The following is a 143,660-nucleotide window of genomic DNA, read 5'->3' as shown; positions in this document are numbered from 1 at the left end:
CTTTTCAAAATTTGTGCATGCCATTTTTTGGACTGGTACTATTTATTTAGCTGGAAGAAGATTTGCATTCTCAAAGTTCATGTGCTTGTTTTTAAGTCAAGGTTTTTTCCCTGTGTATAATCTCTCTAGGCCTTCACTTTTCATCATTACATTCATAATTTCACATTGTCCAAGGTGCAGCTGGGTGGTTGGCGCTGAGGGGGTCAAGAGTACTGGTCACATGGGCCATGAGATACGGGTGACTGCTGGTGGCTGGTCCCTGGGCTGCCCATCTGAGGGCCCCCAGACCTCCTTATCCTCCACTGGTGTAGACAGGCCCAGCTTTGTCTGCCATCCTCTTACCATACACCCCCAACTTGGGGATGGATGATGACTCAGCTATACCAGTCAGGACAGACCAGGATATGCTGTGCAACCAAGCAACCCAAATCTCAGTACTTAAAAAGAACAGTAGTCTATTGTTTGTTCATTCAAGCTGCATGTCTGGCAGGGGGCTTCCAAGGGTTCTGCTCCATCCCTACCCTCAGGCAAGTGGAGCAGTCACCATCTGGAACACTGACAGTTACCAAGAAAGAGGGGAAGAGAACTCTATGGGACCCTACCCCAGCAATTAGATACTTGACCCAGAAATAACATATGTCACTTCCATTCATGTCTGGCCAAAGTCATTCATGTGATCCCAACCAAGGACAAGGAGGCCCAGAAATACGGTTCCACCAAGGGCCTAGAGAGGAGAGTCAGAAATAATTGACAAATAGCACTAATAACTACACATCTGCCAAGGCCACTCCCCATCTTAAAACCCTTCCCAGTTTTCTCTCACCACCATGATCAAGTACAATCCCTGGAGCAGAGCACATAAGGCCTTCCAAATGTGGTCTCCACCTGCCTCATATACCTCATCCCCACTGCTCCCCAACGGGCCCTCTAGTCTCCAGTGACCCATATGATCGAGTGCCATGCTTTGCCTTTCCACATGCTCTTCCTGCTGCCTTATCTGCCTGTGAACTCACTCATGAAGATGCAACTCAAATGACTCCTCTTCCACGTGGCCTCCTCTGACAGCTCCAGTAGTTAGAGTTGAGACCCCACCTCCACACTCCTTCTGTTCCTTCAGAAGGAGTCCTCTTCCTTCACCAGCCAGACTCCATAGGAAGTGATCACATGCTACTTGTCTCCGAACACCCAGACTTGGGATGCTTGGGTGGCTCAGCCTTTGGCTCAGGGCATGATCCCAGGGTCTGGAATCGAGTCCTGCATTGGCTCTTTGCGGGGAGACTGCTTCTCCCTTGCCTATGTCTCTGCCTCTCTGTGTGTGTGTGTCTCTCATGAATAAATAAATAAAATCTTTAAAAAATAGAACACCCAGACTTAACACTGTCCTCAGTCTCAATGAGATATTCAGCATATATTCTGGAATATTTGGTGATGACTCCTGTGACAGCACCTACTACTAGATGTGTCTTCTCAATTAAAAAAATATTATGAATATAGGTTCTATGATTTATTATTTATTCCACAGTTTTCCAAAGGATGGGCCATCTTGCTCCTTGCTGCCACAAGTTGTGCCCATCTCTATGGCTACTTGGATACACAGTGAGATTTGACCTTGAGAAGCAGAAAGGTATGTCACAGAGAAGAAAGTAGAGTCTGAATCATAAGATAGACCTCTCTTATACCAGAACCCAAAAGACATTATGGTCACCAAGGCACAGAGGGAATTGATTCCTATAGCTACATTCTTTTTGGAAGGATGAGAGTGGGTGGTGACATTGGGAGCCTGTGCCTGGAGAGAGAGGAACTAAGTAAATGTGTAAATTAGCTATGCTTCCTTTGATGTATGGGACAAGACTCTGCTCAAACCAGCTTACACATGAAGGGAAAATAATATAAGTGCACTTCCAAGGGCAGGAAGCAATTGGGTCTTAGGACAAAAAGAAGCAAGGGCTTAAATCACACTGGGCTTTCCTCTTCTCTCTGGCATCTGTGCTTCTCTCTATATGTTGCCTTCAGCCTTTTCTCTCTAAAGACTGGCTTCCTCCCTTTTCTACTCTGCAGAGTGGGAGACATAGTGGTACAGAGCTTATTACTTCATAAATAACAATCCAGATTATGAGAGGGAGGTTATGCAACTCTCCAGGCTCCAAATCAAAAAGTCCCAGAGAAAGGACACACTGGCCCCGCACAGGTCAAGTGTCCACTCTTAAACCTGGCGGCTGTGTCCAGAAACTGGAGTCCCTTTGTGATCTAGTTATTCCCACCATGTGGAGGGAAGAGAGGATAAAGGTTACCAAGCATCCTGGTGACAAAGGACCTCGTAAGTCTCATGAGAGAATCAGTGTAGACAATGGCTCTCAACATCAAAGGATAGAAAGGTGAGTGTGTATGTGTAACAGTCATGTGGGGAATTTGTCAGAAATACAGATTCCAGCCCCCTACCCTGCCAAGAGTCTGATTCAGTAGGTCTGAGTTCATGCTGGAATATTCATTGTTCAAACAAGCCTCCCAGGTAATTCTGATGCATTGCCAAGTTAGGGAGGTACTGTCTTAACTTGTGCTTCAAATTCAATTTTATGTCTTTGTTTTATTCATTTCTGTTTGGGAGTTTATTACTCTTCCCACTTTCCTTTCACTTGATAATTTGTACCCTTTCTGGGTTATTTAGGTAGAGACTTAATTCCTGGTTTTTCTTCTTTCTCACTAATAGAGGCCATCACGAGTAATACTTTCTCCTCTAAGTACCAGTCTGGCAGCATCCCATAAATTTATATGTTATGCTGTGTTTATATCTTTGTTCTTTAAATACTCTATTCTGAATTGCTTCTCTTTCCTTGGCTTTATTTAGGAGTACTAATGTCTCTGTGACTGGATAACCCCTTCTTGTTTGTGAAATTTATTTCTAACTTCATTGAACTGCAGTCTTAGGATATGGAAGGCAAAATGTTTCTGTCTTTTCTTATTGAATAAGTGTCTTTGTTTCCTAGTAAGTGATACATTTCATGAAGAATCTATGGAGGAAGGCTAACTGTTCAAGTTCAAGATTTGAGTGCTGCTCCTCTGTACCCCACTTCCATCAAACTATCACTCTTTAGCACATGTGTGTTTAAAAATGTAGCAGGCAGCAGGTTGCGGTGAAAAGAGCAGGTCCTTGGAGTTGACTCCTGGATGTGTTTCTAATTAGCTCTGTGCAACCTCCTCAAAACAATTCACCTCTTCCACATCTATTCCCTCGTCTGGGGAAATCATGAGTGAAGACGGGCATGCACTGGACATTAGTAGCATCAGTTATGCAGCATTTGCCCCACAGGACAAGCCAGGTTTATTTAGATGAGTAAAGACATTGGAGGGGTTTTGAGAAAGGGGTGTAGTGTTCAGTATCCAAGGTGTGCATTACATCTCTCAGTGAAATGGAGCTGATGGGAGGTATAAAAATTATGTGGAAGTAGACATAAGGGTTGTCTCTGCCTAGCTGCTTTTTGACACATAGAAGAATGTAAGCAATAATACATGAGCCTCTTTCCTCTCCTCCATTCCTGTCCAACTCTTCCTTTAAAAAAAAAAAAAAAACAGGTCAGTCAATTCTTCCAGGAAGTATTTACCCACCCCCTCTTCTGCCTCCATCCCATATTGCTGATTCTCATACACACAGATCACTTTGTGTTAGCCGCATTGTCTTTACCTGCTTCCTTATACATCTCCATCATTACACTGAGCTTCTCAGAGGCAAGGACTGGGAATTATTTAGAGGAGAATGAGCAAGAGAGAAGGATCTTGCTATTCAGTACAAGGTTTAAAATAGAGAATGTATTGAAGAGCATAGATACAGCATGCATATTGTCACAGGATGTGGAATGATATATTTATTCAGCAAATATTTATGGAGCACAAATATTATGGAAACCTACCATATGCCAAGCATTGGACATATAGGAGTGAACAAGAGTGTCATGATACTTAGTGGGGAATATGGTGTTCTAAACATAAGGGGGCATGAAGGGGGCAGTCCCAGTGATAGGTAAAATACAGAATGCTGTAGGAGCATGAAAGACTAGGCATCTCATCCTGCACTGGGAGATGAGAGAAGCTACCTAAAGGGTATGGCCTTTAATACAAAGCTCCAAAGATGAGTAGTTAGTAATGCAGGAAAAGGGGACAGGGAAAGGACTTTCAGGCAGAGGGAATAGCAGATAAAAATGCCAGAAGTGATAGTGGGTGCAAGGAAAGGGGTCACATTTAGAGTGGCTAGATGCTAGAGTGTGGGGAAAGCATTAAAAGATAAATGAGCAGCACCAAACCAAATAGGAACTTGTGAACCATGGCAAGGGGTTTGGATTTTCAGAGCAATGGGGACCCACTAAAGAGCTCCTGAAGCAGACCTAAGTGAGAGTTGATGGTGGCTGGAGTGAGGGTGAGGGCAGAGGAGGAGGGTAATGGGATAAGGAGAGATGTTTAGGATATAGATGCATAGATTTGGTTATTACTTGGCCACAGAGACAAAGATAGAAGGATGGTCCAGGATGTTTGGGGATTTCAGTGGTATCATCCACCAAAAAGGAAAGGAACACAGGGGAGATGAATATTTTGGAAGCTAGGTGAACACGGCAAGTTAGATTTGGGCTGGTCACAATCAATATGACTTAGAGTCACCTGAAGGAAATGATATTCCAGCAAATAGTTGGTTATTCATAATAGTAATGACAACAACTCAATGTAGCCCTCACTTGAAGCGTAGGAGGAAAACACTGAGGCACTGATGTCAAGTAACTTGCCCAAGGTCACACGGCAGACATTCCAGTTCCAGAGCTCATAGTAGGGCCTAAAATTCAAGACAGAGGTGTCACAGGCCTGCTAATGTAATTGGAAAGTCATCCACATACAGATAGAGGGCCATTGAAGCCACAAGGATGAAAGTGATGGTCAAGGAACAGAGTGTCAAGTGGGGAGAATCAAGGCTATATGCAGCACCCCAAGAGACACCAATGTTGGAGGACCAGGCAGAGGATGAGAAGCCAAAAGATGAGACCGAGAAGGGAGGGCTACTTAGTGGGTGAGAAGCCAAGAGAATAGGCTATTCCCAAGTCAGAGGGAAAAGGTGTTGGAGAGAAGAAGGAGAGAATAGCATTGTCTTAGGCTGCTTGGAAGTCAAGATGAGAACCTAGAAGTGAGTACTGGATTTAAAGATAAGAAAGCCATTATTATGGGCAGCCCGGGTGGCTCAGCGGTTTAACGCCGCCTTTAGCCCAGGGCATGATCCTGGAGACCCCGGATCGAGTCCCACATCAGGCTCCCTGTATGGAGCCTGTTTCTCCCTCTGCCCCTGTCTCTGCCTCTCTCTCTCTCTCTGTCTGTCTCTCATGAATAAATAAATAAATAAAATCTTTTAAAAAAAAAGAAAGCTATTATTACATTGGTAAAAAAAAATAGTTTCTGTAGAGTAGTAAGGGCAAAAAATCCATAAGGTCATGAGTTAAGAAGCTAGTTGCAATTGAAGGAATGTAACAGCAAATGTAGACAAGCTTGTGGATGTGCTAGAGAAGGAGAGCCGAATAAGACAATGACCAGGGGGAGTCCCATAGCTTTGCTAGAGAGGATCTCCCTTTATTGTTTACCCATTGTCTGTATGTTAGGTTGACTAGAAGAACGTTCAAGTCCTAAAATATCTAAACAGTGAAGACAATATATTTAAGCATTGATGGGGAAGAAGCAATAGAGAAGGTGAGTTTGAGAACACAGGACAATGAGCATACAATAAGGAGAGTGAGGTCTCTGCTTAGGAAGGAAGCAGAGCTCCAGAAGGAAAGTGTGAGCTCCAGAAGAAATAGATCCACACCTGAGCAAGGACATTACTCTTAGTGGAAAAGGAAGGAGGGGGAAGGGGGCGCTGGAGGAGAGAATGCAAACCACAGAAACAGAGTAGGATCACTAGCATCGCTGAGCTTGGACACCATGAATTATGCAGCATCAATGAGGCTGGTTGTGTGGTCTTCCTTCAGGTGTGCTCAGCAAGCCCAGGGGTGATGGAGGAGAAGGTATACAAGTGGGGGCTTTGCCAGGAGATTGTAACTGAAAGACACTTGAGCAGAAGAATTGAAAATACTGGTGCTAAAATAGTGGGAGTTGTGTTCTGTGACTCCAGACTGATTGGAGGGGCTGTGGATCCTCTATTGCCATCCCCACCCCAATCCACCACCAACCCGCTGACACCTTTACCATAGAACTCATAGAGTACAGCCAAGATTCTCTCTGGGTCTTCTTGCTCTGGGTATGTCCAGATCACCATCCTGGATGGGGAGTGAGAGTATTACATTACTTAAAATGTAAAATTTTACATTACAGAAAAATTACATTACTTAAAATGATCAGCTTTGGGACCAACTAACACTTTGAGATGTATCTCAGGTCAGGCCCATTTATTTGAAGGAAACTTTATTCTTCCCTTTGTCTAAAGCTCTGAGGTCTTTGGGGAGCTTTCCAGCTGTGGTCTAATTGTAATCCCTAAGTACATATGCTCTGTCCAGAGTCAATATATAGAGTGAATGCAATACCAATGTAAATCCCCATAAGTCCTCTAATAGAATTCGATGGCTCTGAGTGTGGGATGCTTATTCTTCCAGGTAAAGAACCATCAAAGGATTCGTCTTTTAATGGCAGTGATAGCTGATCCCTTCTGAACGATTAAGATGTGAATTGTCAATCACAGCAACCATCCTGCACTGAGTCAAAAGCAGCAAAGTTCACTAGAAGAGATTCCCAAGATGAATTTGGACCCTGGTAAAACTAACAGTAGGCCAGCAAAAGAACACATTGGGGAAAGAAATTGTTATTTAATAAACATCACTGGGACAGTTGGCTAACGGGCCAGGGGAGAGTTCATTTAAATTCATACAGCATGCCTGTCAAGTTCAGTTGTCTCTTACCGTTAATCTGTGACAAACCTGGAGACAAGGGACTGGCATCGCCATCCCTGCTGCCGCCGATGAGGAGATAAATTCCCAGCTATTGAAGAAACAGATACCATCTGATGGATGGGTTCAAATACATAAGAATGAAAATTTTTGCACCACAATGTAATAAAAATAAATATTAAAAGGAAAGCAGTGGCATCCATTATGTCTGTCACATTCCCCTTCCCAGGTCTGCTTACTGCCCAAAACAGATAATGGATGGGCTGCTGTGTGATTGCCCCTGATAAGTGGTCAAAGGAGATGAACAGAATCACACCGGGAAATGGAGGTAGTAAATCACCATGTGGAAACATGTGCGATCTCACCAGCTATGAAATAAAATTTAGATCCAAGCAACTTTCAGGTCCCATTACATGCCTATTAAAGCCGCAAAAATAAATATGAGAAAAACCCAAGATTGGCAGCTGGTGGAAGTACATCCTTTAGCATTGCTTTCTAGAAAAACTGGACCAATTTACATAAGCAATCAGGCAACATGAATGAAACCTGAGCCACTGTTTATACTCTCTGACCCAGTAATTCTCTCTTTGGTAACAAACCCCATGATATTAGCCCAAAAGAAAGGAAAACACATCCATGGCAGCATTACCCATAATAACTAGAAATTGTCAACAACCCAAAGGCCGAAGAAGAGGGGGCTGACCAAATGAAATGGAATGTGTTAACACAGTGCCATTATAACACAAATAACATGATGCTATTATAAATGACAAATATGGGGATTTGGTAGATTCTGGAACATTTCTATGAAATATGCATGGTCATCATTAGTGTGCATATCAAATGTCTTCCTAGATATTGATAAAGAAGAGACTCCGGATGGGATAAAATTCACTGAGAGTTTAATGTTCATTAAGATTTTATGATGAGTTGGATACTAATTTTAACCATTCATTCAACATTCATCAAGTATTGACCACATGCCAGACACTAAGGGTATTAAGATGCAGAAGCAATGCTTTCTGCACCCAAGAGCCCATGGTCAAAAGGGAAAATAGACCGACAGACATAAAGACACACATACACATACTACAATCGAGTGTGGCAAATGGTACAAGAGGTGTAGATAGTGTGTCGTGTGCAGAAGGGAAGGCATGTATGTGGTGTGGGTGGTATCACATATCTTCGTACTCAGGATTAGGATAGTTCACAGTTTGGGCAGAAATGGAAGACTTGTTCCATGGAGAGGGAATAACACTGAATAGGCTATAGCCATATAGATCTAGGGTAGGTGTGTGTGTGTGTGTGTGTGTGTGTGTGTGTGTGTCTACTTCACTAGATCTGCAGGGCCTGAAGAGTCTGGGATAATTCTTTCTTGGGACCTAGAACTGGTGTCCCAGGGCCAACTCAGCCATGCCTTTTTCTATGACTACCTTCCAACCTCAGTGCATCCCCTTGCCCCATTCAGCACACCACACACCTCCTCACTGAATCATTTAGGGCCATTTGCCCTGGGCAAAAATGTCCTTGTATTGTATACTGTGTGAATAGGATTATTCTGAAAGACCTCTCAAATAGGGAAAGATTCTTACTTTATGTGGTCCATATCTTACTCATTGTGGAGTGTTCTTTCTTAAAAGGATGCTTGGATAAGATCCAACCATAATAAAAGGAATCATGGAATCCTAAGTGAAATTATACTGTTGCTGGTTTCCTGAATGTGCTGGATGTGTAAACCATTGTTAATAAATTTAGTAAAGTGGAAAAAGTAATCAGCAACACAATCCCCTGGCTCAGATGAATATTAATAGACATGCAGTGTATAGAATGTTGTCAAGAAATCATGGGAGCAAGTAGCCACAAGTTGGCATTTGAATGCTGATGTTTTGAAAGCTGTGGGCATTATTATAATTCAACGTATAGTTTGGCTTGACAATGCACAGCTTGGCATTTAGAAACTAGTGTGTGAGAGAGAGAAAGAGCTGGGGGCTCTGAGAAGGAAACAAGAACATAAATCAAGAGATTCTTATGTGATAATAAGAGAAGAAGGGCTTGGTGAAATGGTGTGACTATCAACACATCAGCATGAACTTGTGACTTTGAAAAAAATCTCCTGGGTCTGCTGAGATGACCTACACTGCCTGTGGTGCAACTTGCATGCAATCAGTTAGCATGCAAAGTGACAAACAGCCACAAGCCTAGAACCCCATCCTCCTTTACTGTCATCTGAGCAGAGCAGGGCTTCTTTCCAGGGAAGAAATCTGAGTCAGGAGCATCAAAGCAGTTGGAGAATTGGAGGGGGCTGGGGGCGGTGCATGCTGGACCGCCATGCAGGTGAGCTCAGGCTGCGTGGGAAGAGGGTCCCTCTTGGGCAAGTTGTCATGCAGCAGCAAGTGGATCTTCAACTTGATCATCAAGGCAATAATTATAGCTAACTGAGCAGGCTAAGAGTCTATAAAAGACACTTGAGTTTGAGATGATCCTTTGAAAACGAATGTGAATGTGAAGTGAGCTGACAAGATGGAGTCATGGCAGCTGAAGTGTTGTTAAGAGAAGTCAGGAAACGCTACACATCGATCACACCGTGTTATCAGAAATCCATCCCTGAGTTGCCGCTTGCCTCCAAGTTACAAATCAGTTTCTCTTGTCCGACAAGCTTTCAGGCATCCCAAGCAGTTCAGCCGAAGTTTCAAAATTTGTCCAGATGATGTTATCATGATGCCTTTATTTTTTTTTTTATTTATTTATGATAGTCACAGAGAGAGAGAGAGAGAGAGGCAGAGGGAGAAGCAGGCTCCATGCAGGGAGCCCGATGTGGGATTCGATTCCGGGTCTCCAGGATCGCGCCCTGGGCCAAAGGCAGGCGCCAAACCGCTGCGCCACCCAGGGATCCCATGATGCCTTTAAATCACGCATAGTGAGAGAAGCAATGAGTAGAATGTAGTGACTCAAGAAGTCTCTGGGTCTCGTGCACAAACTGGGTCCCCTGCCTTTGCCCTGGGAATGGGTCATGATCAGTCAAGGTTGCTAGATGGAACCAGCGCTTCGGAGATGGCTAGAAGGGAGTCTCAGTGGGAGAGTACCAGTAGGGAGGATTGTGTGCCTGCCTGCCAGCCCGGCCACCCTTCCTCTGAGGACATGCACTCATTTCTTTGGCTTCTTCTTTAAACGGTCTAGGCTCTGAATCTGGATTGGGATTGTGTGCTACAAACTGCTCTCTGCTCACCAAAATCTAGGTCTTCCTGTTTAGCCACAGCTAGACTGTATTTCCCATTTTCTCCTGCAGTCATCCATGGCCTTGTGGTTAAATTCTGCCCTGGCCAATGGGAGATGAGCAGAAATTTGTGCCATTTCCAGGACTGTCTCCTACACAGCTTTCATGGGCACTCCCCTTTGCTGGTGCTACTCTCTGGCTGGCTGACGTGGAGACACCCCTTGAATCCTCTTGGAAGCCTATAGCTGAAGGTGATAGAACATCCAGGAACCTGGGCCCCAGAGACAACATGAAGAATGGCATCCTACTGACCTGATCATACACTAGACCTGTAAAAGAGGGGAAAAATGGCTTCTGTCACACCCAAGCCACTATACAGTTTGAGGTTTGCTTGTTATAGCAGCAAGGACTACCCTAACCCACTCAGATGGCAGAGAGAGTTTAAACCGTCGCCACCTAGGTCTGACTCTGATTGAATCTAGCTAATGGATAATTTCACTGACCTCCCTTGCTTTTGGTAACCAGAGGAATGGCAGCATCATATGCTTGAGGCTGGCTGGCACAAAATGCTGCAGGGTCACCAAGACAAGGTGATCCATCCATGTGCTATCTAAACTATGACCTACTGGATCCATAATGTGTTGGCTGCTGTCCCAGGAGCAGAGGCCAGCTCTGAGCACCAGAAAAAATGGTGGCAGAAAAGAGAGCTTGCAAGGGAGGCCCATGCAGTCAAACAGTGGGCATCATTTGCCAGCCACAGGAGCATACAGTGTACCTCCTAGAAAAGAATCCCTTCAGATCAGTGTAATAAATCTTCTTTTAAATAACACATGGTTGGGCTTGTTACGTCTGCTTTCAGAGCCCTGAAACAAGCTAAAAGAGCAATTCACATGAGCCACAAAGGGAAGTGACAACTTGGACAGGAACCAACCCCCTCCATAGCTGACCAGGTGTTTAAAGAAGAGACTTGGATATCTTACTTAAGACTTCTCAAGGGATGCCTGGGTGGCCTAGTGGTTGAGTGTTTGCCTTTAGCTCGGGTTGTGATCTAGAGGTCCTGGGATTGAGTCCCACATCAGGCTCCCTGCTTCTTGCAGGGAGCCTATTTCTCCCTCTGCCTATGTTTCTGCCTCTCTCTGTGTGTCTTTCATGAATAAATAAAATCTTTAAAAAAATAAGTTAAAAAAAGACTTTTCAAGAAGCCATGAATTCATATACTTGCATCAGATTTCAGCCTCACAGTCAGTTTTTGACTCTGATGAACTACTCTGAAGAAGCAAGCCAATGGCAAAGAGATAGTAAACCAAGTCGCATACAACAAAGTCCAAGGACTGTTTTGTGGCATGAAAAAAAGACCCCAGGAGGCTGTGATGTCAGTCTTTACATATATGAGGGATTTCCAGCTGGGTCCAATAGGGCCAGCGTCAGTGTACAGTTAGATAGATAGACAGATTTAAACACTCAGTGGAAAGAAGAATCAATTCTCTTACAGTCACAGCTATCCCAGGGTGGAATGAGTTGGTCTGAAGAGTGGTGAGCTCCCTATCATTAGAGGGATGCAGACAGAATTGGAATGGCTATCTCTCAGAGAGGTTGTCTGGGATAGTAGGGAGATGTGTTTGCAGGACCCTTCAGGTCCAAAATGTTATGCTTCTGAGACAAAATTCTTTCCCCAAACAGACTGGCATCTAGTGTTTTGTGTTCTCCATTCCAGTATCCACTCTCTTTTCTTGTGATAATAAATGCCCCAAGCATGCTTTGCAGGGACCATCTCTCCTAATCTGTGGACTCTGGGACAAGTGGAGCCAACCCCAGTCCAAGGCACAAAGCATGTTATTCATGTCCACTAAGCTTAAGGCCAGGACGTATCTCTGACGATGGTGATTAGTTCAGGAGTGAGTGAACAACCTAAGTTAGCCCAATCAAAGTGAATTCTGGGGCTTTTGTAGGAGCTACAAGGGAGAAAATCTTGTTCTTGTTCTTTTTTGCAGGCCTAGAAACAGGCAAGCTGAAACCAATGCCAGTATGCAAGGCCTAAAGATGGAACCACCAGCAGTACTGGAGTGAGAAGCAGTGAAAAACCAGGTCCTGATCATACTGCCTAAGCACCTGGATCCAGCTATACCTGAAGCCAATGGCTTTTCAGTTTATTAAATTAGTATAATACATTTTTTAAAAGATTGTATTTACTTATTTGAGAGAGAACACGAGTAGAGTTAGGGGCAGAGGGAGAAGCAGACTCCTCACTGAATGAGGAGCCTGATGCAGGGCTCGATATCAGGACCTTGAGATCATGACCTGAGCCAAAAGCAGGCACTTAAACTGACTGAGCCACCCAGGCAGCCCAGTATAATTCCTTTTTGATCAATACACTTAAGGATGTGATTTTTTTCCTTCACTTTCAACAGAGTATTCTTACTAATGTGACAGGTTTTAATGGAGGAGTCTTAGGAAATAACTTAAAGGTCTTGTGGGAGTAAGGAGAATAAAAAATCAACACAGACCCCAGAAAAGGCTGAAGAAAGAGGAGAGGGGATGTGTTAGCCTTATCATGGCACCTGGAAGGGTGGGCCAACTATGGGAGAGCCAACCACCTGGAGTACACATTTTCAGTATTCTCTCTCAAATTCCAGCCCAATATAATCACCCTGAATATTCAAAACCATCCTACACAAAACTGCTCTTTGAAGCATTAGGTGTAACAGTGAAAAATCTGAAACAGTCTAAATGTCCAACAATCAGGAGTCGGTCTAGTGAGCTTGCTGCCTTCAGAATGACACTTATGAAAAGCGTGTAACAACATGGAAAATACTTATGGTAGTCAGTGAGACCAGGGCGTGAAATTGTACAGCCAATATGAATTCAACTAGGAGAAAGGGGGAGGAAGAATTATATATGGGAAAAACAATGAAGTAAATGTACCCAAAAGTGAATGCTTGAGCAGTGGGACCATTCTTCTTTCCATTTTGCTTTACTTCCTAAATTCTCTTTGTGTTTTTAAAATGGAAGAAAGTTTTTTCTGATGTTGGCTGATGATATACAGAGAGAGAGATGCACATGCACACAACCAATTTCTGAAATAAGAGACATCACTACCCATCTGCCCAGCTAGAGGTGGAAGACTTTGGTAGGGCAGTCAGATGCAGCTCCAGGTAGTCCTTTCAGTGGCCTAGATGACCCGATGCCGATCTGTGTATCCCCCTGCATGACAGCATCCTCCTCTATCAAAGATAAGGTGTCAGAACAGATGTCCCAGAAATAGCACTAAACAGGAGTCTGAAAGCCCAGGTTCTCTGCCCCACCGGCTCAGCCAGACTTTGCTGAATAAATTCCCCCCAGAATCTCAGTGCCATCCATGGGGACGACCCAGCCACCCTGCCCTGCCCATGGGCTGTGAGTCACTGTACACGGATGGGAGGTTGCCTGGATAGAAAGCCCTTGCCTACTCGGTGCTGCCTGGACCCTATCTGCTGTCATCTCTGCTCACTCGAGTTAAGCCATCTGTAAATAGCAAGACAGCCTTCTCTCTGATGGCTCTTGGGGCTGTGCCCTTTCTGATTTTCCTGTGGCAAAGTCTGTTTACCCACTCTTCAGAGCCACACTTGGGCAGATCAGAGCCCAGAACCACTAAGGACACAGATCCCAGAAGGAGAACATCCTGGGAGTTCACAGTCATAGATTCCAAGTGTGTGGCTCTCGGGGCACCCCAGCAGAGTGCCTGATGATACATATCTTAGAGGGCAGCCTTCTCCAAAGGGACAGACCTGTCTTCATTTCATTAAAGACTTCAGGCCTGGAGGGCAGGCAGGGGCAGGGGGTGGTATAGTCACACCAGCTGGTCAGAAAGCAAAGCTCCAGAATAGGGGCTGTCTAGCTGCAGAACCCACTTCTTGGAGGGGCTCAGGAGCAGAATGTGCAAGAACATAAGAGTTGAGAACTGGAAGGGTCACAGGGAGGATTTACCCTCCTGCTCCTAGTCCAGATAGAGAAACCAAAGCCAGAAAGAACTGCAACCAGGTCCCGTGGCTCTGTTTGCAGCAAAGTTCAGGCCGACACCAACTTTCCTAACCCCTGCTTTTGCACCAACCCAATCAGCACCTCTGCCTGGGATGGGTAAAGAGGAAGAGTCTGCCCAAGGCAGAAGGAAGCCAAATGACGAGGGCCCTGCGCCTTGTGCTGGGGGAGTATTTTCATCTGTTCCTGAGTGTGGAGCACTTCAGCCCTAATCTCTCCAACTCTCACCCAAGCTGGGATTCTCCAGGACACTGTAAAGAGAGGGTTGTTGTCACTGTCCATGCTTAGACTCTGTCCTCTCTGTTCTGGATGTTTATGGCAGCCTCCACTCTGGCCTCTTGAGGAAAGACTCCTACCTGCAAGCACCAGTGGGTCCCCATTGCTCTGTGCTAAGACCCTGGCCCTCCACCTGACTGTAGCAGGCCCTCATGACCCAGCTCCCATCTCCCCCCTGCAATCCCATTCCAGCTGCATTGAGCCTGCTGAGTCTAGGATGACCACATACACAACCGTCCCCACCGAACACATTTGAGTGGAAGACATCTCCCTGAACAGTTATGCTGGAAGACTGTGCAGTAGCTGGGCCGTCCCAGACATATCTGGGCCTGTGACCACTCTAGGTTCTTCTGAGACATGTTTTGAGCATGTTTCTATACTCTATTCTTTAATCTCTCCCCTTTCTACTTGGTAAAGCCCTACTCATCCTTCAAGATGAGTTGAAATCACACATCCTCTGTGAAGTAGTCTTCCTTGCCCCCAAAGACAGGTTTGATTACTCTCCTCTGCAACCAAACGTTCTGGTTCATACATCTGCTATGACACTGGACATGTTGTCTTGAACCGGGGCTTCTTGACCTCGGCACCTGTTGACATTAGGGGCAAGATAACGCATTGTTGTAGGAGGATGTCCTGGGCATTATAAAATCTTCTGCAGCATCCTTGACCTCTACCCAGTAGCCCACCGACCCCCACCTAGTCATGACAAAGGTTTCTAGACGTAACCAAAACTATCCCTAGCTGAGAGCCTTACAATTGTGTTTGGGTGCCTTTTCTTCCAAGAGAGCATTTGGTTCTCTTCTGCACTGGTCAGAACCCAGCGAGTAGTAGGTGCTTAGTAGAAATGGACTCCCAAATGAAAGAGTGAAACCCAGAAGGAACCCAGAAAGGTGGTCTGGCTCTCTAGCTCCATTGAGTGAGTGCGTTCTCATTCATGACCATTAGAGGTCAGAAAAGGCCTGCAAAAAGTGACGAGCGGCACTTGGGAAGGCAGGGGAACACAGATAATGGGGTTAGGGAGCTGGGTTCCCTCCGTGGTCCTGAGGCCTGGGCTGCCAGGGCCCCGCTCTTCCTTGCTGCCCCCTCATCTCTCTGCTCTATAAACATTCCTGATCCCAGGTTTCCATCCTCAAACCTCCACTCTTTTCCATCTATTTCCTCCCTGGATGACCTCATCCAGTGTTGTGATTTTAAACACCATCTATACTATATGCTGATAACTCACAAATTTGTATCTGTAGTCGGATACCTCCTCAAATTCAGGTGTGTATCCCAACTGCCTACCTCAACCTCCCTTGGGAGGTCTAATTAATCAGGCATGTGGGCCTTAATAAAGCCGAACCTTAGCTCCTAACCTCCACCCACCCCCACCTCTGGACAAACCCCACTCCTCCCCCACCAGAATCAACAGCTACTCTGTCCCTCCGACTGCCCCAGCCTAAACCCTTGGGCTCCCTTCTCTCTCCATCCTACGTCCAATCCATCCAAGCTGTCAGCTGGACCTGCTGAGTACTCCCCTGCACCCTCCCTCGCCCTACACTCTATTCTTCACAGCAGTCGGGGCAGCCCAGGAGATCCAAAGTCTTGCCCCTTCTCAAGAAGGGAATATGAATTCAACTGCACTTAATAGGAATTCAATTCCACCAGTGGCCTCCACCTCTCAGATGCAACTCAAAGACCTCACAACGGGCTGACGGGACCCTTCATGACCAGCTCCTCACACTATTCTCTCTCTGACCCCATCTCCAACTCCCTTCCCCCAGGCACACTGTTCTCCTCCATCTCCTGCTTCCTGGCTTTGTTCCTGGCATTCTGTGAACTGGTACCCTCTCCCCCCACCCACTCACGTGGTTCACTAGCTTGGGTCACCATTCAGATGCCCCTGCCTGGCCAAGCCGGCCCTGACCACCCCTCTAGCCTCCCTTCTCAGCTTTATTCTTCCTCACAGCTGTTGACACTCACTGAGATACTTTATATTTGGCCTCATTTCTTGTTTATTGTCTAGCTTTGTTCCCCAGTTATGGTCTCACTCCAGTCACCACTACTGTCTGTTCCTATGTCCCTAGGGCAGGACACGTGCTCAGTAATAGTGTGGGATGGGGAGCAAAGGAAGTAGCGAGAAAGGCAAGTCCTCTGCAGAGAAGCCCCCAGTTGACAGAGAAGAAATCTGTTTTTGGTCCAGCGGGCTTTCCTGGGAGGAGGATCATCCATGGAAGAGGCGCCTTCGTCCAAAACAGAACACCAAATGTCCCCAACGTTTGGGAAAGGGGAAAGATGGGAGACACTTTTTGGACACCCTATGATGAGTTAAAAAGATGAATTCTGGAGTCCCACAGGTTGGGCTTAGCTTCCCCACTTCCTACCTGGGGGACCGCAGGCAAATACATTAATATTTCCATGCCAGTTTCACACCTGGAAACAGAGCGCAGTAAGAGCACCAGCCAGGAAGGGCTACTGTGAGGATTAAGGGAGTTAATGTATGTAACGTACATAGAAGAGTGATTGACGTGCAGGAAGTGCTATGGAAGGGTTGGCTACAGCTGGTGTTGTGTGCTTCCCACATTTTGTGGGATGCTTGCAACAACACTGTTGGGGAAATAATATTATGAGCCCATTTTGCAGACAGGAATGGTGAGATTCAGAAGCAATCTGTTGCTTTCCCAAGGCCTCACAGCAAGCAAGAGTTGATTCTAGCACAATTCTTTCGTATTCTGTTTCCATAAAGAGGGGGTGGGTAGCCAAGTGGCGAGCCCCACTTCAGACCCCAGGTTCCTCCTTCCCTTTGCTCCAGCTCGGTTTCTGCTACTGCCACCACAATCAGGACAGCCCAGTACTTACGAGCCTCTGCCATATAGCTCTGGCCCAAGGGGAACGCAAACTGGTCTATTAGCAGTTCTGAAGCAGGCTGGCGTCTTAAAAGACAACATTGTTCAACATGAAAGCAGTCAGGGTCCTGATGCGGTGGGTTCTGCTCCTAAACTGAATCCCTGGCAGCCCCCTCGCCGTCCAGGTCCAGGGGGAAGAGCACACCAGCCCTGCAGGTAAGAACACAGCGGAGACCCTACCTGGCCCAATCCATGTCCCAGGTCCTCCCTTAAGGATTCTGCCCCAGGGGGGCCAAGAGGGGCCCAGGGTCTACCCATTAACAAGCTCACAGGGTGATCTTTGTCTTGGGGAAGCCTGGGCAGCCCTGACATAGAACTGAAGGCAAAGACTCCAGTTAGACCACCTGACTTCAGACGCCAGCTATATATACCCTTGCGATATGACCCAGAACAGTCTCTCAACCTCTCCGACTCTCCTGTTGCCTTATCTGTGAAATGTGGCTCACAGAACCACCTAGCTGGTAGGGTTGAGTGAGGATTAAATGCAGTTCTGCAGAGAAGAGCTTAACCAAACAAGTTGTTGTTGCTATTGTGGCACCATCTCTGGTATCACCCAAAGGGGAGCGCTCCAGAGTCTCAGATCCCTTTGGGCCCAAAGGTCCATGCCTCTTGCAAGTCCTCTGTGTGGGGAGCCTCAGGGGTCCAGCTGCAGGGACCCAGGGTCAGGGTCCCAGCCTCAGAGTCCTAGACCTGGGGACCCAGCCTAAGAGGCCCAGTACAGTAAGGGCATGAATGAGCTCACTGCTGAAGGAGAGCTGACACATGCCTTCACTCGGGTAATAGCTCCCTGGACCGCACGGTCCCCATGCAACCAGAACTGCACACACAGGAAGGAAGCGGCCTCACAGACACCTCCGGCCTGCAGCCTGCATTGAGGTGGGAAGGTACATGTTGGTGCCTGAAGCCAGCACCAGGCCCTGGAGCCTGGAGGGAGGATGGGGGGCTGGGAGAACCCTGGAGACCTCCTCTCGGCCACAGGGAGCTTCATGCTGGCCCACTGGTGTGTGGGGCTTGGAACCTGGCCTCCTTTCCCTCCAGACAAGCTGCTGTTCAAGAAATCAGAGATCCAAGGGCTAAGAAGATGCTGGCCCCACTCTGGGTTACTTCCTGTGGCTTGCCAGCCTCCCTGAGGCCCACTCTCTGACCTTAGCCTTCCTGGCTCTCCCTTCTCCAGGCCCCCTATCCCACAAGCAGGCAAGCTGGAGCAAGTTCGGGGCGGTGGGAGAGGGGGGAAGAGCCTCACATGGGGCTCAGAGCAGAGGCGGAGGAATGAAGGGATAGAGAGGCTGAGAGACCAGGAGAACAGTTCCTTGCCTGGGCTCCTGGGCCATGCAGCCTCATCCCTGTAGACAGCTGACCTCTCTCCTCCCCACCCCGCCCTTCCCTAACCTCTCCCTGCACCACTCTGCCTTGCAGTCCCCAGCCCTGTCACTGGAATCTGGGCCTTCACCCAAGCCCTGCCCTTGGCAGGACATCTTCCATGCAGACCCCCTTGTACTGACTTGTCACCTATCTACACTGGTGGCTTATCTCCCACCAAGCCCCAAACCCAAAGCTGCAGCCCCCCTCAGATTCCACACAAGCAGGCTAATCAGTAGTCCCAGGCCTGGGGGAGAGGTTCTTTGAGACCCAGGGCAGAGGGGTTCCTCTCAGGCCACCCACTGCTGTGGCTGGAAACCTCTGGGTGAGGAAGAGGCAGTCAGGAGCACAGAGTGACCAGCCAAAAGAGCCCACCAGCAGAGCTGGGGCCAGCAGGGCCTAGAGACATCAAACCTGCCAGCTAAAACACCCTATGAATATTTAACAGCCGTCAATATTTAATTAGTGTAGACAGATTAACTCTGAAATCACACACACTTGGGCTCAGCTTCCCTCACTCCTAGAGGGGGAGTGCTAGAAGGAGGGGCAGGCCTTGAGGGGGAGGCCTGCTCCATGCCATATGGACAGGGAGGCTGCCCACCTTCCCCTCCCTACGGTCCCCAGCCGCCTCCCCCTGCAGAAAGCACTGCTCCCAGAAACGTCTTAGGGGAAATGACACTTGAGAAGCCAAAGGGAAGGATCTGCAGCTCAGAAAGGATCTGGATACGATGAGGTGAGGGCAGTGCTAGGGGTGCTGTGGGTCGGGCCTCCCTGAGCCCAGGCTGACTTTCGGGAGCAGGTGTCCGTGTGTAATTACCTCTGTGCCGTTGGCATCCCTGGATTATGCTGTTTGTTTATTCCATCTGCAACAGTACCCGGAGTCTTTTATTCCCTTTGAATTTCTTTGAGTTTTATCACATCTTGTGCCACTTTTTAATTTAATGGAGTATCCCTGGACTTCATCATCTGGTAATAAATTGCCATTGTCGATGCCTTGTTTTATAAAAACATTTGGTCAGGGACTTGTAAAATGTCAGACCTGGACCCAGGCTCTGCCTGCCTCCCCATGCTGGGATTAACATGCCAGCACAAAGAGGGGCTTGGGTTCTACACATGTGCCAGCTTGCTTCACAGCCTCGTGCCTTGGGGCATGCGGTACTTTGTGCCCGGAGTGCTTTCCTTCCTCATTCTCCTCCAGGACTCGACTGAGAGGTCATATTTTGTAACCATCTGTTTACCTCCCTGTTTCCCCTAGGCTAGGCTCCTTGAAAACAGTAACCGAAACTTCTAAACACATTATGCCTGACTTGGAAATGATCACACAGTGGGTACTTAATAATTTGCTTTTACTTCTAATAAATTGAGGTAAAAAGAGATTTTAGATAGGAACTCTAGATCTGTTGAAACACATTGTGTAGACAACTGTGTATCAGTTAGCTATTGCTGCATAACAAACAAGCATAGAAATCTCAGTGGCATACCATACTAAGCATTTATTTTCAAGGATATTCAGGTCAGCTGAAATTTGGCTAGTCTAGGTTCATTCAGGCAATTTGCTGCCTGGGACAGCTTGGATTCTCCCCTAAAAGACTGGGAGTTGGTAGGGGTGGCTCTGCTCCCAACTGTCTCTCATCCACCCTGGACTAGTGAGCTAACTGGGGCAATGTTCATCTCATGGCAGTGGCAGAAGTGCAAGAGGAGACACCCAAGTGCACAAGCACATTTCAAGTCCTTGCTTTACCTACTTCGCTAACATCTCATTTACTGTCATATGGTGAAGCCCAAAGTCAAGAAACAGGGAAGTAAACTCTACAATGGATGAAGCCATGGCCAGTATTTTAATCTCTCACAGGTGGGTTCCTATCACACCATGCACAGGACCCCAGAATGACAGGAGATTGGTGGGACAGGAGAGAGACCAGTTCCACAGGCTCCTCCTACCGTCATCCCAACCACCTGGCCCAAGGTATCAGGACAACAAAACAACAACAGAAACAAGGTGTGAAGGTTAAAGAAGCTATTGATAAGAACCATAGGTTAGGGCACAAAAGCAGAGGTAGAAGACAGAGTCTAAGCTGAGAGTCAAAGTCAAGGCCAGTGTTTGGATATCACAGGACAGAAGTCAGGGACAAGGGCAAATAAGCTTAGGCCAAGACGTACAGAAAATAAAGCCTTGGACCTCAAGCCAACAGTCCTGGTTATGGCCCCTGCTCCTGCTGTCACCTGGGGGAGAGTCACCCTCTCCTCCACCAGGCCTCAGTTTCCCATATGTATGATAAGGACTTTGGACTCCGGGAACCTATACATCCCTGATGACTGACACCTCATACCCCCGGGCTCACATTCTTCAACTTCTGCCCCCTTTCTTTCCTTTCAACATATAAATGTAAGCCTCTCTAAACATCATAAAATTAGAACCAGAGAACTCCCTCTCTGCCATTTTCATCAGAATCCCAAGGCTTTGGGACAAAGGACCATCACTGGCAGTGGGTCACTGAGAGGTGGGTGTCTTTCTCTCAGACAGGGGGAATCAAATATTGAGAGTTAGAATCAGCAGCTGGTGGAGGATAAAAGCATCTGCTTTGGAATCCGAAAAAACTGGGTTCAACAGGGGCCTGGGTGGCTCAGTCAGTTAAGCATCCAACTTTTGATTGTGGCTCAGGTCATGATCTTAGTGTCGTGAGATTGAGCCCCGCGTCAGGCTCCGTGCTCAGTGGGGAGTCTGCTTGAAGATTCTCTCCCTCTGTCCCTCCTCTGCTCATGATGTCTATCTCTCTCTAAAATAAATAAATAAAATATTTTTTTAAAAAAACAAAAATGTGGGTTTAAGTTCTGCCACCATCATTTGCTAGTTGTATAATCTCAGAGAGTCACAGAAACTCTCTGGGTCTCAGTTTCTTTGCCGGGAAAGGGTGCTAATTGCAGAAGCACACAGTGCTGCTGGGGACTTAAATGACACATCAAGTATGATGCACGGAGCCATGCCCAGTAAAGGTGCTCTCCCTCTTTTATCCCAGGCTCTTGAATTTTCATTGAGTCTGCCTCCCTTCTCAAAAAAAAAAAAAAATTATATATATATATATATATATATATATATATATATATAATTAAAATACCTGCCAAGGGTTTAATAATCTCATCAGCAATCCCCTTCAGCCCCCAAGGCTTATATCCGGATGCAGCAATGCAGACTGGGTCGGCATTATCCAATTTTTCTAAGTATTCTCTCTCCTACCTTTCATCTACTGTATTGACAAGGCTTCTGTCGCCTTCTAATTGCCCATCCCTTGGATTTTTTTCCTTTTCCTTGTTAAAGACCAATTTTACAAAGCACTTCAGCAGCTCAGCCATTTTAATCATCATCATTAATTTTATTTCCCTTCTCATTTATTAATGGGCCGGGCGGCTCTCAAGGATCCCTTTCACCCTGATATATTTGTAAAACGCCCTTCTGATTCCCTTTGGCGGCCCCAAGACTTTCCACAGCTTTTATTTCTTCCCTTGGCTGCCCTTCTGTTTCTCCGAAGGCTTTGCTGACTTCAGATCCTCCTTGCTGGGCCCCCCTCCCCACCTGCTTCTGCTCCCCACTCTCCGCCTCCCCCCTCAGACTCCACAGGCAGGCCTGGCTCCCTGGCTGCCACGAACCCGAGGCCCACAGGGCCCCAGTAGCAGCAATGGTTGATGGAGCTCCTACCCGTTCTTCTTCTGCTCCCACTGTGTGAGCAGAGAGGTCGTCAGAGCCACGCTGGCAGTCAGATGGGAGGGACCAGAGAGGCCCCGCCCTGCCCTGGTCCCCAGCCCCCAACCTCCCCAGGATTTCTGAGCAAGGGAGCTCTGCACAGGAGCGTCCATTCATTCATTACATTACCTCACAATACTGAGGGACAGGCACACCTCATTCATCACACTTCACTTTGCACTTTGCAGATAATTGCGTTTTTTACAAATTAAAGGTTTGTGGTAACCGTGCATCGAGCACATCTACATGGTGGCACCATTTTTTCCGACAGCGTTTCCTCACTTCGTGTCTCTGTGCCACATTTTGGTAATTCTCCCAGTATTTCATACTTTATTATTATTATTATTATATTTGTTATGGTGATCTATGGTCATGGATTACAGCTCACTGAAAGCTTGGATGATGGTTAGCATGGTAGCATTTTTTTGGCAGCATTTTTTTGGCAATAAAGTATTTTTTAATTAAGGTATATACATTGTTTCCTTTTTAGGTATAATGCTATCACATGTTTACTAGACTATAGTAGAGTGTAAATAAAACCTTCATATGCACGGGGAAACAAAAAGTCCATTTCACTTGCTTTATTGTGATATTCGCTTTATTCAGGTGGCCTGGAACCGAACCTCATACCTCTGAGATTTGCCTGTATAATTTACATACAATTCAGCCATTTTAAGTGTTTGATCATTAAATTCAATGATTTTTTCATAAATCTACCAAGTTGTGCAACCATCACCAACAACCCAACTCCATTTTTATGACTGCAATAAGATCCTTCATATCCTTTTAACCCACCCTATCCCATCCACAGGCAACCATGAATCTGTGTTCTTTCTCTCTAGATTTGCCTTTTCTGGATATTTCATATGAGTGGGGTCATACAACATACAGTCTTCTGTGTCTAACTTTTTCATTTTGCATTTGTTTGGGGTTCATCCCGGTCGTATCCATAGTTCAATCCTTTTGATTACTGACTAGTATTCCATTGCATTGGATATGCTGCATTTTGTTCAGCCATGTACCTGCTGATGGATATTTGACTAATTTCCATTGGGGGGACGACAAAGACCACTGCTGTGAACATTTGCATACAAGCTTTTGCATGGACACAGTTTTTCATTTCTCTGGTGTAGAAGATACCTTGGAGTAAAAACACAAGGTCACATGATAAATTGACATTTAGCTTTTATTTTTTAAATTTTTTTAAAAGATTCTATTTATTTATTCATGAGAGACACAGAGAGAGAGAGAGGCAGAGACACAGGCAGAGGGAGAAGCAGGCTCCATGCAGGGAGCCTGATGTGGGACTTGATTCCAGGACTCCAGGATCGGGCCCTGGCCTGAAGGCGGTGCTAAACCGCTAAGCCACCCAGGCTGCCCAAAGATTTTATTTATTTATTCATTAGACACACACACACACACACACACACACACACACACACACACACAGAGGCAAAGACACAGGCAGAGGGAGAAACAGGCTCCATGCAGGGAGCCTGACATGGGACTCTATCTCGGGTCTCCAGAATCACACCCTGGGCCAAAGGTGGCGCTAAACTGCTGAGCCATTGACATTTAGCTTTTAAAGAAACTTCCATGCTGTTGTGCAAATGGACTGCTCCATTTTACAATTCTACCAGCAGTGTAAGAGAGTCCTGCTTCTACCCATGCTTGCAGGCACCTGATTGTAGGCCTTTTTAATAATAACCATTCTATCAGTATGAAGTGCTATCTTATTGTGGTTTCGATTTGCATTTCTCAAGGACTAATGAGGTTGAGCACCTCTTCATGTGCTTCATTGACTCATTATTTTCCAACAGATATTTATAGAGCAGCTACTATAACCAGAACTCTAACAAGGTCCAGTGAACAAAATAGCGAAAACTCTTCCTGTCACCTCTATTCTTGCTGGGGAGACAGACAATATACAAGACAGTAAAGTATATAAAATGTTAGATGGAGAGAACTTCCAGAGAGAGAAAAGAATGAGCAGGAGAGGGAGATATAAAATGTTATGGATTGAGATCTCAGAGAAGACCGTCAGAAAGACCCCACTGAGTAAAGACTGGACTGAAATGAGGGAGCCCACTATGTGGGTACGGAGGAGAAGAGCTTTTCAGAAAAAGGCAACAGTGTGTGCAAAGGCCGTGAAGTAGGAGCATGACAGGTCCACTCAAGGAGTAGCCAGGAGGCCAGTGTGTAAGAAAATGAGGGAGGAAGTAATAGAAGATAAAGTCAGAGAGGTAAGGGGGAGCCAGATCTTGTTGGGGCTTGTAACTCATAGGAAGGTGTGTGTGTGTGAGAGAGAGAGAGAGAGAAAGAGACAGAGAGACAGAGTGTCGTTAAGGAGCATTAAAAGTTTGGTGCAGATCAGTGACATAATCTGACCTACAGGTTCACAGAACCACTCTGGCCAAGAATGGCCCATGATGTGGGGAGCAGGGGCTAGAATAGAAGCAAAAAGGGTAGCCAGATGAGCCAGGAGGCTTCCCAGGGACCTAACTTGAGGAAGAGATTTGCCATTCACTGAGATGAGACCAGCTACAGGGCAGTAGGTCTTGAAGACCAGGAGCTCATTTAGGCCACTTGGAAAATGGCTTGCTCAGTAGATGGCCTTGGGAGATGCCGAGTAGACTTCCGGGTACATAGAGCCAGAACCAAGAAAGAGATTTGAGGATCGTCAGCAGAATGCTAGTATTTAAGGCCAAGGAGACATGAACAGAATGGAAAACAAAGGATTATTATATTTATATCTAAGCGTCACTACTCCATAACCCCCTGGTATAACTGAGATGGTGGAGGCCTGGAGATCTGACATGGCTTCTTATTTCCTTCCCCTGAATCTGAAAGTAGGGCTAACTCATCCACTCAATTTGGGGCCTAGAGGACAAAGCCAGACCTGCATCTTTGAGGCTTGCCTTGTCCACTTACAGTCCCACGTGAAACATAGAAAGAGGGACTTGCATGATGTGCTCCCACAAGGATGCACGGAGCATTAGGAGGGATGCGCACCAGGGTGCAGGTCTTGCTCACTTTCTAATGTTCCTACGGGGGTCCAGAACTTGAGGTATCACATTACAACTCCTCTTCCCTGTGGGAGCATTAGTAGGTGTAGGGAAAGAAGTGGAGTGTGAAAAATGGAGCTCCCCAGCAAAATTCTCTTGAAGGGAAGAAGGAAGTAGGTCCTGCATCACAATAGTAGTTGTGACAATGCAAGAATTGCCAATCGTGTGCCATCTCCTGCTTTGTCTACTGTAGCAATGTTAATAGCACATAGGGACACCTTCTACCAGGGACATGTGCAGTCTCTGCACCTGGGTTTCTTACCTTGCACCATCCACCAAGTAATGCACAGAGCTCCAACCCTGACATTGACCATCACGGTTGGAGACTCCTTGCACATCTCATTCTCCACTACGTACTCTAATAGATTCTCTTAGAATCGAGCATTACTGATCTCTCTAACATGTTCTCCCCACCTTGCCCCTTTGAGCTTGGTTTTGGCACGGCCCTTCCTAGATCTAGGAACTTGGTAGTCTCTCACCTATGATTTGAGCTTTTGCTTTATCTGCAAGTCTCAGGATACCACAAGGTTCCTCATCTGTCCCTCCCACCCTTCCAACCCCCCTCCTTAACTCCCACCACCGCATCTAGCCTATGAGGTCTTTTTATAGGAATGAACATTCTTTAAACCAAGTCACAGTAACAGATACAGAAAAGCAAAGAGACACAATCTTGTAAAGGAAATATCTTCTCCAAATTATGGTGCATGTGGAATATAATACCTTTTGCCCTGTAGGCACCCCCCCCCCCCCGCCGCCGCCCAGCCAAAGAAAGGGTTTTAAATTTAAGCACAGGGTTGAAGTATTTGAATTTCAAAGAATGTCTGTGCAAGCAGAAAAAAAAAATCGTCCCAAGTTTGAGAAGAGAGTTGATACAAATGATAACTGACAAAGTACAACCCAGTGGTCCTCAGACTTCAGGATTTTGTAGTTCAGCAAAAATTTTTAAGAGAAAATTAAAGGATTCAACATAGAATCGCCGGCTTTGTATTCCGCCAAGTATAGATACTCAAGAAATCAAGTCTAGGATCACCATTGTTTCCTAGATGAAAGGATGTTTTAATACCAAGGAAGGAAAGATATAATCCCAGAAAAAAGGACAATCCTATTGAAAACGAATAAATTTAGCTGTTTGAAACATTCACTCATGTTTTCTCACTTTTCCAGGAGCTGATGGAAACTTTGGCATGGCGCACCAGCATGCCTAAATTAAACACGTATCAACTCCCACAGAATGTGCACAGCCCCGAAAGTGCTCAGCCCTCTCCCAGACTTTGCTTCCCTAATCTGCTTGCAGCGAGAGAGGCCCTGAGATGATGGCATGGGGGAAGGCAGGTGGGGGGGGATGTCCTTTCTTGCCCCGGGGTCGTCTTTCCTTTGAGAACTGCTTTGTCTTTCTGAAACACATGACTTCTAATGAGTCGTCACCATTCTTGGTCTTCCCAAGCTGCCAGCAAGCCCCTTACTTCCCCACCACCAATTTTCCCTGCAAGATTTGATAAAAAACCCAACACCATATTCTAAACAACTGGGGTAACTGGGCTTCCAAGAACAGCCACATCTTGGTAGACGGCTGTGGCTGAGGTTAAGGCAGCTCCCTGTGGTTCTGCAACATCTCTGGGTCACACACAGAGAGAGCCATACCCATAGCCCTCCACTCTGCATTGGTCTGCTTTATTTTTCACTGTCATCTAGGTTACTATTAATATATGTGCAATAGAACATAGTGGGAGTAAATGGTACGAGGGAGGAAGTTGCTTTAAAGTCCACAAAAGTCTCGATATCATAGAATTCTGTGACTTCTGAGTCACAAGGGATGAGAAAGTCTGTAGCTCATACAGGGCGTGAAAATCTTATGAGCTGAGAGAGGGGAAGCCAGTGTGTCGGGAGGAAGGCAGTGTGGGTTCCAGCCCCAGCTCCACTAGCCACATGCCGGTGGACACGTCACTTTACCTCAGGGTTTTCACCTATAACAAAACACACTACTACCAGCCCCAAAGGGCCGTGGCGATGGTCGGGTGAAGGAAGGGGCACAGAGCATCCAGTACTGCACCTGGCCCCAAGTGGGGCCTTCTTTCTTTCCTTCCCTGGTTCCCTGACTGTAGGGTAGGGAGTCTAGGCAGAGCAGAGTTGGAGAAGAGACATGTGTTAAAAGATCAAGGGTAGACCCTTGGCAAATATGGGGAAGATTCAATAATATCCCAAAAACCCATCCCTGGGCCTGGCTGGCTTATGTAAGCAAGCTCTGTAGTCCCGAGTTGGCTTCACATCCCTGCCTGGGACACTCAGCTGCCGCGTGACGCAGCGCAGCCCTGTACGACTACTGCCAGAACCTGTGTCGGGCTGGAGGGCGCTCAGCACTGCTCACGTGACCCGGCCCCCCTGCGGCGTACCTTGCACACCCGAGCTCCTGGGAGGCAGACATGCTCATCTATTATGACGGTGTGTGTTGCATAACAAGAGGAACAGGAAGGTTTGCAACTGGTCCAGAGTCACCAGCTGGTACCTGAGACTCCACATCCCAGGCAGGTTTGCCTTTGTTCCGTGCACTCCCCCATTGCCCCTGCCAAGGAAAGGGGAAAGGCCGGAGAGAAATAGACAGGACAGCTCTCCCAGCAGGCCTGATGCTCAAGGAGAGGCCCCCTGAAACACTTCATGTGTGCTTCTTGGTGTGAGTCTCAGAGGCACAGGGCGGAGGGGCATATTATTTGGGGAGGGCGCTATTTAGATATAGAATGAATTATAAGAGGACAAGGACAGTTGCCATAGAAAGGAGGGGGACGGAAATGGAAGGCAAAATATTTGTCCCTCCCTCCTTCTCCCCTCACTCTCTTCACCCTCTCCCTTCACCCCTTCCCCTCCCTCCTCTCCTCTCCTCCTCCCACCTTCTCCATCTCCCACTTGCCACCACACAGGAGGATCAGGAACCCAGCCCACCCCACCACAGCTCCTGCCTCCCCCTACCAGGACCCTGGCTTGCCCTCCTCACCACTTGGCCCATTCCCATTGCCACCTCCCATTCCCTCCATCAACCTACTTCTTCTACCAATTGCACATTTCCCCAAGAGAAATTCAAAGGCCAAGGAGAGATAAGATGACTTCTCAGTCAATAACCCCTTGAGCAACTTTCTCAAAAGGATGCTTTCCTGACAAACTCGGAAGCCTTGTTTTCTCTGTGATTTCAAATGAAAGCCCTGTCACTTACCCTCCAGTGATAATTGATCAGTTATCACTGAGTGCCAGCTATGTGTCTGACACGGAGCAGCCCTTTTACATATATTGATATATTGTGGCATTTAATCGTCAGAGTAATCCAGATATGCCCTCCATCCTGCCCCTGATTATACAGAAAAAGAAACTGAGGCTCAGGAAAGTGAAAGGATTTGCCCAAGGTCACACAGCCAGCAGGTAATGGAGACCAACACAGAAAAGGTTCATTAGGGACTCCTGGGTGGCTCAGGGGTTGAGCATCTGCCTTCGGCTCAGGGTGTGATCCGAGGTCCTGGGATTGAGTCCTGCCTGTGGCTCCCCACATGGAGCCTGCTTCTCCCTCTGCCTATGTCTCTGCCTCTCTCTGTGTGTCTCTCATGAATAAATAAATAAAATCTTTTTTAAAAAATTGATGAATGAAACAGCTTGTAGGGATGGGCTGTGTTCTGGGAGAGCTGGGCTGAGCTGGCCTGGTGTGAACTCCTTGTTCCCCCAGCAGCCCCGGAGGTAGGGAGTGTCATCACCCCACTGCATAGCAGAGGAACCGAAGCACGGAAAGCTTAGATATCTCACCCAAGACCCAGTTACAAGTGGCAGAGTGAGAATTCGGTCCAGGCCTGGCTGACTCCAGAATCCAAGCTCTTAACCACTCTGCTAGCAAATAATGCCTCACTATTATAGAGCACTACACATGTCAAAGTGCTCCCAGATCTATTAGCTCTCTTCACGCTCACAGTAACCCTGCAAAGTGGATAGGGCACCCGTGATTATGCTCATTTTCCAGTCAAGCAAATGGGACCCAAAGATGTTCAGTGACCCACCCAAGGTCACACAGCCAATTATTGGAAGGGCCAGGCCTGCTGGCCCCAGGTCAGCTACCTCCTTGCTGCTGCATATGCTCAGAGGGTCCTGATGCCCAGCCAGGGACAGAGGCTAGAGTCCAATCAAGAGAGAACTAGGAATAGCCATTCATTTCCAGACTCTGGCATTTAATTCCCAGGCAGGACACCTGACCCCTTGCCCTATGCAAGCACCTGAGGACCATCCACTGGCCAGTGCCCCGCCGTCCCCGAGTCTGGGCGCAATTATACACACACGAGGAATTATTGCCTAACAAATTAGCAACAGGTAAAAGCAATCAAGCCATCTGTTGCCTCCCACCCACTGCCACCGCCTAATCCCCCTTCTCGGCGGCGTCCCCAGCTCCATGCTCGAACACAAATTAATATACTGGCCTTTGCATATGTATTTATGGCTTCAGGTGGGGAGAGAGCCACAGCAGCAGGTGGCGAGAAGGCAGTCACTGGAGATGCTCTGCTCATGCAAATGTCCTTAGTGAGGGAGGGAAGTCAGCTGAAGGGCAATGGGACGGGCTATTGAGAAAGCAGAAGATGGGCCCTGAATGGCCAGTTACGGGGAGAGGGCCCTGTGGGGATGGTTCTGGGTTCCTCGTGAAAAGAATCCCCCACAACCTACTGGCTCCCTCCATGGTCTTGATCCCTCTAGAAACGCTGAGGTGAGATGAGGCCACGTGAAGGCCCATGGTCAGCAGGAGACAAGGATGGAGCAGGAAGGAGCCCTAGGCACCGACAGCCACCTGCCCAGGTGCTAGTCTTGACCACATCTTGGAGTCTCAGTGTCCTCATTGCAGGTTTCTAAGTTACGTGAATGCGCCAGCCAAGTGGGTGCAACCCAAGAATGAGAACTTATATGAATGCTGCTGGTGTCCACTGAGTGCTTACCTCATGTGAGCCCCTTGCTGTTGTGCCCTCATGGCCACCCTATGAGGTAGATGTCACCACCCCCATCTTGCAAATGAAGAGATAGCGGGTATAGGGAGTTTAAGTCCAATGATTTGTCAATAGGTACTTCCAGTGGCCCTAAGCTGGCCCCAGGCTGCAGGTGAGCACCTGAGAGGCAAAGGTATATAAGACAGAGCTGGTCCCTGTCCTAATGGCAAGCCCAGAATCAGCCATGAGTGCAGCCCAAGGGATGAAGAGGAACCATCCAGAAGGGGAGGAGGGGTACCCCAAGAAGAGGGAGCAGTGTGTACCATGGCCTTGAGTAGGGCCAGTGTGGCTGGGATCTGAGCAGGGCAAGGCACAGCTGGAAGGGAAGGAGGAAGGGAGGCAGACCCAGGCCAGGCAGGGCCATGGAGGCTCCAGAAGAAGTTCTGGATTTTCTTGTGTGATGGGAAGCTGCTGCCAAAGGTCACTCGGGTCAGTTAGATACCAAAGATGGGGTCCTGATACCTTCCCACACTGTCCCCTCATATCCTGTGCTGCTTCTCCCACGGAAGTGACAGGAAATTATTAGTCACCTCCTTGATCACAGAGTGGGGCAGAATGCGGGTGCTGGGGATCCCCAGCGTGGGTTTTCATCTCCTAGTCATGCACCGGTGTCACAGAGCTGGGCCAATGTCCTTCTGATTTTAAAGTCTCCAATTACCCAGGATGGGGCCAGCAAAGAGGAAAGGAGCCACCCGAACAGGTCCTCCTGGACCACCAGAAGGACTACTTCAGGCTTGTGAGGCATATCTCTCACCACTCAGGAATCTCTCTGGGGGTGAAAAGGACAGAGAAAGATCCAAGCCCCTAAGCTTGTGGGCTGACATTGGAATGGGGTCTGGGAGGAGTTCCAGTCCAGGTGGGAGGCACAGCCAGACTCGACCCTCACTGACTGTATGACCTGGAGCAATCTTGTGAACCTCATTATGCCTTGGTTTCCCTACCTGGAAACTGAATAAAGAGTCTCCCTCATGAAGGGGTGGTGAGGACAGAGGCCTGCCAGTCACCCAGCCTGAGGTCTGCACTTAGTAGGTGCTCAGTTGATGCACAGAGACATTATAGTGATCTTGATCTACTTGTAGCCCACCCCTCTCTCCAGCCAGTCAGCATCAGCCCCGTATCCCCCGCCTGTCCCAGAATTTTGTGCATCTGATTTCAAATCCCTTGTTAAAAGTAAACTTTAAAGGGGTGACTGGGTGGCTTAGTTAGTTAAGTGCCTGCCTTTGGCTCAGGTCATGATCCCTGGGTCCTTGGATGCAGCCTTGAGTTGGGCTCCCTGCTCAGAGTGGAGGCGGGGTCTGCTTCTCTGTCTCCCCCCTGCTCGTGCTCTCTCTCTCTGTCTCTGTCTCTCTCTCTCAAATAAATCAATAAAATCTTTTTGAAAAATAAGCTTTAGAAAAAGCCAGAAGAGAAGGTAGGGAAAGGAAAAAAAAAAAAAAAGAGGGAGAGAAGAAAGGAGCTTTTTTCACCTGAAGCCAGACCTCTAATTCTGCTGGCGGCCAGGGACAGCCCTACCCGCAGCCCCTCTTGCAAATCAAAAGCTGCAGAGCAATCAGCTGCAAATAAAGCACGGGGTTCTCTGAGGGTGGGAAGCCAGAGAGGAGCTCTCGCCTTCCTCCTGGGCTTACGGCAATGCCTCGGTGGGTCCCGGCTGTGCCAGACAGACTGGGCAGGCGTGGAACTGGTGGGGAGGGCAAAGGAGGGTGGTCAGTGCCAGCTGCAGGCCAGGGAGAGGGAGGAGCCTTGAGACCAGCGCTGGCTGTGTTGTCAGATCTGAGTCCTCACCCGAGAGTCTGGCCTGTCACACACATCCCCAGGCCTCCATCATTTCATCTGTGAAATGGACTCCTGGCTGGCCCCATGTATAACACACAGCAGGCCTCCTTGAATGGTGCTTCTCACTGACTCTCCTCTCTCTACAGGCAAAACAGAGGAATGGAGTGGGCCCAGGTGTCCAATCACCATGCCTGCTGCCTCCTGCCCTCCCAGCACAAGGCTGTCCCTCCTCTCTTGTTCCCTAGAGGCACCTTCCTAGTGACAAGCCACACAGCTGGGCTCTCACGCCATCATTCTCTCTCTCTCTCTCTCTCTATTCTGGCCCCCAAGCCAGAACCTCCCCTTTGTCTCCCCCCACCCACCCCAGAGCTGACCCAGGCACCACCCCACAGGTCTCACCGCCTCCAACCTCCCCTAGGCCCACCACACACACAGCTGCAGATCCGCTCCCCAGAAGCCCAGGTCCACCTGTCCCCGTCCTCTGCACCAAACTCAGCCACACTGCCCATCTCCAACTGCTCCTCTCGACGCCCTGGCCTATGGAATGACCAGCACAGCTCCCAGTACAAAGATGGCACCCAGCCAACAATAGCTAACACCCTTCCCTCCCTCCTCCTCGCTCGGCCATGCTGCCCTTCCCGATACTCAAGCTACCCTAGCCTGTCTCTTTGTTTCTGCTCATGCTGTCCCCTGGAAGGCCCATCACCTGGAAGGCCCATCACCCTCTGGTGTCCAACTAACACACTTTCTTCTTCCAGAAACCTACCAGCCAGAATATTGTCTCCCTTACACTATGCAGAATTCGGACTCTTTGTCCTAGCTTCCAGCAAAGTCCACCTCTAACAGGGTTATTTGCACTGATGGATAATTTTCTCAGTGGGCATTGAACCCGTACACGGACCAGGATGTTAGGTGTCGCTGAGATGCCGATAAGACCAAAACTCAGGAACAAAGCGAGTCTGAGCTGGGGCTGCCCCAGGGTGCTCACAGGATGCGAGGTGCGCATTGTCAAGAGTGTAGAGCTGAGGGGCAGAAATGATTGAGAGTGTGTGCATCACAGTTCACAAGTATGCATGGGGGATCCGTGGGGCACAGGACTCCCTGTACCAAAGCCAGCACACAGACCTCTCTCTCTTACACACACACACACACACACACACACACAGCACACAGATATCTTGTAAATCTTCACATCCTTACACCGGACGATTGGTAAAAATAAATCAACACGTACTGAAATGATATCCAGCTGTGCTTGACAGGTATCTGGCTGGCTGGGCACATCAAAACTCTTCTAGTAACTGAATAATAAAATAATGAATAATGACAACATGCTCTTCCCTTTACAGCGTGTTCATCATAATGGTGACCTCACAGAGTCCTCCCAGTCTGGTCCCATCCTTCAGGCATGGAAGCCAGAGAGCACAGTCTGCTTGAGGCACGGCTGGGGTTCAAGCCCCATCTTTGGGCTCTGATCCCAAACCCCCGGAGGCAGTAGCTGTGGAGGGCTCTGCATCTGCAGGAGCTGTGGCTGGTTGGGGATTTAGCTGGAAGTGGGGCTCCTCCAAGCCTGAAGATCTATGCTGCCTACTTCTGTGAGACAAGATACTGGAATGTTCCATTCGGGTTAAGTGATGGGGGGTATGAACATCACGCATCCTCCCTCAAGGCTCGGCTCAGAACAACTTCCTCCAAGAAACCTTTCCTGGTTTCTCCCCTTACCCCCAGGCTCCAGAATGTTCCGGCAGCTCCAAACCCCAGCAGGTGGCATAGGTCCTGTTTGCACTTCTGTCACTTGCTCCTGCAGCAGCCCTTCAGCTTTAACAGGGACAGGGTCTCATTCACCTCGGGGCCCCCCAGTGCCTGACACAGTGTCCGGTACATCTTACAGTTTTACCAAAACTTTACTGAGCATGAATGAAGGAGAGAAGGGGGGTGGTGATGAATGGAGAATCAGCCCTGGGCACATAGCAGCTCCATGTACAGCTATGTTCATAGAAGCAAGGCCCACCACATGTGCATGTCTGGGCGGAGGGACTTAGTGGAGGAAGGTGCTAGAAAGAGAGAGAGTACAGGAGCCTGACTCCATCCTTGTCAATTCAACCTGGCAATTTTCCCCAGAAGGAGGGGTTTAGGTTAGTCTTCTGAGGCTGGAACAAGGGAACCCAACAGGAAAGGAAGCCCCTCTGCCTTCATTTTGACCCTTAAAAGGGGGCCCAGTCCTTAGCCTGGGTGCCTCCTGCTCCCCTGGAAAGATCAGCCTGGATGAAAAAGCCAGTGTTCTCTGTCTCTCTGCCTACCAGGGGACGGGGGTCCCTCTTGCACCTTGCCTCAGCTTCCCTGGCTGAAAATCCCATGGGGAGGAGTGTTTCTTCTTCAAGTACTTAGCTCTACAGGAATGTGAGAATCATTCCTTCTGCAAACCTGATGGAGGCTTGGGAAAGTTCATCTCCTGTCCTGGCAGTGGCTAGTGGCCAACTGCGAGTGAGTTCATTAATATTAATGTTAATAATCTCCTACATTTACTTCACGCTTTCCCGCTTACGAAGCACTTTCAGATCTATCATCTCATCCGATCCTCACCACCAGCCTGGGAGGTCAGCTGGGCAGTGATTACCATCCCCATATGTCCCCAGGAGAGAGCTAAGACTCAGGGCAGTAAGGGGTCCGCCCTAGGCTGTCAGGGCAGCCAGCTGTAGGAGAGCTCGGAGCACAGGCCCAGCGCCCTGATCCTGGGCCCCCGGGCCCAGGCCAGGGCTCAGCGTCTTCTCACTGCTGCAGGCCCCTCTCCCGGCCCTCCTCCCGGCCCTCCTTCCAGCCCTCCTCCCGGCCCCCCTCATCAGGGTTCATCATTGTGGGCATCACCCCCGCCTGGTTCAGGTGATCTGTGCTCAGCCACCACAAAGACAGGCTTAAAATAAACAAGAAAGCCAGGCTTTAGCCATCTGCTAAAATGGTAAAATGACCTGCCAGCAATTTGCAGAGTGACCTTGGGCTGGACGCTTCCCTCTCTGGGCCTCCATTTCCTTGCATGTTAAGTGGGAGGGCTGGCCTCTCTGTCTCCTCCAGCCCTGCCCCTCCGTCATGGGGACCGCTGAGGTCTGAAGGGCCTGCCCTGGGTGCCTGGCTCCGGCTGCCAGCAATCATGCCCCTGAGACCCCCTCCTCAGGATTGTGGAGTGGGGACAGAGGACAGCCATCTCTCCTGAGCGAATGGCCACCAGGAGAGAGAGCTCTGAAGTAGCAGAGAATACCCGGGGCTCTCCTAAGGATGGGGCCAGGGTTAACCAAAATGGCTATACTATAGCTACTCTGCAAAGTGCTTTACCTACATGACCAACCTGCCTCAAAATAGCCCTACCAGACAGCAGTTTGCTTATTCTTTCTGCAGGAAACTTGAAAGATGAAAACGTTTTTAGATGAGAAACCCAGCTCAGAGAGGTTCCTTGGGCTGCCCAAAGTCACACAGCAAACAGCAGAGGCAAATTCCAGACCCAGATCTGGTGTAACTTCTCAGTCCCAAATGCTAACAATCCAGAGGGTGGAAGGGGAGGGGTGGCTCCTCTGTTCTCTTTCTTTGGCTGCCTCACCTCTCTTCTTTCTTCTCGAACCTGGTTTCCCCTGGTGCCTCAGCCCTAGGCGGGGCCTCCTCTGCTGCATCAGCTCCCCTGTCATCTCAGCCCAGGCTGAGATTTATGGATCTCACTTCAAAGATTTTTCTTTAATAATAACATTTATAATCATTTTAGAAATTAAGAGCTGAGGATGCAAAGCATTTTAATTAAAATAATCCGCAGTTGATAATTATAGGACTCTCCTAGCTGGAACCATCTCTTCTTTCAATCTGTTATGCTCCCTGAGGAAGGCAGGAGATAGCTGTGAGCCTGTGAGTGACTCTGGGACCTGTGTGTGGCACAGAGTGGCCCAGGGGCCACTGTCAGGGACTGCCTTCTGAGGCGATGGGCTCAAGGGTGACCCCTGTAGCCCAGGCAGGGCTGGTTTCCCCGTTGGCTCAGAGCAGTCAAGGGCCCAGGCACAGAGGCATACGGGAAGGCCCAGTCGAGTGGAGTCTCATGCCCCAGCCCACCCTCCCTCCCACCCCAGGCACTGTCCTGCCCTCTGTGGTCAGGAGAGGGCAGCGAAGGCCACCAAATGCAGATCCAAAGGCTGGACTGGAAGAAGGGGCATAAAGGACAGGAGGAGCCCAGCTTGGCGAGAGTGGGTACCAGTAAGAATCAGGACAGCCCCGTGCCACACCTGCCACTGAGACACGAACTGCCACAGCCTGTGGACGACGTGGGAGAATGAGGGACATCCCTTCGCCTCAGGAGCTCACATTCCCGCAGGTGATAAATGTGTACCCCAGCCACAAGAAGAAGCAACTGATGCCCGAAATGAAGGCACAAAGTCTGTGTGGGAGGCCATGGGAGAGGCCTCCACAGGGAAAGGATGCCCGGGCAGAGCAGTGAAGGATGAATAGGAGTGCACCAGCCCAATGACCATCACAACCACTGGGATTTCTTGACTGCTTACTGGGCGCCAGGCACTTGGCGGACTGGTGGCTGCAGCATCTCATTCAAACTCCACCCTGAGTCTGAATGAGCTGCTTTATGATAAGCAGCCTTGTTTTCCAGACAAAGAAACAGGCTTGGAGAGGTTGTGTCATGTGCTTGAGGTCATCACATAGGAAAGAGGCAGAGCTAGGCCTGAAACCCAAACCATGCAAGCCAGCCCTTGTGCTTAGCCAGTGGGCTGTGGGGCCACTCTGGGTTGACTGACTTCTGGTATGGACACTTCCCCAGAGAAGGGGAAGGTACAAGGGCTCCGGGATTCAAGTGGGTGACAGGAGCTCGTAGGACAGGAGGCCAGAAAGATGGGTGCATGTTATCCTGCCAGAGCAGTTTTAGGAAACCCTAACTGAATGACTTCCCTCTGTGGGCCTTAGTTTCCCCATCAATACTTTGAGGGTGAGGCTTTCTCTAGAAGCCCTTTTCGCTTGGGGGATCTTCGGCTTCCAGGACCACCACTGCATCTCAAGCTCTGACAGGGTTCCCTCCCCTCCCTGCAACCCTCAGCCTTCAGGAGGAGGACGGGGCACAGAGGAGATACTCTCCATCAGGGTTGTCCACCTCAAATCCACTTAGATTAAAAACCTGATGGGAAAAAAATAAAAAATAAATAAAAAAAAAAAAAACCTGATGGGGATGGGGTCCTGATAGTGGCCTCAAAGTGACCTCCCGTGGGCTGGTGAATGAATGCCTCTGTTTCCTCCTGGGGGAAATGAGGGACATGGACTGCTCAGCCAAGGGGAGTACTTAGACATCTCCACCAGGAGGAGATGGCTGTCCTGGCACCTTAGGCCAGACCTGTCCCTCCATGGGCTCCCCCTGAGGCCTGGGAGTGGCTCAGGCCCTCCCAGCCCAGGCAGCCTCCCTCCCCGCCCACAGTGGAGCCTCCCAAGCAGTGGATGGGGACCGGAAGAGGATTATGCAGACTCACTCATGGATAAAATTGGTTCTCAGCCTGAGGAGCCGCGAGGGGGGAATTCACTATGAACATCTTGGAAGGCCCGGGGCTAGCACACTGACATCGAGGTGGCCTAGGATGGGGTTGGCCGCTGCCAGTCCAGGGCATGACACCTGGCTGCCCTCCACCCCAATAATTACATCTCAGGCAGTGTCCTGGGTTTCCGGGTAGACACCTGCTCTGTGCCCTCCAGAGGGCAGACATTGGCTGGAATTGCCGAGAACAAACTTGGCTAGCCAGACGCACCCTGGGCTTCCAGGGATCCACTCTGGGTGGTCACAGAGGGTACACTAGTTTTACAAGGCTCCAGGCTTTGGCCAAGGATGGATTAAGTGAGGGCTTGGAAGGAGGTGGGTATCCAGAAAGCCTGCCCAGCAAAGCTCATCCTTCATACCATTTTCTTAAATAGTGACCTCTCTGGACAGGAAATTTCGCCCACCCTATTCCCCCATCACCACTTTCAGAGAACACTGGAGGCCAAGGTGATTTCAGTAATAGAGTTTAATTGCAGCTAAAAATAATGGAGCAACCCATATCTCATTTCCTGTATTCTATGACTACAGGCACCCCCAAATGGAAGAAGGGGTGGGGATCAGTAAAAATTCAGAACTGAAAAACATTTAGATACAATAACAATAAGGATATAACAAAGAAAGCAAATAAGTGGCAGATAGAGGATTCAGATGGTTACTTTGGATGGAGGGAGGCAGACATAGGATGGGCAAGAGGAAGTCATCCAATTAAGTAGTGATCATTATCTAAGTGTTAGCTTTTATGTTGGTTGATGGATTTACAATAAGTATTATATTTTTAGCATGAATGAATGAGTGAAAAATACGACCAAACATGGACCAATGTGGAGAATATAACGAAGACAGTAATTATTCAAATTCTGGATATCTGGACTTTTAAAAATTAGACAAAAATATTAAATAAAAACGTGAATTCTGAGATTGGACTCTCCTACCTTGACTTCCTGGATACCTGAGCCTTCCCAGATTTCCCAGTAGAGTCTTAAAGCCCAGCTTATATTTCCCTCTTCTTCTTTTTTTGAGGGAGGAGGGGCGGAGGGAGGGGGAGACAGCATCTTAAGTAGGCTCCATGCTCAGCATGGAGTCCAACACAGGGCTCAGTCTCATGACCCTGAGATCATGATTTGAACTGAAACCAAGGGTTGGACACTTAACCAGCTGAGCCACCAGGTACCCCTAGAAATTTCCTTTTCTTGAAGCAGGATCCAACTTGGTTCCTTTAGTGTCCTGGGTATCATAAGAAAAATATTCATTTTAAATTTAAAAAAATTATCCTACAAGTTTCAAGCCAAATGTTGTCTGCTCCCTTGGGACCCAGGGGGCCATGGCTGCAGGAGAGGCTGGGACCAAGGATGCTGAAAGTGATTTGGGGAGCTGAGAGGGGCAGTAGAGCCCAAGGGCCTGCTTTCCTTAATTCTCTCTCTGCACTTTAGTCTTCCTGCCTGGGAGTCTTGTCCCCAACCTAAGTCTCGGTGGGTCAGGTTCCTTACCACTACCATTGCCCTCTAAGACTAGGATGGGGGAACTGGCCCTTTCCTGACCTCTGTCTCCATCCCTCTCTCATCTTCCCTGCACCCCTGCCCCCAACCAGGACATCTCCATAAGGAAGGGTCCTTATGGGTCCTGGGCTGTCAAACTCATTGTGCTCTCCTGCCTTGGGGTGTCACGCTGCCTTCAAGCAGAGGGATGAGTGCTCCTAAAGAGCTTCTCTACCTCCCAGAGCAGCAGGAGAGCAGGCTTCCCACCATTCCAGTCAGACAGGCCCTGCCCCTTTGCCTCAAAGCCCCCAGGGAAGCAGAGATGGGGGAGACACTGATGCCCTGTCCTTGTTCAAACAGCTCCATCTCTGTCTCACACTTCATAAGTTCTTTCGTCTAAACAAATTACCATGGAGCATGTCAGTGAGGTATCCCGTGCCAGTATGTGAGGCTACTGTGGGCAGAACTGAGACAAGCCAGTGCTTTTGTAGATGGGGAAGGAGGAAAGGCCAACTAAGAGGCCAAAGCTCAGGAGGGCATGGGGCAAATATCTGGGCCCAGAGAGCTGTCATGCTGCTTGCTGCACAGCACGCCTCATCATATGTACTCTCCTTGGCAGTGCTTTGAGGGCTAAGATCCCCACTTGCTTTATGGGGCCTATGTCGCTGTGTTCTAAGGTCCCAATTTGCAAAAATGGCTCTAGGAGGACAGGTTCACTGTACCTGTGGGTGACAGCGACTGGCCTAGACCCCAGGTCACCGGATTCCCAGGCCAGAGCTCTCTCTGGCCACTCTGCTAATCTACGTGAGGCTAGAGGAACTGGGGCTGCCTCCATGGTGGGAAGGTTCCCTCTACCTTCCACTGTGGGAAAACTGCCCCAGAGAAGGGGAGCTGACGGGTAAGGACCAAGGACAGTGGCTGCAGAACTAATGACTGCTGAGGAGGCTAAAGACCCCTGGTAACAAGACTCATTGAAAAAATTTCAGAGAGAAAATGGGGTGTGATCCTGGCTCTGTCCATTTTTAACTGTGACACCCAGGCCTAGTAACTTACCTTCTTTGAATTTCAGAGTCGCTGGTGCAAAATGAGACTTTAATTGTTTATCTTCCAGCCTTAAGAACCACATTGAGAATTAAATGTGATATGATGTGTTGCAAAAAAAGCCTCCTAAATGACTCTGGTCAACTCCAAGATCTAACCCTTCCCTCTTGGAGAGGAAGGAATTGCGGGAAGAGAAAGCAATCTCAGTCAGTGGGGGTGCTCCAGGACAGGCAATTCTGTGAGTATGCACTGGGCATGTACTGTGTACCAGTCACTGGGCTGGTTGCCAAGGACAACCAAGGGGGTTAAAGTGATCAGTGTGACCCCTGCTTTCTTGGAGCTTAGGCTCTAACTCAGTGACCCTCAGCCATGGGTGTGCCATAGCATCTCCCAGAGGGGGTGATAAAACATCAATACTCAAGCATCATTCCAGACCAGCTGAAACTGAATCTGTATTTTATTTTTGAAGCTCCTAAGAAATTCTTATCTGCAGTCAGGATGAGACAAGAAAATCAGCAATTACAGTACATTCTCATCTTTGCTCTGCTCAGGAAAGTACAGGGAGAACCTTGGAAAGGTGCCTAAGTTAGACTTTTGTGGTGGTGATAAGGGGAGACTCAGGGAAGGCTTTCCGGAAAAAATGACAGATGACCCCTTGCAATATGATGGCAAGTTGGAAGAACTGAAGGCAGTCCTGCTGGACTGAGCTCAGAGGGTGATGGGAAAGTACATGACATAAGATGGGAAGAGGCAGCCAGGGCCAGATCACAGAGACACGCATGCCCTATGAGGGACTTGCACAGACCCCAAAGGCAGTGGGGTACATCGGAAGGTTTTAAGCAAGGGAATGACATGATTAGATATCTGCTGTCTGCCTAGGGAATGTATGATGTTCATCTGGCTGCAAAGAGTTCCCAGCAGATGGGGTTCAGGACCTCCTCTGCTACTGCCCCATGATGTATGGGGAGGGCAGAAGCTCTCCCCAGGGCCACTGGGTGCTCCCAATTTAATCTGAGTTCCACGGTGCATTAGCAAGGGGCTCCTGGGCCAGCCAAGTCTCTGGTACTAATCGGCCACTGAAGCAGGATCGATGGCAACTGCATTGATCTTGCCTCTCTTTGGCTTCTTAAAGAGCTTATTGACCAGAGAGCCTCAGGGGGCTGGAACGTTATCGTGAGGCAGAAACCCGAGACTCATCCAAATGCGGGAGGAAGGCAAAAAAGAAGAATGTAAGGAGTGGGGCCCATCCCTGGCTCCCTCCCACCTCATCCAGTCTCCCACTATTTCTGGACCTGGAGTGCCACCTCCACCCCTACAGTGGTGGTTGTCGCATTCAGAGCTCAACCCTAATCCCACACCCCTACCCCAGGTTCTAGTCAAACAAAAAGGCCTTCTCTTCTCTTTTCTGTTCTCCTTGTCAAGGAAGTGATCTCTACCACCATTTCTCCAATCTGACCATTTCCTTCTTCCAGGTCCAGCTCAGATATCACCTCCTCTTGCAAGTCCCCCTGGCCGAACCTCATCCGTAAAGCAAGAATCAGGTCTTTTGTACACCCACAGCAGTAGATACTTAGCTATACATGCAGCACTTGTCATGCTTTTTACAACCCTTTACTGTACCTGTCCCAGAATGCAAGCTCCTCAAAGATAGTGACCTTGTCATTCACCTTTGTGTCCCCTGCACAGCACCTAGCATAAAGCAGATGCCCAATAAAGCGTTCTGGAATGAATACTGAAATAATGAATGAAGGAATAAATGACTGCTTTAAAATGTCCTAAGGACTTCCTTCTTCAACCCTAACCTAGCACAGCCCCCTGAGGGTAGCTTAATCAAACACAGATGGCCCTGCATTAGATCTAGATCCTGAAATATTAGGACTGGAAGGACTCTTGTGCCTTGTTGTCATCAAGTTCAATCTCCAATTTTACAGTTGAGGTCCCAGGTCCACAGAGAGGAGCTGGCTTACTCAAATTTCATAAAAGCAGGTGGCAGGCCCAGGACCTTCCAGATGTTGCTTTATTTGGATCTGGCAGTGGAGACATTGGAATGGCTTTGGCATTGTCAGTGGGAATGACCTCCAGATAGTCCCATCCATTACCTTGACTTCCTGTGACACTCGTTGTCTCTTCAGGTAGGTCTGGCTGAGAAAGTATCTATTATCTAGACCACAAGAAGGAGGTTCCCAGAAGACTTCTTATCTTGATTCACTATGTGACAAAAGGACAAGTTACTTCCTGTCTACAGGCCTCTGTTTCCCAATTAAAGTAAAGGCAAAGATTCTCTGTTTTGTTTTTTTCTCTCCTGGAGTTAGGAGAGCTGACACCTGCTATTCTTTGAAAACCGTCTTCAGGAGGTCATGGTATCTGGTATCAATGAGAAAGGGCAAGAGATCCTAGGGTCTGGGAACTCAAATTGGGAAACATAGCCTGTTTTTGTTAACTTTTTGTTGAAATACAACATACATACAGAAAAATGCTCTTATCATAAGTGTGCAGCCTAATAAGACGTTCAAAACTGAACCATCTGTGTAACCAATATCCAGATCAAGGAACAGAACCTTCCTAAACCATGAGGACCTCCCTTTGTGCTCCTTCCACTTACTGCCACCCAAGTCCCCCATGCTGCCTTCAAACACCATAGATTAGCTATATCTCTTTTTGTACTTTGTATAAATGGAAACCTACAATATATCCTCCTTGGTGTATGCCTTCTTTTATACAACATTGTTATTCTAAGACTCATCAATAATGTTGCATGTCATTGTTGAGTGCCCCTTCTCATTGTTAGGTAGTATTCCATTGTGTGAACACAATGAAATTGTGTTCCATATAATTTATTTATCCACTCTATTGTTGAAAGGCATTTGGGTAGTTTCCAGTTTGGAGCTATTACAAATAGTGATAAAATAGTCTGTTTTTAATATTTTAAACAATCATTTTAGAAGACAGATGCTTAAAAACAGCCAAGGATAAAATAATCTTGCACTTATTCTCTCATTAAATAAATATCTATTTAGCACCTACTATGCTCGAGAATGATCTTTTCCCATCCTCTCTTGAGCTTAGCTTTTATAGACCAGGTGATATCCCACCTTTTATAGAAAGTCTTTAGTGATTGCTCCCTTACAGTGACATCTACCCTCCTCAGAAGCTCCAACGTGGGTCTTCCAAGAGCATACAGTAGACATTGAGTTCACATGCTGGCCCTTTTCCTGCTTCTTCTCTGTGCTCATTTTCAGGTGGGTCCTCCAGAAGAGCAAATGTTAGGTCTCATGTTTCTCTGCCTTCCACAATACCATGCACAGGATTATGCATGTTACTAAACTCACCAAATAGGAACTGAATTTAACTGTATCTCAGTTACAAGAAGGTGGCATAAATAAATGAGGATAAGATTTAGGCAAAACAAAAATATATATACAGAACATGGGCAAAATCCATGGACATCATTGGATAGGATCACATTAGTTTTAAAAGCCAAAATGAATAAGTTCTAAATCATGGGCTGCTATAGTTTATCTTTTCTTCCCTTTTCACTCATTGGCGCAAATAATCAGAAATGGTTTAGTAGACCCAGAATTTTGAATAGTGGACAAATTTCAGGACCATGGATAGGTAGTCCCACCCGCTGCTCTCAGGGAACAATGGCAAAATTTTCCACAAAGGTCTCCTGGTTCACTGAAGTTTTAAAATAGTTCACATTCTACTTTCGTTTTCCTATAGACTTCTACTAATCTCTAAATCCTACCTAATGACGGTGGAAAAAATAGTCTTTAAAACCAAATGGACTTGAGATTCAAATTCCAACACTATCACTTGCTAATGTAACGTTGGGAAATTACCTCATCTCTTGGAACCTGAATTTCTTCGATTTATAAGTGGTGATTATAAGCCTTCATTGTTTCAGATATACTTTTCAGGTCTGAAGTTAGTATTTGGTTCTCTTTTTAAGTATTTATTTATTTACTGAGACTGGTTCTATCTTTACACTCTGTGAGCATACTTTCTTTACATCCTTGAGCACAATTATAAGAGCTGTTGTAAAATCTTTGTCTGCCAATTGCAAACTCTGGGTCATTTTAGGACTCATCTCTACTGATTATCTCCTATGGGTCCTGTTTTCTTGTTTCTTTTTACACCAACAATTTTGGACTGTATCCTGGATATTGTGCATGCTAAAGCTGTGGAGACTTTGGATTCTTCATGTTGCTAAGAAGAGTCTTGGGATTGTTTGTTTCTTTATTTAATTTAATAGGTCACTTGATTGAACTGTCCCCCACAAAGCTGTCATTGCATTAAGGGACTGCAGCTGAAATTTCTGTTTACTCCCTTTTAGGCTTTGCTGCACAACTTGGCTTCTATCCCACACACATACATTGATTCAGAAGTTGACAATATTTTTTAGGCAGAGTTTATAACCAGAATCTGGGGCTCCCCTCTCTGGTCCTGAGTTTCCTCCTTCATTTTCCACCTGCTATAGTTGCCTTGAAATATATTCCCTCATTGTTCAAACCAATAGGACTGCAGGTTTCTATCCAAATTTTAGCCATCCAGGGCAGGAGGACAGGAGCTTGCTCTCAGACTAACCTTGTAAAAACTGAGAAATTCACCAATGCTCTTCTCTTAACACAAGTATTAATAACCTCCCCCACCCCAACTCTGAAATTTGTCTGCTTTTGAGTCAATCTTCTTCTGAAAATAATTTTTTAATATTTTGCTCAGAATTTGTAGTTGTTATCTGTGGGATGGTAAGTCTATTAAGAGCTAGTCAGAAAAAAAAAAAAGCTAGTCAGCTAGGATCAGTAGCAGAAGCCTATAATACCTCTCTGAAGAGTTGTGTTGAGGGTGGTATGCAATAATATCTGTGAAATGTCCATAGTTGTCAATAAATGTTGCTTCCCCATACCACAATTTCCAAGCTTCAGTTTTGATGCCTGAGATCGTCATTCCATCAATACAGAGTTCTTCCTGAAGGCCTTTCATTTATATCGTATCATTCTACCCTCACAAAATCTCTAAAGGATCTTCAGGTTAGGCATTATTCCTCCACCTTATAGGCAAGAAAATGAAGATTCAGAGGAATTATGGGCCCACCCAAGGCCACATAGCTAGTCAGTAGTAGAGGCTGGACCAGTTCCCGCCTTTACTGATGTCTTCTTCCATCAGTATCTGCTGACAGTGAGGGCTGGTGAACAGTAGCAATCGAAGATAGGTTGGAGGAGGGATTTATCCCACACTCCTATTCCCTTTTCTACAGATGAATCCTGGGGTTATGGATGGATGTGTCTTTCCGGGCCCAGCCTCACCCTAGGTATGAAGTCTTGCAGACTTCAGGGCAAGAACACCTGGCGAGTTTATGCTTAGTGCCTCTGAGGATCCCTGCATTTATCATGAGCCCAGGCAGGGCACACTTTTGTCATGGCATCGGCACTACCACCTGGGCACCAATAAATTGTGTGCCTTGGGACATTAAACCCACTTTCCTAATCTGTTAAATGGGGAAAACATCCATTCTGGCAGCTCTGTGGGTTTACTGTATCACTGAAATTATGTGAAGGATGTAGAGTACCTTGTAGACCAAACACCATGTTCCTGTAAGACTGTCTATAGGACAGTGGCCACCATGATCCTTAAGACCCCACTGCTCAGAAAGACCCAGGACTCTGCCCTCCCTGCCATGCAGTGACATGGACCCGAATGTCTGAGGTTAATCCACTCAAGAGGACATTTACTTAGCAGGGCAGGGCTTGGGATGGCACAACACTGCTTTTAAATCCTCACCACTTTGTTGTGCACCTTGGGGCAAGTTACTTTGCCTCTCCTAACGTCTGTTTCTCTGTCTAAAAAATGAGAATAGTGATAATAATGGTAGGAATAGTAAATAAATCATAAGGTTATTATGGGGATAAAATGTGATTATGTATGTTAAGTGCTTTGCACGATGTCAGGCAGATGGTAAGTATTCAATAAATAATAGCTAATAATAAAAACAGCAAATGTTACCTGTGGGCACACTTCCTATATAGGCTCTGAGCTGGCTGCCTGCACAATAGGAACCAGAAATAGCCGTCTGGATTCCTGGGCCTGACGCCGTCCATGACCTGCCGTGTAACCTGTGACCCTGAGAAATGTGCTCCAGTCTCTGGACCTCAGCGCCCCATCTGTAACAGCTGGAGGTTAGACGGGGTCCTGTCCCTCAGGTTCCAGGGGTGGATTCCAGCCCCTCTTAGGTAGGCAAAGCAAGAGATGCAAGGAAGAGGGAAGAATTGTCCTAACTCAGGCTCTGCCCCAGGCTGAGCGTGCAGGGATGGGAAGGCGTCCAGACTGTGCTGAGCTCAGGAAATGTGGCCTTGGGGGGTGTGGGCTGCAGGAAAGCCCAGGGGAGGGATACATTTCCCACACGGAAGGGGAGAGGGCACCATGGAGAAAATAGAGCAAGCCCCAGCCGGGCTGAGGGAGACAAAGGCCCCCAGAGTAGAAGCTGGGATTTCAGCCACAAATCAAACCCACTCAGGCCTCTGCCTAAAGTCTCTCCCCATCCTCCTCTTCTGATGGAAGCAGGTTTCAATTCCAGCCTGAAGTGAGCTAATTCCTGGGCCTGGCCCAGCAAGGCCTTACATAGCACATCCCTTCCCTACCCTGCCCTCTCTCTTCTCACTCCTCCAGCTGGAGGTGGTCAGGCTGAAGCTGGAACCCCAGACAATTATCTGTGTCAAGTATCTGCCTTGTGACCTTGGACAAATACCCAGTCAGTCTGGGCTGCTACAACAAAATACCATAGAGTGGATTGTTTATATACCAAATAGTGATTCCTCTTGGTTCTGGAGGCTGGGAAGTCCAAGAGCAGGGTACTGGCAGATCCAGCGTTGGGTGAGGGCCTCCTTCCTGGTGGGCAGATGGCTGTCTTCTCCTTGTATCTGCACATGGCAGAGAGCAGAGCAGGAGAAGACCTCACCCAGCATCCTAAGCTCAAAGGGCTTGTTCTCCTGTCTCTTCTTGTAAAGGCACTTAATCCATTTGTGAGGGTTCCAACCTTGTGACTACTTCCTAATGGCCCCACCTCTTCATATCATCACACTGGGGATTAGGGTTTCAATATATGAATTTGTTGGAGACACAAACATGTGGTCCATAATGAATCTCTCGACTACATATCCACATCTACGAACAAGGGATGATGATTCACCTGTCATAAGGTTCCAACAAAACGATGTATTTTTTTTAAAGATTTCATCTATTTATTTGAGAGAGAGAGAGAGAGAGAGCACAAGCAGTGGGGAGGAGCAGAGGGAGAGGGAGAAACAGACTCCCCACTGAGCAATGCAGAGCCCTGAGATCATGACCTGAGCCGAAGGCAGATGCCCCTCAACAACACAATGTATTTTAAAGTGTGTGAGCTGGGCAGGCAGTATCAGAGTGCTGGTGCTGCACCCTCTCCCTGAATCTCCTCACACCAAGCCATTCCAGGGTCCACGGGGTTGTCGCAGGCCGAAGCTTGCAGTCGTCGTGTCACTCACGGCAGACTTCATGCATGTCTGCATTTATTCAAGAAATAGTGACTGGGCGTCTACTCTGGGCCAAACACCTGGCTAGCTCAGCTTTTCAAATTTTAATGTGCGCACAAATCACCTGTATCTTCTTTAAATGTGGACAGTGTGTAAATGTAGTTCCGGGATGGGGCCTGAGACTGTGCATTTCTACAAGGTCTTGGATGATGCTGGTGCTGCCGGTCCATGGACCACACTTTGAGTAGCAAGAGGCTAGGCACTAGGGCTACTGTTCTGAGTAAGGTGTATCCCTGCTTTCTTTAAGTTCAGCATCTACAGTGTGATACATGAGGCAACACTCAGTGGATGAACGTGTCACCATTAGAGAGGGTGACAGGCACCCACCTGAGCTTCAGAGAGCTTGGAGGGCATCCCAGGGAAGATGGTGTGTGGGGTCCTGAAGAATTACTGAGGACTCCGTCAAGGGGAGAAGACAGGAGGTGGGAGGAGATGGCGGGGCAGAGAGAGGAGATTGGGGGAGTTCTCAGGCTCGTGCCTTTTTCATTCCATTCAATCACCAAGGGCCTTGAAGACCTTCATCTGAGTTCAGTCTGATGGGAGACAGGGAGCCTTTGAAGGATTTGAACAAAGTGACATGATCAGGTTGGGAGTTGGGACAGCTCCCTCTGGCTGCTGTGAAGAGAATGGCTCACAGGCACACCCCAGGCTGAGCCACTGCAGGTAGAGAAGGCATGTCCGGCTTTTACAGACATCACACATCCCCTCTTTCCCTCCTACTTTCCCACCACCACCATCCCCATGGCCCATAACACCCACACCAGCCCAGGGTCTTCAGGCGAACAAGCAAACAGAACACAGGAGCCTCAATTGTCACCCCACCCCAACCAAGCACTCAGGGTGTCAGAACCCCAACCAAGGTCTCAGAAAGGAGAAGAAAGGAAAAAAGAAGGAACAGCCCTTTCAACCCTGTGCTCCTGCCCTGGCATTCCAAGCTCAATGAAGCAGAAAAGACAAAGAGAAGACTTTCAGCCAGCATCCTAAGCTCAAAGGACCTGCCATCTGCTGAGGGAAGGCATCTCAGATTTGCTGCTAGGATGGAAGTAGGGGCAGAATTTAAGGCAAATGGAAATGATTCTACATAAGCTAGTAAGATATCCTAAACCTGGACAACCTAGGGAGATTCTAGATCCTTCTGGAAGGTCCAAGGTGCTGTACTGGCCACTTTCTATGTTGGATACCTGGAGCCTGTTGACTAGAGGAGGAGAAGCAGCTGCCTTTTGGGATCCACCTCTGGAGTACTCCACTTCCTAGGGTTGCTCTTAATATAAGCATTGTCATTATGAGCAGGTTGAGTTTGAGTCATTCTTCTGCTTGTAATTTTGTTGTTGTTGTTGCTTATAATTTTTGATCACCTGTATGGCTAGATGATTGAGTTAACTGATGCTAATACCTCTGGAGTTCTGTGATTGAGCCAAGTAATGCATCTGTCTCTGGGGTTCTGTGAAAACTGTCAGCACCTCTGTGTACCGGGTCCCCATGGTGCCAGACGAGAGGTCATAGACTCCCAGCTGGGGCTTGAGCCTCACAGACCCAGGCCAGAAGTCAAGACCCAGACACCAAGAAGAGTTAATGCAGAAGGACAAGAGATGTGTTTTTACCAGAGGACCAGGTACACAGGGTCTGAGGACTGGTGGTGTGGACCTTAATTGAGAGCACGTGAAATTTCAGAAAACCCTGTAAAATGGTCAGCAAATGTGCCATTTGTCACATATACAGGACTCCCAGGCAGTCCCATATATGGCTATATGGAGATATTTCAGAAAACCCTGTAAGATGGTCAGCAAATGTGCCATTTGTCACATATACAGGACTCCCAGGCAGTCCCATATATGGTTATGATGGTACATTTGTCTCAAGGCCACCTCATCCAAACCCTGAGTTTCCAGGTTGCTTCTCAAACACTCTCAAATGGAGGGGAAAACATGGCTTTTGGAGTCCAAGAGCTCACTGTTCAAATCCCAGCTCCCATACCAACTAGGTGAGCTTACATAAGTCACCTTCCTTTCCCAAACCTTGGCTCCCTCATTTGCAGACTTGAAACACTCACTTATGGGATGGTTGTGAGAATAAAGAAGAGAATGTCTACAAAGCACTTGGTATACTGTAGACACACAGCAACCTTCCGTTCCTTCCCTAGGACAATAGTTAGAAATATGTAAAGCCTTGTCTTCTTCAGAGAGAAATTTCCTAGTGGGACTGAAACTCGACCCAGGATGCAACAAACATGCGCCCTCAAATCCCACCGCTCTCATCCTTCATGTCTTCCCACTTGCCCTGATTGTCTCAGCAAGAACCATGCTGTAAGGACCCCCACGGTCTGAGCAAGGTAGAAGGTGGGGAGGTGGAGCAGGCAAACGTGGGATAGACTATGTGCTCAAGGGACAGAAAGTCTGTGTAGGCAGGGTCTCAAGTGCCCAAAGCTGACATAATGAGATGACAGTTGTCCTGGGGACCTGTGCCTCCAGAGGGCAATAGGCATGTAACAGAGACAGAGGATGCTGTGGAATTAGGAGAGAGAGTTCCTGAAGGGCTATAGAACATCACTCTGTGTGCATCACGGGCATCTCAGAACACCAGTCCTGGGACAAAGAAGGTCCCTCACAAGGTGAATATAGTGAGGCTGGAGGAGGAAGACCCAGGGTGAGGAGTCAGGTCTAGCCACTCATGTTGGCCAAGAGCTCAGGTTAATCTCCTCATCTGCAGCCTTAGGCCTGATGGACAAATCAGTAGCAAGCTCTGAAGAGAAGGCTCGGGAGAAGCAGAGAGATCTGGGTTCAAGCCCCAATTCTGCTACACTACCTCTGAGGCCTTCAGCAAATCAAGTCACCTCTCTGAGCCCCATTTCCCTGCTGGGCCTCATGGGAAAGGAGTGCCTCATCAGCCTGGCCCAAGACCTCTGGGATTATTCCAGAGAAGAACACGAAGAACACGTAACACAGACCATACACCTTGGTATCTGGAGTGGAGATGTGGCTTGTAGTTGTTCTGAATGAGGCCTTGTGAAATTCCTTCTCCCCCAGGAGACCAGAGTACGGTGGGGACCCAGATACCAGGGAATAGGTGGGGCTAGAGGGGACAGAAGGGCCAGTGTCCTGCCCAGGCTGGGACAAGAGCAGTCTCAATTAAAGGCCAAAGCCAGGGTTTCCAGCCAACAAAACCCACAGACCTGACTCCTTGCACTGGTGGCACTGGACCTGCTGGTGGGGAATGATGTGCAGACACCTGAGCACATGAGGTCTGTCTTACCACCCCCCACACACCCCCATTCCTCTCCCTTTCCCACCTTAGTCCCCGCTGTCCTGACCTTCCTCCACTGCCCAGACCCTGAACTCCACTCTGGTCACTGGGGCTTCAGGCTCAGCCTGGCACAGCCCCCCACCCACAGCGCCCCCAGCAGTGGTCCTGGATGGTTCAGGAGAGAGTGGGCCAGGCCTCCTGCCTTCCTCCCCTGTCCTCCTTCCCCCAGACCTATCATGGGCCACTCAATGTTCCCTCACTTCTCTGCTTGATAATTAAGCTTCCTTGTCCTCCATCCCCTTCCTAATCTCTTCTTTGTGAGTCATTAGTGGATAATTGGACAGAACTGAAGAACCTTGACAGCTCCAAGCTGGACTCAGAGGTCCCATCCATGGGCCTCGCAGTCTCCTTCCATGTTTCTCCAAACAGGGGTGTCAGCCCACGGCATGGTCCCCTTGCCATGTTCCCTCCCTCAGTCGCTTGGTGCATTCTCCTCCCCGCCTCCCATCTCCTGTGAGACGGTGAGCGGAGACCTTATGTTACCCAGTTCAGCGTCCCGAATCCATACCCTTTCCCTGGCAGATGCTGGGTGCCCAATAAACCTTTGCGGAATGAATGAGTGAGTGAATGAATGAACGATAGCATTTCACAGATGAATACTTCCTATTCCACCCAAGAATTTCGATCAAAGTGTTTGCCTGCAACTATGAGAGGGGTGATAATCAAAATACTGAACAACCAGCACGGGAGCAGGGGCCTGAGGTCCTGGTGGGCCAAGCATTAACCTTTTAGTTTTTGGATGATGGCAGGAGGGGAAGGGGCGGGATCCAGGAGATCCTGAAGGACCATCCTCAGCTGTCAGTGATGCTCACAGAACTCTGGGAAGTCACTAGTTAGCCCCTGAGATGGGGGGATATCAGCATTTTAACAGGATACTGCTGCGTCCTGGCTGAATATTAGGCCCAGGTAACTAAATGAGTGAATGAATCAATCCCTCTGTCTCTAGGTTGCTCTGGGTCTTGCCTCTGTCTGCCCAATCTCTCTGCTTCTCTTCCCTTCTGTAATGGTGTTTGAAGGGTTAATTCCCTGAGAAACCCCCAAGGAGCTGCTCCGGGTGTCAGTATGAAGAGGGTAGTCCTATCCAAGCCCATGGCAGCCAGGGCCCTGGGCAGCCACTCATGGTGCAGCCTGGGAGAAAAGGGCGGGATGGCCCAGCAGCACCACTGCCAGGCTATCCTAGGCTCACCACCGCACGTTCCACATGACACCTGGCCCTGTGCCTAGGACTCAGGACTCTGAGAATCTGTTCCACCCTGCTCCTGGTCTGCTATGTGGCCTTGGATGGGTTGTTTGCTCTCTAGGCCTCAGTCTTATCAAAGGGAAAATGGATTCTCTACTCTAACTCCAAAAAAATCTGTCAGGATCAGCCAGCCAGGAGCCAAGAAGGCTAATCTTAGACCTGGTGGCCCAAGACACACAGGGAGCTTGCTGCCCTATCAGGAAGGACAATCAAGTGTCACTCCTGTGGTCCAGCACTGCCCATTCTCAGACCAGTAGCTTATAGCAGAGCTCTTGCTCTTTTTCAGCGTTTCCCTTACTTCTTTGACAAGAACAGGCCACATATGGGGAAAAAATGCCTTACAGACATTACCTTATTGACATTATTCTCAACAAACAGATGATGCAACCATCACTCCCTTTACAGATGGAGAAACAGGCTCATGAGGGCTAAGAGAACATGCCAAGATTTCACACTCATCAGTGATGACTCCAGGTCTGCTTAACTCTTCCATGACGCAGAAGCCAATACAAAAGAAAAGAGATTTCGCAGTCTCCCGCCTCCCCTGTTCCCTCTACCGCACCCCTGCCCTGTCCCTACACACAGAGACCTTCCGTGGGCACCTCTGCTGGGCCCTAGGCATCTAAGGGCACATATGGTACTGGCTTCCTGGCAGCAGAAGAGCTGCTGAAGCAGCCATCTCTTGGCCTCGGGGCTCCAGCTCAGGCCAATTTGGCTGAGTTGGGGGATGAACCAATTGGCAGAGCCTTGAGGTCAGTGGGCTGAGCGCTGGGTGGCCAGCAGGGGCACCAGTGGAGGCAGGGTCAGGTCCTCAGAATGGGGATGAATGCACATGCTGATCCCTTTGGAGGGCTCCGTGGATTCTGTGGGCCAGGATTTGGAAGCATGAGATGTCAAATGACAGGTGCTAGGAGACTCCTGCGCGGCCAACGAGCAGCCAAACCTGGCCACCGGCAGAACCTCCATCCCTGGGAAGACCCGCAGGAGCCCCTCAGGGGTGCAGGTGTGGGGGAGCCACACCTCTCCTACCTTGGAAGTCCTGGGCAAGAGGCAGAGCCCAAGAGATCTGAGCTGAGCAGTGCTCAAACTCCCCTGTCCAGCCTCAACTTCCTTCCTTATCTCCTGACTCTCCTGCTCCAGGAAGAAGCTGAGTTGGTCCAGGTGGATCAGTTGGAGAAACCGGCGCTTCACAGCGAGAGTATAAGGGCGGCCAGGTGACACCTCAACAAGAATAAACACACCCTTCCCTGGCTCACGGGAACTGTGACCAGCGGAGCACCATGGAGGGTCTCCAGCTCAGACTGTCACCACGCTGGGCATCACCCCACACATTCTTCGAAAGGGCTTTCCCTCATTAACGATGTCACTCTTCGAGAAGGTCCATGCCTTAAACTCTAATCAGAATCCATTTAGCTCAACTGCAAACTTAGATGAAGTCCCCGGAAACACTCGATGGGGGAAAGCAGTCATGACAGGAAGAAGTCCAGGGGATCATCCAGAAGCGAACAAAAGATAGGAAAGGGACCTCATGTGGCTCCTTTGCTCCTCATAACACTCTTCAAGGCAGGAACTATTATACTTATTTTAAAGCCAAGAAAAATGAAGTTCAGAAAGGTGAATTGGCTTCTCGAGATCACACGTAATGGAGACCACATGAATGTCCCCTAAGAGATTTCTGGTTTTCATTCCTTGCAAGGCAATCAATGTACACAAACCTCCTTGTATGAGGTTTCTTTTTCTTCAGATCTTTTAGAGTCCTGCCCACACCAAATTCAACAGCAACTTTTTAGCAACCTGCCCCAAACCGTCAATTAATTACCACAGAAATGTAACTCTTTTCTGCACTCATATTTAATTGGCTTATTCATGCTTGGTTAAATTATCTGCACAACTGACATAAACAGGTTTGGGAACACACATAACATGGGCAGATGAGAAAGGAATCGTCTACCTGCCAGGTAGTTTCCAGTGTGCAGGCTGCTACTGGCAGGATTTACAGAGGGAATAGAAAGGGCAGTTTATCTAGACATCATTTAAGTTGGGTTAATTAAGAGAGTTTCCTTGTGGCAGGATTTGAACCCTAATCTGGCTAGCTCCTTCGCACTCGACCAACAGACCCACACAGCCAGCTCCATACTTCTGCACAAGGTCAGCCCTATGTGAATCCGAACTCTCAGGGGTTAGTTTTTCCAGTTATATGTAGATGGTTTCCCCAGCCCTTGGCTCCCCTGGTCCTCACCCCATAATGTTCTCCAATGTCTTTCTCAAGGGAAGGGTGGGCAGGGAGTGCCCCGGTCAGGGGAATTAGTAGAGGCAGATAGTCTGAGACTACTGGAAAGGGAGCTTTGACCTCCGTGTCACACCTTGAAGCAGAGCTACCTCACCTTCCTCACCTGCATGAAGTGGGCCAGAGGGAAGTCTCCACAGATCCCTTGAGCTGGTCCATACCTCACTGTCCTCATCAGCCAGTGGGGGAATTCATACCTACACCACAGTGCAGCTTTGCGATCAAAAAGGTGACACGGCATGGGGCACATAGGAAAAGCTTCAAGGAGTGCATGAGTGGCTCAGTGGTCTAGCGCTGCCTTTGGCCCAGGGTGTGATCCTGGAGACCTGGGATCGGGTCCCACATCAGGCTCCCTGCATGGAGCCTGCTTCTCCCTCTGCCTGCGTCTCTGCCTCTCCCCCCCCTCCCCCTCCGTGTGTGTGTGTGTATCTCTCATGAATAAATTTTTTTAAAAAAAGAAAGAAAGAAAAGGAAGAGCTTCAGAATGCCACTTTCTCTCCCTCCTCCCTACATTAGAGAAAAGAAGTTCTGTGTTCTTTAGACACCTAGACTTGCAAAGGTGGAGAGAATCTTGCAGACGAACATGTAGTCTACTATTTTCCAAACTCTGTTGCAGGGGCTCTTCCTTCCTTGGGATGAAAATGGGCGGTTTGAGAAGCCCCGGGCTGCCGAGGATGTACAGGAAACACCTGACCAAACAAAGTTCCAGAGCTCTACCAGCCCCATTCGGAAGCACTCCCTGCCCACTGTCTTCTTGGGAGAAGGCACTGGGGAATTTTATGGGCTGAGGACAAGGGGAGCCAAGGGCTGGGAAACCACCTACATTCAACTGGAAAACAGAACAGTTTTTGGAGGCTTTAATTAAGTTGGAGGATGGAGAGTCCATTTTCCCAAACTTCTTCCCTGGGCACAGCTTACAAGAGTCTTTTGAGAAACCTTCTTTGTAAACCCCCTGACCTGGTCCCTTCCCCTCACCTTCCTGAGGAGTTGATTGAGGTCCTGAAAATGGAAGGATTTGCCTAGAGGTCCCCAGCAGCAGAACTGGAACTGCATCCTCAGTGACCTCATTCCATCGTGGCCCACCGCCTTTCCAGCCTCCCCTCCCCGACTGCCTCTCCCAAATCCCTGAAGATGGACAAGGGAGAAGGCCCAAGAGGGGCCCCAAGGATGGTTGCAGGATGGTTGCAGCCTCTGCAAATGTTCACAACGCAGTGGTAGAGGGGTCCCCAGGAACCCAGAGTTTGGAGGCACTTCTGGCGAGGAGTTTGCTTCTCCTGGGTCAGCACAATCCCATAGGAAACCCACCAGACTCGCAAGCAGACCCCCTTGGCCTGTGAGCATTAGTCGGTCTTATTCAGGGCTGACTATCCTGGGGGCTCTTCTCTGCTGGCCGAAGGCTATGGAAAGATAGCTGGGGGCAGCGCCCACGTCGTCTCGACGGCAGAGGCGCTTTGCCTTAGCAGGCCCTACTCTTGGTAGTGGTGTGGCGGGGAGCTGTGTTTCATCAGAATTCTCCGCAGTCCAGTTGGGGAGAGGAGAGGAGGAAGAGAGGGGTCAAGGTCCTACTCATGGTGGCCTCCTGGCAAACCAGCTCCAGCCCCTGTCTGTGGCTCCCCATGGTCAGTCATCTAACCCCCAGTTGGCGCTGGGCAGGGATGTCAAGCTGGCAGAGCCAGCATCGCCTGCCCCACCACCTGTCATCTTCACACTCCAGGACTGTTCCTGCCTCAGCCCCTCTGTCCAGCTCTGAGCCCAAGACTCCAGAGGGTGCCCCTGTTGCCTCCTGGCCAACCAGTACCTCGTTCCACTGCCTCTGGGTCCTCACCCTCTATAAAGGCACCAAGTCCAAGTGCGTGCTCCCTGATGCGCCACACCACTGCTGCAGCCCACCGACTGACACGCCGGGGGCCTCGGCCACCATGCACCGCCATAGCCCCTCCAGCACTTCAGATCCCACCGCCCTCGTGCATTACCTACCTGGTTCCCTTTTACTCTCTTCTTGCTCCTCTGGGCCACACCCTCCCGTTCCGGAGGAGCTGACCACTGCCAACACCATGTGGGGCCAATAGTTGTTATGGTTTATGTACAGGGGGCTGCGATAATGGTGACATTCCAGCCATCGCTGACCCATGAGGGAAAGAACCCGGTGGCCTGCCATCCAAGGGTCCTTCAGAAGTCCCTCTCTTTCTGCCTCTTCCAGAAAGTTGCCCCACTCCCTTACCTTCCTCGGCTCCACCCTGGCTCCAAGGCCCCTATTCTGTGTCCCAGAGCCCCCTGCTCCCTTCCATCAACACACCTGCCACATTATGGGAACTGTTGCTTCTCATCTGCTTCCCCCCTTGGCTGGGGTCTCAGGAGAGAGGGGCTAAGCCTTCTGTCCCCGGCACATTGCGTGGACACATGACGTCCCATGGGCTACCGCCATTTGAATATCCTGATCAAACAAGGGAGTGCATCTTTTTCCAAAGAACCTTACAGACAGCTGGGGAGGGTAAAAAAAAAAAAGTCTCCCCAAAGGGCACAGAGGATGAGGCATGTACACAGGAAGGGCCTGGAAGGCCTAGGAAGGGACGGCCACACTGGCTGGACGAGCTGGTCCGAGACTCTGAAACTCAATGTTCCAATTCACTTTGGCAGCCCCTGACTGCTTGTCGTGCCAAGGAAGTTATTGACATTGAAATTGAAATTGAAATTGAGTTAGGAGAGGGGAGGGAAGCCTACAGGAGCCATGCAAATCAGTGTGAGGGAGATGGAGACATTCCTATTCTGGGAAGCTCTTTATTATCCAGAGTTCCCAGCTCCTGTTTATTCATAACCTGTTGCCACTAATTGGCCTTTCATCTTTCTCGAGCTCAAAGGCTGCAGGACTGGGCCGAGGTCACTTCACCCGAGCTCCTTCAAGCAGCGGTCCTGGTCGCGATTGCCTCCTGAGCACCAGGCACTGTGGAAAGTGCTTTACAGGGATGGGGGCTACCAGTCAGCATCTTAAGTGTCGGCCTGTCTCCACCCCCCAGTCCTAATCCATTCCTTACTCGGGAATCCCCACCGTAGCAGCCCTGACAGGAGGGTGGCCAGTCCATGATTGAATGACTCCAATAACAGGGAGATCACTACCTCACTAACAGCCCATTTTGTTTGTTGGACAGCTCCATTGTTGCAAGCACTCTTCTTGAGCTGAAATGTGCCTCTCCATTGGTTGCCATGGGTACTGTCCCTCCCCTCCTCCCTCCTCCTGAAGCCTCCGCAGGGGACACCTCTGTCTGCGGTCAGGGAGGCAGACAGACGGTGCTTTGAGGTGAGATGGATGGTGTTCTGGGCACCCCTCTGGGGCTGGGGAGACCTTCAGTGACCCTGTCTCAAAGAGGACAACCCAACTGTCACTCCTCTGTGCATGCACATGTTCCATCCCCCATATGTGTGCTCCCGTCTGTCACTTGCTCACTCTCATTTATCACCTCTCTTGTCACTCAGACCTCATAACGTAGAGCCCAGGTGCAAGAGAGTCAGCTGCAATCAGAGCGATGGGAAGGCAGGCTACAGGCAGATGATGGACGGACAGGAAGTCAGGCGGCCTTCTGCAGACGTTGAGTGCAGCAGGCAGGAACAAGTCTAACGATCTTTCCTGAGGACCAGCGAGCAGACAACCAGGCCAGAAGGACAGAGAACGAGGCACTGAGCAGGAGTCAAGCAGACACCTGGACAGGTAAGACAAGCAGGTAGGTACTTCTGCTTGAGAAATGAGCCTTGTGCTACTGAGGTCCCAGGTTGCTCTCCTGGCCCCTGAGGCTTGCTTGACAGAGAAGTTACTAAGGAGAAGTCTGAACACTGTGGGGAGAAAACATGCTTCCCTCGAACCCCAGCAGAGCCAGACTCCCCACCCAGGTGGATGCCTCAGTCCTCGTCATCCCACTACCCTCTCCACCCTCCCAAAGGCAGCCTCCCACCACCCATGAGTCACTCACCACAGAGCAAGACAAGGGACCAGAAAAGAATCTACATCAATCGCCTTCTGGAAGTTTCTACAGATTGGCCACTGGGAGTATATTCTCTAAAAAAGGGGAAACAAAGGAGATGAGATTTGATGTTCACTGAGTAGCTGCAATGATCCAGACCCTTCACATAGACCGTTTCACAGTAGTGGCACTTCTGTCCCTCACAGGTATTATTATTCATTTGAGGCGCTGGAATGTCAGGGAAGTGAAACGACTTGACGAAAGCCCTTCTGCTAAGAAGGGGCAGAGGTTAGATCCATGTGACCTCAGGATCACAGTATTCCCTCCAAGCTCTGTGCCATCTCCAGGGGACGCCTATGTGCATGGATTCCCTGTTTTCTCAGGAGGATGAGGCAGCCATGAGAAGATGCGGGTGATTTATGTCCTGAAGGAAGTTCCCACTGGAGGAGGCTGTGAATCGGCCCAGAAATAGCAGATGATGTCAGCCAGGGCATCCCCCCTCCCCGGGCCCTTGGCATCACCCTCATGGGACCGTCACCAGAATTGATGCCCTAACAATTACAGAATTGGATTTGCCCTTCTCTGGCTCAGCCTGCTCAGACGTCATCCCTGGTGCTCAGGGAACACCTGTCTATTTGCCCAGCTCCCTCATCATCACGTACACCCTCCTCCCCCTCCCAGGCTGGGAACAGCAGGAGGCGATAATGTATTCCGGCCGTGTTGGGCTGTCCATGCATCACCCAGCATAACGCAGTTCCGTCCTGAACCGCCTGACCTGGCCCCACTTACACGTCACGCTTCCCAACCTGTTTCTCATCCTCCAAGTGCCTAACTTCCTGGCTCTTTTTTCACTTTATAGCCTCATCTGTCGCTCAGCCCCAGTGCTTGGCACTCAAGCTGGACCTTTTGCTTCTTGTCTGACTTTGATTTAGATTCCTCCTCTGGGGATGCCTGGGTGGGTCAGTGGTTGATCATCTGCCTTTGGCTCAGGTCATGATCCCGGGGTCCCAAGATTGAGTCCTGAACTGGGCTCCCCGCAGGGAGCCGGCTTCTCCCTCTGCCTATGTCTCTGCCTTTCTCTTTCTGTCTCTCATGAGTAAATAAATAAAATCCTTAAAAAAAAAAAAATTCCTCTTCTGACTGGGCTGCTGTTGGTTGTTTAGGATAAAAGCAGGGATGTGCTGGAGCCACTCCTACTAGCTCACAAGAACCAATTGTGCGCACCTCTCTCTCCATGTTTGGTAGCTTCATGCTAGTGAACTGAAATCAGTCACAGGAGTCTTTACACCGGAGAAATTGGCAGGCTTTGCAGATCAGGACTTTTTTCTTGCAGGAAGACAGCCAGGCGTTAAACATTAATCAGCATGCCTCTTTTAGGATAAAGGAATTCACCAACCAAGACCAGCCCCAAAAGTCCCACGCACTTCAGCATAGCAGATAACAACCCAGTTACCTTCACCCCAAACCCAAGATGGGGCTCCAGGTTAGACAGCCTGGGCCCATTCTCTCCGGGAAAACTGAGGCTAAAAAGAGGTCCAACCCAAGGTTACCGCATAGGTCAAGAACAGGGGTGATTGGGACTCTGCAGCCTGAGTGAAGCCTCTCACGCCCTCTGCAGGCTACCTGCAGAGCAGATCGGGGCACGCCTCTTGGCTCAGGTCTCAAGGACAGCAGGATCAATGAAGCTTTGCCCCAGGTCAGAGCATTTGAGGGATCTTGTCTGGAATGGTGTAGGGCCAGCCTTGGCATTATAGAGTGGGGTCCTCTTCTGTCCTGCAACTAGTAACAGAGGCCTCATGCACAGCATCCTCCTAGCCCTCTGCTATGGAAACAGGAAGGACTTGCACTAGTCCTGCAGGTCAAAGCAATTACCAGGTGACCTAACAGTGCAAGGGCAGGAGTGGGTGATGGTAATGGCTACAGCTGGGGATGGAGAAGCCCAAAGGTGATGGACGCAGCCCATCCCATGGTACACTATGTGGAGTGTCCATGTCTCTAGAACGGTGGTGGCAAAAGATGGAATTAAGGTGGATGGGGGGGCACCTGTGGTTGGGGTTTGGCGCCTGCCTTCGGCCCTGGGTGTGATCCTGGAGACCAGGGATCTAGTCCCACATTGGGTTCCCTGTATGGAGCCTGCTTCTCCCTCTGCCTGTGTCTCTGCCTCTGTGTGTGTGTGTGTGTGCGTGTGTGTGTGCGTGTGTGTGTGTCTTTCATGAATGGATGAATAAAAACTTAAAAAAAAAAAAAGTGGGTGGGGGCCTGAGCATGGTGTGCATGTGCATGGGTCCATGCACCAACCCACACATGTGCACACACACATATTCATAGGCAGAATCAAAGTGTCATGATCCCTAGGACAGGTATGCATATTCCCCCACAGCAAGATAAAATCACACACCCTGAGCCATGCTGGTAAACAGACACACAGAAGCATGTTGGCTCCCAAATGTGTACACTCAGAGAAGTAAACATTCACCTGGAGATGTGCTTACACAGGCACACATGCTGAGAACATTTGCTCTTCACTAGCTCCTCTTAGCAACCAACCTGAGGCTGCCCATATCTCTGGATTCTGCACTAACTGCCTCCCTGACCTCCTGGCCTCCAGTCTCGGCCTTCACCCAGGAGCCACATGATTCTGATCCTGACCCTCTCCTACATGGAAGTTTCAATGGCACCTCGTTGCCTCCAGCATTCATTAAGAACTCAGACCTGGCATTCAAAGCCCTGGAAAATTGGGTTCTTCCATCTATCTGGCTGTCTCTCCCATTCCTCCATCCTCCCATCCTCTCACCATCCCTGCAGTGTTTCTCCTCCAGACCAATCCAATCCTCCTCCGTGTTACCAAGATCACTACTTCACTATCACCTTCAGAGATGTCCCAGATAGAGGAGGTTACTGGCTCTGAGCAAACCCATCTCCTTTTCTGTCCTCTTTTGGGGCATTTGGCTGTGTCCAGTTTGCATGAGAGAGACTGGGGACGTGCCTCGCCTTGCCCACTGCACAGTAGGCTCCCCACAGCTCATTTCCTGTCTGTCTGAGATTCTGGTACACACTAGGACCTCTGGAAGGGTATGTAGGGCAGGTGAGTTAGACTACTGCACCCTCTCATCTCTTCCTGCCTTGGCTTCCTTCTTCTCTCTTATTTTTGATGGGTCTGGCTCTCTCTGTTAGAGAAGGTTCCCTGGAAGTGAAAGGCCTCCTCCCCCTCATGCTGGAAGGATTTGGGAAGGCCTATCAGTCACCCCACTGCCTGGGAGCAATCCCCAGACTAAAGAGAGCCTGTGGGGTCACTAAGTCCTTCCCTTCTGTGTGCAAGCACAGGGTTGGTCACTAGCAGATCTCAGAGACAAATACAGATTGTCCTACTACACTCCTCAAATCTTTCAGGAATCTCTGGGGAACTTTGATCTTGGAATATCCTTCCTCAGGCAGCCTGGGTGGCTCAGCGGTTTAGCACCGGCTTCGGCCCAGGTTGTGGTCCTGGAGTCCTGGGATCGAGTCCCACATCGGGCTCCCTGCATGGAGCCTGCTTCTCCCTCTGCCTGTGTCTCTGCCTCTCTCTCTCTCTCTGTATCTCTCATGAATAAATAAATGAAATTAAAGAAAAAAAGGAATATCCTTCCTCATGCTTGACTTCAGCAGATAGAGAATTGTAGCGTTTAGAGAGACTTTAGCCGATCTCTTGTCTTACCCGGAGTCATGCCCTCCTCCCATGCTATGCCAGCCCCTGGAATGTCTCCAAGGTTGGGGAGCTCATTCTTTACAAGTTCTCCTTGACTCCTATGATACATCACTGACCCAGCTCAACCCTCAGAGGCCACAGCAATCTCCAACGTCTTCCAAGACTGGCCTGAATATCACAAGCAAATGGCACAGCCCTGTTTGTTCACTCAACCATTCTCCACAACATGGATTCCATGCCCTTGCCCTTCCCTGAATGCCTATCCATTTGCCATACCTTTCTAAATCCAGTGGATGAAATTAGCCCTGCTACCAGGGCCAGTCTTCCCCCCTACCTATGACTCAGCACTACCTGAGGCTCTCAGCCCTCCCTGCTGGCTCTTGTCTGAACCCTCCCACCTGACTTATTTCCATGGTTCTTTGCTCCATTCCCAAGGCACCCAAGAACTCCTGGCAGGGAGGTGTCTCTTACCCCCAGGGACAAAAGCTCTGGGTTTGGACTAAGGTAGACCAGGACTCAACCACATGTTCAGCTGCTGATTCTATATGAGCTGAGGCAGAGAGCCACACCCCTCTGAGCTCCTCTTCCTTCTGAAATGAGGAAAGTCACTCCTTCCTTGCTGAGTGCTATGGGGATTGAATGGAGTAGTAGACCTAAAGCCCCCAAGATAGTGCCTCACCCAGAAGCTCATTAAACATCACCCCCATCCAAGCCCTCCCACTGGGGAGCCCAGCGATGCCAGCCCCCTTCCAATCCTGGGTGGAATGAATTCAGCAAGCATCTGTGCAACCCTCTATCAGGGGCTCTGCTAAAAGCAAGATTCATAATGTCTAATGTGTTTCTTTCAACTACTAATTTAATAATTCTGCTAAAAAATGAGCTCATTTGGCCCTCAATTTGCTTCCCAGAGGCCTAACTCCTATTGCTCACGACTTCATTAACTCCCAGACATACACATTCTCCCCGCTACCCCTTGTTTTTAAGGAAGCAAGACTGCATTTGATCAATTGTAATAGTTCTGGCTCCTCTTCCCTGCCCCTCCTTGCAATGCCTCTCCTTGGGAAGATCACGGAAGGAAGGCTCTCCTCTGCCTTCTGGTTCCTCTTTCCTTTCCTCATCGGCTGAGAAAATGAGCTTTAGCCCATTGGACCATGATCTCAAGACCCAGGAGGACCAGTGGGTTCTGGTTACAAGAGCTCAGCTGAGTGTGAAGATGAGCTTTCATCACAAACTGTGTTCTTGCAATAGCACAATATAATGCACAGTTGTGAGTTTCATGGGACTGAAGATACTATACACTAGATGGCCAACTATATGTCAGGGATGCTCTAGGGCAGTGCAATTGTTTTGTTTTGATTTTTGAGGGATTTGACTTTTACTCCTAAAAGGTACCTTGTACCATGTTTTCCATCACCTTCTTAGCTCCAGCCTCACTAGCAACAGAATTTTAACCTTGTGTCCATGAATCCCGAAGGGATTGATGGCTGGGATTCAAGGGGGCACCAGTCCTCATGAAACCGAATGCAAAATGTTCTGTATATGTGCATGGATTCAAAGCTTTTTATCAGATTCCCAAAGGTATCTCTAGTCCAAAAAAAGATTAAGAGCCAATGCTATAGACTGGGGGTAGGCAAACTTTTCTGTAAAGTTCCAGATCTTTGAGGAAGATACGATCCCAACTACTCAACTCTGCTGCTGTAGTGCAAAAATGGCCATGAGGAATACGTCTACAAATGGACAGAATTGTATTCCAATAAAACTTTATTCACACAAAAAGGCATCTGGTAAGTTTCAGTCCACAGAGCGCAGTTTGTTGAGTCTTATTATTGAAGGATTTCTAGTTTTGAGGAGGAGATTATGCTAGGTGCCCCTTCAGATGCTCTCCAATTCATTCATTCATTCATTCATTCATTCATTCACACATTCATTCACTCAATTTATTATCTAAATGTATACTAAGGCCCTGCTGTAGCTAGGCCTCATGCTCAGTACAGAGAAAGGAATAAGACACCATCACTTCCCTCAAAGATTCTATAGCCTAGTAGGAGAGATCTGCACAGAGACAACTGTCATTTTGTATGATAAGGACCATGAGGCAAATTTGTACAAAAGACAGTAGTGACGAAAAAGAAACCCCACAGGGAATAAGGGAGAGGCCTAGACAGGTGCTGACAGACTAGGAGACACCTGAGGCATGATCACAAGGAGGAGGAATTTTCCAAGTAAGTGACTGGGAGGGCATTCCGGGGAGAGGACCACAACAAATGCAAAGGCACTGAGGTATGAACTGTGTTTGGAAGTGTAAGACACACAGCCTAGAACTAGAGTGTGGGGTGCAGGTGGGTGTCAGAGGGAAGGGGAAGGTAGAGGAAAAGACAAGGTGATGGCCTTTAAAGCCAAGCAAAGGACTTTAGGTTCATACTGCAGATAGCAAGCACAAGTGCAATTTGTCCCCTCATCTCCCTTCTTCTGACATTGTTATATTTGGTACTAATTCAAGTTTTAATACTCCATGACTTTGATTTTCCCAGTTCAAGCCAAAGTACACAAAGTTGGATCTGGTGATGGAGGGATTGATTATCCTCCAAATGATTGAAAGACAAATCCATTTTGTCTAAATCAAGGAGTCCAGTATTCTCAATCTTCTCCTACCCAATCACAACCCACTCCCTGCCCAGTCACTTTCTTTCTTTATTATGGTCTTTGTACTGATTGGATTAGGAGCTCACAACAAGGATAGCACAAAGTCACCAGGAAAATGTCTGTAAAAATATAATCAAAATGAAACATTCCCATTTGTACAGCACATTACTAAGACAATATTCATGTACTTTTAAGACTTAAGAGGGAGCCCTTGGTTCTCCCCCAGGAATGGCTCCATTTACAGAGGTTTCTAATCTTTGAGGGCTATGGGTAAAGGCAGAGGCAGGAACCAGACAACATGCACTTACACTGACCTTTGACTTCATATGGGAAGCCCCAACCTTGAGGCAACAAAAGTGAATGCAGCAACCACCCAGTGCCGCCATAGACCATGCTAACTCTCCTTTCCTTCGCTGGTAACTTTCTACCTTGGATCTGGGATTTTTTTAAAGATTTTTTAAATTTATTTATTCGTGAGAGACACACAGAGAGGGGCAGAGACAGACAGAGGGAGAAGCAGGCTCCATGCAGGGAGCCGGATGAAGGACTCGATCCCAGGACCCTGGGATCATGCCCTGAGTCGAAGGCAGGTGCTCAACCACTGAGCCACCCAGGCATCCCAGGATCTGGGATTTTAAATCCTTATGCTATCTGTAAAGTAAAACAGTAAATCCCTTACTGTTTCTTATATAGTTGTTGGCTCCACTAGGGTAGGGACTGTCATAGAGCATGGGATGTTGGCAACGTCTTTGACTCTTTTATTGGTAAAGAAACCAAAACACAGAGGGGAGGATTGATGTGCCCAGGGTCACCCAGCAGGATGGTCACAGGGTCAGAACTGGAATTAAGATCATTTGCCCTGGAAAGAAAGACTTCCTGCCTTGTGCCTTAGTTTACCCTCAACACAATAAGAGAACAGCCAAGGATGCGGGAAGAAGCCATTTTCTCCCTGTCAATCCAAGGCCTGAGCAGCAGGGGCTATGCGGAGTGGGACAAATCTATGAGTTTGGGGAGAGAGATAGTCATTTTCTTTTTTTTTTTTTTTTTTTTTTTTTTTTGAGATAGTCATTTTCAAGGGAAAAGACACCCTCGATGTCACTAATGAGAAGCAAAACGAGGAAGAGGCCTTGGCCCATGTAAACCATTCCCTTAGCTCCAAGCAGGCTCCCCTCTGGGCTACCACCCCTTCACTCCACACCATCCCCTGGAAAAGACCTCTCCCCCCACCTGAGACAGGCTTGACCCATCCCCTACAGGTGTCTGGGCAACTAGGGGGGAGTGTCTCTTCAAAGACCTTCAGGTCCTGAGAGGAGTCCTCTGTGCATGTAAATCCAGGAGTGGAAGAAGGAAGAGGGGGCAGAGGGCCAGACTGGGGTATGGAACCCCTCACACCCACTGTCCTCTTTGTGGTAGACACAGCACCCCAGCCTGCTACCCCGTTTGGCTCCTCCCACCTCCTGTTCAAACAGGGGTAAAGTTATGTGGCAAGGTGACCCTCTCCCCTGTTCTGAGCTAGATGGGGAGGCTGGAGACTAAGCAATTAACACGCAGTCAGAAGTAGAGGTGCCCAGGGAAATTTCCCGCAGAAGCCAGCCTGGCAGATGAGGAGGCTCAGCAGGGGCGAGGCAGCGAGTGGGGGCAAGGCAAGGAAAGCCACTGGCAGCCGCCTTTGCACATTGCCCACTTCTTCTCTGGAAAGAAGCCACTCTGGTGAGGGTAGTGGGGCCAGGGAGAAGAAAGGTGTGGTGTCCTAGACAAAGGGGTCCCCCCCCCGAGGGCACTGGAGCTCCGGCTTGGCTTGGCGAGAGGGCTTTCCCGTCTGTGGCCTTCCCTGGGGAGGAGCAGCCGCTGGAGCCCCTGAACTCCCAGCTTGGGAGTCCGTCTCCCAATGGCCAGGAGCTGGCTCTGAGCAGCTCTTGGTGCTCTGAAGTCACGGCACACACCCACTACGGCAACGACAAACAAGCATCCCATATGGCAGCACACATGATGCATAGCGCTGCAGCAGGCACACACACCACACACACACACCACACACAGAGGAGTTCTACTACAGCCCAAGCTTCCCCAGGCCCCCTCCCACATGTCTGTCCCCAAGAGGAATCCCGGTCCTGGAGCCACCTTCTCAGAGGGGACTCTCCACTCCTCAGCCTCCCTGCTGCATGACTCATTCTCAGAAGACAAGATGGGGTGGCTCTGACCTCACTCCAAGCATAGGGCCAGGTGTCAGGAGACACAGGTCCCTGGACTGATCTGCAGCTCTCTGACTGGGAGACAGTGGTAAAGTGTGGGAGTGGGGTCAAGTCACCATGTCTCTGGGCCACAGTTTCCTCCTCCGTCCAATGGGATCATAGGAAGATTAAGAAGGAATAGCACCTACTTGTGGGATTGGGATGAGGTCTAATGAAAGCACTTTGTGAGGTGAGTGATCCCCAGACCTGGGAGCAAAGCCTCCCCTTCAGGCATGAGCAGACATCCCAGTGCCCTCTGCTGGAACCCCATCAGCCAGCCAGGTCTGGTCTGATCCCAATTCACCTCAAGGCAAAACCCTCATCCACAAAGTCCCTCTCATTCCAGCTTTGACTTCTATTCCTAACACATCTAACATTCATTCATCCATTCAAGAGTTAGGGAATCCTGGATGCAAGGCGCTGTGTATGATACTACGACTCGACACCCAGGACCAATGTATGGGGGTTGCCCCCAAACCATCATGCAATTTTCCAACACCAGCTAGGTATCTTAAACTCAACTCAATTCTAACACTATTTACCTGGAGATCGCATCAGCGCCTACCCCCCCTCCCGTGAAGGGCTTAACCCTACAAAACTATCTCCTCCACTTCCCCACCCCTGCCCCACAGGTGTCACCTGTGCTTTGAACTGACCAGCTACAGATTGGAGGTTCCAAGGATCCCCCTCCTTGGGTTTGATTAATTCATTGGAGCAGCTCATAGATCTCAGAGAAACATTTTGCTTGCTGGATTACTGGTTTATTTTGACAGAATACAACCCTGGAACAGCCAGATGGAAGAGATGCACAGGACCAGGTCCACAGAAAGGGAGAACTTCCATGCTCTCAGAGCATAACATTCTCCCTGGATCACCACATGTTCACCAACCTGGAAGCTCTCAGAGTCCACGTTTTTGGTTTTTATGGAAATTCCAATACATGAGCATGGTTGGTTAAATCATTGGCCATTGGCAATAGTGTTCAATCTCCAGCACCTCTCCTCCCCTCTCTCCGAAAGTTAGGGAGGGACTCAAAGCTCCAACCTTCTAATCACAAGGTTGGCTCTCCTGGTAACCAGCCCACTCCTTAAAATGAGTTAGAGGCTTTCCCAAAAGTTGCCTCATTAACATAAAAAGGACACCTTTTCACTCTAATCACTTAGGAAATTCTGAGAGTTTTAGGAAATCTCTGTGTCAGAAATGGGACAAAGACCAAATATATATTTCTTAGTATAAATCGCAATGTCACAAATTTTAAAATGGGCAGAGACTGCTCTTTGCTCTCAAGCAGCTCCTGGACCAACTCAGCATTCTCAGTCCTGGTTATCTGATAGTATCCAGGCCTGGGAGGCTTTTAAAATGCTGGCGCCTGGGCTCCATCTCCTGAGATTCAGAGTCAATTGATCTGAAATGGGGTCCAGGGAACCCAATTTTTAAAAAGCGCCCCCCCAGGTGATTCTAAGGCACAGTTATTGCTGAGACCCACCCATCTGGTGGAAAAGTAGACCCACACCAAAAGACAGATGCACACACAATAGATGCACACACAATAATAAGAGCTAAATGGCTAAACTGAGCCCGTGTGTGTGTGTGTGTGTGTGTGTGTGTGTGTGTGCTTGATCAGCACTGTGCTAGTCCTATGTGAGCATATTTGATCTTCCCCCAAACTCAGGAAGGCATGCTCCAAGCACCCATTTTATAGAAGAATAAATAAATCTCAAGATATCAGTCAGTAACTTTCTCAGGGCAAGACTTCTCCAAAAAGGCGGCATTTGTGTTGACATTTGAAAGAAGGTAGAATTTTGCCCAAGACAGAGAAACAGGTGTTCTCAGCTGTGTCTGGCCATTAGAATCCATGACCTGGGAGGCTCTTCAGATGAGCAGAAGCATGGGTTAGGGGTGCAGAGACACTGCTGACGGGAACGGGGACACCCGAAGGGGACAAGTGGGAACTCAGATCACAGAGTCTGATGGAGGCTGCATTATGGGAAGAGAAACTTTTAGGACAAATCAAAGGTAGAACTATTGTCCTTGGCAGGTAGCAGTTCCTGGCCCCTTGTCATTATCCCCAGTGGTGGCAGGGATGAAAACAGAATGTCGAGATAGAGTCAGAGATGCTAGACCCTGCAGGAGTTTGTGGGGAGGAAGTTGAAATTATATCCTTAACTTTTTTGCAGCGGTGAAATGAAAACCAACCACATACTCTCTGTTCAGATGTAACAAAGTATGGAAGGGAGAGCATTGAACTGGGGGTCAGATGCCAAGTTCCAGACATTTTGCTCTCCTTGCCTGGTATGGGTCATCCATCAAAGGAGGGCAGGGATGGTTGTGTCTCAGGGTTTTCAAAGAGGGTGCTGGAGATCCAATGTCTCCAAGGGATGCTGGTGTGGAAAGAGTAAGTGGGGGTCTCCAGACCTCACCCCACTCCCCACAGGGCATTTCTACTTTTCCCTGTTTTACATATGGGCTGCCATGGAAATATTCATCAAACGACAGTTTCTGCAGCTCAAACAGTGTGAAAATGTAGCCTTGACTTCTAGTTAAAGACAGCTGTGTCATATTTCTTTCCTCAGGCCTCTTAAAATAATAGCAAACCCCAGGGGCTCAGGTAGCAGCCACACAGAGGTGAGAGTGACCATTGGAACTGGAAATGGGGGGATTACATGGAAATCTAAACAGAAATCATTGAGAAGGCTCCATAAGTCATAGAACTTCTCACTGCTACCCACTTTATTGGGGGAAAAAAGTGTTATGAATACAAAAGAATAGTTTAAAATGCCAACATGATGTCCAACTTTAAGAGCAGGAGACCAACCTACGCCCCTCCCCCCCACCCCAGGACTCCACACTGAAGTCCACCTTTCCACAAAATTCAACGCTAAACTGCCAATCAGCTTCTCAGTATCACACATGTATTTGAGAAGAGATCCTACCATGGACAACTGGTAACTAAGGTTTCCTGCCGGGTGCTAGGAATGGATGTTTCCAGGTGCTTCAAATGTGGTGACTTTTCTAATGCTCCCAATAATTCTTGAGGTAAGCTACTATTTCTGTTCTCATTTTACAGATAAGGACTCTAAGGAAAAAAGAAGCCAAGCCCAAGAATAGTCATCTAGTTAATAAGCCATGGACTTGAGCTATGGGCCTAAGGGGTCACCCCCAAGTCTATGTTTTAGAACACCATGCTGTGAGCTCTTATCACTAAGATAGAAATCAAGCAGAACAAAGGCAGGTGTATGACCCAGGGGGGAAAAGAAATGATGTAAAGAATTATAAACTGTTTTCTGAATGTAAAAACCTTACATTTAGAATATTAATTAGAATATTCTAATTAAGATAGAATGTATATTGCATTCATAAAATAGGAATAGAATACTACGAAAAAGGAAAAATTTGAGAACAGGAAAGAGCTCTAGAAAATAAAAAATGTGTGTGGGGTGCCATATGGCTCAATCAGTTAAGCATCTGCCTTTGGCTCAAGTCATGATCTCAGGGTCCTAGGATGGAGCCCCGCTTGGCAGAGAGTCTACTGCTCCCTCTCCCTCTGCTACTCCCCTTGCTTGTGCTCTCTTTCTTTCTCTCTCAAATAAATAAAACAAATCTTTAATGAAAGAAAGAAAGAAAGAAAGAAAGAAAGAAAGAAAGAAAGAAAGAAAGAAAGAAAGAAAGAAAGAAAGAGAGGGAGGAAGGGACTCCTGGGTGGTTCAGTGGTTGGACATCTGCCTTCAGCTCAGGATGTGATCACGTGATCTGGGGTCCTGGGATCAAGTTCTTCATCCGGCTCCCTGCAGGGAGCCTGCATCTCCCTCTGCCTATGTCTCTGCCTCTCTGTCTGCATCTCTCGTGAATAAATAAATACAATATTTAAAAAGAAAGAAAGAAAATGTAAAATGTGACATAAAACACACAACATGTGCTATAAGACAGTGTCCACCAAATGTAGAAAGTAGGTCAGTGTGGCATAGATGCATAGATGCACTGAAAAAAATATATATACAATTTAAAGAAGTGTGGCAGATTGCATTGATTGCCCTGATTCTTTGCTCATTCCAATATCCAAACTTTTTGTCACGTGATTTGGCAATTCACTCCACTAAAGGGATCTCTTGATTTGGGGTGCTGTCATCTGATTCGCTTTGGGCCATTAGTGGCCACAGGTGTGACCAAAGGCTTGAAAGCTCTTATGGAATTGGGCTCTTGCTTCTTTACCATCACCAGGCCAAGGACATGTCTGGACTAGCCCACTGCCCCACAGTGAGAGTGAGACACATGTAGAGCAGAGCTAACCTCCACCAACCAACCCCATCTTAGATCAGCCCCCAGTAACCTACTTCCAGGTGTATGGGGAGCCCAGGCAACACTGCCACTCAACCAAGTTCAGTCTAAATCCGTGATGCTCCACTATAGATCCGTGAGAGTAAGTACTTTTGTTTTCTTTTGTTTTAAGCCATCAAGTTTGGGGTTGGTTTGTTATGTAACATTATTGCAGCCAAGGTTAACTCAAACAGGTTGCCACCCAGGAGCTGGCACCCAGCTAACAGAGAAAAAGGAAGGAAAGGAATTATCAAAGAAATAATTCGAGTATATTTCCCAGCACTTAAAAACCTCCAGATCAAAGTCCCTACCAAGTACCCAGAACAATACATAGATCCACCCCAAGGCATCCTGTTGTAAAATGTCAGAACCTATAGACAAAGAGATGATCCTAAGACCTTTGGGGGAGGAGGGGACAGGTTTCATAGAAAGGACCATGAGTCAGGATGGCTGTGAGGCTTCTCAAGAGCAACACTGCATACTAGGTAACAGTAAAGCAGTACCTTTTAAATTCTTGGGAGAAATTGTTTTCCATAAAGAATTCTATACCTAGACACACAATTAATATAGAAGTTGAAAATAGGGATCCCTGGGTGGTGCAGCGGTTTGGCGCATGCCTTTGGCCCAGGGCGCGATCCTGGATACCTGGGATCGAATCCCACATCGGGCTCCCGGTGCATGGAGCCTGCTTCTCCCTCTGCCTGTGTCTCTGCCTCTCTCTCTCTCTGTGTGTGTAACTATCATAAATAAATAAAAATTAAAAAAAAAAAAGAAGTTGAAAATAAATATTTTTTTTTTAGATATGGAAGGATTCAAAAAATTCACTTGGCACACTTTTTTACTTAGTAAGCTACCAGATGATGTACTCTGGCCAATTTGGGAGGTGAATCTGAACTACAGAATCCAGGAAGACAGGAGATTCAGCGGAGGAGACTGGCAGAGGAAATTCGCAGGATAACAACTTTGCGGCAAGTCTACAGAGTAATAGGTCAGACTGGTCCAAGGAATTCAGGGCTCCAGGAGGGAAGAACCCAGGGAAACAGGAGGGATTGAAAGAGGAGTTGATATAAGGCAATGTTTGTGAACAAATGCTGATAATAATGCTATGGCAGATCTGATGCGCCATTTGGAAAAAAAAAATTTAAAAATCAACATAATTGAAAATATGAGGTGCTTGTTACCTCTGGGTATATTTTTCCAGGTGGTTAATACTAGATGTCAATGGTAGACAATAAGAGTTTATTTCTCACTCACATGTGATCCCATACGAGCCAGCCAGTCCTCCCTTTGGAGGACCCCATGGAACCCAGAGCCTGCAGGGTCTCCTCACAAGGGAAGCCAGAGCTGGAAGAGGCAGACAGCCTCTTCACTGCCTTGGCTCAAAGGGAGAACTCTAGCCCATGACCCCTACCTAACTGAAACAGAAACAGAGAAATGGATGGCGCAGACAGGTCATCCTAAGGGCACCAACTTTCTTTGCCACAACAGAACAAAAGTATGAGAAAGAAAATCATAATCCATTGCTTGCATCTCAAGTGAGCCACATTTACATCATCATCATAGTGTTCTAGACTTGACTAAAATGTACAGTATATCTATATAAAGAGAAAGGGACAGAAGTGGGGTGGGTCTCAGAGCGAAATCCTTGCCTACCATAGTGGGAAATCAATAGATGGTATCTACAACTGATAAAGCAAGAAACAGCATTGTACTCACATTACTTAAAAATACGAAGGCACACAGCAAACAGAATGCTGAAAGAGCTAAAAATATGCTGTCCCTGTGAAAAGCAAGAGTAGAAGTAGGAAGGGTGGGGAAAGACTGTGCTTTTTTATTATAAGCCTTTTGATATTTAAAAAAATTTTTTTTGATTTGTAGATGCATTATTTGGACAATTTTTAAGGCAAACCAAAAACAAATGCTAAAAATAAAATCCCCTGCACTTGCTAATCATTAAGGACTGCTCAGTTCTGACCTTCTAAAGTTCTTGAATTCTAAGCATCCAGGGGAGAAGGCTTGTGTCATTGTTGAGATTTGTCTGAATGCAAACTGTCACAGGCCCGGGTCAGAGAAGTCAAAACAGAGAAAAGTCCTCATGTCGTTCTGAGCATGTGAGATCTTTGTGAGATCTCGCACTTGAGCCACAGCCAAGGGGATCTGGAATGGCCGAGACCTGATCCTGGCACCAAGGAAGCTTCCGGAGGCCCCAGGAATCCCATCAGTTCTGGCCTCAGCCTCCCTGGGACTCTGGGGAAGAACAGGGCCAGTTATGCCCCACGGCCCCATGGCAGGTACAGTGGGCACCAGCTATAATGAGAAGTGACAGGTACAGTTGCTGGAAAAACATCCCGGCCTAGAGCTCAAGCTGCCCAGAGTGGCTGGAGGCTTCTCAAGCTGTCAGGAGGGTCCCCACACACTTTGATGCCACAGCCAATCTGGTCTTGAGCATTAGCATCTCATTAGTGCAGGCTGAGGCCAACCTGGGGCCTGGGGCCCAGCCCAGCTTTGGGTGGAGGAGAAACTGAGACCCCAAGTGGACAGAGGGGAAGAGGCCAACAGTTACATCCCACTCCATAGCCCTGTCTGGCATCAGAGGAAACCCAGCTGAGCCCGCCCTGTCTGGGCAGACATGCCTCTGCCATCCAACCAGAGCACTCTCCCTTATATCACAAGAGAATGAACGGAAGCCCCTAGAGGCCAAGCATCTCACCTAAGCAGTCAGGTCATTCCTGGCTTCAGACCCTTCAGAGGCTGCAGATGACATCAGCAGTGGTCCTCCAGAGCTCAGCCCCTGCCTCCTGCTCCAGCCTCACTGCTTCCTAGCCCTGGTCCTAGCTCCACTGTCTCTTCCAGGTGAGGTGAACCTAAGCCACACTCACTTCTGGACAAGTAGGATGCCACCTGCTGAGGAGAACCTGAGGCCAAGAAAGGGTTTTGTTTATGTTCCGGGGCAGGTTGGGGGGGGGGGGTCCCCAACCATGCTTGCAAATCCTTCTTTTGGGGATTTATCCCCATCTGTCCCCTGCCAACAAGAAAAGCAGTCAGGGTGCTCTGGTCCCCAACCCTCATGGGGGGAGGGGGCCTGAGGGCTCACTCCTTGCCTCCATGCAAAATGCACCTGGACCACCCCCAACCAAGTGCCAGTCTCTCTGTTCAGGGGAGGGGCAGGAAGGATGGGTCAGCTCGCGGAAGAGGGAGAGGCTCAAGGGCGCATGACTTCGCTGGGCACGGGAGACGGGGGTTCTAGGCCCTGTGACTGGCTGCTTCATTACCCCAGGCCAGTACCTCCTGTCTCTAGCCTCAGTCCCCCTAACAGAGGAGGGCAGGGTAGTGCCAGCTGTGACACTCTCTCAGAGCCCTTCCCGCTGCGATAGGCTGGTTCTGGGCTCCCTCTTGGTACCCATTTCCACAGAAACCAAGATGAGTGGAGCTGAAAGGTCACTGGCTCCATCCTCCGTTCCTGGGCAAAGCAGCCCTTGAGAGACTGCAGAAAGCTGCCCAACCGCACAGACTCCAGGAGCCGGGCCGAAGAAATGGGTTTGGGAGACCTTCCATGCAGATGCCTCCCACGGCGCCCCTCCCTGTGGGGAACTTCTCCCAGAAGCATGCTCCCGTAAACAGCGGGAGAGACGCTCCATGCTGAGCACCAGACAGCGGATGGATGAGATAATCATAAATCCACAAACTGCAACAAGATAAAATTATCATTATATGAAGTTAAATTATTAATTAGCACCTCCAAAAAAAGACCAGCACCACCTGGTCTTGAATCCTGGAAGCTGTCTTTCTGAAAGCAACAGAAATATCAAAATAGTTTATCAGTACTCCACCTCGTGGGTGTGCTACCCCCATGCCTGTGGCTGCCAGAAGCCCGATGGCTAAGGGTCCAGCCAGGCAGGCCCAGGCGGACCAGGATGAGCCAGTTTAGATCAGCGACTCAGGGGACCCACTTTTATGGCTGGGGAAACCGAGGCAAAGAACTAAGTAACAGTGCCACAGAAGCTGGATCGGGTCAGACTAAGGAGTTTGTATGCTGCATTGGGAAAGGGTAAGTCCTGAGTCGGCCTGATGGTCTAAGGACTGGGGACACTCACCCATGTAGTAAAATTCAACCGAGTACTTAGCGCCTAAAATCCAGAGAAGCCATCATTCCTTGCCTGTGAGGAACACAGTATATGATAGGCTGGACCAGTGGGTCAGCTGTTTCTTCTGTCTACCTCACCCCACCTGACATAGGATTTATCCCTTTTATCACCATCACTGTCCTCATCACCCCCTACCACCACCAACTCCTACAACCCATGTGTGTTCATTAAATCCTGGAACCACTGCAGCTTAATGAGGGAGGAGGAGCTTGTAGAAGCACCTTTCTAACCAGGGCATCAATCCTCTCGATGAAATGCCTGGTGAATCGTGGCCCAATGGAACACTCCTGGCAATAAGGAGCTTACTCACTGCTCCATAAATCAGCCCATTGCCTCTCTGGAGAGCAATTTCTCACTCATTCATTTATTCATTCATTCAGGAAGCATTTACCAAGCATCTACTAGGAGCCACCTCAGGACTCGTTCTTGGAGAAAAGAACTATTTTCTCTTGCTGAGAAAAATACGACCCCGTATCTCTTTCCAGAAAGCTCTCGGATGATGGGAGAGGCAAACAAGTAACCAAGCCGTGAAAACACAGTGTGGTGTGTAAGTAGATCATGTGAGACACTCCATGCCATGTTGGAGGCATGATCTAGTCCACTCTGCACGACGATCTGTGGGTGGCAGGCACTCTTATCCTCACCTGACCGATGGAACAAATGAGCACAGAGAGGTTAAGGAACTTGCCCAAGGTTATTCAGCTGCGAGGCAGAGGGATCAGCATTTACACGCAGGTTGTCAGACTCCTGAGCCATGTCCCTGGCCCCTCGGACAGAATGTGTCATCCCCTCGCTGGAACATAGGCCTGGCAGTCCACCCTCAGGCCGGAAGCCTGATAGTAAGCTAAGTGTGTGTCTCTGTGCTTCGGGCTTGGGAGCCTCTCACGGAGGCACACGGCTCCCTGGGGCTCACAACTGGCAGATGACTCTGGATCCAACAGAACGTGGGTTTCAGCTCAGATAGAGATGGGAACAGAGATCTCTCTGTCTTCCTCGTGCACCTTCCACGTGGCCCCAAATGGGACGAACTGCATGGCCCAGACTCTCCTCCGGCCCCAATATCCGCCCTGGCTCCAGCCAAATGAGGCCTGAATAATTCATGGCCAATGCACACGGTCCAGGCCCAGAACAGCTTTCCGGTGGCCAAATTGGAGAGGGAGGTGGAGGCCAGGGCAGCTGGACCTGGGAGGAGGCTGTGGTGGGGTTTTGAGAGCCACTAACAGCCAGGAAGAGTAAACAAGGTTCGATGAATTATTCAGCCAGGCAGCTGCTGATGCAGCCTGGGGGTGGCCATGGCATGACAATGTGCTAAGTCTGACGTCATCACTCACCAGGGGGCAGCCCCAGGGGCCGGTACAGGGAGCTCGGACCAGAGCCAGAGGGCAAGGGGTAAGCGAGAGAGATAAGTACAGCCCCGCCCCACCCAGGAGAGGGGCAGGAGCCAGACCGAGCAGAACCTGAGTCCCAGGCTGGGCCTGCCCGGAAGCCCAAAAGCCGGTGGGGAAGGTAAGGCCCAGGGAGAAGGGCAGGGCCTCTGGAGGCTGATCAAGCTGGTGTCCCTGCAGAACCAAAGCCATGCAGCCTTGGGGAGACCACTGAACCTTGTTGCACCTCAGTTTTCTCAACTGGAAAATGGGAACCAGGAGCTGGCCAGGATAATCACTGCACCACAGTCTGAATCCCCCATTCCTGGCCCGGCCCCAAGCCCACTGCTGTGCACACGGTGGATGGCAGGGCTTCTTCCATCCCTCAGGTTGGCAAGGCCAGCTCTCTGGGCCTTCTGGAGTCTTTTCCATCCCTCCCTGCTGTCTTTCCACCCCACATCACAGGGCATGCAGGAACTCTGCTGGTGACCCCTGCTGTAAATGTTCACCCAGGGAGGACGTCCAGATGTCTGCAGATCTGGGGCGCCCGGGTGGCTCAGTCTTGCTAAGCGGCTGCCTTCGACTCAGGTCATGACCTCAGGGTCCTGGAATGGAGCCCCTTGTAGGGCTCCCTGCTCAAGGGGGAGTCTGCTTCTTCCTCTGCCCCTCCCCACTGCTGGTGCGTTCGAGCTCTCTCTCTCTCGCGCTCTCTCTCATTCTCTCAAATAAATAAATAAAATCTTAAAAAAAAAAAAAAAAAAGAAGAAGAAGAAGAAGAAGATGTCTACAGATCCTCTGCTGAGCCCCGGGCCAGCAGCACAGGCAAGAGGCTTGGAACTGGGAGGGACCACATTCCTCCACTGATTGCTGTGTGATTTTCCACCTGCCCCTTTCCCTCTCTGGGCCTTAGCGGCGAGACCAGTAGGTCCCTCAGATTCCTGGGGCTCTGACCTCAATGACAGTAGGTCAGTAGATGGGAAGGGCTGACCGACTGTCCCCTCCAGCTGGGGTTAGCGGTGGTAGAGGCTAAGCTTTCCTGGAATTGGCAGGGTGGGAGTCAGGTCTTCCTTCAGAAGGTTCCAGTTCTCTCTTCTCCTGAGAGTACTGTGCTCTACCCATAAGGGTAAAACAGTAACCACCAGTGGGAACAGAACCTCTCCTTCACAGCACAGGGCTCACAGCCTCACCAAGCAGGATGTTTCCCATGATTCTGACTCCCCAGGTAAGGATGGAGCAGCAGCCACTCAAATAAGCTGGGCGCTTGGTCCAGGGCCACACAGCCATCAGAGAGAGTCCGTCCTGGAATCCCAGACCAGGCCTGCGGGCTCCATCGCCCATGAGCATGGCTGGCTTCTAAAGCATAATCACTCATTTAGTCACTGACTTTGCTAGAACCAAATGCCCCCTTTCCTCCCCAGCACAGCTCCAAGCAGGTGGGAGGCTGCCCCAGGACTCAGATCATTCCCCAAACTTGCCTGGGGTCCAGCCCTGGCTCTGGACCACTTACCACCTGCGTGCCCTTGAGGGAGTCTCTTACACTGTCTGAGAGGCAGTCTCCTGAGCTGGAATGTTGGGGTAATGACGCCTCCGTGTGGCTGTGACGGGCTTGCACTTTGTGATCAACCCTCAGGTGGCAGGGGCAGCTCAGGACAAAACTGGCGAGAGCAGAGAGGAGGTGGCCTGGGTAAGGAGACAGGGGCCGGCTGGATGGGAAAAGGGAGGAGGGCCCTCTGGGCAGAAACCCAGAACAGCTGCCTAAGTGCTCAGTAATACATAAGTGATATTGGCTACCACCTAATGTTTGCACAGTGCCGGCCAGCTGGGGTGGGAGGGGACGTTTATTAGAGACCCAGCCATCTCTTGGTGTCACTCTCATATTGAACCTTATGCCTCCCTAATGAGCTCAGGGTGACGGGCTGACCCTCAGGGCCCAGGGCCTTCCCCGGAGCTGAAGGATGAAGGCCTTGGGGGTGGCTGTCCCCTTGGGTCCTCAGCAACGCTGACTCCTAGGGGCAAATGGCGCAGGCTCAGCAGGGACTAGGGTGCCCCATGCCTTTCCAGTCATGGCAAGGACACAGAGGAAAGGTGTGGGGTGCTCCTGTCTGGGCGGCCTGGATGCCTGAATTCCCATCCACTCTTCTTGCAGTGCTCCTGGTCCCCAGGGCCGTCATCTACCCACCTGTAAAGCAGAAGACCTTGGAGCTAGGGGAACCCTGGTCCTGCCTCCACCAGAGGGAGCGGGTAAACACACACCCCAGGAACTGAGGCTGCCTCAGAAGGGGACGAGCAAAGCCACAAGGGTCCCAGGAGTTCTGCTGCCTCTTCTCAACCATACAGGAGGGTAAATTGAGGCCCTGAGGTCTCAGAAAGAGAATGACTCACCTGAGATCACACAGCAAGGCCTAGGCTCTCCGTGTCGTGCTCTTTCCACACCATCCAGTTCCATCCTGCTGGGGTTTTGGAGACCGGAGGAAAGGGCTCTGCCTCCAGACCTGAAAGCTTAGGATGGGGAAGGTTCCCGGAGCCTCGGGGAGCTAGAACACATGCGGCCAGGAGAATGCCCACTCACCTACCCAGCTGGCCATGTGGCTTCAAGAGCCCCTGCGTCTCTGGGCTCTTGTGCCCCTGTCTACAGAATTACTGTGCCTCTGTGAGGCATTCCCAGAGCTGCCTTTGAAGGTACTAGAGGCACTCACCGAGAACCCCGTGTTCTAATCTTGACTAGGCTACCAATTCACATGACACCAGCAGAAAGAAGGGTCCCATTTCCCTGTCCATAAGCAGGCGTGTGTGGTTTCTGAGCTTCCTCTTGTGTCTAAGAGTCTATGGCCAGAAATAGTATGGCGGTTCATTAAAAGATTAAAAATAGAATTACCGTCTGATCCAGTGATTCCACTTCTGGGTAGGGACACGAAAGAATGACGAAGCAGAAACTCGCATAGGTATTTGCATTCTCATGTTACAGCGGCAGCATTGACAACAGCCGAGAGGTCGAAGCAACCCAAATGCCCACTGACAGACGAATGAGTAAACAAAATGTGGTATGTCCATACGATGGTAGAGTATTATTCAACCCTAAAAGGAAGGACATTCTGCTCCATGCTACAACGTGGATGACATGAAGACATGATGCTAAATAAATAAGCCAGACCCACAAGGACAAGTACTGTATGATTCCACTTATAGGAAGGACCTGGGTAGTCAAATTCATAAAGACAAAGTAGAATGGTAGTTTCCAGGGAGTGGGGGCAAGGGAGACACAGAAAGGGTTTTTTTTTTGTTTTGTTTTGTTTTGTTTTGTTTTTTAAAAGATACTTATGTATTCATGAGAGACCCACACAGAGAGAGGCAGAGACACAGGCAGAGAGAGAGGCAGGGGAGCCTGATGTGGAACTCAATCTCAGGACCCCGGGATCATGACCTGAGCCAAAGGCTCAATCACCAATCACCCAGGTGCCCCCAGAAAGTTTTTTTTTTTTTTTTTTTTTAATGGATATAGAGTTTCAGCTTTAGAAGATGACATGGTTCTGGAGATTGGTTTCCCGGCAGTGCAAATGTACTTAGAGCTACTAAACTATACATTTCAAAGTGGCTAAGATGGTAAATTTTATGTTGTGTATTAACTACAATTTTTTTTAAAAATGTAAACCAAAAAAGAAACTATGACCAGGAGCTCAATGCAGGGGTCCGCCACATGTTTCTTACCAAGCATATTTCCTTTAGAAGGAGGAGGAGGGGGAGGGGGAGGAGGAAGAGAAGGAAAAGAAGATACCAAGAAAATTTGTTCTGTAAAGGCCATTTCTGCACAGCCTTTTATGTCATGGAGAATCCTCTCTGAGCATGAGGAAGCCCCCCTCACCCAGCAGCCCCACAGTAGCCATACAGTTTGGCAAACCGGGCTCATAGTCTCCTCACAGTGCAGTACACGTTGAGCCTGCACCCTACCTCCGGGTGTGAAGTGAGCACATGAGATGGTCTTTTCCTGCTCCTGGCGGAGTAACAGCCTGGGTCAAGGCCCCCCATGGGTTAGTCCCAGGAAAACTGCAGATTCACACTCAAGGATGCCCTGGGCCCCATCAGAGCTAGTTTCTCCCTCTCTCTGACCTTCCATGTCCCACTCCCTTGGCTTCTCAGCTAATCCCGTGGTTCCACTTCCCAACCAACAAGACGTAAAGGGTGAGCTCCTTGAGGGAGGGATGGAAGGAGGGATGGACTGTGTCTTGTTCAAGTTTTCTTAACCTGGTGTCAGCACTGGCCCCCAGCCTGGCACACCACAGTAGTGGGGGAAAAATTGTGAAAACAGAGTGAGAATAGTCCTACAACATATCTCCATGTCATATACCCAGATGGAAATGTTAAGTCCCACAGAATGTGAATCGCCCACCTGGGCCACTTTGGACAGGGGCATCTTATCTACAATCTCTCAGAGTTACAGGCATAGGGAGTACTCACTGTGCCCCACACACTGCCTGGTGCTTTCCATGCTAATCTGTTAAAAATCCTTCTAAGAGCCTTATAGAGTAGGCACTGTTACTGTGGCCATTTTCCAGATAAGGAAGTAGAGGCTCAGAGAGATGAAGGCACCTGTCCCGGTCCCCATGCTGCTGAATGACAGCTAGGATTTGAACCTCGAGATGTGAGTGTCCCCAGCAGCAGCAAGTGCTGTGTGAGTATGCCTGCCTCCTGGGAGCAGGTGGGCACAGGGGCTGCTCTCCAGGCTCCGCCCTGCCCTCAGCCTCCACGAGGAGTGGGCTGGTGCTAGCTCTCCAGGTTAGCCCCCCGATGGCGGACTGTTGGGCTGGCTGAGTGCACAGCTGCTGCTGCTGCCTTGGCAATTCTCCGAATTAGCTCCGCAGCTCACTGACCTGTTGGAACAGTAAAGCCAACTGCAGAAGTTGGGGGTGGGGAGCTCTGTCCCGCACCCACCTGTCCTTCCACTGCCTCCGCAAAGCACCTGCCCCTGCCTAGGGGGCCCTGAGGGGAGACCCTGGCTGGAGGGGCCAAGCCAGTGGTCTCTGGGCCCCTCAAAGGGCTGGATTCCTGGCAAGTCAGAGCAGAGGGGGCAGGCTTGAGAGATTTCCTCCTGTCCCTCTCCAGGCGGCCTTGACTCTGCAGTGGACCTTCCCCAGCCCTCCAGGAGGATGGTGCACGGCAGGCATTCTCAGCAGTACTGACAGGGAGCCCCAGATAGTAGGCTGGGGTCCACCCAGAAGGCTAACTGCTCACCTCAGCTCCAGGGAGGCCAAAGCTGGGGCTTTCAGGGAAACTGAGGTAGGGCTGTCTGCCCAAGCAGGCACCTGATTCTGAGCACAGGGCTTAGCACAGGGCTTAGCACAAAGCCTCTGGAGGGACACATACCATGGGGCTTGATCCTTGTCCCTTGGGAGGGATGAGACCAGCACAAATGGCACAAGTCCAAGGCAGAAGGAGAAAAATCGATCCCTTGTGTTGGTCCAGGGCTTGGAAATTTACAAAGTACTTTCACAGTCTCAATTACTCCCCGAGCAATCCTGAGATATTGGAGCACCCAGTGCTTACTGCGCTCGAAATTCCAGGCATTTTTCTTAATGTTCTACATGTATTATCTCATTTCACCCTCAAAACATGTCACAGATGAAGACACTGAGGCACGGAAAGGTTGAGTAACTCTGCTAAGGTCATATGGATCCTCAGCAGCAGAGCTGGGATTTGAGCCCAGGCAGGCTGCCTCCAGAATCCAGGGACTGTTTCTAATGGTGCTGGGCACTTGGCGAGTATTCCTACTCATAATAACAGAGAGGAAACAGAGACGCACTTCAATCAACCACCCGAGGCCTCATAGCCAAAGGTGGGTGCAGGATCTGAACCAGACTCACCTGTGGTCCCACTCTGCATGCAGTTGGGGAACAGAGCTGGGGTTTGAGCCAGGACCCTCGGATTTGGAATCCAAGGAAGAGGGACACCTGGGTGGCTCAGTGGTTGAGCGTCTGCCTTTGGCTCAGGGCGTGATCCTGCGGTCCTGGGATTGAGTCCCGCATTGAGCTTCCCGCAAGGAACCTGCTTCTCCCTCTGCCTGTGTCTCTGCCCCTCTCTCTCTCTCTCTCTGTGTCTCTCATGAATAAATAAAATCTTAAAAATAAAATAAAATCCAAGGAAGACACAAGTTCAGAGCAGAGAGAGAAATTCTGTTGTGTTAACAAATCAGGAAATAGTTTCTGAGTGGGGGAAGCACTAAAGCACAAAGGCACCAGAGCGGGAAATGGGAGCAGTGAGGAGTTCAGTTTGGCTAAAGGCAGGACAAGTGTGGAAGGATGGCCCAGATAGAAGGAGAGATGGGTACACGGGAAGCCTTTACCACCTGACCTTAGGCAAGTAACGTCACCCTCCATGCCTCAGCTTCCTCAACTGGAAAATGGGGATGCCAATAGTATAGACCTCATAGGGACTTGGGGGGCATAACAGAAAACATGGAGAAAGTGCTTAAGCCCCTACTTTGTGCTGGCCCCAGGCTAGCGGCTTAATGGAATATCATTTATATCACATTCACTTTTTTTAAGATTGTATTTATTTATTTGAGAGAGAGAGAGAAAGAGAGAGAGCATGATCAGGGGAAAGGGCAGAGGGAGAAGTGACTGCTGAGCATGGAGCCAGACCCAGAGCTCCACAAGGGGCTCCATCCCAGGACCTTGGGGTCACGACCTGAGCCAAAGGCAGATGCTTAACCAACTGAGCCACCCAGGCATCCCTATATCACATTCATTCTGAAAGGCAAGCATTAGTAACCACATTTGACAAATGAAAAGACTGAAGCTCCATAAGAGCAACTATCTCAGCCAAGGTCTCAGAACAACCAAAGAGTGAAGGGAGGATTTGAACTCCAGCTGAAAATCCAGGAGAGGCTTGCCCAGGGCATCAGGGCATGTGGACCTGCCCGGTAAGGGCAGTCAGTGGGGATTCCTTGAGATTTTAGGGGGTTTGCAGTGTACAGGCCAGTAGCCAAGGCTCTCCTTGGCTCAGAAAGTGAAGCTTTGCAAGCACCAGCCCATCTCTTCACCTGCCACTCCTCATTTGTGCACCGGAGACACTTCTTCCCATCCGGGTGCTAAGTAAATAAAAACAAAAATGCAGCTTAATTAAGACCGTGGAAAGCAGGTGCTGTCTCCTGCCAGCAGAGAGAAGATGAGAGTAATCAGATCAAAATGGAGGCAGATGTTCAGAACTGGGCACAGATGCTCCCCTCAAACCCAGGCTCCTGGCTGCCATCCCTCACCTATCTGCCCAATGAAGTGGGTGAGCGGTGATCAGTGGTCAGGCCCGGGAGGGGCGCCCAGCCTGATGAGGAACCGCTGGGCGCTGGGCAGCTGGCACCCTCTGGGGATGCATCCCACCCCCACCCCCACACCCACCCCCTTGGTAGCTTGGAGTACAGGCTCTGGAGCTAGACTGGAATTGAATCCCAGTCACTTTCAGCTATGTAACCCTCAGCAATAACTGCTCTGTGCCTCAGTTTCCTTATCTGGGAAATAGGGATGCTACTAGCATATATCTCCTAGGGCTTGAGGGAGGATAAAATGGAACAGTACTGCATGCTTAGAACAGCCTCTGAAATAGAATGAGTGCTGTGTGTGCTATAGCCATTATTATCACCACGATTATTCAGACACATGGCTCGTCACCAACAAATAAAGTCCCAAGTCCTCCCTATCAGGGCCAGACCCTCCCTTCTGGCTCATCCGTAGCTTGGCGTCCACACTTCCCCACACGGGACATAGTTTACACCCTAATAGAGCCTCCTTCCCTAGACATGCCTCGGGTCCTGAAGGCCTCCCTGCTTTGCACATGCTCCTCATCACGCCATGTCCTTACACTCTCTCCCTCATTAACGGGGTTTTCCTACTCATCCTTGAAGACTCACTTCTGGGGCCTCTTCTGTGAAGATTCGCAGTGGCCTCCCTCCAGACCTTTCACTTCCTCCGTGGCCTCTAACCTCCGGCATATAGCCCTCCTCCCAAACTGTGCTGTGGTTACATGGTCCGTGTGCATTCTGGTCCTTCACCAGAATGTGTGCCTCTGAGGGGAGGCCTGTGTCCACCTTCATGTCCACATCCACTCCCCTGGGGCAAATACAGCAACTTCCACAGCTAGACATTCATAATATGGGAGGGGGTGGGGCGAGAAGACAAAGGGTAATGGCCCTACTCTGCAAAGAAGGGTCTCAAGGTCCAGGAAGAGGAAGGGGGTCCAGAGGCAGTTGGGAACCTAGAAGTCCCCACCATGGCCCTAGCCTAAGGCATCTGAGAAGTTCAGAGACCTAGATAAATAGAGTTGAAAGTCATTCAGGAATCAACAAGCCTGACTCTCCCATTTCACAGATGGGGAAACTGAGGCCCAGAGAGGGGCAGTGACTCCTCCTGGCTCATTCAGGAAACTCACATCAGAGCTGGGACCAGAACCCAGGACTCTGTTGAAAGTTTTTTGCATTGTGCAACTTGGCCACTCCTGATTTTCAGGCCTGCACCCAGCTGTCCCCCCTAAACATCTGCAGGCTGCCAAGGGGTGCCCTGAGGTGTCTGAGTGGTGAATACCAGTTGGTAACAGAGTTTGCAGGGAATTCTGAATTATAAGCCTGGGTCCCTTGGTGGTGGCAAGGTTGAGGTGAGGTAGGATAAAAGGCCATTGAAGGAGGCAGGCGATTTCTACCAGCAGGCCACAGAACCTGAGAATGCTACTGCTGGAACAGACCTCAGAGATCGCCTGGGTCCACCCATCCACCTCTCAGAACAGGGAAGCAAAGCAATCTTCCCAGGCTTCCAGGTCCTGGGCCTCAGGGCTGTGGCATGGCCGGCTGACTTCTCTCGGCCCCTCTTTCCCTGTACCAGCCCCTGCCCCAGGACCATTTCCTGAGCGGGATATGATTGATATTCCAGGCCCATCTATACTGCTTTCTCCTTGGCCATTCTCCTTCCCCTTCCTAGAACTCAGAGACAGACAGTCGTTCTGCCCCTGCTCCAGGAGATGGGGTTGGCAGAGATCAAACCAAATGACAATGGAATTTAAAGTGGGAGAAACAGGGCAGCCCGTGTGGCTCAGCAGTTTAGCGCCGCCTTCATCCCAGGGGATGATCCTGGAGACCCGGATCGAGTCCCACGTCGGGCTCCTTGCACGGGGCCTGCTTCTCCCTCTGCCTGTGTCTCTGCCTCTCTTTCTCTCTGTGTCTCTCATGAATAAATAAATAAAATCTTTAAAAAAAAAAAAGTGGGAGAGGGCAGCCTGTGTGGCTCAGTGGTTTAGTGCCACCTTCCACCCAGGGCATGATCCTGGAGACCTGGGATGGAGTCCCACGTCGGGCTCCCTGTGTGGAGCCTGCTTCTCCCTCTGCCTGTGTCTCTGCCTCCTCCTCTCTCTATGTCTCTCATGCATAAATAAATAAAATATTTTTTTAAAAAAAAGTGGGAGAAACACTCCAACATTTGGAAAGAGTGAAGCAGAGCGGACGCAGCAGGGCTTTTCCAAGGGAACAGAAGCTCTCGTAGCTCGTCCCCTCTGTGCTGGGGATGGCTCTGTCTCTGTCTGGGAGCTGAGAGAGGTGGCAGCAGGGATCCCTGTCCTGCCTCCACATGATGATGATGGTTGTGGGAACCAGGGGGAGGAGGACAAAGAAACATCAGCTGGGCCTCTTCTGAGCACTTTCCCTGGTTACATACATTATCTCATTTAATCCCCACAACAGCCCATGGGATGGGTATTCATTTATGGATGAGGAAATTGAGGCTCAAAGAGGTTAATAACTTGCCCAATGTCAGAGAGCCAGAGCATGGGAGAGCCAGAGGTCACAAATCCCATGTGATGAACTGCCTGGTAGTGGGGAGAGGAAGCACAGAGCAGAACCTGAGATGCAGAGCCAGACGGGAGAGGCACCGAGCCCTCCCCCGACCCCCTGTTGCCTTTCGACATCAGAAACCCAGCTCCAGCTTGTCTAAGATCACCCGAGCACAAGTCCTGGGCCCCAGAGCCCCCGGTCTCCCTGCAATCCATGGAGCCTACGAAGTGCATGCGCAGGGGCCACAGGGCACGCCCTGGAGGTGCAGGTCTGTGCCTTGCTGCTGTCGCTCGACCCTTTCAGGGAATGGATGTGGCTTCAAGAGCAGCACCACCACGGCACTGTCACAAAAGTGGAAGATTGGAATGAGCGGAGCTAAAGCTGGAGAGGGAGAACGGAGTCCACCTGGCTCCCAAGCAGAACTGGCGAAAGATGGGGACCCGCCCTTCTGCAGGCAGTGGGGCTGTTCTGGAACCCAAGGGGAGGCTTGAACATTCTGTTTTGAAAGCCCAGACGAGCTGAGATCGCCTGTGTCAGCAAGGCTAACCTAGCGCAGATGCTCAAAAGACATTCATTTGTTTCCTTTTTATGCAAGGGGTGTTCCCAAGTTAGAATAGGAAGTATTCCGAAGGGAGCCCATTCATTCTTCACCCAAGAATTTATTGAGCACCTCCTATGTGCAGGGCGTCATGCCTGCCCATGAAGCCCCCTCAGGCAGCCACTCTGAGCCCCTGCCATGCCCCCCGTGGTGTGGAGCTGGCCCGGGACTCCCTGCAGGACAGCGCAGCCTTAGGCTGCTCCCCGTGCCTCACCCTCTTGCTCTGTCATGCTCTGGCTGGCCCTGGAACTTCCACTGTCCACCTCCAAGGACATATCCAGCCTTATCTCACCTCGCCCATTCTGCATGGGCTGATCCCTGGGTCCATCCAGAGGTGGATTTCTTCAGCACAACACAGGTGGGCAACCCAGACAAGGTAAGATACAAACACACGATTTGTATAGAACCACCATAAACAAAAGGCAAAGGTGACCTTAAAGACCATTCAAAAGGTGTGATACACAATCCTGTGTTCCTGAGGGACCCACAAGGTCCCTCAACCAAGATTCCAATTGTGGCTCCAGATTTGATGTCTCAGGTAGTCCCAGGAAGCCTCCCCACCTCCCCAGTGGCAGGGGGTGAGGGGTGGGGGATGGGAATAAGGGCCCTTCTCAGAGCTCTCCTGCAGCCTGAGGAAAGAACTTTGAGGTCAGGGACGTCTGGTCCAGATCTCGGCTCTGGCCCTTTCTAGCTGCATGACTATAATAAGCAAGTTACTTAACCTCTCTGAGCCTTGGTCCCCACAATGGAAGATGATAGCAAGCCCTACTATCTCCCAGGCTCAGTGAGAGGATTAAATGAGATAATGCAACTGAAACAATTTGCATTTTGCCTGACTCACAGGAGGTGCTCAGTAAATGAAGGCTGCGATTATTCTGTTCAAGGCTCCACCTCCAAATCAATTGCTGTTATTGCTGTTTCTCAGCAGTCCCTGCATGATGTTAGCTCTGTGCCCCCCCACCCCCCGAAACAGAACTGAGCAAAGTACTTTCCCCAGGCTGGTCTCCACCCCCTAGTCTCAGAGGGTCAGGGCAGCCACACATGGCTGGGGACAGCTGCTGGTTCCATTAGCAGCCAGAGAAAGGAGCAGAGATGTGCATTCCCCTAAGAGCCAGGTTATTTTCCACTTCACCCGCCAATAATGGAAGCAGAGTGAATATGGGGCAGAGGAGGAGGGAGGCTGGGGAGAGGCAATGCTAATAGGACTGCCTATTACCCCCCAGGCACCTTTGCCCACGGCCCCAAAGCAGGCAGCTCTGAGACTCCAACCCAACCCCAGACTCCCAGGGAGAGACAAGCTATCAGCCAGTGTGTGACCACTCTCCAGGGTAACCATGGACTACGCCTCAGCTCATAGGACAGGAAGGTGTTTCTTGACTTGCTAAGTGCCTGTCCACTTCTTCCTGCCTGTTCACCTGGGACTTAGCATTGCAGACACACATGAAGATGCCTGGGGATGTGGCTTGGCCCCATTGGCTCTGGATCACAGACTTCTGGGCCAGACCATGGACGGCTACAACCAGAGAGCAAGCAGTATCACAGCCTCAGTGGGAGGAGGTCCCGTGGGAGGAGGACCAGCAGGAGCAGGCCAAATGAGGAGGTCTGGGCAGGCAAGGATAGGGCACTGTGGCAGCAGGAAGTAGGCAGACAGCTGTGGAAACAGCACTCCTCTCCTAGAAAAACCCTTATCCCAGAGGAAGCAGCTTTCCAACAGAGATGCCAGGCAGGCCATGGATCACAAAGTTGGTAAGAGCCAGGGCCCAAGGTCAGAGCCTGCCTAGCAGTTCATCTGAGTTCCCTGGGGACAAAGATCATCCTGCTCTGGGCACAGCTGAGGCCACAGAAAGGATAGGGGCTCCAGGTGATCCAGGGGCAGCCAAGCAACCAAGCCAGGGCACACTCCTGGCATCAGTGGGGGGGGGCGGGTGCACACAGCATGCAGCTGGGATATGCTCCACACTGGGCAGAGAGCCTGGGCTCCATCCACGAAGCAGGGACAAGCCAGATAAGAAGTACTGCCTGTATGGGCTCAGGAGCAGGTCTCCTGGTTGCTGAGAGGGGCATCAACATTATCCAGAGGGCAGACAGTATCCTCAGAGAGCAAGGCTAGAGACACAGAGCCAACGTGGGGACAAGGAGGAGCCAACCTGGAGTCAGAATTAAACTCCTGTCCAGAAATGACTCAGTCTAGTTAATTCCCCATTTTTGGCATAGAGACGGTGCTAATTAAATCATCATTGAATGAATGAATGAATGAATGAACAAAGGAACAGACAAACCATTGAAGATTAAAGGCCACAAATGCTAGGATGTATCTTTTTTTCCTGAATCCTTAGGGGACTTCGTATAGATCCCAAGTGCCCACCTATGCTTGACCCAGCTTTGTAGCACAGGTACCTCTCCTGTGTCCAGGTCTTAGCTCTTCTGCAATCTGCTATTATAGAGAAAGAGCACTGCATGGGGAGTCATCCACCCTGAGTTTGCCCCTTAACTCTGATGGATGGGAGGCCCTGGGCAAGTCGTCCTGGGGCTTCTAGTACTTAATTGCTAAACAGTGGGGTAAGGCAAGATGATTCTCCAAGAGCCCCTTAGAGTGTGGGTATTGTCTCATTCTGGAAAACACAGGGCAAGTACTGATCCATGCTGAGCAGCCCTGGCACTCTCACCTGTGATTGCATCCCGTGAGCTCCTGAGACAGAGCCGGTGCTCTGAACACCCCACATTCCCAGCAGTGCCCAGAAACAGTACATGTGCTGTCCTGATGAGATATGTGAATCATAGCCCCGAGGGCCGGAAAGGACCTGGAGGGATCTGGTCCAACCCAATGCCATCAACAGATAATGCAGTTCAGAACTATAAACATTTATTAAGTGCCTACTGTGTGCCAAGCACCACACCAGGCCCAGCGGAACAAAGACAGCTGGGGCCCAGGAAAAGATCTGCCAAGAAAGCATGGAGCCCCCTTAGCTCCCCTTCCTCCTGCGGTGCTGAGCTGAACCCCCGCCCCCCCCAAGGCCCTCCACCCACCCCCAAACCCCGGGGCTTGAGAAGATGCCCACTAAGAGGAGCGTGGCTGAGGCCACCGCGGCAGAGGGTTGCTGAGCGGCTCGGCAGGAGGAGGCTGCTGACACCAGCCGCGCCGCGCTTGGCCGGGCAGACAGGCTCGAAGGGGAAGACGACAGCCTCAAACAACAAGTATTAGGAGATAAGCTATTAGAGGCGTCCTATCGGGCTCTCTCTCCCTGGGCATTGCCGCCGCCCCGCCAGCCATTGGCATCCCTCCTCGTCCGATTATGCATCTTCCCGGTTACGTTCCCCTCTGCCGGCGCTGGCTGGAGACCGAAGGCCGCCCTGTGGGGACCCAGGGACAACGGAGCGTGGGGGAGGGGAGGGGGACCAGCACCCTCCCAGAGGGGAGCAAAGGCCGGGAAGGAAGATGCTGTCCCTCCTCCGACAAAACCTTTCACCAGATGGACCTGCGGAATGACAGGGAGAGAGACCAGGGGACCGGGCAGGACAGGGTGCCGGCGGGCTCCCGTTTGGAAATGCGCTCGTCCTTCCTCCCATCCCAGACTCCATTAAGCATTCTGGAAGAGATGGGAAGTGATTATGGAGACAGAGGGGAAGAGAGAGAGCTCGCTCAGGGAACGGAGCGAGGGAGGGGAAAGTGGGGGCGGAGAAGCGAGGGAGCCCAGGCACCGTGCGCAGGCGCGAGCGTGCAGGCACACACACAAACATACACAGATCCCCTTATCTGATTAAGGATCCAAGGGAAGTCGAAAAGCTTCTGGAAAATTAAAATGACCCAATGGGTTAACCAGGCAAGATCTGCAGGCAGATTATGAAAACCAAGTTGAGTGGGGATTTCCTTTAGTGGGGTGAGTCCTCCAAGCTCTGTTCCTTAGGCCAGAGGACAGCAAGTCAGCCAGAGGGAGCAGCTAAAGACAGTACCTGCCCCCACCAGGCTTCCAGTTCCCATCCCAGCAGGGCTTAGGACTGGCTGGGGCTGGGGCCTACACCTTTTGCTCTGGAAGGCAAGGTGCCGGGAGGAGACTGTGGATAAGGACAGGGGCTTTTATTCTACCCAGAGGCCTGAGAAATGGATGCTGTCTCCCCCTTCATTCCCTGATACCTGGTTCTGGCCTCTGCCAAAAATGTCATGACGCCTGGCACAGATGCAGCCTCTTTCCTAAACTCTGACCACCAAACAGGATGTCCAGGGATGCAGTGGGTGGCCTGGACCTAGCCCTACTTCTGCCATCACCTTTTACCAGTGACTTTAAGCTAATGACTGTCCTATCTGGGCCTCAATTTACTCTGCTGTAAAATGGGCAATAGGACTTAATGCTCTAGAAAGGGCCCTCTAGTCCTGGCACTCCAGGATTTTAAGACAACCCAATGGTGGGGCTGCACCCTCCATTGGGAGCTGAGCTAAGATGACAGATCCATTGACATTCTGTCCCCCAGTGACAAAAAGGGTGTCAGTGAGATGAGGTGCTCTGGGGGTCACCAAACCAGGCCTGGGCTAACCGGGGCAGTAGAGAGTTTAAAAGCCACAGATTAAGTATCCGCTTAAAATGGGAGCAGCCTCTCCAGCGTGCGTGCAGAGCTGTTTGCGGAGCTCTGTAACATATTTGCAAACATCCCAGAATACACATATTAGGAAGCTAACAAGTTGCCTGGCATTGAAAATATATTATACACAGTGTCAGATATACTTAATATGCATCCACAATGATCCTTTTTTTCCCTACTTGCAGCAGCATATTTTGCTTGCTTTTTTTTTTTTTTTTTTCTTAAGAGTTCATTTCCCTTGATGTTACAATCAGGCAGCGGTATTAACTCAGCAACTTGGCCAGGCCTAGAACGGTGCCATGCACACCATCAGCACTCAGCGGATGTTTGTGGGGGCAAGTCACACCCCGGCGGGACTGACCTTGCACTCTCTATTCACCTGGAGCCAATGAGGGCTACGCTGCACTCCATTTCTCTCCCTTGGAGAATGCAGCAAGAAACTTGGCTTTATTAGCTCTGGAAACAACACTTCATCCACTCAGAGAACTTCTTGTGTCTTGGCAAGTCTCTGCTGGAGCTGGCCTAGTCCAACCCTGAAGCTCTAGGTGTGGGATTTCTTCACATCCACAGAAACAAGAAAGCTGCAGCTCTTGCTTTTCCCTTTGCCTCAAGGTTCCAGGGCTGCAAAAGCAAGATGTTAATGGCCGTTTTCAGTATTTTGGTGAGGATTCCATGAGATTGTGGACACGGAAGCCGTCTGTAGTCCCTTATGTATATGTGCACACATCCCTTCAACACATGACCCGTGGCTTCCCATCACATGCCAAGTACTGCGCTAGGCAGAGGGGAGAGAGAAGAGGAAGGGAAAAAAGGCACAGTCCTTGTTCTTGAGGAATATAGTCAGGGGAGGAAACACACAAGCAAAAGATCATGATGTGTCATCAAAGGAAAAGCTACCTGGCCAAGAGGCTCTTAATCCCAAAGTCCTGGGTACCAGCTTTGCCCCTAACCCTTGAGTGCTCTAATATCTGGGGCAAACTACTCAACTAGCCTCAGCCTCAGCTGTCCCACCTACAAATGGATAGAGGATTAGCTACCCCAGAGTCATTTTGAGGGCTGGAATCATAAAATGTAGCACAGCACACTGCCTGGCATAAATTGACGTTCCATAAGTAAATAGAGGTAGAAACACTGGGTTTCAGAATTGTGGATGGAGGGAGTTAATAACTCTCCCTGGAAGCCTGAGCCACACCTGTACAACAAGGTGGTCTTTAGGTGAGACTTATAGGAAGAGAAGATGCTTATCAGGCACCATCCGGCAAGAGGTCCCAGGGTAGAGAAACCAATAGAACAAAGCCACAGAGACATGCAAACACTAAGGGATTTGAGGGACAGCATAGGGTTTGGAACTGCCAGGTGTCAGTGTGCCCAGGAGAAGACATGGTGGGTGGAGCTAGAAATATGAGTTACTGTCTGGATGCACCAGGACGCCACTGGGGAATTCCAACAGGAAACTCAAAACCAGATGCAAACAGTAGACCAGGCCCCTAGAGGCCAAGTGTGGCGAAGGTGTGTACAGAGGCAGAAATTGAGTGAGGATGGGGCTGTGGTGATCCACAAGTGATGGAGTGAGGTCATGGCAGTGGAAGTGGGAAAGGAGGAATCAGCGTGGCAGATATTGGGTCTCGGAAGAGCAACAGCAGAGGATACAGAAGACAAAGACCAGGAGTCTGGCATGCATGCCTGGGAATATGGGGAAAGGAGCAGAATAGTGGGGACAAAGAGAATATTCAGTTAAGGATATGTTATGGTCAAGGGGTGCTTGAGGTGAGCCACTTGCATAGAAGAGTCAAGAAGGCAGTGGATAAACACATCTAGGGCACAGAAGCAATGCCTGGGCTGAATCAGGGATTCAATAGTTATGTGGGTTAAGTTAGTTGAAGCCAGGGAGGGATTGAGTAAGGGATGTAGGGACAGAGGACAGAGGACAGAGCCACAGGGCAGGTCAGCTTCCACAGGTGAGAAAGGGAAGAGGACAGAAAGCTCTCACCTAAGACCAAGAAAAATTGGTCAGGGAGTCACACAATCAGGTGAGAGGGATAGAGCTGTGAGAGCTGCTATTCCAGCTGGTGGTATGTCACTGCAGCCCAACTAGAATGGAAGCTCCACAGTGGCAGGGATTTGGCTTTCTGTTTCATTCACCACTTTGTCCCTAGCATCTAGGATCATGCCTGGCACGCCATAGGGGCCCAACATTTGCTGAATGAATGAAGCTGGAGAAGATGAAACTAGATTTCCCCCGTTGAAATTGGCAACCAGTAGGTCACTGGTGGCCTTCGCTGGATAGGGCTTGATGGGGACAGAAGGCTGGCTGCAGCAGGTGAGGAAGGAGGATAGGGCAAGAAAGAGAGGTGACTGGTAGAGCAAGCAGGGCTGAGTGAGCACACTTTTCAAGGACACAGAAGACTTAAACACATTCTTACATTGAGGAGGAGGAGCCAAGGAAGAGGGTAGGCTTGAAGATGCAGAAGGGAAGGAGAGGATAATTGATAGACCAAAGGCCCTGAATATGCAGAAAAAAACTATAAATTGCTGAGCAAATAAAATAGGTTACTGTTTCCTTCTGTTTATCCTAGGCTTGTAGAAAGAGTGGAGACCATGCAGGTAGACAGACTGGGTTTGAGGTGTGCCTCATGTACCTCACCCCGTACTGGCTGAGGTTTGATCTTTCTATGTCTCAGTTTCCTCACCTGAAGTCTAAGGAGGAGAATTCCTACCTCATATAATGCTGGGAGATTAGAAGGGAGAATTTATTTGTAAGGTGCCTGGCACATGGAGGTCTCTCAACAAATACCAGTTCCCCTTCCCTCCACCATCTGCTTAGTCAAGAAAGAAATTTAACAGTATTTCTTTGACCTTATCAGCCAACACCAGGGCATCCTTTTCTCAGTTGCTGCTATTGAATGGAATTGACAGCTCAAGCTCTCTGGTAGACTTTCCCTACAGCAGTGGGAAGAAGGATGCTAACTGCCTCCCCTTCTTAGGACTTCAAGCCAACACCTGAATGATGAGTATAAGATACCAATGCCAGCCTAATCAATTCACTATTGTGATCCTTCATTGCCCCTGATCCCACAATGCCCAAGGTCACCGCTCAAGAGCCCCAGACCCTAAGAGATAATTAGAAGATTAGGCTATGGTCCAGATATCTCCAGATATCTCAGTCTTCACTTCTCAGCTCTGTCACTTAGCCAGCCATGCAATTTTGGACAAGTCCCTTTTCTTCCATGAGCCTCACAACACTCCTGCAAAGCAGATTTTATACTCCCATTTTACGCATGGAGAAATTGAGACTCAAAGAGATAAAATAGTTTACTCAGGGTCACACAGTGTATCTGTATCAGTCTGGATCCCGGTAGGAAGCTAATGGCCAACTAAAATTAAAATAACCTGAGGAAAGTGTAATAAAAGGGTTATTTGTAAAGCCTTGAACAGGGCAAAGAAAAATGGCAAGAGATATGAAAGTACCAGAGAGCAGATAACAAGACATGCTTTTACCTGAGGGAAAGATTCCCAGAAGCCAAGGATAGAAAGGACTTTGTGGAGAGAACCACGTGTCAGGACCTATGATCTTTAGTTGAGGGAGAAAGATGGAGAATTAAATCCACTAACCTTGCTCACCTCCCTCCTCATCTCCCACTGGAGCTCTCCATGGGATGAACTCACCTAGAAGCAGGGGCAAGGGAGCCTACTGATGCAGTCCACGCAGGTCAACCTCCCTGGGCACAGGCAGGAAGAGTGCATCTGGAGAACAAATGGAGGATGTCCAACACACATAGCTGGGTGGATGGATGGATGGATGGATGGATGGATGGATGGATGGATGAATGGATAGATGGGTAGGTGGATGGATGAATAAGTAGATGGGAGGATGAATGGATGGGTGGATGCATGGATGGATGGCTAAGTAGATGGATGGATGGATGGATGGATGGATGGATGGATGGATGGATGGCTAAGTAGATAGGTGGATGGGGAGATGGATGAGTGGACAAGTGGGTGGGTGGGAGGATGGATGGATGGATGGATGGATGGATGGATGGATGGACAGATGATTGGATAACTCCTACAGGCTTCATTCATGTGATTTAGACTAATCTTGTCACCTGACTAGAAATATAAAGCTTGCTAGAAGGTTTATTTCTAAGCCATAAATGGGTTCTAAGAATAAAAGCCCTCTTCTCGGTTTCTAAATCCCTGTAGGAGTTGCTTGTCTCTCTCTGGCCTCTGGCTCATTTTTTCCTGCTGCTGCTGGAGCTGCTCCTCTCTCCAAGATTTGAGCCTTGAGTCAGGCTGCCTGCAGACAAAGCAAAGAGGAGGCAGAGGTCAGAAGGGGCTGCTGCCCTTGCTCCCCCTGGGCTAGAGTGCAAAGCTGAGCTAGCCATCCTCTCTGTTAGTCCACGGGAGCCACGGGGGTGGAAAGAGGAGGGAGGTAGGAAGGCAGGATGTTCACTATAATTATTTTCATTGATTTGTCTAGTCGGATCCCAAGTGCTGCGAAGCCGTTGTGACATTTAATAAAAATAATTCAAGGTAAAAATACCTCTTCCTCCCTGCTCCCTCCTTCCCCTTCACCAACACCACCTCAGCTTCCATTTCCCCTTCTGGGCATAGGCGGTCTTCTACCAGCTATTGGGTGGCCTGACCCCACTTCAAAATGAGGCAGGTAAAGACAAGAACCTACCAGCACAGAAAGAGCTGGGGACCCGGCATCCATAGCCCTGGGTTTGGGACTCACTGTTACCAGGTGTCTGTTGACTCCATGCAAGTTTCTGCCCCTTTGAGTTTTCTTGTGCCATCTGGAAGATCAGGAGAAGGTCTAAACGTGTAGGGTCCTCATTTGTAGCCAGTGGTCCAGGAGTGGACCCTTTTGGGGCAAAGGGACTTGCTTTCTATACCGTTGCCTGCAGATCTTGTTCCTATCTGCTGAGTTCATTTCTGATCTCCTGCGTTTGACCATGAAAGAACCCCTGCTCCTTCCTTCCCCCTTTCATTTCTGGATGGTTTCCATGCCATGGTAGGTTCATCCTTTACTTCTCAGTCCTCGATTCATTGCGAAACAAATAAAATTCATCCCATTTTACAGAGAGGAGAAACTGGAGTGCCACAGAGTCATTACTTTGTCTTGTCTGCCTATTATATGTCTGATCCTTTAAATATATGAACTTGTATCCTGACAACAATCTGCCCTATAGAGATTTTTTTTAAGATTTTATTTATTTATTCATGAGACTCAGAGAGAGAGGCAGAGACACAGGCAGAGAGAGAAACAGGCTCCCTGTGGGGAGCCCGATATAGGACTTGATCCCAGGACCCCGGGATCACACCCTGCCCCAAAGGCAGATGGTCAACCACTGAGCCACCCAAGTGTCCCTGCCCTATAGAGATTCTTGAGGAAACTGAACCTCCAGGAGGTTAAAGCAGCTGCATAGACACACAACTGGAAATTGGCAGAGCTGGACACTGATGCCAGTGACTGTAACTCTGGAGCCCACAGCTGGTCCCACCTGGTCCGGCTGCTTCTCCACAGTGGGCCCAAGGCCTTCCAGGTAGAAGAGCTCAGAGCTACACCCTGACTCAGCAGAGTGAGAGAACAGGGAGGAACCCGGGTTTGGAAAAGCTCCTCATTCAGGAAGTCTTCTGAGTGCTGCGGAGCCATCCCGGGCTGTCAGGGGAAGATGTAATCAGGGTGACCTCATATGCTTCACGGATTCATTAAAGCCTGTGTTCTGGGGTAAATGATTGCTTTCCCCCAGTCCTGCTGAAAAGAAAATCGATAGCCTCCTTGTAGATTTAGAACGGGACAGTTGGCAATTAGAAAACACTTCCCCAGGCAGGCACTGGGGAAAGGGGTCTCATTCCACTTCCCATTCATTCTGGCCATGACACACTGGCTGTGCCTCCTGGCTGGCAGCAAGCTGGGGAAGTCCTGGGCTAGGGCTCAGGGATGCAGCTGACACCTCACTTGGGTCCGCGTGCTCTTGATCCCATGTCTGCTGCTGAGGCTTCACTGGGGCCTTCATGCTCTCTCCTGGGCCCCCTCCCCATCCCCGCCCGTCAGCTAATGGATTTTCTCCGCACAGAAAGATTTACTAAACAACTGAACTCGGATGCATTAAGTCTGCGGGTTTGGAGGTTTGTTTTAGAGCAATTCTCGCCCAGAGAACTGGCCGCTGAAATTAAGATGCATTCTTCTCAGCAAATATTGATTTCAACTAGAAGCAAATCCGAGAAGCTCACTGCTCACTGGATGGAAGTGCTGGCAGCTGCAGTTTGGGCTGCAGGAGGTCACTGAGGTGCTCCCCACCTGAGGCTGCAGACAGGAGAGCAAGGAAGAACACTCAGACATAAGCAAGAATGCAAAACATACCAAACAGAAACACACTTGGAGCCTTACAGTTGCTCGGGTACATTACCAGATGAGGAAGGGGGCTGTGGTCCCATATACTCCTGAGCGCACCCAGTGTACACGATCCCGGATCAGATGGAGCTTGCACACACAGACAGTGACAAGCGCACAGACTTTCTATTTCCCTTCCAAACTAGACCCCAGGGTTCCTTTCCTCCAGGAAGCCTCGCTCAACAAACTTCATCTTTTCTCTTTATTTCCTCCAATATTATCAGCAGCCAGAAACACCATGTCCACATGTGTCTTCCTAGCATCACCCTGCATTGTTTGCATTATTCCCAGAACCTTCTCCGGGATGGAACCCCATGTGTGTCTTCAGCACCTCCCACATCACTGAAAGGTCGATGGTGCAGAGAGCTCGGCACTTCTACAAATGAAATCAGTCAATCTGATCTTGATCCTGTTCAGGAACCTTCTAGTCGTGGAATCTGGGCAAAAGCTTCTTCTCTCTAGGCCTCTGTTTTCAGTTCTAAAAAGCAGAGAAATCAGATAGTAGAATAGAGCTGCTGTGGTTCTCAGTTCTGGATAACATACCCCACCCCCCCCATACCCATCTTCTCAACTTGCGATAAAGGTTCTGGGTAGAGCAACCCTTAAAAAAAAAAAAAGCCCTCCACGCCCCCAGGCCCCTCAGGCAAGGAATCAAAGTTGTTAGGATGCATAACAATTTAACAGGGATGAAAGAGGGAGGTAACAACTTTGGTCAAGGGGAATTTGGACACCTCACTAAAGAGCTAGGGATGACAACTACGCATGTAAAGAGATGTTCCGCATCGTTGGTCATGTGCCAAAATACACCTACTGGAGTAGGGCTGGAAAAAAAATGTTTCAAACTGACAATATGAATGCTTAGAACATTCTTGCAAAATATACAGCCACTCTGGGGACATCCCAGCAGTTTCTTACCAAGTTACATATACATTATCACATAACCTAGGAATCCTACTTTTATGTACTTACCCAAGAAAAAGAAAACGCGGTTCACCCAGAAACCTGCATAGGAATGTATAGAGCGGCTTTGTTAGTTAATTGCCAAAACCTGGAAACCATGTGACTGTCCTTCCTTGTGTAAATGTGTAAACAAAGTGTGGTGTATCGGGGTCAGGGAGTACTACTCCACAATAAAATACAATGAGCCTACTAATACAGGCAACAATGCCACAGATGACTCTCTGATGCGTTTTGCTAAATGAGAGAAGCCTGGTCCAAAAGGCTGTGTGCTATTTGCTTCCATTTCTATGACTTTTCTGGAAAAGGAACTACGGAGATGGATAACATATCAATGATTGCCAAGCAAAGGCTCACGGGAAGAGGCTGACTACAAGAAGCCAACACGTGGGAATTTGGGGAGTGAGTGGCCTCTTCTGTGTCATGACTGCGGTGGTGAGGACAGAACACTTTGCATTTGTCAGAACCCGTAGAACCGTACGCTACAAAGAGCAAAATTTTGTGTGTAAATTTAAAAATATATTTTAGAAAATGAAAACAAAAAGCCAAAAAGAAATTGTTACCATGGCCATGTTGACATAGTTCTGTTAAAATAATGGCATCCTGTTGGTCCGGTCAAGCCATCCTGCTGCAGACACACACACACACACACACACACACACACACACACACCAACAATTCCCTCCATCCCTGTGCAACTCAGGTCTCTGGGATTGAGATGGGAAATTTTTCAGGATGAGCAAAGAGGTGATCAAGTCTGCCTCCTCTCCCCTTCAGCTACCTTCATCTTCCCTTGACACGGTCTGGTGATCAGGCTAAAGCAGGTAGGTCTCTGCAGGGAAGCAGAAGCCTGCTGGGACAGCCTGAGCAGGCTCAGGGCAGCCAGAGGGGCAGCATGCACAGAGCCGGCTGCTCAGGCGCCGAGGGCAAGGGCCTGGATTTCCTTCTACTTCGTTCAACCTGAAACCCAGGGCAAGAGAAGCAGACACGGGTTTAGGGCAGAAGCGCAGAGGAGTGTAGAGGAGAAAGGAATCCCGTCTAAACTCCCATGGAGGAGGAGGAGGAGAGGAAAGAGGTGAGGGAGAGTCTCAGCATTGGTGTCCATCTGCCAGCCTGACTCTCCAATTCCATCTTTCTACTTACTTGCTATGCGAATTGCCGGTTGCTGGTTTGGATAGGTTATGGCTCCAGCCTGGCTTCTTCATCTGTAAAAATGGAAAAATAATAGTACCTACCAAGCCTCAGAAAGTTATTGAGATTATTAAGTGAGTCGATATTTACTCATTCACTGAACAAATATTTTTTGCCCATCTATTATGTACCTGTCACTGACTTAGGTGCATAAAAATTCATATTTTCGTGAGGTTTGCAAGGTAGGCACAGAGACAGTAATAGAAAGTAAATACATAATCCGGTGGGTGGTGGGAATGCCATGAAGAAAAGGAACTGGAAAGGACAGCACAAAAGGAACTATGTTGGGCACCTGGGTGGCTCAGTGGTTGAGCGTCTGCCTGTGGCTCAGGGCATGATCCCAGGGTCCTGGGATCGAGTCCCACATCCTACTCCCTGCAGGGAGCCTGCTTCTCCCTCTGCCTGTGTCTCTGCCTCTCTCTCTGTGTCTCTCGTGAATAAATAAATAAAATCTTTTTAAAAAAGGATGGGGGGCTATGTTACACAAAATGACCAGGGAAGGTGGGGGGGTGGTGCTCAGGGAGGAGCTAGAGTTTGAGCAGAGACCAGGAGGAATGAGTGTGGCAGGGCGGGGACCATTGCATACAGGGGGAACAGCATGGGTGAAGACTCAGGCCTGCGTGTGCTAGCCAAAGTTGAGGACTAGTGAGGGAGCCAGTGTGTCTCCAGTGGAGGGGAAAGGGTGAAAAATGAGCTCGAGAAGTCGTGAGGGACCAGATGATGATGGGCTGGTAGCGCATCATCTGTGCTTTATCTTTAATTTAGCGTAAGACAAGAAGACATTGAAAGCCTTTGAGGAGTGACATGATCTGACTCATGTTTTCAAGGCTCCTTCCGGACAGTCTGTGAGGAAGAGATGGTAAAGCAGCAGGGTTGAAGGCAGGAAGCCCAGTTAGGAAGCCATTGCCAGAGGAGAGTTGATGGTGGCTCAAACAATAGAAACATATATATAATACTTAGAACAGAACCTGGCACAGGCGAAGTGCTCAGTCAATGTTGTCTAAAATTACTACTGCTAGCATCATCAACTTCTTTAGAGTCATCAAGAATAGGAGGTCTGGGAGGCCCCAAAACAGCCCATGTCCCAGCAGGATCAAAAACACTAGATCCTCCTGGACCCTACATAGGGCTATACGAACTGGTCAACCCATAGCCTCTGGACAAAGAGGTCCCACTGTCCTCCGGTCTCTCTCTCAATCTGCCCCAAGAGAAGAAGCAGGGCTTTTTGACACTCGTTTAGTTTTGGGGACAGAACCCGATGGAAAAAGTCTGGGAGCATAGAGGCTTATGAGAATGGAGAAAGCAAGAGAGTTGGCAGGCTGAGCAGTCCGAGTCTCTATATGATCATCTCACTGCATCCTCAAAATGTGTTCAGGAGGGATCCCTGGGTGGCGCAGCGGTTTGGCGCCTGCCTTTGGCCCAGGGCGCGATCCTGGAGATCCGGGATCGAATCCCACGTCGGGCTCCCAGTGCATGGAGCCTGCTTCTCCCTCTGCCTGTGTCTCTGCCTCTCTCTCTCTCTCTGTGTAACTATCATAAATAATAAATAGAAAAATTAAAAAAAAAAATTTAAAAAAAAAAAAATGTGTTCAGGAGTAGTTCATCTCCAGTGCTCGGCTGACAAAGCAGGCCTTAGCAAAGCAAACTGCCCAGGATTTGTGAGCGTCTCCCCGGAGTACAGCTCAGCCTTCCCACATTGGTTGTGTACATTCTGTTTCAGGTCCCTAATCAGGACTCAGAACTCAAGTCATGCTTCTGAGCACTTCCCCTCCTGGAATCAACCAGCTCTGAAATCTTTTCGTTCCTTCGTTTGCAAAGGTAAGATTTCTTCTTCATTATGGAAATCAGTGGATCAGCAAAAAGTGTCATCTCTCTTGACCATTGCTTTTTGCAAACACGAGAATGATACGCTCTTACCTGGTAGAATTTTCCAGACTTCTCTCGGAAAGCCACCTACGTGTGCCAAGTAACTTGACCTCCTTGAAGCTTTCTAGTTTTTCTGTTCTAAGGTGGGGGGAGGAAGGGGAATGGGACCCCCATCAAAGCTTTTCCTACTTGTGAAATATCATGCATAACATGTCAAAAGGAAACCGAGTGTCCTTGGAGAAAAGGCATTCTAAGGCCAACAAAGGAAAAAGTACAAGATAAGCCAGGACGTCTTTACACCAGAAACAAGGAAGCTATCAAACATTATCAAAGATTACGGGATTTGTGTCAGAATGACTCAGGAACCAACTTGAATAGACTCCCCCTGGCCAAAGCTGATGCAATTTAAGCAGGAATAAGGACAATACACTGTATTAAAATACATCAAAACATTTAAATCCATAAGTTCATAATGATACTCAAAAAAATAAAGTAAATCGTTGGTCACCCCCAGAGGATGTCAAGGGAACAAACTCTTTCTTCAGAAAACTGAAATAAAGGGAGAGAATCAAGCATTTACCCTGCTTTTCCTTATACAAGTGATACCACTGGTAACCGAATACTTTACGAGGAGAAATAGATCTTTATAGAAGTATTATGGCTGACAAAAGAGTGAGTGACTGCAGTAGCGTCCTAGAAAAACGAATAGGATGGTCGATCTGGGAGAGGGTCATGTGACCAAAAGACACCTGGATATTGACCCCTCCTGAGGAGGAACACGACAGACGCCAAGATAAATCAAGCCTAATCTGATCAAGCTTCCAGATCTAACTGCCAGTTTACAGGAAATTTAGGGACAGTAGAACCCATTAAATGGCACCATAGCATTCAGCAAATTCAGAGTTTGGAAATCTATGGAACAAAGGACCCAGTTTCTTTGAAAAATAAATTCTGGGACGCCTGGGTGGCTAAGTGGTTGAGGGTCTGCCTTTGGCTCAAGTCGTGATTCCAGGTCCTGGGATTGAGTTCCCCATTGGGCTCCCTATAGCAAGCCTGCTTTCCCCTTTGCATGTGTCTTTGTCTCTCTCTGTGTCTCTCATGAAGAAATAAATAAAATCTTAAAAAAAAGAAAGAAAGAAAGAAAAGAAATTCCAAGAGAAAAAAAAATATAAGGAGTGGAAATTATAGACTTTGAGACACAAGAGGACATATCAATCAAAATATATCGACCTTCTTGGGTCCTGATAAAAAATAAACGAAGGACAAACAAAAAACAAGTTTATGAGACAATCAAAGAGATTTCAACATTAATTGAGTACGTGATGAAATTAAGAAATTAATGTTCAGTGTCTTGGGTGTGCATCAATTAGCTCTCGCCACATAACAAGCCACCCCAACATTTAATGGTTTAGATCAATGACTATCTTATTTGCTAGTGATTCTGTGAGTCACTGCTTTGGGTAGATGCCAGTGGGGATGGCTGAAGTCTGTCCCATACAGTGTGGTTAGATCACTTGTGCGTGGACTTAACAAGAACAGTTGTGTCTTCTCTCACCACACAAGGTCTTTCATTCTGAAGGAGGCTTTGGGCTTTTCACATGGTGGCAGAAACATTTGCAGCAAGAGGCAAGAAAGGGAAAGCCCGATGGACAAGTGTTTTCTGAGCTTCTGTCTGGCGTGATGTTTGTCATTGTCCCATTGACCAAGAGTGTCACGCTATCAAGCCCAGAGTCAACATAGAAGGACTCTTCACAAGGGTGTAAGCATTGACAGGGATGCTTCATTGGGGGTTATGCTATAGTATAACAACCTACCCCAGTGTGATAGTGGTATCATGGTTTTAAAAGAGTGTTCATCAGTGTGCCTGGGTGGCCTAGTTGGTTAAGAATTCAACTCTTGGTTTCAGTTCAGGTCCATGATCTCATGGGTGGTGGGGTTGAGCTCCATGTCAGGTTCCCTGCTCAGCAAGGAATCTGCTTGAAGATTCTCTCCCTCTGCCCCTCCCACTAAAATAAATAAGTCTTTTTTTTAAGATTTATTTATTTATTTATGATAGACTTAGAGAGAGAGAGGCAGAGACATGGGAGGAAGGAGAAGTAGGCTCCATGCCGGGAGCCTGACGTGGGACTTGATCCCGGGACTCCAGGATCACGCCCTGGACTAAAGGCAGGTGCTAAACCACTGAGCCACCCAGGGATCCCCAATAAATCAGTCTTTACATAAAAGAATGCTTATCATCTAGTAATGGGTATTAAAATATTGTCATAAAAATGATCTGCTTCAAAGTAATCGGGAAAGTGGGAGGAAGGGAGGAGTGGGGGTAGAAAGGAAATAAGATTTTTTAGGAGTTTACTGAGGCCGGTTGATGAGAATATGGTGGCTTGTTGTATTAGCGTCTCTACTTTTCCATGTGTTTGAGATTTTTGGTGAAATCGAGTTCTCTTTTTAATGGCTGGCCTGCTTCTAATACTAGAACCCAAGGAGGGCAAGAGGATCCTCAGCATCATTACAAGATGTCATGACCCACTTCCAAGGAAATGAGGAGTGAGGCAGCATCAGGGAAACTTTTCTAGGTGCTCTGGTCCCTGTGGCTCCCTGGACGGAGCATGAAACGGGCAGCCTGTATCAGCAACATGGCAGGTGAATACCTCCAGCAGCCCTTATGTATGAAATACCTATGACTTCATTTATTAGTATTCGCTTTTTCCCCCAGGTTATTTGGGGACCTAGGACACAGACCGGTTTTGGATGATCGATTGCAAATCATCACAATTATTAACTGAAAGAAAAACAGGAGAATGAGAACTCAGGAGCTGTCAAGGAGGTGGGGGTGAGAGGCAGGAACTCTATTAACAGACTTTCAGAGGAGGAAGAAGAGAAGAGGAGACGAATCTTATCCCCCTGGGATCAAGTAACATTCATGGCATGCATAATGTATACCAAACATTTGTCTGCATGGAAAAAGGAAAAACGGTTAAAGCAAATTAGACACGATTCGTCCCTTTAAAGTGCTTGCAGTCATTTATTTGCTCAAAATGTTTATTGAGTGCCTACTGCATGCCAAGTCCTGTGAGATGCTGGATGAGAATAAAAGGACGACTTAAGATACTTTTCCAATGTGCATGAATGACAATTATTCTAGTTGTAATAATAAATTACAATTCAAATCAGTGTAAGCAGTGAATACAACTTATTGGCACGTAGCTAGGAAGGCTACGGGTGGCTTCAGGCATATCTATATCCAGGTGCTCCAACAATGTTGCCAGAAATCCACGTCTCTCTGTCCCTTGGATCTGCTTCCCTCTCTGTGGGCATCATTCCCAGACAGACTTTCGCACCGGCAGCAACAGGTTTATGTACTACCACATTGGCAGCAAGTGTCCCAGGATTCAGTGTCGCTGGAACAGCTTGGCCCGGTGCCCAGCCCCAGTTGGGGAGAGGAAGGCTCTGCTGGACCAGGAGTGAGTTGTGGGCCTGGCTCTGTGACGGGGAGGAGGTCTGAGCTGCTGAGCCTCATGACTGAGAAAGAAGCCCGCCCCCAAAGGATCATCACAGTGCAGCCACCAGAAGAAGGGAGGATGGGCAGTGGCCCAGCGGAGCAACAGATGTCCTCTAGACACCTACGGTCCCTCACTTGCTCGGTACATTTTCCCTGAGCACATGGTATGTTCCAGACTATTCTAGGTGCTGGGGATTCAGCACTGGTCAAGACAGACAGGCCCTGGAGCTGCCACTCTAGAGGTGGAAGCAGAGAACAGACACCTGTAGAACACATTTGGGTTTAAATTACAGATCCTGATTTCCTATGAAGCCAAGAAACAAGATGCTGTAAGAGAATCAGAAAATCTTCTTGAAATGGGCGGGCAGGGAGGTCTCAGTGCAGAGGTGACATTAAAGCTTGAGCTGGGCAGGTGGAGGACTGTGGTGCGCACCCTGTGCATGCCAAGTCGGTCGCTGAATGCGGCCCGGTCCAGGACCTTGAGAAGCCCAAGGCTGGATGGGAGAGACACCCACCTGCCCTATGGGGCACCAAGTGCTCTACACAGTGGGGTCCCTCCCAGGAGGGAAGAAACTAAGTCCCCGGGGCACAGGTGGGGTGGGTGGGGAGGGCGAGCATGGGGAGGGGTTAGAAGGCTCTACAAAGACATCTGAACAGAGTCTTAATGGATGAGTAGACACAAATAACAGAAAGAGAATTACAGGCCAGGAGAATGAGCACAAGGTAAAGTTCAGGCGTGTTTGGAGAAGGTTGAAGCTCCTGCTAGCGGGCACTCGGGCTTCATCAGGCGGGGCATCTGTAAGTCCCTGGCGGCCACCGTGACACGTACCCGGACTGAGGGCCAAACCAAAGCTGAGTTCATTGTGTAGCAAAATAGAAAAGGGCATGGACCCTCCAGAGCAGTCTGGAGGGCTTCATGGAGGAGAGGACTTGGAGCTGCTCTTTGAATGAATACCTACCTCTCCCTCCTCTTTATCTCCCAACAGCCAGCAGGTCTTTAGTAAGCAAGCTAGAGGGTAGAGGAGGCATGACGCAGAATGAGGCATGACCTCTGACTTCAGCTTGCTGGTTGTGGAGTGGACTCTAGGTTAGACTCGCCTCGCCTCTGCACTGGCAGGAGCCAGAATCTAGAGCACCACATAATGATCCAGTTGGCGCCCTGAGGTTCAGGAAGGGGAAGCAACTTGCACGAGGTCACGGAGAAAACCTGAGACTGGAATCGTAGCAGCTCCCCCTGTCTCTGGGCAGATGAGGGCTTCGGCCCTGGGACCTGCTACCCATCTGTGCTGGTTCTGCCCCCTGCCCGGGGCCTCCCAGAACAAGCCCAGTCTCTTTCTAATATGTGAATAAGGGGTTGAAATTCTCAATCTTTCTTTCCTAAGTCCAATTCTTTCCATTTTGCCCCCAGATGGCTCAGGATTCAGACTCTTTAGCCCCCACCCCCACCCCCACAATCTGTCAAAGTCGGCCTCAGAGCGCGGAGCATAGGGCTGGACACTGGTTTTGCACAGAGTGGATTAGCACCTTCTATCCTCCGAGCAACACGGCATCGCTGGGCTCACCAGCCTGTAGGCACCGTCTGTGGAGCACGAGTCCAACCAAGGGCTCCCCAAAGTCATTTGCATGAGCTCCACCGGCAGCCTCCAGACAGGTGCCTCCCAGTTTGAAATTAATTTAGTGGCAGCCAATGACTCCACCAGGAAGTCCTCTAGAGAGGATGTTCCTCAACTGTGTGGGGCTTGTGGCAGGCAGGGGAGAAAGGAGTGGGCAGAGGGAGGGAAGGTGCAAGGGCCAGAATGTGAGCTGGAGTCGGCCCCACGCAGGGTCCCCCTTTCTCTCTAGCTCCTGACCACTGCACCTGCTCTCACCCTTTCCCGAGGGAAATAAGGCTGCTAAGCTGCCGCTTTGTGAAATGCTGGGGTAAGAAGAGCCCTGTGAGGAGCCTGGAAGCTCTCCCAGGCCTGCTGCGCTGCCACTCTTGGGTCCGCTTCTCTAGGCCAACTTGGCATCCCTAAACCCGATGCGTACAGCTTCATACAGGTGTATTTTTCTTAGACAATGATGACAACAATCCCTGATTGCTGGGGGCTACCCTGAAGCTTCCTAAAGGCCATCAGTTATCATCTACAATCCATTGTTGGGGGACAGGGCCTTTGTTCCTAATTATCAGTGGTGAGGGCTAGGATTTAGGATCCATCATTCCCAGCCAGCGAGATGCTCAAAGGTGCTCCCAGAGGCACTAGGAAGGAACAGTCAAGACTTGGGCTGCCAGAGAAAATACAGAACCCCTATTAGTCTGAATTTCACATAAACACCGATTACAATTTTAGTGTAAGTATAACCGAAATTCTGCATGGGACATACTTACCTAAAAATTTTTTTTATTTGTCATTTATGTGAAATCCAAATTAGCTGGCCATCCGTATTTTTATTTGCTAAATCTGAGCCAGGCCCCTAAGTGAGGGGAAGCAAGACCCCAGTCCGAGCACCTAGCTGCACTCCATCTTCTCACTCGCTCACGCTCAGTCCTGCCCCTGCCTCCTGTGGCCCTCACTGCCACAGAGCTGAGAGCAGGGAAGAAGTGGGGAGTCCCCAGAGCAGTGGCTGAGGTGCTGTGAGAAAATAAGAGAGAAGGAAAAGAGAGAGAGAAAAGCTGGGTCAGAGGGAGATAGGACCCTCCTGGAGGCTCCCTGCCCTTGCACAAGTGGGGTCATGAGGGTGGAAGGAGGGGCCACAGAGCACCACGTGAGGGCAGTGGGCCCTGTGTCCCAGCCCTGAGACAGAGGCAGTGGGAGCCATAAAGCTTCTTAGAGGTAAATTATCTCCCTGTGAGGCAGCCCGGTCCCCAGCAGAGAGAGAGCAGAACAGGAGCTGATTACTGCTGACAAGCTGGGGCGTCTTTAAACCTCTGGTCCCCACTCTCTTAAAGATCCAGCCCTGCCACCACTCAGTGTGGTCTCCACAGGGGAGCTCAAGATTCTCAAACACCCGTGAGAAGTGCCCAGTTTTCATTCCATCTGAGGGTGAGTGCCTGGCTCAGAGGGTAGCAGGCTCCAGATTAAGCCTGGACAGGTGGTGCCAGGCCCCCAGACCTGCAGCTCCCATTCCCTATCTCCTTTCAGGGCCCCAGCACCCCTGCCCACCTACCCCACCCTGCCCCCCGCTGCCCCCCACCCCACATTGTCTCTGGCCTCTAAGACCAGGGCCTCTGCAACAAACAGCTGCATCAGGCTCCAGGAGAGCATCCCAATCCAGCACCACCCCAGCCCGTTATCAGAAACAAGCCCTGTCGGTTTCCCGTCGGCCTTCCCCCCTGCACAGAGCCTGAATGACTTCTATTCAGAGCTGTAAGTCCCTCACATGTCAGCCTACACCCAAGGCAGGGATCCCTGTGCCTGCCCAGCCCTCAGGGAGCTCGCTTTCTAGAAAGAGTGACAAGGACAAGGTCCTGCCCCACACCTGCAGCCTGGGCTTTGTGGAGGCTGAGGCATGAGCCAAGAGCTGGGAAACTGGGGAGCCAAGGGGTCAGGGAGTGGGGGGGCAGTGATCAGGACCGTTTCACAGCAGAGATTAGCCACTTCCTTCCCTGTTGCAATTTAAACTGCTCCTGGTTCCATCCACTCACCAGTCCAGTTTCTGCCAAATCCAAGTTCTTTCCAATCTGTGAAGATAATGCTGGAACTCCCCAGCCCTTTCTTCCTCAAGTCCAGTGCCTCTGACTCTGCCCCAGATGGTTCAGGGTTCACTCTTCACCAGCCACCTCCAGTTTGTCAAAGTCTACCTCAAAGTGTGGAGACTAGCAGGGGATACCAGGTGCTCAGAGAGACACTTTCACCTCCTTTTTGTGAACACCCTGCCTCTATTAATGCTGCCTAAGATTTTGCTAATCCCTAGCCAAAGGTTAGACTGAACCCCAGCCACTGATCCAGTCACAGTAAGAGATGGAAATGCCCCAGAAGTCAGGTATTTGAGGAGCCCTGAAGCAGGAGAGAGACTCGGAAGCTCTGAGGTTGCCTTTGGCAAATCCTTCTTTCTCTCCTATTTTTATTTCTGCTCTCAGCCACCCAGACCAGCCACACCCCGACCCCCACCAGGCTTCTTTTCTCTTTCAGCTTCTCTCTTCCACCTCTTCTCATCCTGACATCAGATAATAGCATGACCTTGGGCGAGTCACTTTGCCCCTCCAAAGCTCTCTCATTCTTGCTCTGAAAATGGCAGTAATAATCCCTGGGCTGCTTACTTCCCAGGGCCTGCGTGAAGCTCGACTGAGATAATTAATGGATGAGAAAGCACTTTGAAAACTATTCAACGCTGCACAAATAAAAGGCATTATTTATTTATTTATTTATTTATTTATCCATTTATTTATTAATCTTGCACATGACCCTCTGCGGAGATGCCACAAAGGGAGAGGAATAAGGAGACCTCGTGACTGCCCAGGGCTTGAATCTTGGAATGCCAGAGCTGGAGGGACTTTTGGGAAGCAGAGAGCATACCCCCTTTATTTTACAGATAGGGAAACTGAGGCCTGGGGAAGTTGAGTAACCTGTCCACACTTGTATTAATGCAGCCCAACGTTTTACTACGTCCTAGCCAAAGATTAGACCGAGCCCCAGCCACTGACCTAGTCACATTTAGGGAAGAAAATCCCCCAGAAGTCAAATATTTGAGGAGCCACAGAGCAGAAGGAGAAATTCCAAGGCTCTGTTTGCAAGTACTCCTTTCTCTCACTCCCCTGTTTTTTATTTCTCTGCCACCCAGACCCTCCCCCCGCGAAGGTCATGCAGCCAAGAGGAACAAAGCCAGGATTCCAAGGACAGGCTAGTTTCGGAGTGCACACCCCTCGCCACTGTGCAAGCTCACCCTGTGTGTTGGGAGCAGGGGCTGCAGGCCAGGACTCCTTCCACTCCGCACTGGTCGCTGAACCCTGACGGGGCCTGGAGAGCAGCTCAGAGTGGCCCTGTCCCTTGACACCCACTGTCACCTTGATACCTAACAATTTAAGGATTTATGGCTCTGGGTCAGAAGGAGGAGGCTTGGGGGAAAAGCAAGCCCTGAGGGAAAGGTACAAGCCCTAGCAAGAGGACAAAGGGCTTCTAGAAACAGGGAGAAGTGAGAGAGTAGAGAATGAGCTCCCCAGAAGATGAGGGCAGAGGAGTGGCGCTTTAGAGGATGGCGGCAGGTGTGTGACAAGGACAGAGCCGGAGCTGCTCTGCATGGGCGCTCGGGCATTTGTGTGATGTCTGCTCGGCGTGGCCCCTTTCTTAGGAACTGTGCTCGCTCGGCTTGAGGACAGGCTAAAAGTCCCCCTTTCCCCTGGGGACCTCCCAGGCTAGTAAGGCACAAGCAAGTCTACAGACCACTCCAGAATACCCAGGAGGTGCCAGCCCCAGGGATCCACACCAGACACACAAAGGTCCCCAGGCACATACCCTGAACCCAGCATTTCATGTTCTAGAAAGCATCCCATTCTTTTCAGACTAGAAAAAAATGCTCAGGGTTTTAAAGGAGAAGGGGGTCAAAGTGGATTCAAAATCAAGAGTCCTGCGTTTTGGTCTCAGTCGTGGGCCTTGCTCTGTGCTCTGTGATCTTGGACAAGTCACTGGGCCCTTACTGGCCACCATCTTTCTAGCTGTGAAATGGGATGATCAAACCCACCCACCTCGTCAGGCTATCCTAAAGACGGGAGCCGTTGGCTCTGAAATCACTTGGTTTAGGAGGTGCCAACAGCCGTGCAGATGCTGACTCCTGTGGCAAGGGAGTGGGGCTGGGGTGACTAGGAAAGTGGGGGGAGGGGTGCAGTGCCCCTGTGTCTGAGCTGACCCTGGGGACAGGCACCTGAGGCTCCTGCTTTGGGGCCCTGATGCTTCTACTGTGTTGATGCCAGTACCCTCTCCACGAGCTCACTGCTGAACATGCTATAACGGGGTTTCATTACCCAGACCCAGGGAATGGGCCATTGCAAGCCCCGAACTTTGGACAGAGCAGCAGCACATGGGAGCACAGGGGTGGCTCAATGCAGCCCAGGAACAGAATCCTAGGCTCAAATTAAGGAAGAGCAGATCTTTTTCTCTTTCTTTTAAGATTTTATATATCTATTTGAGATAGAGAGAAAGTGAGACAGAGCAGGAGCAGAGGGGGAGGGGCAGAGGGAGAGGGAGAAGCAGACTCCCTGCTGAGCAGGGAGCCTGACACAGGGCTGGATCCCAGGACCCCAAGATCATGACCGGAGCTGAAGGCAAATGCTTCACCGACTGAGCCACCCAGGTGCCCCAAGAGCAGGTGTTTCTGTTGGAGAAGAGATGACTCAGGGCACAGGAGTCCACGTCCCCATCCGGAGCTCTGTCCACTGTCCCCCCTGACTCCTTGCAGTTCCAGCCCCCAGGAACCTGCCCACACCTACCCTTCAGCTCCACACCAGGCTGGATAATTCAGACTGGCAGCTGGGTATGAGGCCAGAGGCAGAGCTGTAGCCAGGACCCTCAAGGAAAGGTCACAGACATGTCTCCGCCCTGTGGCCCACAAATGCCTTTAGCCTATCCTGGGGGCTTCTGCATGGGAAGGCCTATGGGGGGGATGAGCACCCCCCTCCCGTGGATAGAATTGGTGACCACTGTCTGCTCCCAGATCTTCAATAGTTCCCCACCGCCTCTTTCCAAGTAACTCCAACCTGCTTCCTGAGCTCCGTCTTGCAATCTTCCACTCTCCACCCTCAAGCCATCCCTCGTCCTTAGATGTCCTTCCTTCCCATCCCATCCTGTTGAAAATACCCATCCTCCAACGTCCTCTGGAGGTAGAGAAATCCGAGTCTGAATTCCAGCCCAGTAACTGAACAGCAGCATTGCAGGACCGGCCTCTTATGCTTCCTGCTTCAGTGTCTGCATCCGTGAAGTGGGGCTGGTGCAGATTACAAGCATGGCTCCAAATAGCCCTTCTCCAACTCTGGCGTGCGTGTGATCACCTGGAGATCTTGTTATCCAGCAGACTCTGATTCAGCAAATCTGGGGTGGGGCCGGAGTGTCTGCATTGCTAACAAGCTCCCTGGGGCTGCTGCTGGCGCCGCTAACACACTTGGAGTTACAGGGCTTAAACGCCTCACCTAATGCCCAGCAAACAGCATTAGCTCCCTGCCATGGGGGATGGAGGGGTGCAGCTAGAGGGTATGGGGTCCCCCAATATCCCTGGGGGCTTTGAGCCTCCACCTCCTTTCCACCTACCTTAGCAGATTTTTAAATGTACTAATAGTCTATGAGGGGTTATAACCCTACAACCCTTGAACCTCAAAGATGGCCTCTTAAGAGACCTCCTTCCCAACAAATAGTAGCTTTGAGAATAAAAGAGACGAGATGGATCCCAAAAGGGCACCCCACTCTGCCTCGTCGGCATTAGGGAAGGGCAGCTGGGGGTGGGTCTGAAGCCTGGCCCTCAGGCATCTGCTTGTTCCCAGAAGGGTGCTCTCCAAGCTGGGCTGAGCCATCGCCCACCTGCACATCCTGCAGGAAGCAGACCTGGGGTGTGGAATCTGCCCCCTGCAGCTGGGGGTGGGGGTCCATCCACCAACCTCATATGACATGGGCCTAGACACCTCCCTTCTGGGGGCCCCAGTTGGCTCACAGCAGCACTCAAGGGACATGCAGGGGCTTCCACCTCTTCTGTGAGAACAAAGGCAGGTAGGAGGTGAGGGCATGAAGGGCTAAGGCCTGAGGGGTGTGGGGGCGGGGGTGGAAAGGAGAACCAAAACACCCAAAGGAAAAAACTTCCACTTGTAAACTAAATAGAGTTACTTTGTCAGGAAACAGCACATGGCACCATAAAAATTAAAGTAATTTACTATGGAATGCCATCCAGGTTTGTGTTAGTCCCCCGTTGGAAGCACAGAGCTAGCCTGAGTCAAGATCATCAGAAGTGTGGGCAGGAGCAGGGGGAGGGCCACAGCAACCCCACCTGGCTCCAGGCAAACGAGGCAGGATAGGTGGGCCCTATGGCAGCCAGAGAGCCACGCCACCGCTCCCCTTGTTGGGTGAAGCAGGATGAGGCGGAGCCCAGGAGAAAGCCGGAGGGGCAGGAGGCCCATCCAGGCCAGGTGCTGCTGTGAGCCAACTGGGGCCCCCAGAGGGGAGGTGCCTAGGCCCATCCAGGGCAGGGTGGGCTCAGCCTCCTAGAAGGTTCTAAATGTGGTCAGGCTGCCCATCCCAGGCGCTGCCAACACTGCACCCCTACAAAGTGAGACTGGCCTCAGATGCCTCCAGCAAAATGGCAAGAGACCAGGGTTCGAATCCTGTCCTAACTCTCACTGACTGAGTAGCAGGGCAAGATGCGAAAACTTCCGGAAGCTTAGTTTTCTCATTTCATCTGCAAGATGGGGATAATTCCCCTCAGCTCATTGGGTTGTAGGGAGGATTAAATGAGAGTATCTGATTCCCCCTAGGAGCTCAGCACTGCCAAGAAGTCCCTCAATCAGGGCCCGCCGCTCTGGGAGAAAGCTGTGCCAGCCACACTGCGCCTCCACGCACTACCCTCTGCTCGCCGTGCACCTCCTCCCCTGTCTGCTCAGCTTGAGTGTGAAGCCCCCCACTGGCAGCAACAACATAGTAACAGCTGTCGCCATCCACCTGTATCCTGTGAGGGAACAGAGGCGTTGAGACACTTGCCCCCGGTCACACAGCAGCAAGCCTGGCGTTGGGCCCTGCCCAGCTCCAAGGCGTTGGTTCTTAACTACTTCCCTAAACTTCCTCTGCTGCCATGGGAAGAATAGTGCCCGGAGCTCCAGATCCTCAGCTCTGCCACAGGTAAACTGTGCCCTGGGCACATTACTCTCTCCCGAGCCTCAGTTGGCCCACCTGCAACAAGGGGGTGATCGCTAAGGATCTGCTGGCTCTGATGTGCTCCAATTGTAATGAGCTGCCCTAAAGGGTTTGGTGCTCCACCCAAAAAGTGATGACTTTGCCAGAGGGATGACAGCCAGGACATAGGAGACCGGCCCAGTGGCCCACTTACCTCTCCTAATGACAGGCTCACGCCTTGCCACTCCTGCTTCATCTGCCGGGTCCCTGCTGCCCGACAGGGACAAGCTCCCGCGTCACCACAGCAGAACGGGAATCTCTGATCTGACTTTGGATGTAAATCTCTCATACACACGCTCTCTCTCTTTCCCACTCCCAGCGGCTCCCCAGAGCTTCTGTGATCAAAGAGCCTTTACTGTAAGTCTCCCAGGGCTGGCTCTGCTGGGAGGAGGGGAGGAGCCAGCCCGCCAGGCTCCAGGGGAGGAACCCCAGGGAGGCCTCCTGCCAGCTCTGCTCTGGCCAGGGCTGCCGCACAGGTGCAGCACAGGTGGGGCTGGGGCCCTAATCTTTAAAGTGAAGACTATATGGCTCCACCCCCCACTGACTGATCTCTTGTATGGAGCCAGAAACTCATCCCCATGTGGTCCCGAAGAAGCATCTCTGCCTGGCCGGGAGACCAAGAGAGACTGGCTCCGTCCGGTCCCTGTTGTGACCAGATCTCCCTGACCCTGGTTGTCAGTAATCCCATTGGGACAGTAGGGCCTGCCTACCTCCTGGACTTGAAGCCATGCTGGTGAGGCCCAGAACTTAACCATGAGTCTGCACCCAGGAGGACGCAAGCAGTGGCCAGCCTGGCCTTCCCTCTCCCTGCTGCCCCTTTGGTGAGGCTCAGGGTCCTAATCTCTAAAATGCAGCCCAGCATCCGCCCCTTAGGGTGAATATAAAAAGTAAATAGCCAGTGTGATGCACATGGTGCTCATAAGGAGGGGCCACATGCTCCCCTCCAAATCCCAGCTCCTGCATCTCTGAGAGCCGGCTCCTGGGGCTCCCTTCTCCTGGCTGCCGATGTGGCACTCAGAAGAGACCCCCCCCAACACACAAGTCCCCCTGCCCGCCCCTCCCCTGAGGCCCAGAGCTCTATATTTGGTGCATCACAGGATTTATTGTCGGGAGTGTCTAGCCACGCAGGGCCACCACGGACAGTAGGGCGCCAGCTGTCCTCCCAGAAGCTCAGTGGGAGAGAACTGGGTAGCGCCATCCTTCTTAGCCACCAACCGTTATTATTGCCCAGAGACCAAGCAGGTCGGGGCCTTTCTGTCCTGGCTAAGTGGTTGTCGGCCCGTGGGCAGGAGAGTAGAGGGATTCGGGCCAGGAGAGAGGGCTGTAGATCTCCAGCTGTCTCCCACCCAGTGGCTGCAACAGTCGCTGCTCAGATTCATCGGGAGGACCCACTCCCGGCAGATAAGCAGGCCGATATATCTCCCGTCAGAGACTCCCGCTCAAGGGCAGCACCATAAATCCCGGGGTGGGAGCGAGCAAGCGAGCAAGCCAACCACTCCTTGGCGAGCATCTTTCCTCCCGGGGCCCAGCCGCTCTGCACTTGGCTGGCACGGGAGCCTGCACGGAGCATAATCTGCAGTTCTGCATCTGATCCATCAATAACCCCGGGAGAGGAGCCCCCCTCCCGCTCCACGCTGGCTGAGACAACCGCCTGTTTTTCACCTCTCCCTGAAGCTGGGAGTTTAATTCTCCCCCTGGACCGGGATCTCTCTCACTTCTTGGAACGGTTCTGTGGCTGCCTGCCTGTGTTCTCCCGCTCCTCAAACCTTCCCAACCCAGGCTGCTGAGGAGAGGCAGGAGTGCTCCTGGCATTGCCAGGAAGGAAGGGTGGGTGGGAAGGCAAGGGTGGGGGGCTCCAGCAGGGAGAGGTGAGCTTGGTTGGAAGCCCAGAGCCACAGACTCTTCAGCCAGCAGGCTACTTTTGCCTAGAGGTTCCCAACTGTACAATAGGTCTGCATTTATTTTTTCCAACAATTATTAACAAGCCCATCCTCTTCTGAATGCTACATGGAGCCATCAATAAGATAAGACCTCCCCCCCTCCCTCCGAGCAAGCTGGCACTCCAGTGAAGGAGACCAGCAATGTTGAGGTAAACCCGCGGAGAACTGAGATTCTTTCAGATAATCATGACTACGAAGAAAATAGAAAGGGTGCCAGAAGAGAGAGTGACCGGGGTGAGGCCATCACGTAAGCTATGCGTTTCAAGGAGGTCTGGGGAAATGGCATTTGAGCTGAGGACTCAGTGATAAGGAGAAACAGCCAGGGAAGGACATGACGGAACGGTATTTGAGGCAGAGGGAACAGCAAATGCAAGGTCCTGGGAAGGAGTTTAGCATGTTCACATAGAAAGGAAACGTCTCCAGAATACAGGGGTGTGGCTGGGGCCTGGGGGTCAGGCAGGGAATGCCGTTAGAGCAGGAACCAAAGGACAGACCTCACAGGGCCCCGTGGACTGGGGCTCTGGTCACAGGTGTGCACTTGACTCACAGTGGGAGCCACTCAAAGGCCTTGAGCTGGGGCAGGCCGTCATCTGACTTAAATCTGATACAGTCGCTCCAGTTGCTTTGCAGAGAATAAGTCGGAGGGGACAGGAATGGGAGCACGTGGGAAGGAGCCACCAGAATAGGTATGAATGTTTGATCCGAGTGAGTTTAGAAAGAAGGCCACAGAATGTAGCTTTAAAAGACAGACTCAGCAAAGATAAGCCGAAGAGCCAATGCCAGGAAGGGCTAGACCAACCTCCTCGTGTTTCATTTACAATTCAGCAAATGTTTATCAAGCACCTCGTGTATACCAGACAGCGGTATACAGTGGGAACCAGACAGCAGTAAGATAGAATCCTTGAGGTGGTCCCAGGCCAGCAGGGGAGACGGGGAGACAAACGACTTCGGGTGCAGACAGCCAGTGGACAGCCCGACGCAGGGTGGTCGGGGAGGGCTTCCCAGGGGAAGTGGCTATCAGCCAGCATCTACAGGGGGAGGGAGGGAGGACAGGCAACAACAGTGGGGAACTCCAGGCGCAGACCCAAGGCCACGCAGTAGGACCAAGGATCGAGTCCATCCTGCCAGGCACTTTCAGCCAGCAGCCCGGGTGGAGAGGTCCCACACGGAGAGAAACGGAGGCCCCCGGGCGACTGCCAGCCTTAAGCACCAGACAGATTCCAGCCCTGGCCTTTGAATTCCACAGAAGCCGTGACATAATAAATAGTCGTTTTACACGACCACACTTTGGTGTCATTTGTTACACAGGCGGGGTAACTAGAGCGGCTCCCCACTGTCTGCTCTCACCATGACGGCCACTTTCTTTACGATGACTTGCGAGGCCTCCGTCCCAGACTGGCCCTCTTCTCCTCTCACGGCCTTGCTTCTGCCTCCTGGAAATACCTTGACTCCTGGAACATGACTTGCTCGCACACTGCACACGTGCTCTCCCTGGTGGCTTGCACATTCGTTCCTCCTAATGTCCCCGGCCACCTAGACCCCCTGTCCCTTGGATGGTCTTCCTGGACCCCTACAATGTGCTCTCAGGAGCCCTCAGGGGCCCCGTAGCCTCTCGCCCTGGACACAGCAGTGATCACTCACTCCGTGGCTGGGGGCCTATCCTCCCGCCTGTTCCCCTCCCTTGACTGGGAGCTTGTGAGGGCATCAGCTCCTCCTCTCTTACTGTTTTGTCTCCAGCACAATGCCTGATACACACCCATTGAAGAAAGACACAGCTGCGTGTAAGAATGAGTCCTTCTGGCCCAGAGTGACCGGGCACATGCCAGGCATTGGCTGAGTCCCTCCTTTGCGCCAAGCACTGCTGGGTGCAGAAAACACCCATCTGCCTCTAACACACAGAAGTCTGGGAAGAAGCCAGTACTGAGGCAATCAGAAGGACAGCTCCCAGCCAGGGAGACTTCCTGGAGGAAGTGGCACTGGGGCTCGGCCCTGAAGAATGGACAGGATTCCAGCAGATTAACATGAAGGGGACCGAGGCAATTGGGGAGATGAAGGGTACCATTTAGATAAGGGTCCCCAGACGCCACAGGGTCCCCAGAGCAGACAGGGCTCCCCTTGCCTGCACTGGCATCCAAGTCACTAGCTCTTTGGTGGCCTGGGGCATCCTCTGTCACTCCCCAGCTGGTGCCAGGCTCCTGATTTTGTTGCAGTTACAGAAACCCCCCGCCCCCGCCCCGAGATTCTGAGAGCTACAGACATTCCCTTTGAAGTGTTCCCAGGTGCACTTATGCTGACACATTGACCTGTAATTCCAGAAGTTCCCAGGATCGCATCTCCAGTTAAGTACAAAAGTACGAAGCAACCCCTTGGACGATGGTGGGCTCTCCCCAATTCCAGGGCCACTAGAATCAGGTTGAGGGGCTGATGGTGGGACTCCAAAACAATGATTTATAGGCACACGGGGACTGCGCCAACAGGGGAAGGGGAATGTTCCCAAAGTCGGCTTGAAGGCAGGGTAGAAGCCAGTGGAAGGAAGTGAGGGTCTCTGGGTTGGAGGGTGAAGCGTAGGGAGGGGAAGAGAGGCTAGTGAGGCTGAGGCAGGGCCAGTGAGGGTAGCGGGCATGTGGGTCCCTCCTGGGATGAGCTCTGGGTGCCTGGAAGAGGAGGAAAGCCTGAGTGAGTGAGTCTTGCCTCAGTTTCCCCATTTGTGAAATGGGACGATGCTCCTCCTGCCCTTGCTTCCTCCCCTCCGCCTCCCAGAGAGGGAGGAGGGCTGAGATAAAGCCCACCAAGCGCCCTGGGCCCCTCAGAGAGGCGCACAGGATTAACGTGAGGATTATGCTCCTATAAGGAGCCGCAGCCCTGCCAGGGAAGCGAGGCTCTGGGAAGCATCAGCCTTCCAGGGAGAGAGATAAGAGCGAGAGCGATAATGCCAGCAAAGGAGGAGAGAGAGCATCTGGAGGGTTTTTACTGAGCCAGGAGGGGAGAAAGCTGCTGGCTAATACGGAGGGGCGGGAAGCGGCTGCTCCTGATGCCTGGATAGGGCCTCGGAGCAGGAAAGCAGGCCCTCCCTGGGAGAGGCCCGGAGCAGGTGTGGAAAGCAGAGGGGAAGCCGAGACCAGCAGGGCGTCTCTAACTGGTTCCTGCCCCTCTGAGGACTTCGGGAGTGGGGCTGAGGGACAAGAGAGCACAGTTGGACCCCAGACAAACCCACCAGGGGCCAGCCCAGCCCATCAGAGAAAGGAGGGTCCTCGGTGGGTGTTCGTGTCCTGCTCGGACCCACCTGTTCTCTGGGCCCACACAGCTCTCTCCCTCCTCCTGCAGGCTGAGAGTACAGATCCCGGGCCAGCGGGCAATTCCACCAGGGTATCCACGAGGAGACTGAGGTACACTCGCAGCCATTAGTTACTCTGGGATCCAGAGTAAATCAGCCAAAAGAGAGAGACTGGAGCATTCAGATCTCGGGAGGGGGTCCTCAGAGGAAGGGGCATTGCCTAGCAGCCCTCTGCCTAGGCCTGGAAGGATGAGGAGGCTGGGGGTGCAGACCAGCCACTGAGGGGTGCAGAGGGCATCTCGAGCAGCAGACAGCAGAGCTAGGTCCAGAGAAGATGGGAGGCTATAACCATTTATAACAGCTATAATTTCTTGGGAACTCACCACATGCCAGGCATTCGGCTGATGGACGGTATCTCACTGGATCTGCACCACTCTATGGGAAAGATTCATTATCCCTTTGTGACAAGCTCTCAGAGAGGCTAAGTGACTTGCATCTGGTCACACAGCCAGGAATTGGCAAGCCAAGATTGGAACAAGACGTATCTACTTCCCAATGCCTGCTTTTCCCACTGTCTATGCTGCCTCTCAAAGTACCTGCTTAAGATTCTGCTGAGGGATGGGTAAATGGGATTTAGGTACAGGGCAGGTGGAAGCCATGCGAGGAATATCATCCTGAGGGTTTGATTTCCCACAGTGGGAAGAGGAGAACAGGCCTCGAGAAACAAACCCATCCTGAAGCTCAGGAAAGTCTCTCCAAGCGAGACTGGAGAGCAGAGACTGCCTTTGGCCTGGAGGACTGCCTGCTTTGTCTGCCAGTCAATCATCAAACAACACTGGGTCTCTGGCCTCTCTATCCCCGGCAATGCCCAGCAGCATTGGCTTTGCTTCACATATTAATTTTTCAATCTGATAAAAGCTGTTTGTCTCACAGCCACTTCTCTGCCCTGTTGGAGAGAGACACATCCTGAATCCTGACGCTCAGGGAAACAAATGCCGTTAAAAAATCATCAGCCTTCACATGAGGCTCAGGGCACAGGGCAGGAGCCTGTCACCTGGCTCTGAGCCCCAGGCTGCAAGTGAGGTTCATGAGCAGAGGCCCCAGGTCCACGCTGGGTGGCTACATCACTCGGTCTCCTCTTGACTCTCGCACTGCCTCATGGCTGAGTGACTCCCCAAGGTCTGCCCTTTCTCACCCGGGTCCACAGCCCGTTCTGAGGACATTGCCATCTCTTAGCTGCAAACCTCCCACCCTGTCTCTGTCGTCATCCCTTCTGCACCGGCTTCGCTCATTCAAAACTGTGTTTCTTGATTCACTCAACACCTACTACATGCCAGGACCTCTTATACACCCGAACACTCATGCTAGGGCTCGCACACCACAGTGAAAGGTGTAGTTCATGCTTGAGGAGCTCACAGCGTGGTGGGGGGAGTGAGGGAGACTTGTGAATGAACCGATTCAGAACAGTGTGGTAAAGGTAAGCATCCAGCAAGCCCAGCGCTGTAGGAGAAAAAGGGAGGTGTCAGAAGTCATCCCAGAGCAGAGAGGTATGGGATCAGTCTTAAGGGATGAATAAGAGAGAGCCACCTAGACTTCCTCCCTCCCTGTGTTCCGCTTGTTGAGATTCTGCTTAACCAACAGGCACAGCTTTAAAATCCCTCCTTGATCCCCTTAACCCAAACCAATCCCTGTGTTTTCTCCACTTCCCCATATCACATGGTTTTATTCTTATTAGAGCTCAGTAAATGGTCCTTGCAAGGCCTATAGCCATCCTGACTGTGCACTGCTCTGGGCTGCTGCTCCCCAGCTGGTGGGTGAGAATAGCACCCCTGGAGTTCTGCAGTGTGAAACCTACACAACAGTACGTGGTCGGTGGTCGCCCTGGGGCCATGAGGGATTTTTCTTCTTGGTGCCAGTCTGGCCAGCATTCCCTCAGCAAAATGTCAGACTGGTCCTCACTTTTACCACTTGGCTGCCCACCCATGTTTGTTGCACACCACCTAATAGGCCCCTCCACTTCCTTTAGACCCTACCTGCCTCAGCTTTTTTTTTTTAATCTTATTTATTTATTCATGAGAGACACACACAGAGAGAGAGAGAGAGAGAGAGAGAGAGAGAGAGAGGCAGAGACAAAGGCAGAGGGAGAAGCAGGCTCCATGCAGGGACCCTGATGTGGGACTCGATCCCGGGACTCCAGGATCATGCCCTGGGCTGAAGGCAGGCACTAAGCCGCTGAGCCACCCAGGGATTCCCCTCCACCTCGGCTTTTTATGGTCTCTGCTGATACGGCTAGCCATGTTTAAACCGATGACTGCAATGGTCCTGCCCAATCCATGTTTTCAGGATTCTTCTTCCAGCATGATTTCAAGAAATGTATTGATTCATGAAATCAGAGAGTGTCGGCATGTGTGTGTGGACTATAGATAGAAAAGAGAAGGAACACCATTGAGCATCCACTGTATTCTGGCCACCATGCCAGCTGCTTCACGTAACCAGGTACAGATTATTTTAAGGGGGATAAAAAGGGCATTATTTCTGCTTCAGTACTGAATCACAGGTAGTGAGACGGAGGCATTTACTGAATGCACACGTTGAATATGCACACAAATCTACCCGTATAAAACACCATGCTCTGTCTCCTCCCTCTATCAACGCTCCCTTTATGTATGGTGTCCTTTGGTCTATCATAATGATGGATCCATGTATGGACTGAGGTAGACAAAGGTGGGTTTAAGCCTGGCATTTAACCCCTTGAGCCCCCAACGTTCTTGTCAGTGCTATAGTGGTACCACTAGAAGGCTTGCAAGACTGCTGGGCAACCCCATGCCACGTGTTCACATGGTGCCTGTTGCACATTTAAGCAAGATACATTAGCAACTGGCATTATTTCCATCATTATTTAGATGCTAGCTTGTTGGAGTTTGCACGTCAGCGCATCAGTTCAATGGACACTGGAACGGTTAGTGCGGGTGATGGCAGGAGCCACAGCAGCCTCGTTTCTGCACTGGTCCCCTGGATCTCAGCAGGCTGGCCAGCGGGAGTCAGAGCGGCCCTGGGCCAGCAATCCTGGAAGGCACAAGCTGGGAAACTGGCTCTGCCAAGTCCACTTCCAATGGAGCCACTGTCACAGCATTCAGGGAGGAGAAATCAGCCAGGAGTGTTCATAGAGCTCTCACAAGGGTGCCGAGAGGCTCAACAGACTCACTTTTTCCAAGCGGTTCCAGATGATCAAGTGCAATTCCCTATGTATATATGATTCCCTCCTGGATTCAGGGCAGGAAGGGGGATGTCATTCAACTGACTATTTAACAAAGCTGTTTAAAGAGGGAGACTGTGGGGGATCATGTTTTATGTATTAGCTGTGAAAAATTCTCTTTAAAATTTGTCTCAGTCACCAGAACGCAGGAGTTCTGATAAAGTGCTGAGTTTTATGATGTATGTTTTACAAGCACACGCACACTCACACACACTCACAGGCTTCTCGGGGGTTTACCTCACCCTCCAACCAGACACCCCGCCCTCAAATCCTCAAGAGATGCGTTTCATCCTCCCCATCCCCAAAATGTTCTAAAGCAAATATGCAACACCATTTTTCATGGGTGTGTTAATAATTCAAGCTTCACACCAAGTTTTCAAACTGGATTGGCTTCCTAGGCCGATGTGGAAATGTCTGGGTCAAATATACTTTAAAGAAAAATTCTTTTAATTAGTTTCTTTTGAACACCACACAAAGGCTTAGCTGGATAGCGAGGCAATTTATTGCCATCTTGACATTGCTTCCGTGTTTATCAGTTAAATGATTCTATTGCATTGGAAGTAGGGCATCACAGCTCCAAAGGACCTTGCAGGCTGGTGTATTTGCTATTCCTCCCCTTGGCTGCTTCCTAGGAGGCTCTGGGCATTGTTCTCTCCAGTCTGAAAGCAGGGAGCAGCCCGGTCTCGAGATCAAAGTCATTTGGCCAAGGTCACAGAACAAAGGGAAGCCAGAGTCACAGTGGGAACCCGAATCTCCCTGTGTGATCTTGACAGGCTGCTCACCACCTCCGCCCGTCCTCATCTCTGAAATGGGAATAAGGATGGTGGATCCTTGATAGGGTTGATGTGGGGAAAAAATGAGCTCACGAATGTCAAGTGTCTGGTGCAGCTCGGTGCAGCTCGTAGTAAATGCTCAATCAACTTTAGCTTAGATGCTCATAATCACTATCGTTTTTCTACCAAGCTGTTTTCTCTCTCTGTTCCTAAAGTCCTTGCATTAAAAACCCTCCCCAGTGCCTTTCCCATAATGTAGAAGAAACCCACCTCCCCTCGTCAAGGAGTAGACAAGGTTCCAGCAGCCCAGAGCTTCTCAGCAGTTATCCTCTACGCGGATCTCTGAAAGACCTTGCTACATGCATGCTCTTGCTTTTCAGTGGGCGTGGGGTGGAGCCTGAGATTCTGCATGTCTCACACGCTCCTGGGTGATGCTATGCTGCTGGACCATGGACCACACTTTGAGTAGCAAAGGGGCGTCCACAGGACAATAGTTTATTTCTAGAAAATGTATGTGGAAGGGAGGACAGGGGAAAGAGGAGTATTGGTCTCTTTTCTTTCCTTCTTCCCTCTCCCGCCTTTCCTTCCATCATCCTTCCTTTCTTATTTTCTTTCTTTCTCTTTCTTTTTTAAAAAAAATTTTTAAAAGCTTTTATTTATTTATTCATGAAAGACACAGAGAGAGAGGCAGAGACATAGGCAGAGGGGGAAGCAGGCTCCCTGTGGGGAGCCCAATGCAGGACTCAATCCCAGGACCCCAGGATCACTCCCTGAGCCATAAGTGATAGGTGTCACCCAGGTGTCCCTCTTTCTCTCTTTCTTTTGACCTTCAGGGTTGGTTTGAGATCAGGCATTCACAGAGAAGAGCTGAGAAAGGCCTCATCCAAGCCTCCTTCCTTCCTCAACCAATAAGACAGGAATGGAGGACACACTATGTGCCAGATGCTAAATCCCCGCTGTAGACAAAAGCATTTTTCCAGGGAAGGAGGTCTCCATGGCTGAAAGGCTTTCCCGTCAAATCTTTACATTGCCATCTTTCAGAACCTTGGGACCGATAAGGAAATAAATGCCACTACAGAGGTCACAGTAGCTGCGGTTTCCATAGCCACTGTTTTTACCTGATCAAAAGGTCAGGGGGTTGCAGACTCTTTCCGGGAACTGTGAGTGGCTTGGGGACAGGAGGAGTCACAGCAACATTGACCTGGACAGACAGGGCGCCCTGCACATGCTGGGGACAGGCAGGCCACGGCCCCCTGTCCCAACTCTTCACTTCCTTGCTGGGGAGCCTGGACCTCACTGAGCCCGGTTCCTCATCTGTGACAAGATAGTGAGAGCACTTCCTGCCCAGGGATGAGGGGAGTGGGGGGTGAGTGAGATTACACATGCCCAGCGGGGTGCTTGGCACATCCTTCTCCCCCACTCCAAAGGCACTGTGTTCCCTCTCATCCATCCATCGCAGGGAGCTGGGGCTTTTGCCTCCGAGTGACAAGTTGAGCAGTACCGAATCACAGGGGGTTGGTTCTTTTGTTTGTTTATTTCCCATTGCAAGCCTGTCTACTCAATAATTCAATTCAACAAGCCCTGGTTAAGCCCTATCTTTATTCTAAGGGCTGTACTGGGCACTTGAAGGGACAGAAGAATAAAGATAAATAAGACTCCGCTCCTGCTCTCAGGGAACTTCCTGTCTCCGCAATGAGGGAGCTAGACACCCATACAGCACCCTATTCCCCAGGGGGGATAACCGTCTCCAGCCGTCAGAAACACAAACACAACTGTCATGAGTATGTGACATTAGCCGTGGGTACTGTAAAGACTAAAATTCAATTCTATTTGTTTCAGAGAAGGGTGACATTTTCTCAAATTTTTATTAGGGAAGAAAACAAAAAACAGAGACTCTTAGCAGTGTCTGATCAAAAGGCCAAGGCATCAGACATAGCTGAGCATGCCCCTGGAAATAAACTCACCACACATGTAACTCTGATGTCAAGGAAATTGAGACCGATGCTATAATTAAGGCACCCAAATAGCACAGGGTTCTGGTGACCGTCACAATTTCATAAATTCTATATCTTGTTGTCTCCTTAGGTATATGAGCTCTTGCCAGACCAGGTATCCCGCTTGGGGGCTGGGAAGATGTAGTCACCATAGAGATTATGGACAGTCCGGCATTCCTGCTGCCTTGGTTTGGAGCATGTAGCACAGTACAGCATAACCAACTGCTTACCTGTCTCTCCGTGGGTCTGGGTTGGCTGCTCCTGGAAGGCTGGGCCTGAGTCTTTTGTCACAGGCAACTCCGTACCCAGGGGCCACGACACAGCGGCTACTTTCAAAAGATACCCATTTGGATCCTTTTTACAGCCCCTTCCTCTATATAAAATTACTTTCTGTAATAATCACTATTTTCTGGTTCAGTTGTTTAAATTTTAAAAATACATTCTCATTTTAAAGATATTATTCAAATTTCATTCAATATCTCATGTATAAAATAAAATTTGCATTTACCAAAAAAAAAAAAAAAAAGAAGAAGAAGAAGAAGAAACAACCAAATAACCAAAAGCTCCTTGTATGGTACGTGCACGTGCGTTGGTGAATGGCTGAGTAAGGGGAAAGGGAAGGAGGCAGGCAGGAAGGAGGAAGGGATTAAAGACAATGGGAGAGGAATGATCCCTTCCACCTGGGAGAAATTGCTCCTTTGAGGAGGTGGGAGTTGTGTCAGTTTATTATGATGATAATAAAGCCTGACTTATTCTGGCAGGTTCCCAAACCTCTGCCTTTCTCCTCCGCCCCAATGCCTCCCCCAGTTAATGATTAACATGATCATGATAGCAATGCTGTTCTGTGTGAATCCTGGGCAGTCAGCACCGCTGGAGAGAAAAAGGCATTTAGAGACACCTGCAGCTCTCCAACCACACTCAAAGCCCAGAGTTCTGGGTGATTTGCACACAACGGGGACGGGGTTGAGATCTAGAATCCTAGTCGCAAAGCTGCACCGTGTGATCCATGACACCATGCAAGTCTCCTTCCTGAGCCTTAGGTTCCCCATCTGGTAAATGGACAGTTTCCGGCTACTCGGTGGGCATCAAACTCTGCTCCCTGCGGTGGTGAGGGTTCCAGAGAGACGGCTGGAAAGAGAGACAGAGGCAAGGAGAGAACAGGCCCACGCCACCGTGGTCAGAACAGCACAGCTTTTATCTATATATAGACCAGGACTCTGCATAAACTTTCCCTTTGAAGAAAGGGTTCTGAGGTTAAAAATAAACTGAGAATTACTGGATTGGGCGTCCTCTGAGATTTCTTTCAGCTTTGACATTCTACTTCCCATCCTTGAATCTATTTCTTGAGTGCCTCCTGCAAGGTAGGGGCCGTGCTGGCCAGTAGGGATGGACTGGCGAGCAAGACCATGCCCTGCACCTCAGGACCTCCGCCTTGGGGTGGGGAAGATGCAGCCAGGCACGGTGTCCCTGCTAAATATGAGTACTTGGCAGCAGGAGCCAGCAGCTCCCAAGGGCCCTCACTAGACCCTGGGCAAGATGGAATCCAAACTATTTCTGGGAAATAATACACAAGAGCTACTCCTCCATGAGTGGTGTCAGACACGTGAAGGGGACAAACTTAGGGACCCAGATGTGGAAGTGTCCTGACCCCCACCTCTAACACCCAGGATCCAGTTCCACAGGTACAAGGACATAAGGAAATCAGATGCCCACAACTGCACAGGTGCCTTTCCAGAGCTATTTTTAAGTCTTCCTGATCCTAAACCCTGAGCATTTTTTAAAATTTTATTTATTGGGATCCCTGGGTGGCGCAGTGGTTTAGCACCTGCCTTTGGCCCAGCGCGATCCTGGAGACCCGGGATCGAATCCCACGTCGGGCTCCCGGTGCGTGGAGCCTGCTTCTCCCTCTGCCTCTCTCTCTCACTGTGTGCCTATCATAAATAAATAAAAATAAAAAAAATAAATTTGTTTAAAAATAAAATAAAATTTTATTTATTTATACGTGAAAAGCCACAGAGAGAAGCAGAGACATAGGTAGAAGGAGAAGCAGGCTCCCTACAGGGAACCTGATGTGGGACTTGAACCCAGTACCCCAGGATCACGACCTGAGCCAAAGGCAGATGCTCAACCACTGAGCCACCCAGGTGCCCAACTCTGAGTATTCTTATCCCCCTTGTACAGATGAGAAAACTGAGACCCAGAACAGTGAAGTGAGTCGCTCAAGTTCCAGCAGCTCAGTCTGCCTCCTGTCCCTGTTTCCTCCCTCTCATGTCATGACCCCCTACGGCCTTTATTAAAGGTCATCTCCTTTCTCTCCTTGGCTCTGCTGTGGAGTGGAAAGAGAAGGGCCATTGGTCCAGGGCAGGGTCAGAGTGTCCCTGAGGGCTCTGCATCCCCTGAGGCCAGCAAGGTGGCCGCAGCAGAAATCAGAAAGGGGACCTTTGAAATGAGATGAACTGGAATCCCGGTCAGCCTTGTTCCCCAGCTGCCGCCTCTTTCTGACACCCACCTTGGAGCTCTGGAGCCTTCCATCCAGGCAAGGGGCGTGCATTCAGCCTCAGGCATCTACAGCCACGCACCCCAACAGGACCATTTTCCAGAGCATGCCACCTGCTGTTCCTCTGCCAGCCCTCTGTTCAGCCACAGAACCCAAACCGACATGAGTTCTCACTCGGGCTCCTCCACCCACCGGCAGGTGACCAGGAGTCAGTGATTTATCCCTCGCTGAATCTCGGCTTCTTCCTCCGGAAGATCGTAGCAGTGATATAGCAGGGTCATCCCTTTTTCCTTAGGATTAGTGTGTGATTTTTAATTTAATATGTATTTGATTCTAAGTTGCGTGTGCTCATTGTTTAAGCCTCAAATGGTTATATAAGACTTTTCTGAAAAACAGCAGCTCCCTGCTCCATTTCTACCTCCATTTCCCATGTCCCAGAGGAAAACACTTTCAACCTTTGGAATCATCTTTATCGAGGTATCATCCGCGTGCCACACAATTCACCCTTTTAAAGTGTGATACGATTCAATGGCTTTTAGCGTATTTGCAGAAGGTGCATCCATCACCACCACTCATTTTAGAACATTTTCATTACCTCCACTCCCAAAACCCCCCACCAGCTCTTAGTCAACAACTCTGTGTCCCCAGCCCCAGTCTTAGGCAGCCACTAATCTACTTTTCAGTGCCCCTGGATTTGCCTCCTCTAGACATCTCATGTGATGGAGTCATGCAAGAAGTGGTCCTTTGTGACCAGCATCCTTGCTTTAGCATCCTGTTGTCAAGGATCACCCATGATGGAACCGGTGTCAGTACTCTGCACCCTCTTTTGCCTAATAATATCCCATCGTCTGGCTCTTCTATGGTCCATTTATGCCTTTATCAGGTGATGAACATTTGAGTTGTTTCCACTTTTCAGCTGCCGTGAACAAGGCAGGATGAACACGTGTAGACACGTCTGCACTTGGATGTGTTTTCATTTCTCTTGGGTGCACACCTCGGAGTGGAAGTGCTGGGTCATATGATTACTCTCTGTGTAACCATTTGAGGACCTGCCAGATTGTTTTCTAAAGTAGCTGCACCATAGGGGCATCTGGTGGGTGGCTCAGTCTGACTCTTGATCTTAGACCAGATCTTGAACTCAAGGTCATGAGTTCAAACCCCATGTTGGGTTCCACACTGGGTGTGGAGCCTACTTAAATAAATATATAAGTAATAAAGTACCTGCCCCACTTTACAGCCCTGCTGGCAGTGTCTGAGGCCCGGGGTTGTTCTCACAAAGGGGACCTGAGATGATGTTTATAAAGTGTCCTTGTATGATGCCTAGGAAGTAGTGGAGAAAAAAGAATAGCTTCCTTTTTCCCTTTATTAATATATCAGTGTTCCTTGGGGCACCTGAGTGCTCAATTGATTGAGATCTGCCTTCAGCCGGGTCATGATCCCAGGGTCCTGGGATTGAGTTCCACATCTGGCTCTCTGCTCAGTGGGGGAGTCTGCTTCTCCCTCTCCTCCCCACTTGTGTTTTCTGTCACTATCTCTGTCTCTCCCTCTCAAATAAATGGGTGAAATTTTTAAATATATATATATTTATTTATTTATTTATTTATTTATTTATTTATTTATATCAGTGTCCCAATGCCTCCAAATTTTCCAAAAGCCACCCCACTGACCTTGTTCTGAATCTAAGGCAGAGTTTCTCCCTCCAATTTATACCACATTTGTGTGGTGATGGGTTCCTCTAATAGAACTTGTCCCATGCAGCCAGGAGCCATTCTGGGAGCCCCACACAGCACCACACTTGCTTGTCCTCCTGATGTGATTGGAGGGGCCAGCTCTTGGGTTAGTTACCCTTTGAGACCGTTGTTCCTACTCCTGGGATCTTGTACAGTTGCACTGCTCACATGCTCTTAGAAGCCCACATCCAAGTCAGGAATCTGCTGGTGCTTGGCACTGGGTAACAACTCAGACCATCTGTATCCTGCCCAACACCCAATATCTGCAGATAAGGTAAGGCACAATAAACAGGGCCTGTCTAGGCACGGAATCCCAGCCTTGACTGCCTACGGCTCCTTCCAAGGAGGCAGTAAAACTGTCCAAGATAACAGGACATGCAAGGTACAAAAGAACACTAGAATGGGAAATTCATTCCAAGACAGCTTTTCCTGACTCTGGACCTCCACACCTTTAGCCAGATGCCCCCCACAGCTCACCCCAAGTCTCTCAGAATACTTCATTTGTAGTAGCCAGGCTTTTTAGTGGTTGAAAGTTATGAAGACCCAACCCAAGATAGCTGGAGCTACGAGGGCATTCTATTTTGTGGAGAAGCCTGGATGGCGTTGGGAGTATTTTAAATGAAATCGCCAGGTCACCATTCTCTCTCTTATGTGTGCCTCTGTCTGCAGCCTTCTTCTACACACCGGCTTCTCTGTGGAGATAGGGTAGGTGGGACAGAGAAGTAGGGGTAGGAGCCATGTCTCAGATATTTCTACACTTAAATAAATCCAGTTTAGTAATCTCAGAGGACAGGGAAAGAACTCTGTCCTCTACTGTCTGTATATAAAATCCCAGAGGTGGACTCTGATAGATCTGGCTTGGGCCATATACCCACCTCTCAGCCATTCTCTGGCATGTACTCACCCTGAGGCTTAAATGGAGTCACAATTATGGGATTGGCAGTCCTACCAACGCTATATGGAATGGAAGAAGGGAAATTCTCCAAAGGAAAGAGTCCCCAAGAAGGGGAGCTTGAAAAGACAAACATAGCAGGTCTCTATTACATGACTTTTTTTGAAAGGGAGGGGGAGGGCCAGAGGGAGAGAGAATCCTAAGCAGTTTCCACGCAAAGCAAAGAGCCCGACCCAGGGCTCCATCTCACAACCCTGAGGTCATGACCTGAGCTGAAATCAAGAGTTAACCAACTGAACCATCCAGGTGCCCCTCCACTAACATGATTTTTCAACCTTCTCAGTGAGCATCACAGACCTCCCAGGGCTCAGCTCGTGTGATATTAAGTCTCAGTCTCCTTATGATAATCCTTTCCTCTTATGAACGCCCAGGGCCTGCCAAGCACCTCCCATGGACCTCCTCTGGTCTTCACAACTGGGTATGAGCACCTCCATTTTACAGACAAAGAACCTGAGGCTCAGAGAGGTCAAATCAGTTGCCCGAAGTCACATAGCTAGAAAGTGGCTGAGCTGGGCTTTAAGCTCTAAATCAAAATCGGATACTCTTTTGCTTTGTTCCCTCTTGTTGGTGGAATCCCTGCAGCCAGCTGGTGTTTGTGCTCTATCGGCCCGCACAGGTGTGTTCTCTGCATCTCCTGACAATGACTGAAGGCTTTTGAAGGAGGCTCCTCTGCTTCTCTCCATTCCCCATCATCCTTGGGCAGGCTGACTCCCACTAGAGGAAGCTGGGACATTCATTACAAGGCTAACCAGCCCGTGCGTCTGTCACTCAGTCACAGCACCTGAGTAAGCTTTGAAGCCTGGTAAGGAGGGGCTTTCTCCTGCCAAGCAGGAGGGGTGGGAAGGCTCCAGTGCTGTTAGGCGCCGTCTGGGTGCAGTGGCAGCCACACTCAGGTGGAGAGGTCTCACCTGGGCGATTCTGGTAACTGGTGACCATCACCTCAGACTCCATGCTGACAATATGACAACCTCAGAGGCAGGGGCTTCAGATTCCATTTCCAAGTCTCAACAAGCAATAGAGCATGTGGGCTCTGGAGCCACACTGCCTGGGTTTGAGTCCCTTCTCTTCCCACTTCGCAGCTCTATGACCTTGGGGAAGTGATTTAACTCTCTCTGTGCCTCAGTCCTCATCCATGTGACCACTGAGATCTTGCCATGAAGGAATAGCAGAGTAATTACTTGTAAAATGCTTTAAATGATGTTCCGTGATTGCCAGGCATTACTATTCCAGTGACCCTTTGTTGGGGGAGGGGGGGCTGGGTGGAACACATGAGGAAGAAGAGGGAGGGATGGCAACCTTTCCTCCCTCTTTCGGGGGGGAAAATGGTTAAACCTGCCTCCTCTGGGGACAGCTGTGACATCTTAGCTAGCACCCCAGCCCTGGTTACAAATTGTCCTGTGACCCTGGACAGTTCACGCTGGTGAATTCTCTTACCTAAAAAGCAAAGGGAGTAACATCTGCCCTTCTGCGTGGGTTATGGCAGCCACAGCCTCCTGTATAGCTAGCATCAGAGACATGCTGGCAGGCACACTGGGAGCAAAGCAGCATCAAGAAAGTTGGCAAGAGGGACACGTGGGTGGCTCAGCAGTTTAGCGCTTGCCTTCAGCCTAGGGTGTGATCCTGGAGTCCCAGAATCGAGTCCCACATCAGGCTTCCTGCATGGAGCCTGCTTCTCCCTCTGCCTATGTCTCTGCCTCTCTCTCTGTGTGTCTTTCATGAATAAATAAATAAATAAAATCTTTAAAATAAAAAAAAAAAGAAGGTTGGCAAGACCATTGGGGCCTTACGGAGGTAGGAGAGCTAAGACCAGGTTCTGGGCGTGGGGCTCTGTGGGAGCCACTGTCATTGTCATCATCGTCACCATCATCATCTCTGTCGTTGGAACTCTGGCACTCAATGTCTGATTGCATGCCATAATTGGTGGGGCTGTTTGTAGAGAGTGGTGGGAGCTCTGCTGTTGCCTGGGGATATGTTATTCTCTGCACCAATGGTTCTCATCTTGAGGAAGGAGGGTGATCTTGTCCCACCAAGGAACAAGATCTTGTTCCTTCTCTTGGCGATGTCTAGAGACACTTTAGTTGTCACAACCTGGGGAGATGTTACTTCACTGGTGAGCAGGGGCCAGGGATGCTATTAAACATCCTACAAAGCACAGGACAGGCCCATAACAAGGACTTATCCAGCTCAAAAAGTCAATAGTGTCAAGATGGAGACCATGCTCAACACCTACACTCTTGATATTGAATGTGCGGCCAAGACAGGGCATCACCTTTTCTTGGGGCTACCGAATAAGAATCTGTGTTTATAGTAACATTCGGAAAGCACAGTCTGAAAAATGCATGAACACAAGATACATTGCCAGCAAACCAAACTATTCATCATATAGGCCAAATGTGGATGTTTGGGTTTGGGGTGAAGAAAAGACAGTTGAATGGTGGATGACGGAAGGATGGATAGACTGGTGGAGTTAAAATTGAGTGACAACTGGGTGCCATGCTGGATACTTTACACTAGATACTTTGTCTTCTATCTCCAAATGACCCTCGGTGTACACTAGATGCCCATATGGGCAATGTCTGGAGAGACCGGACAAAAACCATGACCTCCCTATCATATATCTTGAAGCTTTCCAGAATCTTCCTACTACTATCTGAATTTGATTGCATAAAGAACTTAGTTTCATACATACACTCGCATGCGAAACCTTATTTATAGTTGACACCTGATGTTAACTTCAAGTTTCTCATTCACATAGAGGCACGGCATTTTTATATGTGCAAGGCATACAATTTTTTGTATGCCTTTGTTTTCTCTTAAAAGATCAATAAACATCTTGTTTTGCCTTCAACAAAAGTGTGCAAATTCTCTGTAATCCCCATTTATTTCCTTTTATTAGCAGATATATCTCAAGTTAATAATAAAATTTAGCAACATTGAGTCTTTATGGTCCAAAAGCTCAGTGATTACAGTACAGGGATATAATAGGAAAATATCTACCATTTACTAAACACCTACTGTTTGCAATATGCAAATATCAGTACCTCTAATCTGCCACACAAGCTTATACCTTATTTCAATTTTCCAGAAGAAGAAACTAAGGCATAGACATGGCCATGGCACTAAGTGACAGGGTCAGGATTGGACATGAAACCTACCTGGCTCCAAAGACCAAGTTCCCTGCCTGTCTCACACTGCCTTATAGTTATAGTGGCCCTTGGTTCACACTGGAATATCAGCTGGCTCTGGTGCAGGTGCTCAAAGCTCCCTTTGTGCCCCACTAACCTCATTCCATCCCCAAGACCAATTTCCCTGGGTCTCCTTCGCCCTTCCACCAGCAGGGTCCAATTCCCCTCCAGCCCCACATTAGCCCTGAGCTTGGAAGATGAGGCACAAGAGCCTGCTAAGGATGAATGGCTGTTGACCTGCATTGGGGGTTTTCAGGGCCACCCCCCCTTCTATAAAGCATGAGATGGTCAGTAGTATGTCAGGGTCTCCAAAGTACAGGGCCTTCCAGCTCATTTACTCCACTCAGCTGTCCCGGCACCAAAGCAGTCAGAGACAGTATAAAAACAGACATGACTGTGTTCCAATAAAGCTTTATTGACATCCACCCCCCAAAATGGGCAGCAAGCCAGAGTTGGCTGTCAAGCTATAGTTTGCCAACTTCTGACCAGTGTGATCTCTGGGTTTTTTTTGGTGTTTTTTTTTTGGTTTTTTTTTTTCACATCCTGGTGTTCTGTGCCTTTTTGTTTTGTTTTGTTTTTGTTTTTGTTTTTGTTTTTGTTTTTTTGTGTGTTGTTTTTTTTTTTGTTCTGTGCCTTATATGTGAAAGTCCCAGACTAGACGTTGGAAAATGGTGGTCTAAGCCCATCCATTCCACCAACAAACAAACAGTGTTTGTTTTGAAGGACATTTTAAACACTTGCCAAAGCAGAGACTAGAACAATGAACTCACATGAACTCATCACCCAACTTCTGCAACTATCACCACTTTGCCAATCCCACGTCATCTATCCCCCCACACACATTGTATTTTCTGAAGTATTTTAAGGCAAATTCAGACATCACATTATTTCACCCATAAATACTTCAGCACATCTCTCTAGCAGATAAGGACTTTTTAAAAACAGAGCCACGCAAGCATTATCACCCTCACAAAATGAAGAATAATTCCTTATTAGCAGCTAGTACCTCATTTGTATTTAAATTTCCCTAATTGTCTCAAAAATGTCTTTTTACAGGTGGTTTGTTTGAATCAGGATACAAATAAGGTCTACACGTTGTATTCACACAGAGCTTTTAAATTTTTGAATTGGTTGTCAAATGTGAAAATCTGGGTTTCACATAAACATCAGATTTTCAGCTTCTCTTGGAAAAAAAAGAACCTGACTGATTTGCAACTTGGCAGTAGCACCAAGCAACCAGCACACTCTCAGGAGGAGGACCTGTGCTCCCCTGCCCCACTACCTCACCTCACCCTTGCAACAGGATCCCTGGAGCCACTAGGGCTTGCCAGGTCTGCTCTAGACATTTCAAGTCTCTCTCTCCCACCTCACACAGGAAATCACTTGGGCCAACTTTCCCCTCCATCCACCGCCCACACTGCACCTTTGTCATTCTTTTTCTTCCTTCAAAACAAATCTCCAGAATCTACACAGTTCCAGGAAGAATCACATACTGGGGGCGAGGCAGAGAAGACAGTTCACCCAGAATGTTCTGCCAGCCTTCAAGCCCCTTGGGTGGCCGCCTCCTGGGCACTAGGAAAGCTCCCCTGATCCCTGAACTACTCTCCACCAGCTCAGCGCGTGCCTGATGCTCAGGAGCACAGAGCTCACTCCCCAGGTTTGTCTACCTTGTATTCACTGTGTGACCTTGAGGAAACCATTCTCTATGTCTGGGCCTCTCAGTTGCTCTTTCTACACAATGACAGGGGGTTAGTGGGAGGGGGAAGTTGAGTAAGAGATTGGTCCAAATTGAGTCACTTCATGAGATGTGAATAATCTTGAGCCTACAACCTTGGGATCCTGTGATTGCATTGGTCATGATGACCTCTCCATCCCATCACCTGGATGGCCCAGGGGGAGGGAGAGAAGGAGGAGAGAGGTGGCACTCAGGGGCTGAGTGGGAGGAGGAAACAGTCCACACCCTTACTTTCCCTCTGCATTTTCTCAGGCACTCGTTCTTGATTCTCTGTCTCTAATATTGACCAGCTCTGTCTGCCCATGCCTCAAAGCGGCACATACAGAACAGCCATCAGGACAGGAGAGATGCTGAGCAATGCTAAGCCTGCCTCTGAGCTCACGTGCCTGCATGCATGGGGGTGGGAGTCTGTGTAGGGTAGGCGTAGGACAGCAGTGGTAGACTCAGGGTCTGAAAAATGTGCTTCAGGCAACAGCCCATCCTGATGTACTCGGTCACACAGAGGAGTCCAGCTACAGGGAAGCCAGGTGGCAGTCGCAGCCCAGCGGGGGAATCAAACACGTAAACAAGCAATTATAATAAAACATGATAAATGCTAGACTAGAAGCCTGCATCAGACACTTGGGGAACATAGAGAAAACCGTGTGTTTATCCAGCTATATGTCCACCCTGTCCAAAAGTGATTAGAGGCCAACAAAGCTCAACACAAAAAAAACTAAGTGAGGGGTGCCTGGGTGGCTCAGTCAGTTAAGCATCTGCCTTTGCCTCAGGTCATGATCTTGGGGCCCTGAGATCAAGCCCCACGTCAGGCTCCCTGCTCAGTGAGGAGCCTGCTTCTCCGTCTCCCTCTGCTATTCCCCCTGCTTGTGCTCTCCCCCACCCCCACCCCTGCCATTGTCGAATGAATAAATAACATCTTTAAAAGAAAGAAGAAGAAAGAAAGAAGAAAGAAAGAAAGAAAGAAAGAAAGAAAGAAAGAAAGAAAGAAAGAAAGAAAGAAAAAGAGAAACTAAGTGAAAAGTTAATGGGGAAAGAAAAATGATATAGGAAGAAGGGGGTCAAAGCAAGGGCAATCAATGCTAATACCCAAGACATCCGCCAGGAGTTCCACACTCTTGCTGGAATGGAGCTGCATGTTGGCCTCTGAGCTTCCTAGCAGCCAGTGCAAAAGGTGAAAGCCTCAACGTTGTGCAATACACAGTGTTCCTTAAAGTAAAGCAAGAGGCATAAGCAATTCCAGTGCTGGGACCTGTGAGTTTTTCCTCTCCAGGTCCTTAAGAAGAGCCCCAAAAACCAGCTGAGGAGTGTATGGGAACAGTCTGTACTATATTTGCAACTCTCTGATAAATCTAAACGTATTCCAAAATTAAAGATTTATTAAAAAAAAAAAAAAAAAGGTCCACAGTTAGGACCTAAGTCTTCCCTCCACACAGGTTATGCTATTCCTATTTGACACTCCAGGGGGTGCCACTCACATCGTCTCAGTTGCTGACACACAGTAGATTCTCTAACCATGTCCCCTGAAATAATCCTTGAGCGGTCAAAATGGACATTGGGAGGGCATTTAGAAGTGATTGTCTGTCACTTACAAAGGATATGGATCCTGAAATCAGGGAGTACCTAACAGGTAATCCAGATGTTCTGGGGCATTTTAAGCCACATCCATAGTGGTCAATAATTTGACATTTTCATCTATGCTTACTGGTTTCTATACCAATAGATGTCATGTTCCACCCATGTCCCTGGGCAGCGACAAAGTCACAGAATAGAGTCCAGAGTGGGAATTGCAGAGCATGGCAAGATTTGGGAGAACCGCCATTTTGAATAAGTGGACTTTGTACTTCTTTTTTTTTTCTTTTTCAAAATTGTTGACTTTAAAGTGACACAGTAATCTCCCCCCCACACACACACACACAGTAAGAATATAGCTTCTCGCAGCCAGGATAAGATCCAGGACATCTAACCTGAAAGCTATAGGGAAAACAAAACAATGGGAAGGAAGTGGGGGAAGGCACGGGAAGATTGTCTGCTGAATTCGGAATTGTGTAACATTCTGACTCCCTTATTTTAGTCTCTCAAAAACGTATTACATTCAAAATCTCTAGCTGATCTCCAGACCAATTCAACAAACCGAGGCCTAAATCCAGGACCGTGCCTCACAATAACTGACAGGATTCTTAATCAGAATGTGATTCTTAGAAGGCAAATGTGATCATTTTATAAAAATGCCACAGTGTGCTGTTTAGCTCTGTCTTTATAATATGAATAAACCCCGAGCCTTCCGGCCTTCTCCCTCCACCTCATAAAGACCCTGGGTGACAGGATGAATGAGCAGAGGTCTCAATCACAACCGTGCAGTTGACACAGTGCTGTAACAGCCAGCTTCCTGGGGCAGGAGGGGAAGCTCTGCCGCAGAGATCAGGAATGCCTTCCCAGGAGAGGTGACTTTGGGCTGAATCCTGAAGGATCAGTATGAGGTTGCCAGTCCCACAAGGGAGAGTGAGTGGAAGGACTTCCAGGCAAATGGAAAGGCAGAAGCCAGTGCACCAGATGCCTTCCATTTGCCCCATAAATGCTCTCTCTGTCCACCCTGACTTGGGACCCTGTCTATCCTGGTTGGCTGAGGGGATGCTAAAGATGCCAGTGCATTCCCTGTCTCAGCCAAGACTGACTTCCTGCCTGAACTTCCTCTGCTCCTCACACATCCAGAAAGAGAGTCAGATCACCCCTCTAGGGGCTCTAATCCCTGATAAGGGCTCCACCCCATGATCTGATTACCTCTCAAGAACCCCACCTCCTCATGCCCCCACTCTGGGGTGTAGAGTTTTGACCCATGAGTCTTGGAGTAGGGGGTGGGACACACAGACACTCAGTCCATATGAGCGAGGAATAAACAAAGAGCCCCATCCAGCCTGTTCACCGAAGCTCTTAATTATGCCAGCCTCCAGCCAAAAAGCCCATCCTGACCCGCCAGGCGGGCAGAGGTGAGAGGGACACAGCTGTCTGCCTGAGTTCCAACTGCAGGTCTGAATAGGTCATTTCTTGTGTCAGGCATTTCCCCAGAAAGGGTTGGAATGCTTGTCCAACACAGGAAAGTCAGAATGGGGTCGGTCACGAAGCCAGAGCCTGTGGTCTCAGAGAAACCGCTCAGAGGCACCTGTGCATCACTCCCCTGCCCTCACACCCTCCTGACCTTGGTCTTGTGGCATCTTTCCAGATACTGTCAGTGAAAATTTCAAAGATGGGATACTAGCGCTCAGACTTTGGTGCACATCAGAACTGGGAGTTTGCTGACACTAGAGACACTGAGATGGCTAACAAGCTCCCCTGGTGGTTCTGAGACACTCTGAGAGTCTGAGCCCACCAGGCCAGGGAAATCCTGAAAGGGGATAAAAGCAAGGATTTCCCTCTCTGGTGGGTATTTATTATTGTCATTACTATTAGTAAATTATTGAAGAATTGAGTTTTACAGCAAGCACTTAGAATAGTCCAGTAAGTAAATAATAAGTCCCAAGTACCAACAGTGATAACGCCGTGAGAGTTGTACCCACCATGTACCGGCTTCATTACATGCGTTCAAATCCATCCTTACCTAAACAAATGTGGTGTAGCCATGCAAGGGAATAGTGTTCTGCCTTAATTGTATTCAGCACATTGACCTGTGCGATGCCATCAAGGAACCTTGAGGACATTATGCCCGGTGAAGTAACCCAGTCGCAAAACGTAAATTCTGGATGATTCCACTGGATGTGAAGTTCTTAGAGGGGTCAAATTCACAGAGGCACAAAGCTGAGAGGTGGATGCCAGCGGCTGGAGGGAAGGGGGAACAGAGAGTTAGTGTTTCAGGATATGGAGTTTCGGTTTGGGAAGTCGTAAAGGTTCTGGAGCTGGACAGTGGTACATCAATGCACAACAGTGTGGATGTACTTAACACCCCTGAACTGTACACCTAAAATAGCTAACATGGTAAATGTTGTGTTGTGTGCATTTTAGCACACACGTCTGCAGAGAACATGTGCTTACTAGGCTAGGAGGTGAACCATGAACTTCAGAGCACCCTAGGTCTAGGGTGAATCAGTGCACCAGATGCCTTCCATTTGCCCCATAAATGCTTTCTCTGTCCACCCTGACGTAGGACCCAGCTGTCTCTGGGAAACCCAACTTGACCTCTCTGAGCTTCAGCTTTCTTTTCCGTGATATGGGAATGAGGGCAAGACCTAACATCTCAGGGAGTTTACGAAGGCAATCATTTTACAGACATCATCTTTGTGACTATCCCACAGCCCGGTGCGATGGGTGGGTAATATGAGCCTCATGTTGTTGAAGAGGAAGTTGAGACTCAGAGAGGTTGTGTGATGTGACCCAGGTCCTCTCCTGGGAGTGGAACTGACAGGGTTCCAAACATAAATACAACTGTGAGTCTAACACTGGGCTCTGTGCTCCGTGCACTGAGACCCCTCCCCACCCCTCCCTTGAATCACATGCAGAATCTCACCTTGGATCTGTAGACTTGGTGGGTGCAAACCCAGGGGCCCGATTTAGGGCTGCTGTTCAGGTTCTGATATAAAATGTATTGTTTTGAGGCCATTACCTAGCATCTCTCAGTTTATGGGCCTCTTTTATATTTACAAGTCCTACGAATGTGCAATTGAAATAGACCAAAAAATGTGTTTCTAGAATCTTACGTGCTTGGAAATCAAAGCAGAACCGGTTGGTGAAGGGAGAAGTTGTTTCAAAAGCTGAAGTCTAAATTACGGGAATCAAGTCAAAATCTCAGTTCTGGGAGTTAGGTTCAAAATACGGAGAACCAGACAAGATAACAGGTATCAGTGCCAAGAGAAAGGAATGGAACTTCAGCAGGAAAAAAACAAACTCAGTAGAGTTCCCCGGCCTGAGAAGTGAAGGATGAGATTTTTCACTCCTGCTTCCCGCCAAGGACGATGGCACATAGAGCCACAAAAAAATCACGCACAACTCCAGGAGGCACCATTTGCATGTTCAATATTATGAATGGTGCCTTGGCCCTTGAGTTGTGTGGTGTGGCTACTCTCTCTGCCACCAGGTTAGGAGGCTTTCTAAGGACATCACACATTGTAGGGATACAGCGAAGATTGTGAACAAAGTCATGGGAAACAACCTGACCTTCTTAGGGCTTGGAGACCAGATCCTGGAAGGCGACAGGAATACCATCAGGCTCGGTTTCACCCATTTCGTCTCATGTAATCCTCAGCATCTCCCATTTTAATGACAAGGAAAGAAGCTCAGAGAGATTCTGTAACCTGCTAACAGGTTACAGTCCACAGTCACACAGCTAGTAAGAGGTAGAGTCAGGACCGGAACCTGGAACAGTGACTTCACATCAGTCCCTCCACATCCAGCTGCCGGCTGGGAAGACTGCACCCGCCTGGACATGGATTCACCTAGGCCAAGCTGGGCTGAAGGAGCCACTGGGAGCAGAGGCACAGAGGAAATTAAACCACAGAAAGTCAACCTGAAGGGACTGGGGATAAACAGAGGGGGGAAGAGACCCAGTCCCGCTAAGCCTTGAGGACTGGGGTGGGGGTCAGGACAAGAGTTGGGGGTAATTGTTAATCAGCATCAGTGAAAACCAGCAGCAAGGTGGGGAGCCGCCTCATTCTGTTTCTATTTCCCTGAGTCTCTGCCAGTCCAGCCCTCACTGAGGGATAGCCAAGCTGTCCCCTGGGTCCTGCGCATCTTGGACATGGCTCTGCTGGGTCAGGGAGGAACTGAAATGCAAAGCTTTGAATGTGGATCAGGAGCTTGGGTCCAGAGGTAGCCTGAGTGGAGCCCAGCACCGGGAGGCAGGGTCTGAGTCCCAGCCCTGCCATGGCCATCTGGGGCCAGATTTGGGGCAGGGACCTCCTCCCCTCTCTGAGACTTAGTTTCCTTACCTCCATCCAGTGCAGGAAGATTGACTTGGTAGTATAGATAGATAGGCGTTGTCTATCTCTAATATCCATGAGTTCTAGAATTTGCCTCTGCTTCAATCAGAAGTGCTAGCGGGAAGCCTTCTCTAAGGAGGCGGCCTTGTTTTGCAGACATTGTTGGTCTGGGTGGCTCAGCTGTGCCCTGCACTTCTCCCCTGGCCCTGCACTCCCAGGCTTGGGCCTCGTTAGCTGACCAATGTGGGGAGAAAGATGGGAGGGGGGCAGAAGCTTCTCGCCTCTCTCGGTCCCAACACCTCCCTACCTTTCTGAATTTTTTAAAGTGCCTTTACTCAGACTTCATCAAAGATTCATCAGGCTTGGGATTGGCCCAAGCATTTGCCTGAGGAGCCAAATAGAGGTGGAATGGGGGAGGAAGGCAGGAGGCCGGCAGGCTGTGCAGGCATGGGGGCATCCAGAGCGACACAGGCGCTCTGCCCGCCTCTGCCCTGTGTGCTCGGTGGAGGGGCTGGAGACAGAGGAGTGAGGAGGTTTGAGCCCAGCTCTGGGAGACCCCCCACCCCGCTTCAGCAGTCTGGGCCTCACCTTCCCCCAAGTGGGAATATAGCCGATCTGCCCTCCTCATTTAACAGGAGCTGGCGAGGATCAAGGAGGCAGGCTGGAAAGCAGATTGAGCAGCATCCCAACTGACTTGAAAGTAAGGCATTCAGAGCTGATGGGATGGACCAGTGTTCCAGACTGGGCAGATGCAAGGGGCAAGGGAGAGATCAGAGGGCCAGGCTCTGGGCTCCGGGCTTCCAAGCAGCTCCATCCCACCTCTGCCTTGTATCTTTGGCTTCTACTGGAGATTCTGTTTGGAGAAAGAAAAAAAAAAAAAAAAAAAAACCACCATTAATTTCTTAAACTTTGCAAACCACTGACAGTCTACTCCTTCATTTTAGGAAACTTCCTTCATTCAGGAAACAAACAGCCTAAGTGGACTGTGATTTGCCCGAGGCCATTTGGTGGGTGGGTGGTAGAGCTGGGACTAGAACCCAGGGTCATGGCTCCCGAGCCAGGAACCTTCTCTCTTCTCCACTGGCCTCACCTCTCCAAAGCTGCTGTCTGGGTGTATCCGTTGGTTGCCCAAACCAGAGGTGAGCTTGCCCAGAGCAGCCAGCTTGCCTGACCTCAGGAGGATGTTTTCCCAGAGTCCTCATAACTAGGTCGGGTGGATCCCATCCGACACCCACGATGAAATGTTCTGAATGCCTTTGAAGTGTCCCTGGCTTGAGGCTTCCTGTGGAACACAGTGACGTCCCTCCAGCCCCGGTGGACACTTGGACTTCAGCTTTAAGGGCACTGGGTCATTTGGCCCAGCTTGCCAGTTCACAGAAGAAGAAACTGAAGCCCAGAGAAGTCATGGGTCGAACTGGCACTAGGCCTCCCAGGTGCCTGGTTAGTGCTCTTTCTGCCAAATCATTGCACCTCCCCAAGGCCTCCATCCTCCTTCAGAAGGGTCCCTTGGCCCCCACTGCCACCTCCTCCGCTATGAGGTGTGACAAGACCAGGAACAAGGGTAGATCCTCTCTGGGGGTCTTCACCCCTCAGTATCAAGGAGGCCTGACTGGCTCTCAGCACAAGAACACCCACTGAGGACCTAGCAAGACAATAAACCGTG

General features: G+C 49.6%; 4 long non-coding RNA genes across 4 annotated transcripts; 2 read left to right on the top strand and 2 right to left on the bottom strand.

The window, feature by feature from the left end:
* The first annotated feature begins 2,170 nt into the window (after positions 1-2,170).
* On the top strand, positions 2,171-12,244 carry LOC111097548. Its single transcript, XR_005364064.1, has 3 exons — positions 2,171-2,375; positions 6,615-6,771; positions 12,111-12,244. It is a non-coding gene; the product is annotated as an uncharacterized LOC111097548 (long non-coding RNA).
* Positions 12,245-33,514: 21,270 nt separating this feature from the next.
* Positions 33,515-38,693, top strand: LOC119876612. Its single transcript, XR_005364063.1, has 3 exons — positions 33,515-34,711; positions 36,331-36,572; positions 38,567-38,693. It is a non-coding gene; the product is annotated as an uncharacterized LOC119876612 (long non-coding RNA).
* A 16,458-nt stretch (positions 38,694-55,151) lies between these two features.
* On the bottom strand, positions 55,152-79,852 carry LOC119873320. The gene is made up of 3 exons (XR_005364664.1): positions 79,413-79,852; positions 58,658-58,743; positions 55,152-58,390 (listed from the first exon to the last, which is right to left on the bottom strand). It is a non-coding gene; the product is annotated as an uncharacterized LOC119873320 (long non-coding RNA).
* An 18,824-nt stretch (positions 79,853-98,676) lies between these two features.
* LOC111097547 lies at positions 98,677-115,092 on the bottom strand. Its single transcript, XR_005364062.1, has 3 exons — positions 114,913-115,092; positions 100,503-100,564; positions 98,677-98,880 (listed from the first exon to the last, which is right to left on the bottom strand). It is a non-coding gene; the product is annotated as an uncharacterized LOC111097547 (long non-coding RNA).
* Between the last annotated feature and the right edge of the window lie 28,568 nt (positions 115,093-143,660).

The sequence above is a fragment of the Canis lupus genome, chromosome 9, assembly GCF_011100685.1.
Source record: "Canis lupus familiaris isolate Mischka breed German Shepherd chromosome 9, alternate assembly UU_Cfam_GSD_1.0, whole genome shotgun sequence".
NCBI classification, from domain to species: Eukaryota; Metazoa; Chordata; class Mammalia; order Carnivora; family Canidae; genus Canis; species Canis lupus.
This window is presented reverse-complemented; position numbering and strand designations above follow the sequence as displayed.